The sequence below is a fragment of the Melampsora larici-populina genome (genome assembly GCF_000204055.1).
Source record: "Melampsora larici-populina 98AG31 unplaced genomic scaffold MELLAscaffold_15, whole genome shotgun sequence".
Lineage (NCBI taxonomy): Eukaryota > Fungi > Basidiomycota > Pucciniomycetes > Pucciniales > Melampsoraceae > Melampsora > Melampsora laricis-populina.
In genome coordinates, this window is record NW_006768779.1 from 1,107,785 (window position 1) to 1,241,529 (window position 133,745).

A 133,745-nucleotide genomic window follows, 5' to 3' on the forward strand; every position below is an offset into this window, starting at 1 on the left:
TTGTTGAATGAGGTTTGAAGAAGCTTTCCCAAGTGTGCCATGAACCAGAAAGCTACCAGACCTACTATTCCAATCAATTGGTCTGTTGTTTTCCCCCACATGAATGCAAGGTACCATTGTGTAATGATGTACACATCATTACTTAGTAGTACAGATACCTAGACTTAAGGCTTAACCGTTTTCATACTTCATTCTGTTTCCTTGCATGCAATCCTGGCTCCTTAGGGAATTCGAGCTGATCTCGTACTCATTATCTTTGGAGCTAGGTGAGCACTTACTATATATACTTTCTTTCTATTTTCATTTCATCATCATTGTATTTCTCATTCCCTTAGGGAATTCGAGCTGATCTCGTACTCATTATCTTTGGAGCTAGAAATATAAGTTATACGTTGGTTCTAGAAACTCCAAAGTCCACTACGTGGCATTTGATCCTCAGTTCCCTCCAAGAAAGGCCCTTCAAGAGATTCCTTTGAGTGAGGACTATTAGTCCTTTACACTTTTTTTTTCTCGAACCTTCACTTCAGAAGAACGATTGTTCTTATTCCTTCAGAAGAACTTAGTTCTTACAACGACCCCGGATTTTCTGAATTTGGCTCAAACGTTTTCTCGTTCTCGATTATACCAATCTTGTTCATCGCCTTGTACGTGATACACACCTGCATGACCCCCCCACCTTCGACCCGCAGCGTCTCTACCAATCTTATACCCGGGATAGACGATCCCGAGAGCATCATCCGCCTCTCAAATACGCCTTCCCCACATTTTCATCATCGTTCCATCGAAGAGACGGGGAGATACGACACCGATAGAGTCCTCTTCGCTAGCGTACCCCCCAAGCTGATCCCCGCATCTGAAAGACCCTATATCCCACCTTCTACCCCACCACGATCTACTTCGTTACCGGGAGCATTCCCAGCCAGTCCCGCCCCGGCCCGATCTCGAGTGTCCCGTCTTCAACTGGAAGAAACACGACTCCGACAAGATCTCCTAGCCAGATCACAATCAATGCGTTCCTCCCCACTACACAATAGCGATACCATGACGAGTAAGCCTGACGATGACGAGACCCAGCCGTCGACTCAAGACCTACTCCGTGCTATGATGATTGCCCAAACTGCCGGTATACAGGCGGCCAACGAGGCAGCTGAACGTCACGCCAAATTGGAACAAGACCGCATCGCGGCTGCTCGTGAAGCCGAAGAACGAATCGCTGGCTTGGAAGAGCGACTTTTGCAATTCCAACTGAATGCGGCGGGCCAACCACCATCTCAACCTCCTCCCCCTGCTCCTGCCACAACACGAGAAGATCGCGGTCTCGATCTTACGCGATTCAAGTCGTCCGATGGACCGCAGTTTAAGGGTCCCTATCGGGACACCGAGGCTTTTTTGAGATGGTTCACATCTCTGAAGATATTTTTCCTTGTGAAGAAGGTCGAAAAGGACGTGGACCGTATTATTCTTACTGGTTCCTACTTGCTCAAGACCAATCTTCAGGCGTTCTGGGCACACAACATCAACGCCTTCAAGTCCATGTCTTGGGATTCCTTCAAGGAACGTCTATTTCGCACCGCCTTACCCTCTGACTGGAACGATAAGTTGCGCGAAAAGATTCTCACGCTACGCATGTCTTCCAACGAAGACTTCAAATTCTACTGCACACGAGCGAGGTCGATGCAGTCACTCATGAATCACGATCGAGTGGAGATCGACGACTTTGACTTAGCAACACACATCGTCCTAGGTTTACTCCCAGAGCTGAAGTCTACTCTTCGATTGGACGGTCCTTTGAAATGAGAAGATTTTGATTTCATTAAATTTGAAGAGCGCTGCGACTTGATTTACGAAGATCTAGTTGTGAAGCGAGTCTTGTCACGTCGGCCAGCTGCTTCTTCAAACGCCCGATTCAGTCAAAGCCCGAATGCTCCTCAAAGCTCAGCTCACACTACTACGCCCACCTCCTCAACAGACGCCGAAGAACGAAAACAACTTTTTTACTGGAAAATTAATTCATACCTTGACTCCATGGGGCTCTGTCATTTCTGCAGAAAGCAGTGCGGCAGTGAATTTAAGCAATGCACCGGCACGTTCTCAAAGGAACGGGTCGTTTTCCCGCCTGGATACAAAGCACCACCCAAGCCTCAAAATTACACCCCGCCACGAGCTTGCCTAGCAGCCACCGCAGGACGTCCCACACAACCGCCTGCTGGCAGACCTGCTCGAACAAACGTCGCGGCGGCCACTTGTCCCGAATACGATGCTGTGACTGTAGCGGCGTATGAGGAGATTGAACGTGAGCTGCAAGAGATAGCGGACAATGGTGAAGATGTGATTGTACCTGGAGAAGAAGGGTGCGTGGATCAGCCAGTCTCATTACCAACGGTGATACTTGAGCTAACCTGCAACGGTACACTGATTCGTGCACTGGCTGATGCAGGCTCTGAGACCAATCTGATCTCGGAAAAAATGGTCGATATTCTTGGACTTCGACGTCGACGCCTTGTTAAGCCGACCGTCGTAGGCCTAGCGTTGGAGCCAGGAGGACAAGCGCCATTACTCACAGAATTCACGACTATCCCGTTGTTCCATCAAGGCTCTGGTCAGAAATTCGAAAGACCTTATGCAAAGATTGGCCAATTGGGTAGCTCTTACGATATCATCTTAGGTTCCCCTTTCCTCTCTCGTCACGAACTCTCTGTTTCCTGCGCGAAAAAAGCTGTAATTAGTGAAATTTCGGGTACTATGATGAAGGATTTTAGGCATGAATTGAAATTAAAGAAACAATTTGAAGAGTCAGTAGCCAATGATGTAGCTGCAAATGAAGAGAGCAGAGAGACTGCGCGTTGGAAAGAGTGGGAGACTCAGCTTAAGGTGAAGAATGAGCCCATGCTGAGTGACAAAGTGACACCGTGGAATGTGATTGAGAGTATGGTTCTGAAGGAATATCAAGATGTTTTCCCAATGGACATTCCAGCTTTGTCAGAGGCAGCAGAGGCTAATGGCGAGTTTGTTGATAGCTCCTTTCCAGAGAAGATGCAGGACCCATCCTCGAAGATCAGACATAAAATCATACTCACGGACCCTAACGTGGTGATCAACAAAAGGCAGTACCCTTACCCGGCGAAGCACATGGGTGCTTGGCGAAAGCTGGTGGATCAACACGTCGCGGCAGGCCGTATTAGAAAGTCTTTGAGTCAATACGCGTCTCCTAGCCTTATTATTCCGAAGAAGGACCCTTCCGAACTTCCAAGGTGGGTATGTGATTACCGCACCTTGAACAGTGTGACCGTCAGGGACCGTTCACCTCTTCCTAATGTGGATGAGTTGGTCAGACTGGTGGCTACAGGCAAAGTTTTTTCTATTTTGGATCAAACAAACGCGTTTTTTCAGACCAGGATGCGTGAAGCTGATATACCACTGACGGCCGTGAAGACACCATGGGGACTCTACGAGTGGTGCGTAATGCCTATGGGTTTGACCAATGCGTCGGCGACACATCAATCTCGACTTGAAGAGGCGCTTGGGGATCTGATCAACACAGTATGCGTTGTATACCTTGACGACATTGTCGTTTTTTCCTCTTCCGTCGAAGAACATGAGCAACACGTTTGCAAAGTCCTGGACCGCCTACGTGCAGCAAACCTGTACTGCAGCAGTAAGAAGACAAAGTTATTTCGAGAGGAGATCAAGTTCGTGGGACATGTCATTTCAGGTGATGGGATCAAGCCGGATGAAGAGAAGGTTGAAAAGATACGCACGTGGGTTTCGCCTAAGTCATCAAAGGGAGTTAAGAAGTTTCTTGGGACAGTACAATGGATGAAGAAGTTCATTTCAGGACTCGAGAAGTACGTAGGCAAGCTCACTCCTTTGACGAGCAGCAAACTGGATCCCAAGAAGTTCAAATGGGGTGAGGCTGAAGAGGCGGCGTGTCAGAATATTAAACGCATCATGACGACACTTCCGTGCTTGAAAAACGTCGATTTCGATTCCTCAGACCCCCTCTGGCTATTCACTGACGCTAGTGGCTTAGGTTTGGGTGCGGCACTATTTCAAGGCAAGGATTGGCAAGGAGCTAACCCAATAGCTTACGAGTCAAGACAGATGTCAGCTGCCGAACGAAACTACCCCGTCCATGAACAGGAGCTTCTCGCGGTAGTGCACGCTTTACAAAAATGGAGGATGCTTTTGCTGGGAATGAAGGTCAACATGATGAGTGACCACCATTCTCTTACCTACCTAATGAAACAATGATCGCTGAGTAAACGACAAGCCAGGTGGCTTGAGCAACTGGCGGACTTTGATTTGGATTTCCGATACATCAGAGGCGAGGACAACACCGTTGCAGACGCCTTGTCTCGGAAGGATATCGAAGACTCACAGACGGGAGCCAATACGGTAGCCGCCCTGGCGATGTCACATAGCTTTTCAGACGATTTCCGCCAATTGGTCCTCCACGGCTACGCGACGGACAAGTTCTGTAATGCTGTTGTGGATGGGATGCCGCTTCGCGACGATTGTTACATTGACAATAGCTTGATTTTCATTGACGGACGCCTCCTGATCCCGAGTGGTAATGAATTACACACCAAGTTAATTGACGAAGCACACCGTCGGGTAGGTCATCTCAGCGTCTTGAAAACGGTCGCAATCCTACGAAATGATTTCTTCTGGCCGAAGATGAGCAAGGATGTCGAGCTACGCCTCAAGTCCTGCGAGGTTTGCCAGAAAACAAAGGCCCGGACGTCACTACCTAATGGACGCATGAGGACGCCGGAGATTCCGCTCACACCTTTGTCGGATATCGCCATCGACTTTGTTGGACCCTTGCCTAAAATAAACTCGTACGACATGCTTCTCACCTGCACCTGCCGTCTCTCGGGGTTCACTAGGCTCATTCCCACCAACCAAACGGACACTGCAGAAAAGACTGCTTCTCGGTTCTTCTCAGCCTGGTCTGGTACCTTTGGTTCCCCTTCGACGATCATCAGTGATCGCGATAAAGCGTGGTCTTCGAAGTTTTGGAAGTCACTCATGGAGCGGCTCAACATTTCATTCCACCGCTCCTCAGCCTTCCACCCTCAAGCGGACGGACGGAGCGAAAGAACTAACAAGACAGTGGGACAGATTCTACGGACGTTCACGTCGAAACGTCAGACCCGATGGCTGGAGTCGCTTCCCTCAGTTGAATTCGCGATAAACAGTGCGGTCAACGTAGCAACTGGGTTATCGCCGTTCGAGACCATCTTCGGACGCCGTCCCAATCTCTTTCCTTCCAAAGATTCCATCAACGACTCACCGGCTGCCCTCGAGACTTGGCTTCGTCAACGTGAGGGTACCTGGGCTCAAATTTGTGACAATCTCTGGGCCAGTAGAGTAGTACAAGCACTTCATCACAACAAACGTCATTCAGACGTGTCAGTGAAGGTCGATGACTGGGTCCTTTTAGACTCTGGTGACTGGCGAGGCAGACACACAGGTGGCGTCGACAAATTGAAGGAGCGCTATGAAGGGCCCTACAAAGTGTTAGATACGTTCAATAACGGTCAGAGCATTCGACTTGACTTACCAGAAGGCGACAAGCGGCACAACGTCTTCAATATTTGCAAGCTCAAACTATTCGTGGAACCGGAGAACTTGGTGTATGGGTCAAATGACCAAAAGTAAGTTCTCACCTTTGTATGCACCGCCGGGCCTTCTACGTCGTCGTTGTAAAAGCATTACCTTGGCCACGCTGTGAGCATCAAATTGGACCTTTGCATACTATCACTTTACAGACCATACGACGACACTCGACTGGCGGACATCTGGCTTTCTATTGTTTCCTTTTTCTCTTGTCTTTCTCTTTTTTTTTTTTCTCTCTTTTCCTTTTTTTTCTTTCTTTCTTTCATTTTGTCTTTTGTTTGTTTTATCAACTTCACAGGTCAACACACTTTACCTCAGCAGGGCCTCGACCGCATTAGTCTTGATTATTATTAATTTTTTGCTTTCTTTCTCTCTCTTACACCTCTCATTCATTTTCCCCCGCTCCATGCTCATCTCACGTCGCATACCTGCATAAAGCCTTTTGTAGGGGGGGAGAATGTAATGATGTACACATCATTACTTAGTAGTACAGATACCTAGACTTAAGGCTTAACCGTTTTCATACTTCATTCTGTTTCCTCGCACGCAATCCTGGCTCCTTAGGGAATTTGAGCTGATCTCGTACTCATTATCTTTGGAGCTAGGTGAGCACTTACTATATATACTTTCTTTCTATTTTCATTTCATCATCATTGTATTTCTCATTCCCTTAGGGAATTTGAGCTGATCTTGTACTCATTATCTTTGGAGCTAGAAATATAAGTTATACGTTGGTTCTAGAAACTCCAAAGTCCACTACGTGGCATTTGATCCTCAGTTCCCTCCAAGAAAGACCCTTCAAGAGATTCCTTCGAGTGAGGACTATTAGTCCTTTACACATTGTTCTTCTGCAAACTTGCTAGCTTTTTCTTTGTTATCCACTACTCCCATTTCTTGACTTAACTGTGTGATTGACTCAAGAGTGAGGCTTGAGTCTTTGGGTTTCACAAACACTGTGTCACCCACCCAGCAGAATGCTGCCAGTAGCAGAGAACATCTCAAAATCACCACCTTCCAAGCATATGCTACATGGCCAAGCTTACATAGCCTGTGATGCCACCAACATTCATCCTGGTGTCCAGCAGCACTGCCAACATAGATGCCTCGGGTTGCGGAATCCGAGGCATCATCGGAGGTAAAACCTCGGACAAGGTCTGTCCGAGGTTTTTGTCCGAGGTAATCTTCTGCACTGGGAATTGCCTCGGATCAAAACCTTGGACAGCTTCTGTCGGAGGTTGGTAATCCGATAATACCTCGGATTGAAAAATCCGAGGTAAATATGTTGGCGGTGCAGTACTTGCTCTTCAGACATCAGTATCATCAGATACTTCCATTGATTGGGGCAAGTGGTTACCTGCCAGTATGCTTTAGCCCAGTCAAAGATAGCTAAAAAAAACTTGTTCTGTTGTTGTAAACAGGAAGTTGACTACAACCTGATATTTATCCCATGTCACTGTGAACATCATTCAACTTCCCCAAATTGGAAGAGGAAAATGATCAATAGTACAGTTTTTCATAGAAGGATCCAAAACTGCACACCTGAGCCATAACACCCAAACTAGATATGTGCAGCAAGCTAAGTAAATAGTTGTCTATCATGTACATACAGGTCTGCTCAGTTTTTTGCCCATCGGGATAAATAAATCACATGTTATACCACATGTAACTTTCTTGACTTCACAAAAATTGTCCCAAAAATTCACTACATATGACTATGTAGCTGCTCACACATTAATGTTGAAGCTATTTCACAGTAACAGAAAGGGTGTTACATGCAGTTGGGTTGATGAGATTACACCAAAACGTTGAGTAAGTGTATGTAGTCAATTTTTTGAATCCTTTTGTCAATCTGAAAAAAATAACAGCATGTGTTACATATGAATAACTTATCCTGATGAGCAGATAACTGAGCAGAACTGTATGTACATGATAACCACCTATTCACTGAGCCTGCTACACATATGTAATGTGGGTGTTATGGCTCAGGTGTGGAGTGATAGATCATTTTATGACAAACATAATTGCAATCATTTTTTCCCGCCCAAGTGGGGAAGTTGAATAATGTTTGCAGTGATGTGATCTCAAAATTCTCCTTGTTGACCTTGGTGTTTGTGGATTTTACGACTGTGTTGTTATGTGGAACCAGCAAATTGCTTATTGAATGTGTCCAGCTGTATCCGTTTATAGCAGCTGCAATGGGACTTGCTTGGAAAAAACCAGTGTCTGTAAGCTTACTCCTTCAAGAAGGGTCCTGCCATCTGTCCTGCCACCAACTCAAGTCTGAAATTTTCTTTGATCTTTTATTTTGCTGCTAGAGCTGATGAGTGATTGGGGGGCAAAAGTATCTGACCCCTGGTACAACTACATCATGGATCCCTTGGTCAAGAATGAGTCTCAGAACCACCAGAATGTAATTAAATACTGGTAGATGGCCAGCCCACAATAGTTCACATTTCCATACATGGATGTTTGATTTGCATGATGCTTAGGGCCTTGGTGGGCCAATGAGGCTGGCTGTGTGACTGACTGTATGGGTTTTATACACTTGATTTTGTCAGACATGGGATGGATCTGGTTGGGACCCGTGGATTGTACTTCCAAGGATGGGGTTGGGCTGGAGTGGTGTTTTCTGCTTCTTTCCCCTTCCTCTTTTCAATTGGAGGAACCCAAGAGGTCCTATCCTCAGAGTCTAATTCAATGAAGGGACCTTGTAGTACCTCTGCCACATCTTTGATCAGTCAATCAATATTGTTTGGCAAGATGGGTTTGCCGTCTAGGCCAAAGTTTTCATGCTGCTGACGTGTGTTCCTATGTCAGGGTGGCTGTGCTATTACTTGGACAGCTAATTGGCCTAGACTTATAAAATGAGGTCTCTGAATTATGATAGGTCTTTCTATCTACGGCCTACCCACAGTGCCTACCTGGGTAGGTGTTGGTAGGTGCTGGAATTCTGGCGCCTGCCTGCTTTCAATCAAGGTAGGTGCCTGGTACCGGAATTTTTGGGAATATTCTCACACTTGGTAGGCCATAATTCTGATGCCTACCTAGCTCTAGCACCAGGTAGGCATCATGAAAGAGCAAGCTAGTATGCCTCAGAAAATGATGCCTACATGGGCTGGAAATTCATGTATGGCGTCTATATGGATTTCTAAAAATGTAGGGGTCATGTTTTTAACACCTACATGCTTTTTTGCCAATTTTATGGTGCAACACCGGCATTGAGGTGTGTAGCTGGCAGGACTCAGGAATGCACCTACAAAGGGTTGTAATGTGAATTCCGACCTTTTGTTGACAAGGTTTTTGGGCACTTAATGACACATTCACAGCACCTACAGTAGTACAAAATGTGCGTGAGAGTGAAGGCTTTCATTTCAGCTAACTCTCAGCTTTATAGCACCTATACTTGCTGAGATGATAGGATGTAACGGTCAAAAACAGCCCTAAAATCAAATGTTGGAATCAGGCCTTGGCAGCACCAAAAAAAATTCTGCCAATTGATTTTGTGCCAAAGTGAGAGAGGTTGAGCGCCTTGTAATAGGCTCATCTGATAGGCCTGATCCATGCGCATCTTTTGAAGTGCTCTGGACCTTGAGACAAGAAGTGGTGTGTTGTGTAGAGCCCAAAAACCAAAAAACAGGTTTCATTACAACCCTTTATAGGCGCATTCCTGGGTCCTGTGTAGGCATCCCTAATTCACGCCTATATCATCAGAATTCTGGTAATGCTTGGTCTAGACAAGGGTGGTTGTTGAAGACAGGCAACACAAATAAGAGTACTTTGGTGGTTGCCAAAGATGGTTCAAGTAAATTCAAGTATTTAGGTGGGCGCCCTCTCTTTCCAACTGATGGAGAAATAGATTGAGTCTTGGAACACAAAAGATACATATAGGTAAAAGAATTGAGAACATGTATTGGGATTGATGCTCATTGATGTTAATGGGATTGTACAATTGTAAGTATCTAGAAAAATTGAAACACAACACAACACAACACATAAAACAAATACCCAGGTACAGTCGTTTTCAAAAAGGATGAAAATACAATCACAAAAACTTGGTCATGTGGTCTGTGCATGCGGTGGATGTAGCTGGAATGTGGGTGAATCCCAACAGCCAAATATTGGCAATATTCTCATACAGTCTACAAATCTCAAACTGTAACTTTATTATTGATTGATATAGCCTGACTTTGAGGCCCCCTCAGAAAGTTAATATTGCCGAATGGTATGGTGAAGGAGTGTTGCAGCAGCTAATGCAAAAGAGGTTCTTTTTTTCCAAGTTTTGGGGATGGCCTTAGTAAATTTGATGGGAATGTGCTAGCACCACAATCATCATCTAAAGGCAGCCAAGACCATAAAAGTAAAGACCACACAGCCGTTTTGAACGCGCTCCCCAAGCAGGACACGCTTGCCACGGCGGCAGCTTCATGCCATAGTGCCATCAACAATATAATTACCAGTGCAAAACACCGAATTGAAGTCGTTTGTAAGGCCAAAAAAGCACTATGGGTGGGCTGTATTGGCTGTATGTGGCTGTCGGAATTCGCCCACATTCCGGCGACATCCACCGCGCGCACGGACCACATGACCAAGTTTTTGTGATTGTCTTTTCATCCTGTTTGAAGATGAATGTACCATAATCTTGATTGTCTTTCAACAAGATGTTATTTTTTGACCTAGGTCAAGTTGTTCTTTTTTTGGGGACTTGAGGTTGACATAGTAATAAATAATGATTGGAAAAGTAGCTGAATTTAACAAACCAATATTTTTTGTCACACCTGTGTGTGCAAAATGGTTGGGTTTGGATTGGGGACAGCCTAATCACAGTGGCGTATGTCGATGGAAGGTAGGTCGGTTTTCGAACCTACATGGCACTATAGCTCAGTTGGTAGAGCGCCTGCTTAACATTGTGTTCGCATGTTGTCCTGGGTTCGAGCCCCAGTGGAGTCATACCTTTTGTCGCCCACACAGAACATCATGATAGATCTCAGTGCTTTTTGTGACTTAATATGTTCAAAATTGCTTGCAAATGAAGTCAATTGTGCCATTCTGGGAAATAGGTGAAGGTAACTGGTTATTTACTGATTGGAATATTGGGATTAGGTACTTCAAGTATGAAATGATTTAGTATTGGGTTGGGTTTCCGTTGTCTTCTTCAACCTTGGCAGAGAATGACATCATTTGATTTCACCAATCACATCTACCATTTTCTTTGTTACCTATATGGCCCAGCTTCTTTATTGTCAAGGTCAGCAAGTTTAACAAGATATTTTTCAAGTTCCACCCTTCCCACCCAAGAAGTTTGTATGGTAAAAAATGTCTTTGTTTTTTTGTTCTAAGAATAACTCTTAAAAGTACATCTTTATCTTTATATTTCAGTTTGTGTATCCTTTGAAAATCAAATATAAAAAACTTTCCTATTCTTCATCAAATTGTGTTTTTAGTTCTTTTTTTGTTTATGTATCAGCAAAGAGAATATTTCATTCACTATGATTTTTTCAAAGTAAGTTTCATTTTATGCAAAACAAGTCTTATAAATTGTTATTCCTTTTTTATAGTACTGCTTTACATTATTTTTTACATTTGTTTTTTCAATAAGGTGTACTGCTAGCCAACCCGTTGGGTGTTGTTTGGTTTTAGGACATGATAATATATACATAAGTTTTAGCCCAGTGATTTTAGTGTCAGTTAGTGTCTTCTGTAAGTACTTGACAATATTTTGACCTGAAAAAAGGTTTCCAATAGGATTGTAGGCCATATTCAAACATAACAAAAGGAAAGCAATAAAGAAATAATCCACCTTGCCTTTCATGAAGATCAAGGAATTCTCAGAGTTTGACAACTTGTCCAAGACAAGCACATCTAACTTCTGTCACTGGACTCTCAATCACCTCAACATCAGAATCCTGATAGATGTCTGAACCAGTGGGAACAGCATAGTCCTTCAAGGCTGAAAGCAATCAGCCCTATGATTCAGTGATTGATATAGATAATTCAGAGAAATGTGATCATATACATGTGTGAATGACATTTAACTTTTGAGTCTTCATCAGTGCTGAACAGGAAGACAATTAGTTATAAATATTCCAAGAGGTGGGTCTCTTGTCACTGTAAGCATTATGCACTTAGGGGATACAAAGTTAAAACTGGGATTTTTTCCCAGTTTCCCAGTTTTTGTTTTTGGCTGTGTTTGGAACTTTCCCACGTTCTCCCAGTTTCCCAGTTTGCGTTTTTGGCGGTATTTGGGAAACTGGGAAAAAACTCCCAGTTTTCACTTTGTATCCCCTAACTATCCCCAAGTGGAACTGGGGAAACAATGAGTATTGTAGTTTGTCATCGAAAGATCTATCACTGCACACCTGAGCCATGACACCCACACTACATATGTGCAAAAAGCTGAGTGAATCATTTGCTATCATGTACATACATGTCTGCTCAGTTCCCTGCTCATCTGAATGAGTGGATCATATGTAGTACTTTTTATAAAAAATTTTCAGTTTGACAAAAGAATTCCAAAAATTGACTACATATACTGACTCATAGTTTTGGTGTAATTCCATTAACTAAACCTCATGTAACACCCTTTCTGTTACTATTGAATGGCTTTCAGAGTATCACATGAGTAGCTATGGAGGTATATGTAGTCAATTTTTGGAATTTTTGGACCATTTTGTCAAACTGGAAAAAGTTACATGACATATTGCATGGGATTTACTTCTCCAGATGAGCAGGGAACTGAGCAGACCTGTATGTACATGATAGCTAATAATTTGCTCAGCTTGTTGCACATATGTAGTGTGGGTGTTATGGCTCAGGTATGCAGTTATAGTTTGAGTTTCACCCACTGGCCCGGTGCCAAGAAGCCCGAGTCTCCTGAGTTCTGGTCTTGCCGTTGAGGAATAAAAGGTCTATTGTTTACCCCCTAGATCCTGCATTTCCTCAGGCACCTCCCACACCATGCATAGTAGTAGGACCCTGGAATACCCCTACAGAGGGTACTGACAAAAAATCCTACCTTTTTGTGGTCAACTTTTGAAAAAATCACAAAATCCTACCTTTTTCCTCAGTACCATTTTGGTAAAAAAATTCAGCACCAATTGGGTATTTCTCAAAAAATGGCCCACTATGAATATATTTCTTTGTAACAACAGGTGTGTTTGACTACAAACACTGGAAGAATTGATGAACAACAGTGAAATAAAAAACAATCATTGACAACTGATAAGGAACTACATTCTTTGATGACTATTGCTCTTCTAAGTCTTCTGTCTGGGCGTGATATGACTCAAGGCGCAGAGATGCAAGAGTTGAGCTGAGCAAAAGGCCCTTCAGGTGATAGACACAGGGGCCAAAATAGATACTCACATACATGTGAGCGTTGTAGACTTTTGGGAATTCTCCAAAAAATATTCATTTTCTTCCAGATTGATTCAATTCACAATCTTGGTTGTGTTCAGGTGATCAGCCTGTGGTGCTCATATTTTACTTGACATTTGTTGAGAAGGCTCATTTCCATCTTGGATGGGCAATAACTGATTCCTGATGAGTACTCAGGATCAGCTCATGGGTCACTGGATACTCAGCAATTTTTTCAAAATGAAGATGAGCACATGTACTATACCTTCCTGAGGCTTCATTTTTCAGTGAAGAAGCCTGCACAGGGGTGTCCCATTTGAGCTGCTCAGCAAATACTCAGTAGCATCCCCTGACTGGATCACTGATGGGCCGGACTTTCCTCAGACTTCCTTGCTAAGGAATGAAGCCTGATAGAAGCGCCATCCCATCTGCTCAGTTCATCTCAGTTGCTCAGCTAATCCTCAGTGATATCCTGGATAACGTTTTTCACACTGAGGGGCTGAGATAAACTGAGCAGCCCCTCAGCCAATACTCAGTGACATCCTTTGGCTCCTTCTGATCCGGCCAGGAATGCCCCTGAGGACTAGCTTAACAGCCCCTCAGCCAATGAGCAGTGAAATCCTCCAGATCCTTTTGATCTCAGGAATGCCCCTGAGGAATAGCTGAGCAGCTCAGTTGAACAAGCAGAAGGGCCTCAGGCTTCATTCCGGAGCCATGAAGCTTGAGGCAAGCTTGGCGCTCTGTGATCCGTCTGGGGGATGCTTCAGAGACTTAGCTAAGGGAATACTCAGTTCAGCTCAGCCCCTAAGCTATACATTAGTGGCATCCCTTGGAACTTATTGAACCAGGGAATGCCGCTCAGGATCAGCTGAGCAGATGGATCAGCCCTTCCTCAGACTTCTTTGCTCAGGAATAAAGGCTGAGGAAGGCTTAGTTTGTCTGCTCAGTTCCTGATGATCACGTAATCAGCTGACAAGCAGAAAGAAAAGGGAAACAAATTGGAAACAAACTGGAAACAAATGGGAAACAAATGGGAAACAAATGGGAACAAAACAGGAACATTTCAACACTCACATAGTTGTGAGCATCAATTTTTGCCCCTGTGAGAATAGATTGCTACGTGAGGAACTATAGTTCTACTCAAATGGTAGGATATAGAGACTACAACTATGTATAAGCATAATAGTGATAGCCTTATAACCTGTGGCTCATAACACCATTCCCCCCTTTATGACTCAACCCCCTTTTGCAGGTTAGCATCTTTCCACGGGTTGGCATTAAAAAACCCCTTAGGGAAAAAGCCTCACCCTCACGTCTTTCTCCGTGCCATCCGTATCTATTTTCTGCTTGAGGATACTTTGCATTAAATTCATTCATGATTTGTTTTGCATTTTCAAGCCCACTCTCCGGTTCCCACAAATCATAATTAGGACCATAAACTTTCCAGTTAATTAAGTACTCTATCTTCCTTCCCCTTTTACGCTTGTCTTATATTTCATTGATTTCAAATTCCTCTTCTTCATTAATGATGATTGGTGGTGGTGACTTTTGATTTTGACCTTCAATTTTGCTATTTTCATATTTTCGTAATAAATTAACATTGAATACTGGGTGGATTTTCTGCATAGACTTGGGCAAATCAAGCTTATAAGCATTATCTGATACACACTTTGTAATTGTGAACGGGCCTAGCCAGCGGTGAGAAAACTTAACTGTAGGTCTTGTCGTCAAAATGTTTTTGTTACTTAACCAGACCTTATCCCCAATTTTCCATTTAGGTGAACTCGACGTTTTCTTCTTATGTTGTACTTTCATCATCTCCTGAGTCATGTTCATCGCATCTTTCACTTCTCTTTGAACTTCTTTGATTTGAATCATTCAATCTTCCACTACCGGCAAGCATTGCTCGCTCGAAGGCACATCCGTAAACGCCACATCAAACCCGTAGTTTGCTTTGAAGGGTGAAACTCCAATTGCTACGTGGTGATTATTATTGTACGAGAATTCAGCAAACGGAAGAAGATCATACCAGTCATTTTGTTTATATGAAGTGTAATGTTGAATGAACTGTTCGACCGCTTTGTTTGTAATCTCAGACTGACCATCAGTCTGAGGGTGGTATGCCGTCGAAGACTGGGTCTTTATTCCCAACCTTTTGTGGAAGTCCTTTGTTACTCTTGAAATAAACACATTTCCACGGTCAGACGTGATGGAACGTGGAGTGCCATGCAGCCTCCAGACTTCTTGTATCATAATATCAGCTAATTCCTCCGATGTCAAAGATTTCTTGCAGGCTGTGAAATGAGCCATCTTGGTTAAGCGATCGACCACCGTTAAGATACTATCAAATCCTTTCGATTGAGGTAAATCGGTGATCAGATCATAGCAAACATCTAACCATGGACCTTCCGGAACTGGGAGAGGTTGAAGACTTCCGAACGGTTTTTCGGTTCTGGATTTCACCCTTTGGCAGGATTGGCACCCGTCAACATATTGATTCACGAATGCCTTCATTCCTGACCAGTGGTACAATCTTTTTACAAGAGCTAACGTTCTCATTCGTCCCGGGTGTCCAGCCAATCGGCTGTTGTGCCTTGATCTTAGAATTTGTACTTTCAGTTCCTGATTCGAAGGTACTACTACCTTGTTGCGGAAGTACAGTACATCATTATCAATCTTGTAATCCTTCAGTAGTTTCGACGTTGGCATCTCTTGGCATAGCTGCTTCAATTCTTTCATTTTCTTGTCTTGCTCGGCTCCTTCTTTGATGACTGACAGGATTTTCAAGTCATTCCATACAACTTGATGTTCTTCCTCTTCAATTTGTTCTTGATCTCGATTTTCAATAATCATTTCTTCCTTGTTAATAAACCACATTTCCACTATGTCAAGTTCATCCATAAATGCATCAGATGGTAAATTCCCAGGTTTAAGTAATTGGCCAAGTGACAACTTTTCACCGTCCGCAGGGAGGAAATCTGGTCTTCTGGACAATGCGTCTGGCTTCGTAGACTGCTTTCCGGGCCTAAATTGTATCTCAAAGTCGAATTCTCCCAATGTCTCTGCCCATCTTGCCTGACGTCTTGTTAATTCCTTCGTCGTCATTAAGAACTGCAAGTTTTTGTGGTCTGTGTATACTACAACATTTAATCAATTAGGGTTGCCTTCTAGATACTGTCTCCATTCTTTAAAGGAAGCCACCACCGCTAGTAATTCCTTATCGAATATTTCATAGTTCCTTTCTGCCTGAATTAAGGATCTCGACAAATAGGCAATCAGGTGGAGTTTGTTATCCTCTTCTGATACTTGAGACAACACGGCTCCCAGTGCATAATCAGAACAGTCACATTCGAGCACAAAAGGGCGGTAAGGATCTGCTATTTTGAGTACTGGAGCCGTTGTGAACGCTGTTTTTAAGGTTTCAAAAGCTCTTTCTCTGTCCTCATTCCATTCAAATTGTATATTCTTTTGTGACAATTCATGTAATGGACGCGCTATTTTGGAAAAGTGGCCGATGAATTGTCGATAAAAATTAGAGAACCCTGAGAAAGTTTGGACCTCGTTGAGATTTTTCGGACACGGCCAGTCCTTCACTGCCTTGACCTTGCTCTCGTCCATTCTAATCTGATTCTTTGAGATAATAAGACCTAAATACAATACTTCCTTTTGTGAAAATTTGCACTTCTCAGGCTTTAACCACACATTTTGTTCTTTCAGGATTTTGAGTACTTCCTTTACAACAGCTTTATGATCTACTCCTGGACCGGTATAGATTAGGATTTTGTCCTGATATGCGGCTACGTCCCTCCCTATATGCTTTTTGAGTATATCTTGAATAAAAAACTGAAAAAATCCTGGCGCTCCAGCCGGACCAAAGGGCATAGTTAAGGGCTCAAATTGCCCCTCCTTGCAGATGAACGCTAGTTTTGCTTCGTCCCCTTCACGGACTCTGAGGTTGTTGTACCCGTTGCGCATGTCCAAACTTGTGAATTCATCTGCATTTAGTAGGCTGTCAATTAGTTCCATTGTTAACGGTAAAGGATATTTGTTTTTAACCGTGACAGCGTTCCATTTCCGGTAATCAAAGCAGGGCCTCAAGTTGCCATCCTTCTTCCCAGTGAAGAGTACGGGGGCCGCCCATGGTGAAGTGGTTCGTCTTATGGTACCATTTGATAACCCTTTCTCTAGCATTTCATTTAGAACTTCACTCTCATTTGGTGATAAGGGGATAACTTTCCCAGCTTGAGGTGTAGCTCCTGGAAGTATGTATACTCGAAAATCATAAGGGCGATGCGGTGGTAGCACATTTGAATTTGATTTTTCAAACATGTGTAAAAACTCGTGATAACATTCTGGTACCAACTCTGCAGCTGTTTTCTCAGGATTCTTCAGTGCTTGCTCTGCTGCAAGTTTGGCCGATAAGTTCCAAGACGCCTTGGCTGCATTGATTTCCATTTGTGCCGGCTTCTTGTTCAGTTGGACTCTTGCTCGAGGTTGTAGTACTTTTGAAGCTAGATTGTTAATAACTGAATTTTGAAAATACAATCGCTTGCCAGTGCTCTTTGGGACTTTGGATATAGGTTGAATACATGTACTTTGCGGGGGTTGTAATGAGTTTGTGCTTAAATCAACCCCCTTGTCATTTTGCCTAGCGTGCCTTTCAGGCTCCAATCCACGTTGGTCCTTCAAGGTCTGATTCGGTGTTGACAATACCAACTCTTCAGTGGTAGCAGGTCTGATTCCATCATCTTCCCGGTGCAGTTCAATGTCTTCAGTTTCCTTAGTTCCCGCATTCAAATTGTTATGAAATTCTAAAGGGAGAAAAAGCTTGTCGGCTGTTTCAAAGAGTTTAGGATTATGATGAGTATCACACTCACATTGTGGGGGTGTTGATGAGTTTTCAGGCTCCACCCCCTCGTTAAGATTCCTAGTGTTCCTCTCTGGTTCCCTTCCTTGGGCCTTCGAGGTGTTTGTCGGTCTCAACAAAGTCGGCTCTGCAACTGCAATGTAAGATTCTTCCAATGATAGCGTTCCATTCTTCCAATCTATGAGACTCCAGTTCTTCTTGATCCATGGCATGCCAAGGATGATATCGTACTTGTCTTTTAATTCAGTTAGGATAAAGGTCGTTGGGGTTGTGTTTGAGTCGTTGATGAAAAAGTCACCTGTGTGTGTGACATGAGATTCGTGACCACTAAACCCGGTAACCTTTTGTATTTGGGGTAGTGGTTCCGTGTGAAGTTTATGCTTTAGAGCAAACATTCGACTCATTGCCTCGTGGGTAGCTCCGCTATCCACTCGGGCTTTGGCAAGGACAGTTGTGGCAGATGTGGGATCAAATAGTGTGACATGGTGAAAAATTTGAGTATCTTTTATTTCAAGTTCATTAATAACACTATGGTCTGAATCCAACACATTTCCGCTCAGGTGTGGCACAACTAACACTCCTGAGCGCCGCCATTTTTCAAACTGTCAGCTTTCTTTTCATCTCCTTCTTCCTTCGCTCCATCAATTTCAGCTACTCTTGATTTGTACTTGAATCCTCCTCTTCCTCTCCAACTACCCCTTCCCCCTCTACTCTTTCGAAGTGGACAATCTGCTACGTAATGGTCATCCTTTCCGCAGTTATAGCATTGCCCCGTATTACCTCTTCGTTGGTACTCATCATTTGATATGTTGAACCAGTAAGCAGAACAGTCCATCACATCAGGGGTAGCTGTTGTTGAGGTCGATAGTGGTGCTGTCGTGATTCTTTCTTGGTGAGATGTCTCCTGATTATGCTTGTTAACTTCATTATCGATTTTGATTGCTAATTTTGCCATTTCTTCCACATCATCAAAAACATCTCTAACCATATGGACCCTTATTTCCCCCTTTAACCCCTGCTTGAATTGAGAAACCAACACTGACTCGGGCCATTTAACAATTAACGACAACTCAGAAAATTTAATCCAGTAATCAGCTACCGTTCTCGTTTGACGTAATGCTCTAATTTCACGCTCAGCTTTAGAAATTCTTTCAGTATCAAAAAAGGTCGCTTTAAATGAATCTATGAATTTCTTCCAAGTAACGAGTCTCATTTTCTCCGAGTCAAGTAGTTGATCCGTCATTGATTGACCCCATAAGCTGGCTTTGCCATCCATATACGACAGGGCAAATGCAACCTGTGCCTGCTCGTTCACAAAGGATGCCACATTCATTTGCATGTATAAACTAATTTGATTTACAAATACTTTGGCTTTTTGTCCCTTGGCGCCATCAAATTTGTTAGGTGTAGCGTTTTTTGGCGGTCTGATGTGGGTAACAGGGTTTACAGGAGGTACTGTGGCAGACGGCACGGTGATCGGTGGTGTTCGTAGAGCTTCCATTGGCAGTGGTGAATGGCCTGACTGATTCTGAGCGCTGTTGTTCTGGTCAATACTTTGCTGTAAGTCCATCCATCTCTTCTCAGCCTCTTGTCTTAATCTACTTTCCTCATTCAATCTCTTGTTCAGCTCTTCAAATTTATTCATCAATTCCTGTACATTGATTTCTGACATGTTTCTGTCTTCAGCGTCTTCAAAGCTTTCTTCTTGGCCTGAAGGTGGACTTTTGGGTAAAATAAAGTCCGGCGTTGTGGATGCGTGTAGCGGGGATAATCAAGGTTGAAGTTGTATTGAGATAGAGATCTTATTTTAGCTGCCGTGTTAGTCAGATCGATAAGGTTTTGAGATAAGGTTTTGAAGATCTGAATTGCTCGGTGTTCTTCCTCTTCACTTGATATATTACCTCGACTTAATTTCTTCTTACTTCGTTTGATTTTCTTTCTTTAATTTTACTTTCTTCTTTTTTCGTTCTTTTTCTTCCTCTTTTTTTTCAACTTTGATTTCTTTTTGTTCTTTTCTTTTTTGTTCTTTTTCTTCTTTGTTTTTCTTCTCGATGTTCTCTTGGATCTCGAAAGTTTTAAGACGTAGCAATATGATATGACTCAAGGCGCAGAGATGCAAGAGTTGAGCTGAGCAAAAGGCCCTTCAGGTGATAGAATAGATTGCTACGTGAGGAACTATAGTTCTACTCGAATGGTAGGATATAGAGACTACAACAATGTATAAGCATAATAGTGATAGCCTTATAACCTGTGGCTCATAACAGGGCGCTTTTCAAAGTTTTCAACTGGGCTTCAAATGCTCCCATAAATTTTGGGTTATCAATAGGAATGATAAAGCGATGTAGAACAAGAGGAACAGAATAAGAACTTTCACCTATGTAAGAAAAGGTAGAGCCTCACAATGATTGGAAAACATATACTATATGTGATGCTTCTACTTGAGAGAAATTCCAGTCATCTGAAGTCAGTGTCTCAGCTCCTGTGGCTAATGGAGTATGTGGGTTGTGCTTAAGAATTTGAACTGAAACATATGAGAGCTCTTCTTGAGTCTTGACTCTTTTGACCCAAGCGTGCTTTTTATTTTTGTAAATGTATACTGCTAGAGTTTTTCCAAGATAGAGTTTCTACCAGCCATATACAATGTCAGTTTGGTCATTTGAACACTTTCAATTTATGTAGTACTTACATTGTTCTTGATCAAAACTACCGACTCACCCATTTCAAATGAATTTTTGGTGGTGATTCCACTGGCTGTGTGAGTGGCTTGAAAGGGTAAGTTGAGATGAGTCAAGGTATTTTGATAACAATGCAAGAGGTTGAGCTTCACATTCATGTTCCATCAATGGATTTGTGAAAGACTGGTGGATGTAGCTTCTGCATTCCTCATTACAACGGCGACAAGCTTGCTACACTCGCTGGGCTTCAAAGCCTCTCCTGGTGACTTGCGTAAGTCGTTGATATCAATCTTTTCCCATTTGTTTCCCTGATTCTTTTGAACCTGAATGTCGTGGGCAACTCGTAGCTGAAGTAAATTAGTCTCTTCTAGTATCATGCCACCTTCAATACTACTGTATTGATATTGTGGTCATCTCCGGCCAAGTCAGCCAGTGCAGCTTCACTGCGTGCTGCAGACAAGCTTGAATCATTGGGACCAACAAGGGTTGAAAAAGACATAGCGGTGTTATTGAATATCTGTTGATCAATATCTTCTGGTATAGTAGAGAGAAGATCATCCGTTTGCAGCTGTTCATCTGTGGCCTCTGCGGCTGCGGCCACAGCATCTTCAAAAGAATTTTTTGGACTGAGATTGTACATAACATCATAGCTTCCAGTCATCCAAGTTGAGACGTCTTTGAGATAGTGGATGTCAGAGAGTGTCCAATCAAGCTGTTTACACACAATGGATGCTAGACTAACCTTCCAAGACTTTGTTTTCAGATAACACAACAGGAGTATCAATGATGGAAGCATCATGCATTCCAACAAAAGTGGCCAAACTTATGGCTCTCTTCTTGGCCACAGTCAAGTCGTATGTGATCTCCTTGCCGGTGGGAAAGTAACAGAGTCTATCAATGTGTTCAGAATCAGGTTCATTGGAAAAAGCAAATTCATAGCCTGTAGCAACGTCAAACCGCACCACATCATATGGTGGAAGCGCTGCGGGACTTCTACTAAAAACAGGGGGTGTTTTTGTAGTGGCTGGTGCACACCCCTATTTGAAAAAGAAAAATACCTGTAGTGGTACATTTGCAGCGCTCAGGTGGGTTTGTAGCGTGTCCACATGTGTAGTGGTACATATAGCCAGCGCTATGACCTGTATATAGCCATGTCCACCATGCCCCAGCCTGTATGTGACCATGCCCTGCGCCCCAAACCAAGTACACCAACCAAGTTATACCTGATCAAATGATCAATCACCTCATTTGACTACCCTCACCCCCACTTCTATGGATCTCAATCCCACCTCATTCAACTACCCTCATCTCCACTTCTATGGATCTCAATCCCACCTCATTTGACTACCTTCACCCCCACTTCTATCTCAATTTCACCTCTCTCAATTGTCCACCAAATGGCAGAAATTTATCAAGAGCAAAAATGACCAGTTTGGGTCTGAGCATCACTTGTAACTGTAAGTACACATTCAACATATATAAAAGGACATTCACATTGTTTACTAACCTTTGCTCTCTTGCCTCCAATTCCAGTTTTGTTATTTGCCCACTTTGTCTCAAATTTCAATCTGCTTCCGTATTATCTTCCAACCGCTCCATCCACTTTCAGCTTATTCATCTCAACCACAACCAATTTCATTCTAATTTTATAAACCAAGCCATCCCAATTCATATCAAATTACTTCCATAACCACTGTTTCTGTCACATCATGATCTCATCAACCTCTCTGAGCAAACCTGATTGGATGATTCGAACAAACTCTTGAATGCAGTTGGCTCTGCCATCAAGTGCCACAACCCAGTTGCCTTCAGGGAGATTGCTCCGACCAAGGACGCCAGTTTGACCTCAGCCAGGGTTTGTCATTGCCTCACCTGACTCACAACGATCTCTCCAGGTGACATATCTGATTCCCTGTACCTCCAATTCCAACTCTCTGTTTGGAACAATCAATGGTCTCTTTCTTGTGGTCCCTGAAGATGAGGATGACCTGATGGAACCTCAATCTCCATCAACCTGAAAACAAACCAATTGTCAGCCTGAAAAAAAGGCAGTGAAGAAGAAAAAAAAGTAAGACATTCTACTCATTGTTCATTTCTTTTGATTGTCATTTACAATATTATAATTTTCATCTAGAACAATGCAGTTCCTGACTGCATAGATCTTGATCAAGACTTGGGAGACGAGATCATTCCAACCAGACCCAGGACTGGTGTTAGGGCTTCACAATTGGCTTGGGTTAAAGAACTACTCAACTACTTTCACCCTCCAATCTATCCCATTGGCCAGGTTAGTTTAATTTTGATTTTGATTTATCTTTAGTTCAACATTCAATACTGAAACTGTTCTGTCAGACCTCTGGCAATCCACAACTTTACAGGTGCTGGTGGTGCTGCGGCCAATTCCTCAAGGGTATGATGAGCTACTACAACCTGTGCGGCCATCGCAATGGAAGCAAAGGACGACCCGCTTGCCCCAGGCAATCACAAGCCATAGCTGCGTGTATGGACCTTTCACCATTGTGGGAGGAGCTTCAGAGATCAGCGCAGGCAAACAATTCAGGCACTCTTGATCATTTTGTTTCTAAGGACAAGTTCACTGTTGATATCCTTAATCAGATGTGTGCATTATGGGTCATTTGACATGCTTTACCGTGGGCTCGCTTTCAAGACTTGGCCTTGCAAGCAGCTTTCAGATTGGCAAATGTTTCAGCCACCCTTAGATCAGTGGTAAGGGCAGTGAATGCTGCAAAGCGCCTTTACTCTGGATTATGGGTGGTGACAGCAAGAAGCATGAAATCATGGACCGGGTATTTTGTAATTACAACAACCAAAAACCCAAATTCAGCAGTCTTATAAAAGTTAAAAAAAACAAGACTTTTGAAATGTGTTCCGCTGAGGATAATTTTGGATAGCCCTCAACAAGACAACCTCAGATCTATCTTGATTTAATTTGTAAATGATTTTTGCGACTTGTGGAACAATATTTGGAAAAGTACCCGATTACGTGGTTCTTGCTGTCACCAACCATAAAACAAACTGTTTTGGAAACAATCAAGGTAACGTCTTTGCATATGCTTCCCATTATTATGTTTCTATTTCAATATCCTTATCTGTTTTTCACCTGACTCTTGATATTTTCATTTCTCACTCTTTGTCTATGTAGGCCAACCCGAGTAAATTTTGCCTTATCCATGATGGCTGGACCACTTGTTGGAGCAGGTATGCATTTATTGGAATGAATGTAACATTCATCAACAATCAGCGGGAGTTTCAAACTCTTCATCTTAGTCTAAAGCTGGCGGCTTGGAACCATGCCGGTGTTCTATTGGCCCGACCAGTGGCTCGAATCCCCATCAAGCATGGTCTACACAATAAGACAAGTTTTTTTCATTTATTTATTCAATTTTTTCTATTCTTCTTTTTAAAATTCAACCTGATGTCATTTCTTTTATCTACATGATAGCCCAAACCACCAATTCTGGATCAAACAATCACACCCTTGCTTACAAATTACAGAGGATGTTTCAAGAAGTGAAACCTAGTGTTGAATAGTCAGCCAGTTGCATGCAAATCCAATTCTATGCCCACAAGTTAGCCTTACTGGTGAAGCACGGTCTGGCTTCAATTGGTCTTGATGCCGGCCATACCAAACCAACTACTCAGCCTCTCTTCAATGTCCCTACTCCGTCAATCAACTTGAATGACGGTGACAATTTTTCCAATGGAAGTTCAACATGATACCGACGAATCTGACAATGCTAGCAAAGCTGAAATTTGTGATTGTGATTCAGATAGTGAAGGTGAGATTAATCAACAACCCTCTGACATTCCAAGTGTGCTGCCTGGATCAAGTAGAAGCCGGGCCAATCTGGTTGTTCAAGCAATCAAGAAGGTAAGCTCATTGTCATGATCTCAACTTCCTGTGTTTTGAGGCTGATGTCACAGTTTGTAGATTGATTGAGTCAGCCGGCTCATTGGTTGGTGACCATCTCAACGTCTAGAATTCTGAAATCGTGCCAAGGATCTGGGTAGGAAATTACAATGTCCCATTCTTGGTGAGTCCAGCAAATGGAATGGTCTCCACCAAAGCTGATTGATCATGGTAAAAGGAGCCGAGGTGAGTTCTACTGCTTCTGACCTAATGAGTATTTCATCATATCTAACAACCAATCTTCCTTGCAAGGTTATAAACCAGATGTTGTCCAACAATCAAGACAGATATTTTGCAGAGATTTCAATCTCGAAAAGCAAATGGTTATGTGCATCAGCTTTGATTGAGGTCATGGAAGTAAGTGGTATCTATCTGTTTTTCAAACATGACACACAAAAATAACAATCACATCTGATGTCTCTTGAATGCCCCAGGTGTTTGTACTAGCCACATCAAGAGTGGAAGGCAATCATTCAACAGCGGCCATCCTGTTACTTGACTACCATTATGTCAGAACCTCACTTGAAAAGCTGAGTTTGAATACACAATACGCCAGCCTCCAGACCATGATCGCCAACATGATCAAGCACCTGCAATTATAAAAACACAAGGAGCTTCAATGTGACGTGATTATTGTTGCCACTATCCTCAACCCTTGACTTTGAATGAAGTTTTTTGAACTTCATCATTCATTTCAAGTCATTCATGTTCAGAGTGTTATGGAGTGATTTATGGATACTTACTCAAATCAGTACCAAGCTACTATTCCAGTCAAGCCCCTTCTTACCAATACTGATCAACAAGATCTGATTGTTGCCAATGACAAGTATAACGTGTTTGCTACAATGGCATCTGGTCCTCACATTGACACCGAGCAAGAGATGGAGGGTTACTTGTCTGGAAAATTTCCACTTAATGGTGGCACACTTTTGTCGTGGTGGAAGGTATGTGTTATTGTTGATCTGATCATTGATACCAAATTCCCTAACCACCTCTTTTGTTTTAGGACAATGCCGGGGCATTTCCTGTCCTTGCCCTCATGGCTTGTGACTTTTTGGCGTGCACTGGAACCACTTGTTCCTGTGAACATGTTTTTTCAAGTGCAGCTGATGTGTGTGGGTCTGATCAATGTGCTATGGCAAGCCGCACTATAGAGCAATGTTCTTCATCTTGGGAATGGATCAGATCAGGCATCAAGGTTCCTGGCGAATTTCCTGGAGCTCTTACTTTGGTTGAGAAGATGGATAAAAATGAAGGCTCCCTTTGATTTTCAATTTAATTTTTTTCTATTTTAATATTGTCACTCATTCAATTCCCTTACCTCCTTTCTATTCTCAGTTTCATTCTTTTCTATCTTTAACTTCTCTCAATTATCCTCTCTTATTTGGTTCTTCTTCTGGTTCTCGGCTCTCATTGTTACAAATTTTGGCTACTTTTTTTCTTCCTTTACTCCCTTACTCAGCTCTTTAATAGTTCTTGAATATGTTTGCCAGGTACTTATCTAAATGCTTTTTAATCATATTCTATGTTCATATTTAAAATAATTGTGTGTGCGCTATGATAGCGTTAGTGAGTCAGTATCGTAGTGCCTCATACACAGGGGCCAAAATAGATACTCACATACATGTGAGCGTTGTAGACTTTTTGGAATTCTCCAAAAAAGATTCATTTTCTTTCAGATTGATTCAATTCACAATTTTGTTTGTGTTCAGGTGATCATCCTGTGGTTCTCATATTTTACTTGACATTTATTGAGAAGGCTCATTTCCATCTTGGATGAGCAATAACTGATTCCCGATGAGTACTCAGGATCAGCTCATGAGGCACTGAATACTCAGAAATTTGTTCAAAATGAAGATGAGCACATGAACTATACCTTCCTGAGGCTTCATTTTTCAGTGAAGAAGCCTGCCCAGGGGCGTCCCATTTGAGCTGCTCAGCAAATACTCAGTAGCATCCCCTGACTGGATCACTGATGGGCCGGACTTTTCTCAGACTTCCTTGCTAAGGAATGAAGCCTGATAAAAGCGTCATCCTATCTGCTCATTGCTCAGCTAATCCTCAGTGATATCCCTGGATAAAGTTTTTCACACTGAGGGGCTGAGATCAACTGAGCAGCCCCTCAGCCAATACTCAGTGACATCCTTTGGATCCTTCTGATCCAGCCAGGAATGTCCCTGAGGACTAGCTGAGCAGGCCCTCATCCAATGAGCAGTGAAATCCTCCGGATCCTCCTGATCTCAGGGATGCCCCTGGGGAATAACTGAGCAGCCCCTCATGCAATGAGCAGTGAAATCCTCCGGATCCTCCTGATCTCAGGGATGCCCCTGAGGAAGAACTGAGCAGCCTCTCATCCAATGAGCAGTGAAATCCTCCTGATCTCAGGGATGCCCCTGAGGAATAACTGAGCAGCTCAGTTGAACGAGCAGACGGGCCTCAGGCTTCATTCCGGAGCCATGAAGCTTGAGGCAAGCTTGGCGCTCTGTGATCCATCTGGGGGATACTTCAGAGACTTAGCTAAGGAAATACTCAGTTCAGCTCGGCCCCTAAGCTATACATTGGTGGCATCCCTTGGACCTTACTGAACCAGGGAATGCCGCTCAGGATCAGCCCTTCCTCAGACTTCTTTGCTCAGGAATAAATGCTGAGGAAGGCTTAGTTTGTCTGCTCAGTTCCTGATGATCACGTAATCAGCTGACAAACAGAAAGAAAAGGGAAACAAATGGGAAACAAATGGGAAACAAATTGGAAACGAATGGGAACAAAACAGGAAAATTTCAACGCTCACATAGTTGTGAGCATCAATTTTTGCCCCTGTGATAGTGCCTGATGCGCACCCCTACACAAAAGACATAGCGGGTTGTTTGTTGTTATGAGCCCATTCAGGACTATGCTTATATCTGTGTATGCTTGTACTGTAACCCCAGGCGCTCTTATCTGTCGAGTGCAGAGGTTTTACCTATCCTCATGTTGCAATACCATTATAGGTTGTAGAGCATCTTTCCATCTAGTCCCTTGACAAGTCACCTCACGAGTCATAATATTTGTGATAGTGGTGCATAGAGGATGTACAAGATGGTGGTAGATATCACCACTATCTATGACCCTTCATATTGCTGTGTGTAGCGCAGCAATTTTGACGTTGTCCAGATGCAGCCACATCTGCAGCCAACAGAAAGGACGGGTCAACACAGCAAGTGGTGGCTGAAATTGAAAGATAGTCCTGTGTCATTGACGCAAGCACAGGTAAGGTCCTTGTAGGCTGTAGTACAGCCAACAATCCTATTGGAAACCTTTTCTCAGGTTTTTCCTGGAATGGCACAATTGAATTCATTTGCAAGTGATTTTCAATATCAAGCCACAGCACTTCTGGCAAAGATACCTTGGTTTGTAATCCTTGGGTATACATTCCCTTGAGGAATCAATCCAAGGCTTTCTTTGCCCACAAAGATTCCCTCAGGTCATTTAATCAGAACTTGTGTTTCCAAGCTATCACCATCCAAGGACACCTTGGATTCTCCAAATCCAAGGAGCCTTTGTTGGCTGTGCAGAAAGCACTGGCATCTGTTCTGAGGTTTTGTGTGAGCTGGCAAAAGGTATGACTCCACTGGGGCTCGAACCCAGGACAACATGCGAACACAATGTTAAGCAGGCGCTCTACCAACTGAGCTATAGTGCCATGAGGGTCGTAAAACCCTTTGCTGCTATGTCGGCATACACCACCCTGATTAGGCTGTCCCCAATCCGAACCCCACCATTTCTCACACACAGGCATGACAAAAAACATTAACGGTACTCAAAGTAAGAAGGTGGTTTCTGCCTAGTTTGGAAACCTAGGGAAACCTACTTCCAAAAACTAGGCACCACCCGGAAAAAGTAGGCGAGCACTCTTCATACTGCCGTGCTGGTTGCCTCATTTCACACTCATCTTGTTGGCTCAACCACTACCACCATCCTATTCTGCAAAGTTCAAACCCTCAGTCTCCCTCTCCAAGTTCACCAACAACTCAATTCCAGAGGAAACCCTTTATCATTCACAAACTCATATCCCTGTTCAACTACAAATTTCAATTGATTCACCTACTCATTCCAAACTTTTAATAAAACAAATTCTAGACTTACCACATTTGACTACAATCTTTTCATTTGGTATACCGATTGATCATCAAGTTGAAGATGAATTTGATTTAAATCAGTCAGAACTCGGTTCTAATTCTTTTGATTTTGATAAGAAGTATTGCTGGACTAGTCAATTTATTTTCAATCAACTCCTTCAAACCCTGAAGTGTTAACAGATACAATCTCAATTCTAAAGTCTTGAGAGTTGTGAAAAACAATTGATTTTGGAAACAATAGGTTGTTCAAAAGGTTTTTTGGTATGATCATCCTTAACCCCATGCAAGTTGTGATGATTGATTGTTTTTAAAAACAATTGCTCGGTCTAGGTTTTTGTTGTGATGTGTTTCTTTTTCTTTTTTGGGTGTCTCTGCAATGAAAATTTGATGTACAAATGAACAGAAGCCTGAGTCGAGAGTGCCCAGTGCAACTCTATGTTGTAGAAAGTGAGAGTTGAAACAATTGATTGTTTCAAAAACCAATCAACCATTTTCAAATCAAAGGTTGTCATGATCTTGAGGTGAAGGCAGGCGTGTAAGCTGACGTAAGATGGAGGAGGATTGAGGTTCCAAGGTGGGATACATGACAGATAGGACCTTTCCAGATGCTTGAACCATATCTACGGACAGTTCTTGCCGGAGGCCAATGCAAGGTGTGTGGCAGAGGCCAAAGGTATCTTTAAAGTAGAAAAAGGGTCCACAAAGCTACCCGATCACGGAAAACATACTTAGAAAAAAAATCACCGCCAAAACAATAAAGTAGGTTCTAGGTTCTCAAGTAGGCAGAAACCACCTTTTTACCTTGAGTACTGTTATTGGTATGTTGAAGTAAGGCACTTGGTCAATTGTTATTCATTACTAGGTCAAAAATAACATCTTGTTGACAGACAATCAAGACCATGATACGTACACAGTTATTTGTGTTATGTGCTGTGCTGTGTCATGTTTCAATTTTGCTAAGTAATCACAATCATGAAATCCCAATGTTTTCCCGCTTAGTTTTACCTATTATATTTTGTGTTCAAAGGCAGACTCTCTTTCCCCATCTGTCAAAAAGAGAGTAAGTCATTCATCACATTTTACAAGCTATAATACTGATATGTGTTACCAATAAATTTGAACATCCTTTAGATATTTGCTTTGAGTTCAATCTTCAAACATTTTAGTTTCTTATGTTGACTTTTCCTCCACCTTTACTTTACAGGTACATCATATTACTTTATCTTATATTGTGGTTTTTTAACTGTCTTTTCTTCTATATTTCATTGGGCCTTTAGTTTAGCACTAAGGTCTGCATACCTAAGAGTCTGTGGAGTAGAGTGCTAAAACTCAGCACTATTTGAGTAGGTGTTGTTGGCCATCTACCAAGACATTGTTAACACACTGACCTGATCTCAATCAGCATAAAGCACCAGTGAATAGGAGCTATCCACTCAAATTGTCTGACAAGAGTGACTTGATCAAGTTCATGCTACATACACAACAGTGAATGTGGATTCAGGAGAATAATGTGCCTAATGTCAGGTGGTGGTGCAGTGCATTTGGTGTGTCAAAAGGTGCGCCAAAGAATCTCCAAAATAGGGGGTGGAATTCCCATACATAAGATGAGGTTGATGACAGGTGAGGAACTTAACAGCTTGGTAGGATAGAGCAGGGAAATGTGGTGGGGTTTGATAACAAAAATTCAATGTGAGGAAGGGAAAAGGGAGAGAGCCTCCCCTGCCTGGTGTAGTACAAAGATAGTACACTCTCACTGTTGCATTTTGAAATCAACCTTCTTACTAAATAATTATGTAAAAGAAGGTTGTCATTATAATCAAGATTTCTAATACTTTTACTAATGATGGAAATGTTATAGAACATTCCATGGTTCTCTAATTTTGTATATTTCAAATAGTGTTAGTGTTGTGCGTGGTGTTACGTGTGATACGCTCATGGTGTTGTTTCTCAAGTTTCTCTGACAAATTCAATTTCCTTTTCCATCAGTTATTGATTTATCTCTTTCTCTAAAAACTCTTCAATCATTCTATAATAAATCTTTATAACAACTTTTGATCACCACAACACCCATCTCGTTGATAGTATACAAACCCAGGAGGAGCCGTCTACCTAGCCAAAGTATAAAGGTGAATAATGAATGACTTATTGAAGTGACAAAAAGAATATCAAAATATTAATGTTTCTCTTATAATAAAGACTTAGCAGGAATCTTGTATAATCCTGTGTGTGTTACTCATCACCAAGTTATACCTGTGTTGATCTTGTTTAGGTATAAAATGAATCCTGCTAATCTCTTATGATATTAATAAATGCTGATTTATTCTTGTTTAGTTGTTTAACTTCTATTTTGTGGTATTTTTATTTGCTGCAATAAAGCCCTATTGTTCTCAAATCGTCTCACTAACTTGTGAGACTGCAAGGGGCAGGCTTTACACTTTGGCAAGCCAAAGATCCTGAAGGCTACTTTAGACTCCGGGTAAGGGAGGAATCTTTGCTGATTTATGGTTCATTTGCAGAGGATATGATGGCCCAAGGCTCATAGGAATCAATACCAGGGTGCCCAGTAATAGAACCCGTAATGCTCAACTTTGGTCTTTAGACTACACAACTAATCACATACTCAAGGATCTCCTTAAGAGGATTTTGAGTATAAAGTGATTCTGATGTTGTGATGCGTTAAAAGATGAGGGATGAATCAAGGGAAGAAGGGAGGTTTATATATTCACGGGTCAAGTGTCATCTTGTGGTTGGCGTGTGATTCTGTGTGATTCTTGTCTCACTTGTGGTTGACGTTTGGGTTAGGTTTGTTACATATTCAATACATTATGCACATGTTTTTATGTGGCTCTTGACACTGAGACTGAGATCTACTTATGGATTTATACAATAATATAATATTACATGTGGTACTGTTAGCCTGTGGTCCTGTAATCAGGGCTCAGGGCTGACAGTTATACAGAGCGTGAAGGGGATAATCTACCAAATAAAGACTAGTAGAAGATGTCTAAAGACTACCCTCCTAAAACAAGAAAATCAAAAAGGGGAACTGTGTTGAAGTGAGTATTTATAAGTATCAAAAGAGAAAAGCCACTTGATTTGACTCTCAAAGGACTAAAGGCATGGTTTTTATATGAAAAAAGCACAATTTGAATTAACTCTCAACACTTATAGTGTTATTCCAGTCTGATAACTAACAGAAAATAGTGCAATATCCTTTTGATATTATTCCCAAAAGACTTTATAAGTCAAAACACTACAACACTAAGGTGAATTTCTCTTTATAGCAATAATAAAGGGTGTATTTAAGTGACCAGGTACTATTAAATAAGTTTACAAAGATAAACAAATTGATAATGTTGTAAATGATAAAGAAAAACTGGAAACAACAACACTCAAATCCTCCATTTGATAATATATAACACCAATACAACGATTAACAACTTCAAAAATCAACAAAAACCGTCAAAAACCAACAAAATCTCTCTGATTTAACCTTATGATGTCATTATTATTGATGTTTGCCGTGATTAAAGCTGTGAAACTGATCAATTGAACAATACAGTGGTTGCTGTGTTTGAATCCAGTTAAAAACTCCCATTTGAACTTTTCATTTTTTCTTGATGACCAACATAAAATAAAATAGCTGTACAACACGGAAAAGATATAACACCCTTGGGGCCAAAAGATCACCACAGGGTGATGTATACTTTCTGGGTCTACTTGTACATGTGTATATGTAAACGCAAAATTCAAGATTCACACCATTTCTTTTGTTTCCTCATAACTTTTTCACTAAACCTCTGTTGATATTGATTTGAATGTTGTACATTATGAAACAAATTATTCCGCCTCAAATGAACTATGACTCATCCTGATCTGACAAGTTTTGACATATGTAATTAGCTGACAACCTTCAATTTCAATGGATTTTGATCATTTTCAGCACTGTTCTCATCTAATATTGATTTCTCTTCTATCATGAGATCATCGTGAATCAATCCAATCATAAGAATAACTATAAAACCAATCTGAAAATTTTTTGGTGTCATAAATCCCACAATGACAGCACTACACAGGAATTAATCCTGTAGTACCCTTGTTTACCATCCTTGAATTTTCCTCTTTCTTGAAGAACTTCACTCCTCCCTTGACAATTCTCATGATTAAGGTTTTTGATGACTAATGTGACCTTCCTCTGTAATAATCAAACCTTCTTGCACCTTTAAATCCCATACTAATAACCCAAAAACCATTTTCCAACTCTCATACCATATTTTTGACTTTTTTATACATTTCTTTCTCTTTCTTTCTTCTGATAATGTTCAACTATTTTTAAATTGAATCACTATAATTTACATAATTGATGATTACATGAGATTAATTTATAATTTCTGGACAATGAAATAATAAAAATATGAAAAAACCCAATTTTGCCCTAAAAACTTCAATTCTTCTAATAATGATATAATTTTTTGATTTTTCTTGATTGACCCTATACATATATTGATTAACAGATGGTATGTAGCAGCTTGTGAACCTGGAGGCTGTGAATGGGTGATGCAGGAGGTGTAAGGGAATGAGGTACCCTATGTCCCCGGGGGAAGAAGAATTAGGTGGGATTTAATCATAAATTTGTTATGGCAAAGGAACCAGTGATTTATTAAGATGTAGTTTTTGTGCAGATGGATTCCATTGATCCAATGAGAGTGGATTCATTGCCTCATTTCTCGATTTCCAAGAGTTTGAGTAGAGTCAGCCATCTTGTACCCCTCAAAAGACCAATGTGGTTGTTATTCCAGACAGCCCTGATGCAGCCTGGAGTCCTGACAATCTCTTCACTTGAAACTATTAGTGTACTCCACTTGCTGTTTTGTATAAAATCAAAAGCAGATCTATGTACACACATTTCATAAGATATTGAATGTTTTCAATTAGCTCAAGTCAAAAATGGTAATATTTCAAGAGAGGGTGCAATGCACCCCTTGCACAGAGGGTGGAAGGCAAAATTTTGGGTCAAATTTCTGTGCACTGGTGCACCAGATTTTGAAAAAGCTGTACCCACCACCTGAAAGGTTGTGCTTGAATCCTTGATAAGTTCCAATTACCAAAAATTTGTCATGATCTGGTCATTTTCTCTGCCTCACACCAATCCCTCTTTGATTTTTCTCCCTCTATGCTAGTGGTAAACATACTAGGGTTTATTGGGAATGGTTCTTATAGATACAAAACAATTGATGTAGCTTAATTGAAGAGCTTTCTGGGCAAGGAAGGTTGGAAGAAAGGACAACATGTTATTCCAATCCAACACCTTTCACAGAACTATGGCTGCACATGCACCCCTCGATCCCATAGCCCTTAGTGTTCTCAATTTTTTGAAAGTTGTCTAAGATGGGGAAGATGTGCACTACAAACAACTTTCAAAAGGTGAAGATTCAACTTTTGTGCTATTGCCTAACTCAACCAAGTCCCTCTTGGAGTCGACACACAAGTAAGAGAGGGACTTGTGGCTTATACATGATTTTTGGTGGAAGCCAAAAAAAATTGACTGGGGACTTCTTCAACCCTCAATATCTCCGTCCCCTGCAAATAAAATCCTCTGCACCCAAGAAAGGCTTGATGTGCCTGCTCAACCTACATATGTTGGGTCTTTCAAGATTCTCTCTTAGGTTTAAGAAAGCGCTAGAAACCAGTCATAAAAAATTGGGCTCTGTGTAACAATCCAGCTTGCCTGGTGTGAGGATTTGACATGTTGGACAGCTTTCTCAGGAATTGTGGTGTTTTTTGCAAACTCCGCCCTCTCATTACTCTGCAATAGATGTACTTACATAACAGCTAAGAAGCAAGCTACATTGATGTGTGTAGAGTAAGCAGGCGCACAAGGCCTCTCCTTGGTATAGAAGATCTTTATTGGCAGGGGACGGAATTATTGAGGGTTGAAGAGCTCCCCAGCCAAAAAAAATTGGCCCACACGCCCAAAACCATGTATTAAGCCATGGCCCAAAAGTCCCTCTCTCGACGTACTCGCTCGACCTAGAGGGACTTAATTAAGTTAGCGCTATCGCGCATAATGACGATCTCAATAGCAACAAACGATGTAGGTACACCACGGAGGGGTCTGGACCGTCCCATGGCGGCCGTTGCGGACCGCCCACAGGCGGCCACTGGCTGCGACAGGTTGGGCCATCCACAGATGGTCCACACGTCCGCGGCCTGGTAGGCGTCCTCAGGGCCGTCACCCAAAACGGCCCATGGGCAAGCGAAATGCAGACTGGATGCTGTCCTTGGACCGCCCATGGGGTTTTTTTTGAAACAAAAAAAAAGACCGAGGGCCCTCGGTCTTTGCATGCAAAGACCCGACCCTGTCTAAGAGCTCTCGCGGTTCACATATCAGAGACGTGAACCTCCTAAAAAGGTGACACACACGCATTGCAACTTTCTTTGACGGTACAAGAATGATGGTATTCAGGAAGTATCATATAGACGGAAACCCAAATACATAACATCTGCACTTAATTTTAATCAATCATGGTTGTGATACATTATCACACCCTCCTCATACTCCCGGATTTGCTGCTGCCAAGAGCGCAACGGGACCTTGTTCAGCGGCGGCAATGACGTCGGCTTCAGCTGGCAATCGCAACTCGACCTCGTCTCTCAACTCGTGAAAGAATGTATCGCCAGTGAAAGCCGTGCTGTCTTCATTATAGATAAGGTCATAGAACCTAACAAACGGCGAGAGTTTTTAACCACACAGGCCGTGCCCAAGATGGTGTCGAAGGAACTTACGCCAGGGTATAATCCGCGCCTCCAGCTCGGAGCCTCGCAAGCTGCTGATCGACGTTGGACCAGATGGAGCTGGAACCTTGTCCTCTTTGATAGATGCGAGCTGCTTCGCGACGCTACAAAGACAGCGCTTTTCAGGTGCCACTCATAATTCAGATAGTAAAATGAGTCGTACCAGATATGCCGCCCGGGCTCGCATGTGAGAAGTGCTCGCCACCCAAAGTGCTTCCTTGTTACGACCTGCAAGGGTATGACAGGTCTGTGAAATCTGAGATAGAAAAGGTAGTCAGACATCCTTCATGTGTCTCTCTCCGAGCGCATGCCACTCACTTGGAACATCAAAGTCTTGATATCGGGCACGGCTTGGTCGAAAACTTCTCCAGTCTTGGAATCGTGAATTCCTGACAAGAGCTGGAACATATCATAGAAACAATAAGTGAGTGAGCTCAAACAGTGACAACGGATACTCACCGTGTGAAAATCGTGGTTGCCTAGGAACTTCAACGCCATCGGGTTGATTAAGTTCTGCCAAGTTGATCTTTCAGCCTATGGCCATGGTTTAATAAGAAACCTACTGAACTTAGAAAACTCACCAAGAGTTCAGATGACGCGGTCCAGCGTTTGCGCAGGATCGGACGTCCTGGCACAACCGGTACCACTGGCACAGCTGGCTGAGCCGCGGCCCCAGGGGAGACCAAGGTACCCAAGTGCTGAACACTCTCCGTGAGATCGTGGAGGTGGGTGTTGGCATCATTGACCTTCTCGGCCAAATTGGACAATTCTTCCACCTTATTGGCAAGGTTGGACACTGCCTCAACCTGATTCAAAAGCTTGGTAATCTCCATCAAGATACGCGCGTTAATGACGGTTTCAGCTATCATACAATTATCTGCCACCATCTAGTGATAACTCATAACATCAGCCGTGTAAGTCATTAGGTGTAATACGGAGAGAGAACTCACCTCGCATTGGGCGCGAGCCATTGTGGCATGTTCGGAATCCAATCCAGCCGATTCCGCTATACCTTCAAAAAATTCCAAAGCGGATGCTCCAAGTATGGGAGATTGGAGTCGATCTCCAACTTCTCCCGCACCTCGGTTGGTGAGGCCAATGCCAGCAGACATAGCCCCACCTCGTTGAGGTGTGTTACCCCGGCTCACTGGTGATCGAGATCGATCCCGGAGAGTGCGTGACGCTGAACGCAATCCAGGCGACATCGTGCCTCTCAAGGGAGCCCGCAAGCCCGTAAGGGTGTGACTGCCAGTTCTGGGAGCCACGCCACCACGTTCAGTGGTGGCGCGGTTAAGCCCTTAAAGCAAGAAGAAGGAAAAAAATGACATTGAAGTCAAAAAACCCAGGTTGAGACGTCGGGGAAGGAGGTTTTGCAAAAGAGCAGCGCTATTTGCACCAGCAAGATTACAAAGCCCATTGTGGTTGTTCAGGCTGCTCAATGAACCTGACAATGAGTTTGAGGATTGACTTCCGCCAAGGCTCGGTGAGCCTCCTGGTTGGACTTGATTATTGCCTGAATGCCACGCGATGGATAATGAGAAGAAATGATAGGAAGCGTGGAATGATGAAAATAAGCCAGGACTTACTCATTCTATGAGATAAGTCACGGGTCTGCAAGTTGAAGATTTGTTAACGGTGGTGTTGAAATGAAGGAAGTAAGATGTGATGATAATCAGAAAATATGAAGTTGAGGTTGGGTGCTGCCGTTGGGGGGTATTCGGAGTTGGTTTGCAAGAAGCACAGGGGGTCTTGTTTGGTGGACCAGACCTAATCAACGCAAGAGAGCTGCGCATCTTGACAGGCCCCACGGCATGGTTGGAATGACCGTGGTTCCGAGCTACTTGTGGTCTTGCGATCGTGCTTACACTGCTTTGAGCCTCTCTGACCTTAGGACAACTTCGACATCCGCTCCCAAAATGAACACCTTACAAGGACGCTCTTTGGCCTATGACGGGCGACGCCGTATGATCTAGTAAGTAGGATGGGCTCAGCTCAGCTTCTCTGCATTGAGGTATTACGTCGCCAACCTTGCTTGATTTTGATTTCACCAAGCGAGGAGGAGGATCCAAACACTTTCATAGTGCCGGATTCCCAACCGCCATCGCCATCACATGTCACCGCCGGTTCTTCTCCAAACCTTACCACCTCAACCCCGAGCGGAGATTATCAAGAGGATCGATCACTTTCACCTGGTTCGTACTGTTGGCCCCTTATGAATGTGATGTGGTACTCATGGTTCGGTTTGGTCAGAATTCTTGCCAGTTCCGCCGCCAACGGATGGGAGCAACAGCAACATGGAATCAGTGTATAGGCCAGGTTGGTATGGTCCACCCTTTGTTCGAGCGAGCTATTCATTGACTTGAGCGCCTTGCGTTTTAGATATCAAAATCAAGGCAGTCAGTATTATAGGGGGGGTGCTCAATTACACTGCCCTTCAGCACTTCATCCAGAAATCAACCTTGGGTGAATACCTCCGCTACGCAAAATTCACGGTGGCCGAAATCGCACGTATTCATCCCATTTTGATGGCTCATGGAATCAATAACTTTCATTTCTTCTTGTTTGTTGAGCATATCCATGCCGAAAAACTTTGTTCTTGGGGTATACCCTATGGCGACAGCATGACCCTCCTTATCAATGCTGAAGCATACTATGGTTCCCTTTTTATAAAATATGATATGTAGTTTGGGTGGTAACCCCACATCGATGTATTTCTTTCATTTGTTGCTTTCCATCTCACGCATATGACCGTGATGGATATCAAGGAAATCAAATTTGTCATGTGATGTGAATGCAACGATATGAATGACCCACCGAACCTTATGCACTGATATCTTGTAAATCTCAGTGGGCTCCGCCGATTAATGCCGTGTCACCCAAGAGATCTCTTTTCTCCTATTTAACCTGCACTGTGCCAAGTGCCATCGAACGATTTGCCAACGTCTGCTCCATTTCTCATATCAGACCTTTCCATATTCTTCCTCATCTCCTTTCCGGTCTCATTAGAATCTGACACCTCACGCCTCATATAATGGAATCCATTGAACCACAAGCTGTTACTAGTCATCATGTCGTACAATCAGAACAAGAAGCCTCTGAAGTCGTAGAAGCTCCTCTCAGCGATTTCCCGGAGGGCAACCAGTCTCCCTCATCCAATGATATGGATGATAACCACTCCGATGGCGACAACGTCAGTCTCACTTTGTACGAAGAGAGGCGTGCTCGAGCAGACCAGCATCGAGACGAACAGTATGAAGCCTGGCTTGCGACTAGGAACAATTCATTTTACCGAGACGCCGTCCGTCGTGCCGTCAACAAAGGCATTCAAGAGGCCAACGAATACCAAATTCGACGGGTCCGTCAAATGCTCGATTGAACCGCCGGAATCACCCCAGTACGATCCAGCTTTGCCAGGTTGGACGAGCACAATCGTGACGTCGATGCGTGGATCGTTAATGTCAATCAACTTATCGAAGACCTCACCCACACTGAGCGTTATTTAATGAAACCCAAACCGGCCAAAAACGACGTAGTTCAAATAATGACGGATCAGGTGGCCCTGGCGATCATGAAAGGCTCTGTAGGCGTTCATTACTTCGGGGTGATCAACCTGGCCTTACATGCCCATGATGCGCTTGAGCAGCTCACTTTGTACATTGAGCAAGAGGTTGGTGCTTATCACGTTCCATATGTTCCAAAAGAATGCATGCTGACTTGGTTTGCATCCTTTCCGCAAATAGCCTGGTCATCGCGATGTGTTGAAAACTCGTGCGCGGATGGCTTGGATCCGTGCAACCATCAAGCCTTATTAGGTTATCCTAAAGGTGCGTTTTGATTTACTTACCGGATGTCAAAACGTAGATATTGATTATTTTCATTGCATACATTTGATTTCAACGCCTCCTTTGAATGGACGTATCGGCCACATCTCGCGCAGGCCTTGCGAGTGCCGTTCTAACGTCACGGTGATGCTATTTTACAGATCATCAAGGATTAAGGATGTCTCAATCAGACCATATGTTGTGCATGCGATTTCTAAGGATGTTATGCCTAATCTCCTGTGGTGTCAAAGCATATGATTCAATTGTGTTTGGTTATTCATGTATCTTTGTGCCTCGTAATGATAACGGATGGCTTCAACAGCTATCGGTCACATCATCAAACTGCCGGTGCCCCTTGCATTAATCCCACTTAGCCACCTCTCATATTTTCAAAAATTTCACAAAATGAGAGTTTGAGAATCTCGTTTTGACCGCTTTTGTGCAGTGCACAATATCTATTCAAATATTGTGATAAAATTTCATTGAATGAACTTTTAACAAGTGGTAGCATGGATATCACATATATACGTCATTATCTACCAAGTACATATCAAAAGTTCTTCACCATCCAAATTTCCCCACGTTATGCCTCCTCACCTCGCGTCCTTTTGCCCCTTTGCGCAAGACAAGCCCCCTCGGCTTTCCATGCCTCAACCCCGCGGGCGATAGCATCCTTCCAATCAGCCGGAGTGACTTCATTGAAATTATAGTCCAAAACTTCACGATGGATTTCGCCGGAGTAGTGCGCGGCAGAGTTCATAACATAGGAATTAAACTCCTTGTGCTTTATCGTGTAATGCTTCTTAGACGAAGCTTTCCGCTCAATCATGATAGCTTGAGTGGAGGCCACTGCGCAATGAGCCTCATGGCAATTGTGCTGAACATTCAACACTCGGTCAAGTTCCTGTCGCGCATCAACATTATGAGCCATCGATATTAGGTGTAAGTGATGTGGTGAGTGGCTTACCATGACATTCACTGACTTCATATCGTTAGTCAACACCATTTCTCGCATTGCATAAAATGGTACCAGTCGCCCTTTAACACACATATTCACAACAATTTGAGCCTTCTTGTCAGACAGGTTCTCAGGGCGCCAAATGGATTGTACTTGGCAGAATACACGATCTGTATTGAGCTGTCCACATACATCTCAGCCCCAAAATCAATCATAGAAGAGTTATGTAGACACACCATTACAAAATCATTAACCTCCACCTTTTGCCCCGAAGCTAACGTAACACTTTCGTATTGCAGGAGGGGATGGGCGGCCGGGGCTGGTCGTAAGCACAATGGAGGTGGAGCCTGATGTTTCGATTTCGCTGTGCAATATGACATTATGGCCAATCCAGGTCAATTGTAAGGTTAAAACATTAAGTCGGAAATAAAAACACTCACCGCCCACGACCACCGTTGGTTCCTTTTCAGAGGTGGGCCTGAGGCCCAGGGCCTGATGCAATTCAGGCACTGATAACAACAGATCCCGCAGAAGAGGCCCCGGAAGAACTCTGGCTTGCAATTCGCGGTCCCAAAAGGTAGAACCGGATAAGAAGATACGCAACATCAGAGCGGTGAGGAAGGTATTCCCTATATCGCGGCCGGGAGCCAGGTGATTTGAATGGACAGAAGCATTCCGTAGCACGCCGTTGAATGATTCAAATTTTTCGGTAGCAAAGAGACATGCTGGTCCAAACCTTCGAATCGACTCTTGAAGGTGCAATAACATATGGAATTTTGGTTTGTTGACCCAGCGTGCGTTCAAAGACAGCAACTGTTTGAGGAAAGAGTCAATGACCATATCGAGCTCCGCGAGGTATTGATTCATATCTTCAATTTTGGTTTGAAATATATATGACGCTAGCAGGCACAACGACGTCCACACATGCCTTTTTTCTTCGGTGAGATGTTCGAATAAGACGAAAGGCACCGTTTGCAAGACCGTCCGGAATTCCTTGCCGACAAGGCTCTGATAAAAGTTAATGAGCGTGTTGGGTTGAATTGGAGGAACATTCAACCCCTTGGTATTAAAGGAGCGCCATCGGCCTGAAAGATCGTTGTACTTTTTGGAACCTGGCTTCATGACGCCCATACTGTCCATGATGTCCTGGAATAGATTCTTTGTGATTCCCAACAATACCACATGGAGAACTTCCACTGGTGTATCCTTATGCCCGTCAAAGCCTTACATTATTAAGAACACATGTCAGCAAGAACGAATTGAAAGCTCAGTGATACCCTATCACAAACCTTTGAGCCTTAACATTGGATTGAATAGGTGGTCTCCCACCTTGCTGTTCAATTGATCCAGTAGCGTAGCCACCTCGCCCGGTGGAAGAGCCGCATGAGCTTCGTGAGCCTTGGTGTAAAAAAAATTGTTAACCGTGTCTCGCAGGCCATACTGACGCGCTAGGTCATCGTGGTGTTTTTTTGTGTGAGGACGTGCTGCCATACTCCAGAGCTCTCGAATCCTCAGGTTGGTTGTCAACCACTGACGAGCAGGTAGGAGTGACTAAGAATCGTAGTTAGCATATAACCGGAAGCTAAAACATAAGTAATGTAATACCTTGTTTCCCTCTTCATCAATGTGTACAAAGTCTCATACATACTTGGCGGTCATCTTGTCCTTGGCGCGGTCCACCTTGAGATCACACATACGGCATGGGGTGAGGGTATTGGCAGGGTTAAGGGTATTCGAAATCTCGGCATGCATCGGCGAGTCGCCTAGGTGGCAAAGGACGACCACCATAGCCAGGACCTCGGCGCCAAGAGAGTGGTCATAAGCCACGCAACCATTGGTTGCAAGATCACTGAAAAACACATATCAACAATGATACGACCATACGAAAGAATTATGAAAATGAAAAACTAACTTTATATTATCCACCACCTCGTCCAGTAAATCGAGGGCCGAGGCACTGTTGGAAGTAGCCAAGAAGTGAAGATTGAATTCTTGGTTACTCCAATGAGGAGGCAGACCCGATAGTGTGAAATATAAGCTCATATGCTTATTCCATTTTTTGGAAACATTGCCGGATGTGTCGTCTGAATAAAGCGTAAGAGGAACGTGTCTGATCACTTTGCCTTTCGCTCTGGCCCTCCATGGGTTCTCAATTGGATGAGCCGGCTGGGCCAACGAATGGGAATCTGGAAAGGCAAACAAAGATTAGGATGTGTGTAGGTAGGGCCGAAAATGCGGGTATAACATGTCACTCACAGTAGACAAACGGTCTACACAGATCCTTGAGCAATAGGCCACCGTCCAATGTTATTTGGTCAAAAGTGTTCGCAAACTGGTCACAATCGATAGTGAACAGTTGATCCGAATCAAAAGGACAATCATCAGGGATTATCACTTTGAGGTATGAATATTCATCCGCCTCATCCTCGTCCAGGATCGCCTCTTGCGCTTCTTGTTCCACCACAGCAGGTATGCACTTCGCCATTGACCGGCCGTTGTGTTGAAAGAAAAACAACGGGACCACAAGGGCTTCAGACCGAAGCTGGACTGGTTCGTATATGTAGTAATGAATGCTGTTTGATTCAATCATTTGCACACGGAGGTCGGACGAATACCCCTCACGCCACTTCTTACACTGAGAGAACCGGTTGGTGGGGCCATCATCGAGCTCGGGGAGAAACTGCATGTGTGGCCTCACCAACGGATTGGCCAACTCCTACCAAACAGATGAACAATATATATCAGCGCGTGCCGGATATATGAGTGTAGGTCACAGTTCACTCACGTTTTGCACAATTGTTTTTACGTCAAGACCAAACAACGGAGTGCCGGAAGGACTGAGGCGTTCATTGAGTCGAAGTCCCATTTGTCTTTTCAATCGGACACTCACAGCCCTCAAAACACCCCACTCAGGAAGTTTGAGGCTGCAAATACGTAGAATGGTGCGATGTCTTGTGTATTGAGACCGGGAAAGGAGGGAGCGAGCGGAACCTATGAGAAGTAGAGCAATGACATGCTGGTTCAGGTGCAAACATCATCAGTTACTATGTAACACACTCTTATAATCGGACACACCTCTTTTTTTTGAATGGGTACCACATCATGGAATCCTGAATTTTTATTCCGGCGATATCATCTTGGAGAGCTTGCTCGTCAAGTTCTTGTTGCTCAATGGAGTCTTCCTCAAGATCGCCAAGAGTCTCCAATGCATTGCGAAGCTGTTGTAAATCGAGCTCGTGATCGGATTCATCTGCATCCTGGGGGTTGTCCAAAAAGTCAAAGCCAGAAGCGCGAGTTGGATCGAAGGTGCGGAGGAATGACATGGGTGATGGGGGTGTGGGCGGCTCGTCATCCTTGTACAATATCGGAGGATCAATAGGCTCCTCAGCCTGTGGAGTTGGAGTCCGCTCTGTTGATCTCTTGGGAGTTTGATATTGCTGACGGAGGGCTTCGTCGGCTTGTTGTTGAGCTACAAGGCGCCTGACGGTGTTTTTATGGGATTGAGAGTTGATGTGGGTGTTGTAGACGCGCATGAGGTGGCCACCACACGCGGTGCATCGATATTTTGTCGGTCTCTTGTGTTGTGTCAAACACAAGATGTCTGCAAGTCAAGACGGTGGATGGGTGAGCTACTTCACCTTCTCTGTTTGAAGCGTGGTGGCTTACATGGAGTTGAAGTGGGGGTTTCGGTGGTCATGAATGAGGTGAAGTGGTCTGTCTGCGATGATGCCTTGGATCAATGGGTTGATGTGACTCCATGCTTCAGAACTGGAAGGCGCACCACAATCGGCCCCGTTAATATTTTGCTAACGGGGTCGGTGTCATTTGGCTGGCCTGCAAACCGCTCACGGGCCGCCCACAGCACGTCCTTGTGTGCATGTGGTCATGAAAGGCAGAGACCGCCCGCTGGCTGGCGATGAGCGGTCTGCGTGCGCGTCCTGCGGCCGCCAGAGGACTCGACCAACGTCAGACCGAGCCGGGCCAAATTTGGACACGAAACACTCCCGTGGTGTATAGAAATTCACTTTTTCAATTCGTCACTCTGCGATGGAAATGCGGACAAATGGGGGGAGGATCATTATAAAGTCATAGATGAATGAATGATGACGTGCCTCACCCAAACTATGTGAGGCACGAGGGAAGGGAAACCTTTGCTATTCGGACTGTGCACGGCGTCTCAAATTGATAAATGACCCGATTTTGAGACGAGAACTTGAAAAAAAGAGAAAAACGAGAAAAGGACACGCTGTGGTAACGACAACTCCGGGAATCTGCGCCTGGTCTATTGTTTGAACGGCTTCATATCATGCACTTGATATCCAAGACCCGAAGACAACCTTGAAATAAATGAGCTGGGTACTTGGGTAGGATTGCACTCCAAACTCGTTTTCCGATAGATATGCCCTGCAAGTTTCGAATACTCACGAGCCACTTATAAAAGTCCCTGTCACTTCAGTCGGCGGGAGCGACTTGTCCGACCACGGCTTTAGCCAAGTTTAAATGGACGCAAATGATCATCCTCATGAATTGCGTTCAGTTCTTCCAATTTGTGAATAAAGTCAAATGGTCCATCCCACTCCATCATTGTGTATATAATAACTTATTCCCCGCCTCCATGACATCATCTTGAGATAGTCTAAACGGAAGGGTTATTCTCGCAGCAGGTGCGATATCAGCTGTAGCGCGTAACCGCAATAAAGCTGATTAATACACAGCTTTCGGTAGAGAGCTCGGGTTCTTAACTTCTATATATATCGATAATCGTACCTGCTTGAGACTTGAGTAATCCTAAAAACAACTTCTGTCCTCACTAAATCAGAATATCCAAAGCAGCATGGTAATTGGTATTATCAGCTCTACTTATAAAAGATAAATTACTTACATCTTTTCTGCATGCTTTTCTATCCAGCCAATCTCAAAACAAAAGATCCTTGCTGTACTCTATAGTGGAGGAGAGTATGCAAAGCGAGAGCCCAAGATGTTGGGGACGATTGAACGAAAGTTGGGTATTGAGAATTGGTTGAAAGAAAATGGACACGAGTTAGTGGTAAGCTTGTTTGAAGACGTTCAATATTGACCAATCCCTTTCATTATGCAGGGCAAGATTTTTGAGTTGATATATATAACAAAACTCTGATCGGTCGCGATCTTTTGATAGGTGACGGATGATAAGGAAGGTCCCGATTCTGAGTTCGCCAAACATATCGTCGACGCTGATATTCTAATCACGTCAGTTCTTTGAAGTTTCACTCTCACTGTTCCTCAATCACTTTGCTTTGTTTGATTTGGAATGAAGATTATACTCGATGTCTTACTTTACTTTGCCTTTCCTTGTTTGAAATCATCTTTGAAGCACTCCCTTCCACCCGGCTTACTTGACTCGAGAGATGATCTCAAAAGCAAAAAACTTGAAGCTCTGTATCACGGCCGGAGTGGGATCCGATCATATTGACCTCAACGCTGCCAACGAACGCAAGATCACAGTAACAGAAGTGAGTGGAAGTAATGTAGTCTCCGTCGCCGAACATGTGGTGATGTATGTCCCATCCTTTGATTATCTCCATTCCATCACATCGTGCTGAGTCCCACGGAATGGTTTCAGGATGATCCTATCGTTAGTCAGGAACTATATGCCTGCCCACGAACAAGTCTCGAGTGGCGGTTGGAATGTAGCGCAAGTGAGTGTTATAAATAAACCAAGTGTCGAATCGAATCCTTCAGAATTGAAATGTGTATCATCTCTTCTCAAATCTCAGGTTGCTTCGAATGCGTACGATCTTGAATCAAAAGTGGTAGGAACCCTGGGTGCGGGGCGGATTGGCTACAGAGTCCTTCAACGGCTTGCTCCCTTCGATTGCGCTGAGCTTCTCTACTATGACTACCAACCACTAAAACCTGAGCTGGAGAAGAAGGTAAATGCGCGACGTGTCACAGATCTTAAAGAGTTTCTGGGTCAGTTGGACGTCCTTACAATTAATTGTCCATTACACGAAGAAACCCGAGGGTAAGTTATAAGTTTTTTCAGGCGACATATATGAACCATATCTATCGTCTCATCATGGCTGACCACTACGGATTTGGAAAACAGAATCTTGAACAAAGAAAGCCTGAGCTGGATGAAAAAAGGTGCTTGGATTGTCAACACGGCCAGAGGAGCTTTGGCCGTGAAAGAAGATGTTGCTGCAGCGCTTGAGTCTGGTCATATAGCTGGCTACGCAGGAGATGTATGGGAAATACAACCTGCTCCGGTGGATCATCCTTGGAGAAAGATGAAAAGGTTCGCGAATTCAATGTCTGAGTCATGATCTTATAGAACAGGAGGTGCTAATATGACAAACACATATCTCGGGTTTGATGAAACCAGCCCACATGGGACCGGAAACGGGATGACAGCTCATTACTCAGGTACTACCCTTGATGCTCAAGCTCGCTATGCAGAAGGTACCCGCAAGATTCTTGAAGACCATTTTGAAGGGAAAGACCAAGAACCCCAAAATGTGAGTTGATAGTTGATCTGCTAAGATAAAATCCAAGGTGGTGTTGACATTGGCTTGACTTTTGACTAATGCACCCTTTCACATAGGTAATTGTTATAGGTGGACAATATGCAAGCAAGGCGTATGGACAACGCAACGGATTCAAATGAACTTGAAGATGGCTTTACAGAAATATTGTAGGACATGCAACAGTTGTGTTTTCGAGGAGAGGTTTATAAAATCAGTAACTTGATAGTTGCGACGCAAAAAAGAAGAACCTAGGATCACCATAATCTCTTCCTTCAGACGTATTCGTTTTACCGATGTTTATCTTGGATTGACCATCAAAGATGATCGGCTTGAACTGTTCATTTTACCCCTCTCGAGGTTGTTTACTTGTTGTAGTCGTTGATTCTTTGTTTCTTATGTAAACCGCTGATGTGTGAAAGCAATTGATATTATAAGAGTTTAAATTGAAACAGAGACCAGAGTCCAAGGAGTCACATCGCAGCAGCAACGATATGTTATCAGGAGAATCATTCACTTGAAATCGAACTACCAAGCTGAGACCACCATCGAGGTATAAGGAATGAGTATATGCGTTGAGTCGGACCGACCGTCACACCTGACGAGGTGGTCCCGTCAAAAATAGTGACTAACATGCCCTGTGATATGAAGTTGGGATTGAGATATCCTGATAGTTCAACATGGTGCAGTCTAACTCATACTCGATGCCTAAATATTGGGAAACATTTTTTGTGCAAGCCCAGTTCCACAATAACGGGGCTTAACCGTACTCCGGCTTCTTGGACATGAAGAGTGAAATCATCGCACTCTGTTCTTCATCCTGCTTGTTGGCCTTTTTAACCACTGTATTCATAGGAAAGAACCCTGTGGTTGAAAAGAGATCAAGCATATTTCTTTTGTGTCTCCCCAAAACTCTCGAATAACAATTATCACGCGAGGGTTGCTCATCCTTTCAGTTATGCGAAGAGATTTGGAATCTCAGTGCGACAAAACTGACCACATATGGTACAGTCGTTTTCAAAAAGCTTGCCGAAACTTGCCCGCAAAACTCGAGCAATTTGGCGGTGAATTAGCGGTAAGCTTTTTGAAAACGACTGTACCATGATACGTGTCTCCCGAGTCCCAATGGGTAGCGCATGTGTTGCATGCGATTAGGTCACTTTTTATGACAAAATCTTGTTTCTGTAAGGATTCAATTGGAGCATTTCGAGATAATCAGCAACAAGAGATTCATTTTATCTGCTAAAGTTTTTTACCAAGTTATCATTGGATCTAGATAGTTGATACATGGAAGGATCGGGGTCGAACACAGGGTCTCCGCTGTGCATTTAAATCACGGGGTGCTGGAGTAGGCTGGAGTACAACAAGATTTGGCAGGACTGTATCGCTGCAGCGCTCAGTTGAAACTGCGCATTCAAAACCTTGGCTTTTGACCTCCATGAGACCAGCTCCTGAATAAGACCACGATAAGCTGCCTGCATGAAAATGATATGCATTTTTTGTTTGAGATCCAGGAGCCAGCCTGCTCCTATATAGTCAGAAGTTCGGCAGAAGAGACTTTCCTAAGACCAAGAACACTTTGCCTAGGTCATCAAGTGCGTTGCACTACTTGTAAGTTGTTATTAATTGTGTGATTGATGTGGTTAGAATTATGGATATTGAAGAGATGTATAACAACAACAATCATTCGACAAATCCTGTGGCTCGATGTTCCGACATCTTATAAGAACAAAACCCGGGTAAACAATCACTGAGTCCACACACGAGGATGATATAGAGAAAAATATTTATCAAATTCAGTCGTTTAGGGTTTAGTAGCTTTACCAAGTAAAGTTCCTTGAGTTGCCCTCGCCACCGGAGTACCTGATTTATAAGTTTGATTATTTTCATAAACGCTGGTAGCAACATTCCCAATCCCTGGTACATCACCTGTTCCAAACATGATTCTTGCACTAAAAATTCAAATTTGTTTGTTGTGAACATAAGTAAAAGTTTATGAAACTACTTTTTATAAAAATGAATTGACTTACTAATTAGAGGAAACAAGTTGAACACCTGAAACGAAATCTTTACCATCAAATGCACAATGAGCTCCATTAGGAGTTGCATCTACTGTCATCTTTCTTCCCACCTCAGCAGAATTACCACCAGCCTTAAGAGCTGTATCAGCATAAGTGACCACAGCTCCAGCAATAGCTGGTTGCAAGAATGGAAGTTCGTTTTGTGTTGCCTGGAAATGAATTCGCATTGTAGTGAGTGTTCTACCAAAGTTTTGTGATGGGTTAACTTGAGGTGGTAAAGCTCCACATCCGAGCAGAGCCCCTGTATTGTAAGTCTCGGCGTACACTGATGATGGTAAGGAATAAGAAGAAGGGTTGAGAAATGCATGATTATCAAATAGAATCAAGAAGAGAGACAAACTAGGTAAGAAAAACCCTGCTAGTAAGAGACTTCCACCGCTAACACCGGTAAAATAGACCTTGGTTTGATCAAACTTAAGGACTTCTGGCAGGACCTGTTAGCAAAGAATGAGTGAGTAAAAGTTGCTTGTGTTCCAATGTAAAGAAACACTGACCTGTCTGATGAGCGTATTTACTAAGCTTGCGTGTAATGCTCCATCAGTTCTGAGATTTCCTGCTACAAGAATCAATTTTTTAACAAGCAAAGAACACTCGTCAATTAAGACAAATCAAGATGGTGATTGTTTTCAGCAAGTCTCACTCACATCCTCCACCCCAAAACCTTTTATCATTAGGCGCCATAATGACGACTCCCATAAGTCCATTTTGAAATTCTTGATTCGCAAAATCGAAAAAAGTTTCACCTCCATCACCATGTAATAGAACACTAGAAGAAAATTTAAATAATCAAATCAGTATGAGATATTTAGAACAAGAACAAGATTAAACAAATAACTTACTTTATACCATTTACACCGGGTGTGACCCCAGCACCGCCATTTCTAGGTTTGATAGTTGCTCCATTTTGAGCAGTTGGTAATAATTCACTTGGTGGAGCTGAGATCTTACTATTTCGTGTTATTGAAGAAAATATAAGAAAATCAGTGATCGTTTAATCGAAACACAAAAGGAATTAAGCATGACAAGAATCTTGCGAGAAAAATTTCTTTCAAAGTTTAAAAACTCCCTCACAATTGTAAAGCAAAATTGTCAATTTCGGCCGTCATAATTACAATCACACTCCCATCAGTAGCTTGAGGTCCAACCACACCTCTTGTTCTAGCCAACTCAGCTTGAGATCTAGCTAAAGGTGAACCAGCCGTACTTGTAGGTGAAGCACCACCTGGAAGTTTAGCATCCCTTTGACGCCTTAAGATTTGTAATTGTCCATTGATGGTAATAGTAAATAATGTAATGATTAAAATTAGTACTGAGATTGAATTATGTGACAGGGTCATTGTCTTTTTTTTCTGAGGTGGACTCGTTTTTGTGTTGTATTGATCTAATGAAAGGAAATTTGTTAATCATAGATTATGAGGCTTTCACCTACAAAAGATGAACAAGACTTACCAAGATGTCAATTCACGTGGCCAGCCGTGAATCAGATCAGAAAAAATAAATATAAAGAAAGAAGGGAAAGAATAACTTTAATGAAACGTGAGTAATTTTGTGGGATACGGTACTGTTTTGTAGACTATTTTAAAAGTCGTTTGACACCAGTTGATCATGATTGGATCGCTAGCAACGAGGGTTGAAGTTTGCCACGATTACCGGAACTCTTGACTGCAAAAACTTGAAGTTTACATCAAAAAATCGTTGTCTGGTCCAGTCGATTTGAAGCTTTCGACTGAGATTTCCCTCATCACGACTATCACCATCAGATCTATGCCTTCACCAATTCGAGGCTCATTTTTTCATTCTGACAGGCACTCACTTCATGATCAATGCGGAGGGTCGAGTTGACAGAAAACGTAAAACACAATTATGCCTACCACAAAATGCCACAAACTTTATGCGAAAGATTTGAAAAGCTATTCAGTTGCACCGGACAAGCCCGGACACCCTTTACACAGCAAGGTTTTCTTTGAAATTCTGGGATTTTAAAGCACTAGCTCAGCTGGCCAAGGTTCATCAAACTTTTCCATACTTTTGGCCAACTTGAAACCCCTTGAAATGAGTTTTGTAAAGATTTGGCGAGTTGCACTCAAGCCTGGTCTTCATAATTAGTCTTTGCTCCATCAAGTGTATATACTTTCAGAAAGCTTAGAACTTTTGGCCCACAACACTCGAGCAAAATGCCGTCGAACAGCTGTCAAGATCCATGAAATCGCCCATACGAAAATATATGATAAACATTCTTTGTGATCTGTAAAGGACTCTATTATCTTTCTATCACAAAATCAACACTTTGGATTTATAACTATTCTAAACAATTAAAGTAAGTACTACAACTCAAAGAAGTCTTACACAATCAAATTACATTACCTGAACACACACAATCTTTCAATTAAAACCTTCAAAAAAACAACTTCTACTTCAAACCTCCTTTGATTCGTAACTCAATCAAAATTTTCTTGATGAAAGGAAGAGAAAAAAAATCAGAACTCGATAGTGCATATAATTATTATATATATATCATCTAAGTAAGTCTTTTTTGGAAACATTCTGCAAATTAAAAAGTAATAAAAAAACAACGACCAAAAGAAACCTCTCCGCCCTCCACAGTCCGAACTTTTTTTCTTCTACAATTTTCAAATTTCCCAATTGTTCCTTCCTTCCTGCATTTCTATTTATCTTACCAAAAAGTCTCTCTATCACCCCAAACATCAACTAAATCCATTAAACTTTCTTCAGGTTCAGTCATAGATTTAGGAAAATATTTTAATAATCCTTCAAATAATTTTCTTCTAGAAGATAATAAGATTTCATCTTCTTGTTCATCTGCTTGAAACTCCATATCATAATCTTCTGATGATCTTTCATTTGAAGTTAATAAATAGGATGTACATGCTCTGAACATTTTGGCCTCTAGTTCATCGGAATGATTGGTGACTGCTGATAGATCTACTTGGAGGTATGTTAGAGCTGTTACTGCGTCAGTTGTCAAACACATCTCGATGAACCTGTGCAGCAATTACCGAAGCTCTCTATCAACAAACTTGGATTTTAGTAAACAAGCAGATCTAATTATGATGACTCAACTGTTGTCGTCTAATTCCAAACAAGCAACGCCTCAGTGCCTCATCCGGAGTAGCTTGAACTAATTTTAATCTCCAAAAATCACCAAGTCGAAGTTCACTAACACCCTCCGGATTTCCACCGAACCTGTGTCACCAACCGCAAAATCTTTTGCGTAAGCTCAATTGGAATAGAAGACAATGATATGGAAAGACTTACACATAATGATGATTCGTCAATTCATCAAAGACCATCTAAAACACGGATCACCATCCGAATGAGATATCAATTTCTCTTCAATCACTTATGATAAAAACTATGAAGCAAAGCACAATCAACCCACCTGATGAGCGTACCGTGGCGGAGGGGCATTCGCACCCTCATCATCAGCCATCATGACCACTCTAGTCCATTTCCCATCTTCAATTCTCCACCTCCAAAACTCGCTTGACATCAGCTCTCCCTTCTTTATTCCACTTCCAGTTCCACTACTATTCCGATCCCGACACAATCCACCGAACATATGCCATTCATCTCGTTGTTCATCAAATGTGGTCCGTTGTGAAAAGCCAGCTTCAGGACCAACTTGCTCACTCAGATTCCAATCTTCACTACTACTACCAGGATTACCCTGGTTCTGATTACTACGAGAGCTATAATCAGCGGTGATGAGTTCCGATTGTCTAGTAGGAATATGGTATCGCCATAGGTCTGAATAATAATCCTCATCTCGCTCTCCAGTCAAGATCCACAAAGATTGTCGCTTTTTGTCCAGCACGAGCGCATGTCCCATTCGAGAGGGTATCACATTGGCTTCATTACTCTTAACTGGTGAGTTTGTGTCATTCCTACGAGCGCGGGAATCAAACACCCAGCTTAGTGAGATCAGAAGGGATATACACAGCGAGAGACATAAAAAGAGACAAAGCGCACAACAACTGAGTCCAAATCTTGGTATTGAGATCATATTCATACAGTCCACTGTACTGAGCCGGTGGGGACGATGGTTTGGCCTGTAGAGAACTATCCGTGGTGGAATCACCAGGAAGCGGCGGCCGATAGTTAGGTCGTATCACCTTGCCACCAAACACGTAGATTTTTCCAGTATCAGAATCTAAGACCATCTGATGATCAAAGATTAGCTTAGGACCACCATGACTCTAACGAGGGCAATATTTCCCAAACAAAATGATCAACGTCAGCAAAAGGTGATATCCTGAAGACTTGGTAACTTTGAATGATTCTTGGGCACAGATCAATAAATCACACTCACTTCGGTATCGCGAGAAATGCATTCCCATTGACCAATTTGACCGTCACTATTCACCAACAATTGAGCCGAAGACGGATCCGCAAAGGGAGTGAAACGGAAAAAATCATTTTGATAATATCCAGTGTAGCAAATCTCGTTTTCAACATTCTTCATCACTTGATCACTCGTTCCTCCCATCAAAACCTCATCGGTTTGTCCACTGCTTTGATCCGGCGCACGAAGCCTTTCTGAACGGGTGGAGGAAGATGTCCCAAAATGAGGTAGGGTTCGGTTATGTGGATGTGTCTCTCGATCCAAGATCATCGACTGTTGGTCATGACTCTGGTTGAGTATCAGATGATTGGCAGGGGCGGAAGAAGATGGAGAGAAGGTCGGTCGATTTGATGGGCTTGAAGACTTGTTGGCTTTTGATGAAATCGAAGTATCAGTGGCAGGTTTGACCCTCATTCGTTCGGTGTAACGGCCCAAAACATAAAGATCACCAGTGAGTTCATCGAGGATCATCTTATGACAACTTCGACTCATGGGCCCATTTTGTTCCTCCACGTCTGATGAGATTAATTCCCAGCCTGTTTTCGCTTCTTCACCATTGCCACCACGCATTTTCATCTTTTGTTTTGAAAGCAAATCGAGTTTATCTTCATCCAATGGAGGTAAATGATAAACCCATAGGTCTGCTAAGTCACCATACCCATCAAAACCACCAAAAAGCCAAATTTTTCGACGCTTGCTATCAAGACACATCTGATGTCCACCTCGGGGACATGGCCACTGATCAGGTGCCTGTGTTGATGGATGAATCTGATAACATGTCAAACTAGGGGGTTCACCACGAGCCCAATGATCGAATAAACCACCCAACGTTGCATTTCTAACAATCTCCTCTGCTTTTTGAAGTGAAGATGGATGATCGCGTAGCTGACGATCTGCAGGAATGAGTGCATCATGTAAGGCAGAGAGGAATGAATGTTCAAAGTAGAACACATCTGTGGTAGGAGGCGAAAATGATAATTTAGATGATAAAGACGATTGAAATGGTCTTTCAATAGGTGGAGCAACCAGCGTGGGAGAATGGTTCGGTAGCGCTGATGACTTGAGTAAGGCTTCAAAAGCTTCAAGGTGTCCAGTTTGACGCAGATGCTTTAAACACAGTCTTAAAGCTGCTGAGGTTCGCCACTGTCACAAACATAGACATGCCCAATTATCAGATCAGACAGAGCTCAAATGGTTGTATGTGCGCATATAAAGCACGCGAATGAAGGGATCCAGTAGCTTGATCTCACCTTTTCATACTGTTGAAGTGCAGGGATGATCAAATCTTCTTCATCGTGACCGCTGACCGCTACGTGCCTTGTTTTGCAAGCGAGATATCAGGACAATGACAGTCAGATACCGATCTATTGTTCTCAAGGGATTGAGGGGGATAATGAGGACTGACCATATAGAGCAATTGTAATTGCTCCCAGCAGCTGACAAAGGTTCCAACTTGAGATAACGTACAGGAATGATGATACCGGTAGACTGGCGATTATGCTGAGTGGGATCAGCTGAATCATAATTCGCGGTAGCGTTGTACCAAGCCACTTGATTATTCCTCCATCTTAGTTGTACTGTTTCGGGTACTGCATCATTCTTGAGTTCACCTTGAGCCAAAAGTTCCATTCTAGGACCTGATCGATGACGTTCACCTCTAACTTTCACAGTTTGAAGTTGAACACGGGAAGCACTCTGAGTCTTGTTATAAGATTTCCCATTGACTCGATCTTCGGAATGACTTGTACCAAGAAGTGTATCCTTTTGTTTTGATGAAGGTCCAGATTGGGTTGATGGATGTGATCCTTGTTGAGATCCGGTACGAGTAAAAGGATCACGAGCTTCGGATGAGTTGGAAATAGTAGTTTGATTGGATTGATCATCTAGAAGAGCCTTGAAGTCACCTTTACCTTCACCTGGAGCAAGACTTCCCCAGACTCTAAATAACTTGACATTACAAGGATGAGGCCTGTGGAATTTTCCGAAAGTGATTGATCGAACGATACAAGGTTTTCCTAGGTCAATGATAATGTATTCCTTCTTTTTTGGTAATTGTCCAGGATAACTGAGAGCAGATGGATCATGCGAGTCAGATCCATTGTCAGATGAATTGGCTGGATTTGTATTAGGATTCTGACGGATTGATGGATTAGGTGGACCCGAACCAGACCAACGCGAGCTAGAATCTAAAGGACAATCTTCAATGATATTAAAAGGGTGAAAGGTTGATGAGCAAGATGAACAAGAGTGGATGGTGTAATGAAGTGGATGTGGTTTTTCAAGTTGATGATGGTTCATAGTCATTGACTCTTTCTAGTTGACTGTTGTGTTCTTGTTGACTGTTTCTTGGTGTTGCTGATGATGATGACTGATGATGGAATCGACAAATTGTTTAAGACTGGATTTGTCAAAAATTATTTAAACCTACACCTGCACACCCTACACAGTGCACACCCTACACAGTCTACACAGCCTACCCAGTAATTACGTAACAACTGACCAATAATAAACCACTTCATAACCTCACAACCAAGGAAAGATTTCATTTGATCAATAGTCATGAAAAGCACTACTTGGCGCCCGGTCTCTGGATATTGCGAATAACATGGGCAGAACGGGCAAAACAGGCAACCCTGATTTCCATTTGTTAGATTCATTTTTTCTTGGTTTTCCATGATAATCTCTCCAACAATTTATTTCATCGATCTATCTTATGTTTACTTACTAACATACGTCCAATATTCACTTTCTTTCCAAAGGAATATGCGCGTGATGACAGAAACACAATTCATTTCAATACCACGAAAGTATAATGTTAGAAACATAATGGGTAATGAGTGGGACATGAGTAACGAGTGTGAATGCGACTCTGAGGGAGAAAACAAAAAGAGAAAGAAATCGAGAAATGAAAAAATAATCAATGAGCAATCAATAAGTCCTACAACAATTCAATGGGATCTTGAAAACGGGATGCTTGACTTTTTCTGACGTGTCCAGCTTGCTAATTGATCTTGATATTTTATGATCCAACCAGGTATCAAAGTGGTGTTGAGATGGGAGGTGTTGCAGTCCTTACCAAATACTTCTGGAAATGGAAGAGACTGGTCTTTGGAACCTAAGCTGATGGAGTGATTGTTATCAATGAATGCCAGTAGAATAGGATCTGGCTTGGTTGGTGTGGTGCGGTGACGGAAAAAAGAGGTGCAGTTTGCTTCCTGTGGATCCAATAACATTGTCGGAAACCATAAGCGCTCGCAATCACATATCCCAGATATGGCATCCGCAACCAATACAAACAATTGACTTCCTGGAAATCCAGTCGGACAAACAGCTCTTAAACTACCTCGGCAGCAAATGATTGAGTTTGGCGAGTCTTGATGGAGGGTCGGGTTCTGGTTTGAGCAGAAGATACCAGCAACTCGTGATCTTTAGGGTGTATTGTCAGCTCGGCGGATACATAATTTCTGTCTAACGTCCAGGTACGATTCTTTGAAAAAGATCCCAACAGCCACCGCGATCATGTAATATCCACAATTGCCAAAACCTGGTGGATTGAAAGTGGAGTTGATGTATTGGACCATGAACGCAGCAAGATGTTTCAATATTGCTTGGTCCTGTGGACTTTTGTGGTAAAATGACAGTCACTCACTAACCAGGCTGCTGCACCTCAAGTCTATCTTAATATCCCTGTGTTTTCCATTTGGTTTAGGCATCATCATCCAGAAAACATCACAATTTTTTTGCTCAATGGTTTGTAAAAGAGGATTAGAATGCTTTTAATTACGTGTATGTTTGAGACCAGTTTTCTTGAGTATATAAGTCTGATGTTTAACTTGATTCACGTTCAAAAATTGGGCTTACTGTTCCAGCAAAACAAAGTCAATAGCTGTTGACAATCCCAAACTTTTTCCTCACAATTGAAAACAATAGTGGCTCTCAAACCTGACCCAGTTACAAAAAACCTGGTTGCCCCAGTAGAATTTTTGGCTGGGAGCTGTCAACAAATGTCAACTTGATACACAAAGTTACTGCCAAAAAACAACTGGGTCAACTGGGTTTTAAGAAAACCGGGGCAGGTTTGAGAGCCACTAATCAGCAGGGTTCCCCAGTGCAGCCAAGCTTTTGAAATCCTCAAGTTCCTCAACTCTGAAAGAACAAGTGATACAAGTTTTGAAATCTTGATCATTTATGATTTTTATCTTGCATTTGGGAGTGGTTTGTCTGGCTTTGGGGATTGGTCTCTCTTTGATTTAGCAATGGTTTGACTTGCCATACAATATTTGAGTGAGTTTCAGTCATTCAAATTTGAGACTTACTCTTGGTTGCTGACATACATACACAGAGGTACTTTTGACCCCCCAGCATGGGGTGCCAGCTCATGCAGCTTCATGGCAAGCAGATGGATCTGGTTTGTAGTTTGTATGCTGTAAAGGTGCAGTGCATATGAAGTCTATTTAGGGCCTGCCAAAAACTGTTACACAAAAACTCTTTTTCAATCTGCCCCTTGGTCATGGGGCAGAATGAAAAACTTGAAATTCAGTTTTTCAATAACCAAACACTGAGCCAAAGAGCTCATCAAAAAGTTGAAATAGAGGGGCAAACAAGAGCAAAAACTTTTTTTGGTCTCAAAAACAGCCTGGAGGCTGTTTTTCAACATTGACAAGTTTTTGATCAAACAAAGTTGCCACACACCAGTGTTTTTGATGAAAATCAAAAACTGTTTTGACCCAAAAACAGTTTTTGGCTTTGGTGGTGGTTTTGATCAAAAATCGTTTTTGGGTTCCAGCCAAATGAGACCTCAGCTTTCCATTGATCTATTGTTACAAAATTATGGAGATGAGTGTGTGTTCTTGACCTCAAGAGTCAAGGTATTCTGCTATCTGCAGGACAGGTTATACAGGGGCACACCCATGCTTATTTTGAGCTGTTGAGGCACAACTGAGCATACACAAGCCCCAGCACAGATTTTTCACACTTTTTGTGCTGCAGCCACAACATGATGCAGTTACTCAGGTGCAATTACTTAATTTCTGATCAGCAAACAATTCAATCAATACACAATCATATGATACAACTCACAGGCAATGGCATTGGCATTGCCCTCACTGTGCTACCCTCTTGGGAATGTTTGGCAAACTTAAAGCAAATAAAGCTTCTTTCAGGAGCAGTAGTTTCTTCAATGTTTCTAAACAAAGTGGTTCATCACAGAACAGGCATAGATCATTCTTTGCATCAGAATTGCTTGAGTAAGGGTCCAAATCTTCTTTGTCTTGAGATTGAATGCTGAAATTACCACTTGAGTTGGGGTCCAAATCCTCAGCTTTTCAAATTTGAATGGGACACTTAGTGGTGAAATCTCAGGGAAGATCTTCAACAGGTGATCAAGCTGGACTTGCAGGGGCACAATGACTTGGCTCCTTGCAAATTCTACCTGTGTATATGTGTTTGGCTTGATTCATGGCTTGAGTCAATGGTTTCAAAAACTGAGACACTTTGCTTTGACTTACTGGTACTTGGGTAGATTGAGTACATGTGTCCAAGAAGCAAAACTTTACAAACTTCAGAGACTTTATAAAGGTGGGAGATTTATGACAAGTTTTTTGAAATGGTGGATTTTGTTGGGTGAAGTGTCAATACAATGTGTTTAGTTTGATTACCAGAGGTACAAATCACTGTCAAGAAGGTGCAGGATGGCTGAAGTACAACAAAGGTGGAGTTTTCTGTCAGCACTTCTCTCTGCAAGGTGGGCAAGAGAAGACAAGGCCAACAAGAGAGAGGACTTACCATATTGGGACCAGTTTGTGTGTGCAAGGTGTTCAATAGTTGCCAGGATATTTTCTTCGTTATACCAACTTGGGAGAAGTGAGTAGTAGTGTTTGATGGTTGTCCCAGTGTGTTATGTCTTGGCTGATGCCACTGTTGTTGGATCAACAGACTAGATGCCAACCTGATGATTGACAACACCAGTTTGAAAAATCAAAAGGCCACAATGGTGCTGTGCTTGTACCAGTCAAGCAGCTGAAACCTTTGCTTTCAAAAAGCTGACAAGTTGAATGCCAAGCCAAAAGCACTGAGGTGAGCTGAGTTAATCCGTTGTTGGAGTTTGTCAATTGGTATTGGTATTGAGGTTGGTGACGGGCAGGTGATCATAGGTCAACAAGAGTAGTTTGCCTGATTTCTTGACTGAAGGCATGGTTCAGTGATTCAAAAGCCCGATATGTAAGGAAGGGATCTTTTACATGATGTAGAGCCCAGATTAGCTCAAATTTGACTGGAAAAATTGCAAGTAAAGCCCCGAGAACTCTGGGCTTTGGGGTTTATCCAACTGGGCACCTCATAGTACTCTCCATAATTAGGGGATACAAAGTAGAAACCTAGGGTTTTTTCTCAGTTTCTAAGCTTCCAGACCCAAAACTGGGATACTAGCAAACTCATAAAAAACCAAGAACCACAGAGTTTGGGCTCCACCTCCTCAAAGCTTTGCCCTGGGCCCACAACACCACATTCAACAATCCTAATAAGAGCCCTCAATGAACACTCTCAGTTCAGTGGATGACAATGTTGAGATAGATACTGCTATCAGGTGTATCATTGACACAAAGGTTTGTTTATTTCTTACTCTTCATGAAATTGTCCACACTAATCTAGAAACCAATTTCTTTCCTCCGCATCTTTTACTCCAGACTCACAGACAACATACCCAGCTGCATGTAATGTGGTTGAAACTGTCCTTATCCATCAATCACATCTGAGCACAAACTCAAGATTCACTGATGGGTTAAGGGTTAGGCTTCTTTAGAATGATGGCCTTACTTTTGAGTATGATTTGGTTTTCATGAGTACTTTGAATGAACACAATTGGCAGTCAAAAGTTAGATGAATGCATGCTTCAAAATATGCCCTAGGAAAATGCATCACTCTTGGATCAAACACCACTTTTGATAAGTATTGCAATAGAAACTAATTTTTGAGGCAAGTTGCAGCTAACAGTAATTGTGAAGAAGACAAAGAAATATGTGGGATGTCACAGAGTTGAAGCATGGGCATGTTTCACATAGTAAGAGTAATGACATAGAATTCAAACAATACCAGAAGTCTTCCTTTGAAGTGCAGGTGTGACACAACAAGTGGTGATTTAGATAATTGTCAAAATGATGCAAAACAAAAAGCAGGATGTGATCCAATAAGAAGCGGACCAAAAGCATCAGTGACATGGGCAAAAAAACACTGGGTCTCATTGTTTACCGTGGCCCCAGAGTTCAAAGCATCAGACCAAAGACTAAAAGCATTGCCACCTATTGTAGTCCAGATTTAAGTTTTATGATGATGATAGAATTGCTATGTAAATCTTCCAACCCTCTATACCATCAAAGACTCAAACTTTACAATGATTCCCCTTATATACATAATTCCACAGATACACATCCAAATTAGTCATTTTTTTGTTTCCAAGTTGAAACTTGGTACAGTCAATTGCACAAAGCTTGGAAAGAATTCCGCGCCAATTTGCTCAAATTTGGCGGGCAAATGTTTCCAAGCTTTCTGAAATCGACTGTAATTCAGCAATGATAGCACCAAGGGGAACTTGTCATTCGGAGCCCTGCGGGGTTTGAGTATGATTTAGTTTGATCCTTTAGTTTTCCGGAGGCGGTGAGATTTGTACGTCAGATGAGGCCCCAGAAGGCCCCAGAGTCATCAAAAATCAAACGTGAATGACATCATCTACAAGAAGGTTTCAAGTGTGATTGAGCACTTAAAAAATTAATCAAATGATTAACAGTCAAATATTAGAATTAGAAGCTGAGTCTATGTGATGACAGACAGATTGGGAGAGAGAGAGAGAGGAGTGAGAGTGACTTTATTCATTCAAACAATCACATTCACCATCACCTCACTGGTATCAATCAATTCACACTGACAGACTGACTTTCAGAGAAGAACTTGAACCTTCATCATCATTTCAAACATCAAACATCAACCTACATACATTCAGCTTTGATCTTCAAACATACTCCATCCAAACGCAAACAAAGACTTACCTTTTGACAACTTTAAACTTACTTAATAATCACAGAATGTAAGTCAGCTTGATTGTCTATCTTCTTTTTCACTTGGCTCGTCTCCTAACCGTATCAGAATTGGTTTTTTTGCTACATCAGTCGATCAAGTTGTAACAAATCTGTCAAGTTGTCCTCTCGTCATAATCATGTATTCGAATTCTACCGATGATTTACCTCCCCCTCCACCTCGTTCAACCATCAGAAATCCATATCATTCTCCTACAGATCCAACAAATCCGATCGGCATCAATCTTGGCAACGCTCAATTCACAGCTAATCCGATGGGTTATTCTTCTCCTTCAAGTTATCCTTCTAATTCACATCATCACCTTCCTTCTCAGCCCGGTATGAATCGACGTTCTACCACGGCTTCTTGGAATGACACTCACAACAATGGCTACAATCCTCAATCTACTTCTACTACAGCACATGGCTCTTTAGGAAACAGTCAAGCTGCCAACCCACCACCTCGTCTACATTTTTCAGTCCAAGTACCGGTAAACTCTTCTGGGATGAGCTCACATCAGTTTGACGAGAATACAGGTGGTCTACCCGGCCCCGGCAGTCCCATGAGTGCTACGCCTACCTATTCATCTTTTGCTGGCAACTCATCTCATGACCCCCAATCAGCACCTCAATACTCTGTCCGTTCTCCTCAAGTCTCCCCACGTGGAAGTAGTCATCGCCGTCCACATCCCCAACAACTTGTCACCTCGCCATATTCCCCTAGTCTTGGTCAGTCTGGCTACGGGGAGTCGGGGCCAGGAATTGCGGATAGCTCTTCAAGAGCCATGGCTTACAGCCCAAGTCAGTATGCGTTACATTCGATAACTGCTCAGACACTTGGCCCTACATCTGCGACTAGTGGTGCCTCTCTTCTTCCTCAACACCACCCTACACAATCAACCATGTACTCATCTAGCCAGTCAAGCGGAAATACTGGTTACCTCTCATCTGCCAATCCTAGTTCTGCCCTTCCGCCTCCGCCCGCAGCTTACTCCAACGTAAACCCGACTTCTTCCTCTTATTTCACTTCGGCTTCTTCTTCGGGTATTCCACCGCCACCCCCTACACAAACTCTACCCTCTTCAGCTCCTAACTCCTTGCGGCATAGCCTCTTGCATTCTAATCAGCAATCGACATCGCTTTCGTCATCGAGTGAACAATATCATGCTTCACGTTCTGCTAGTGGGGCTTCAAGTCAGCGTCCACGTCGGACAAGTGAAGGGGTAGGCTTTCGAAGGATTACACGAGGTGCGAGTGACCTTCGACCGGTCGTTAATCAAGTACCACCGGAGCGAAGACTGGACCCGATCAATGGTGGTTCCATCTCGCCACTCAAGGCACTTACCACTCATCTAGCTTCGACTTATCGACTCATCAATCCCAACTTCCGCTATGAGCTAAGTCTCAACCCGCGAAGAGTACTAACCAAACCATCGAGGCCAGCAGGCAACAACGGCATGGATAATGAAGATTCGGACTACATTTTATATGTGAATGACATCCTTGGGGGTGGCTCGGCCGGTGATTCAAATGAAGATGCAGCAGATACGCAAGGGCGCAAGGGTACTGATGGGCATAAGTATCTGATTTTGGATGTTTTAGGTCAAGGTACATTTGGTCAGGTGGTCAAGTGTCAAGATATGAAAAATCATGAAGTGGTTGCTGTGAAAGTGGTGAAGAATAAGCAAGCTTATTTCAGTCAGAGTATGATGGAGGTCACAATCTTAGAATTGGTGAGCATCTGATATTTAAGGCCTACTTTAGTGGTTATAGACCGCTACAAACACTATCAACCCCTTTTCTCATTTGTGTCATCCGACTGACCTATCTTATATGATCTATGAAACTAGCTTAATAACACATGGGATCCGGACAACAAACACCACATCCTACGTATGAAAGATACATTCATCCATCATAATCATCTTTGCTTGGTTTTCGAACTACTCTCCTCTAACTTGTACGAGTTAATCAAGCAGAACTCTTTCAGAGGCTTGAGTACGAGCTTGGTGCGAGTGTTCACCAATCAGCTATTGGATGCATTAACGGTCTTGAATGAAGCCCGATTAATACATTGTGATTTGAAACCTGAAAATATCCTTCTGAACTCGTCAGTGGTCTGCTTTACCAAGACAAGTCATGATCAAGAATTAACTCTTGTTGCTATACACTTCACAGCCTCTCGTCTCCTGAAATCAAAGTTATCGATTTCGGGTCAGCTTGTCATGAGCGACAAACAGTATATACATATATTCAATCCAGGTTCTACCGCTCTCCGGAAGTCATTTTAGGTAGATCTTGTTTATTCGGCCTGAACGACTGTGAAGTACAGCTTTTGACCATTGCATTTTGATGTGAAATATCAACCTTTGTGATTCAGGACTACCCTATTCTTCCGCGATCGACATGTGGTCCTTGGGATGTATCTGCGTGGAACTATTCTTGGGATTGCCATTATTTCCTGGTACATCAGAATTTAACCAAATCACACGTATTGTTGAGATGCTAGGGTAATTGGTTTTTCATAAATCAAATTGATTCATCTATCGCACCCAACTGTTGTGTAGCTAATCCTAGAATTGCTTTCGGGAACGAACTAGTATGCCACCTACATATATGCTGGAAGTCGGGAAACAGACATTGCAGTTTTTTGATGTACTCGAAGACGATTTTAACGGTGGGAAAGTATATAAATTGAAAAGCTTGGAGCAGTACTCGAAAGAGCATAATGTCAATGAACAACCGAGCAAACGGTATTTTCAGCAAGATAAGCTAGAGGATATCATTAGTCAGTATCCTGTCATGCGCAAGGGAATGAAATCTGCTGATCTAGAAAAGGGTGAGTGATTGAATTTCATCTTATCATTTGTGATCCTGCCTCTGTTTCCCTTTTTGTCAGCGAGTCATCTTTTGCTTATCTATCTCGGCGTTCATGTCACCTACTCTCTGATTCAGAAAAACATAACCGAATTGCATTTATCGACTTTGTGAAAGGTTTACTACATCTCAATCCTCATCAACGGTGGACACCGCAGCAAGCCAGGTTACACCCGTTCATTCAGGGTGAACCGTTGCGAGAGCCTTATGTGCCGACCAGACCTGGATATTCAACTGGTATTTCAAGCAGCAAAAACCCCGAAACCAGCAACAAACGTCAATCTTCGTCTCCGGGTCAGATCCCTATGGACACACAGCCTGCTCATCAGCACATCAACAATACAAACTTGGCTAGCAACATTGGATCGGGTCTCAACGACGCTTCAGCTAAACGTCCTTACGGTGGCCTTCCACCAGCACCAGCTCGCTCGGGACAGAAAGTCTACGATGCTGCTGCCTATTCTCAACTTCAGGCTCAGCAGCAGGCAATCAACGCCCAAGCTGCTGCACTTCGACAACATCAAGCGCAGGCTGCTCAACAAAGCCAAAATCCTTATATTCTGCCACATGAGACTAATCGGGCCAACGTCTCACAACAACCTACACTTCAATCAACCGCACACCAATCCCAGCAATCTCAACAACATTCGAGTTCTGCCCATCATCTTCAACATCAATATTCATCCAATCGACTCCCATTGTCTACAAATACTTCCGCGCCAGTGCATCATCATCAGCAACACCCACCACAAACATCAAATTCAATCTCGATGCAGCCGTCAAATTATTACGGCTCCCGTAGCAGTGGACCTTTGCCCTCCACCTCTGGATCTCACTCGAACAATTCCTTCCTTCCGCATACTCGGATCATGTATGATCCTCACCTAGGTGGTGGAAGACAAAGGTCAGGTACTATAGATCAGATGGATCTCGTACCACCCCAATTACAAAAGGTTCAAGTCCATCTGGCTAATTATGCTGGCGCACATAGTGTGACTCCTGTTCTACGAAGGGATGATCAATATTTAGCTTGGGAACAAAGACAGCAGCAACACGCCCTTGGTGTTAGTAGTGGTGGGGGTGGAACAAATAATCTGAATCGGAGACCAAGTCATCGGGGCAATCCTCAACTAGATTATCTACATGAACAGGTATGTTGGATTTGATTTATTTTCACTTGTCATTTTTTCACCTTCATTACCTCGCACTTGGGTACATATACCATATCCCTCGCTATACGTCGACTCAGTAAAGTTGCGGAGTGGGTTGCTCTTGTATGTGACATGTTGTTGAGAATATGTGCTTTTCTCACATCTACACTCTTATCGTACACGTCCCCTTTGATCGGCCGCAACATCAAACGTCAAACATGCAAATAAAATATCGCCATCTAACATCGCGACCCTTGAATATTCGCTTCGGCTACGCGACCTTTTTTTTCTTGGGGGCGTGGGAGTCACTCAGGCTTATATCTGATAGGAAGGGACACATGAATTGATGCTTGATTTTATGTTGCGGTGATTGTGTTTGTAATGGTGGATCTGGTGATGAATTTTGAATCACAGAATGCTCTCAAGAGATAATGATCAACAAATGATCTTTTTGTCGACGTGTTTTGTTTGTTTTGCTATTCATACACAGCCAATGTACAACGTCGGAGATCGTGCTTCAGACTAAAGAAGTCTCGCCCTGTAGAATGACTTTTTGATGAGCGACTCAAACCTTACTCTCAACTTCATGCATGCACCGTTCTTTTGAAAATCTTTATGAACTCAAGTGTCACTTCGGACATTCGAACTTTTCATAATCCGAAAAAAAAATCTGATTCATCATTTCTTTTCACCGATTCCTTTCTATCTGTCGCACCTACCCAAAACTTTTGTCTAGGCCGAATCCAATGAACAATCATGGACCAATCGACGACAATATAATCCAAATTCAACTTATTATACACCTAAACCGAATCCAACCCCACCTGGTACTAATAATAATAATAGTTTTTCAGTCATTGTAGATGAAAAGGTTGCTTTAGATTCTTATGATCATAGGGATGGTGGTCAAGCTATGGCGTATTTACCTATGGTACCTAAACCTTATGGCAGAGAGAAGTCTACGGGTATGGCTATGAGTGGGAGTGGCAATGGGGTTGGGAATGGGAATGGGACATGTACGGGTGGGAATGATCATTTGTTGTTAAGCATTGGGAGTGGATCTGGTGGACTTGGTAGTGGTTGAAGGTTACCAAGAAAGAAGTGATTAGAATTTGATTGACGATTTTTTACAAAAAAAAAAGAAGAGAAACAAACCAAAAGAAATGGCTATGTATTCATAGAATCATTCATTTAAACTTATTCTGATATTTTATTTGTCTGTTTTGAGTGTTGTGTGTGTGTTTTTTTTCTGGATATCTGAGAGGGTTCTGGTTGATATTAAATGTGATTATTGTGTGTGTGTGTGTGTATGTTTGTGTATGTTTCATTGATTGATTTGGTTTGATTTGATTGTGTGCCTGTGTATGCTTGGGTTTGATTGGGTATAACGGTTTAGATTTTGATGATTTCTTTTTCATGATATGATGATGATGATGATGATGATGATGATGATGACAATACTTTTTACTACATACACAGATATTCTTTAGAGTTGATCATTGGCGTCTGGCAGCAGCCTAAGATGATGTTGTACCATTTTATGGTGTTTCTGATCCATTTTCTTTGTCCCCTGGTGTGGAGTTACATATATACTCAGCCTGGTCTGCTGAATTGGCAATGATTGATAGAAAGCTCTACATGATCAGGTGTTATTCTACTTGCATGTGGATCAAGGGAGCAAAGGATGCCTTGACATCACTTCTTAAGTGATAATTCTCAACAAGTAGGCAGGATGACAAGCTAGGGATGCCAAAGTAGGGTTCTCCGTAGTACTTCGTCTTTGAAAGATGACTCCAAATAAAGATCGCATGGTATTAACACAAGTATGTATTGTATCCAGTACTTCCTCCAACGGTCGAGTCCATTTGTATATTCTGGCCTGCACTGGATATTCTGAAACCAAAGTAGAGTGTTGAAAATCAGAGCATATATGGGAAATATCTTGAAAATATAAAATGATACAAGTCAAATGGTCAGGAGGGTGGTATTCTCAAAACCGTACCACATACTAAAGAAATCTTCAAATTATGCGGAGCAACATTTGATTTTAGGGCAAGACTCAGAGTGAGAAAAAGAAGACAAGATGAACACATCTCCTCAACTTGACTGCGATTCTTTAGGTTTTCCCATGCTTCGCTACTTTCGCTACATCAATTTTAGAGACGGGCCAAGTTCACTATTTATTTGGAGCTAGGGGACGTTTCACTTCGGAGAAATAGAAAACCACATAAGTGGCGTTGATGCCGAAGTTCGTCAACACCTGAAGGCTGATGAGGAGGCGAGAGGAGGGACATCGATAAGTGTATCCAACACCTAAATAATGAACCAAAGTTGTGACTTATAGAGGAAGGATCACGAATTACAAGTACCAAAAATCTGTCGGTTGATGATCACTTCAAAAGCTGCATGTAGGCTTCATGGAAAAGCTATCCAAGACCTGAAAACCCTATGTTGAAGAGTTTGGGTTCTATACGATGTGACTGAATATTGTTCAGAGGAAAAACAAGTAACAGTAGAAATCAAACGCCATGAGCAGGATCCTTCCTCCAGCCGAGCTACGCTGTGCACTCACCTCAAGATCACAATATGTCTTGATAAATTCCCCCACTCGAACAAAGAGATCTCATAAGTGGAAACCCTAAGTTGGTTTTGTGATTGGTGGATGTCCCCTGATCTATGTAACCCAACAAATGACGTTTGCAAGGGTGGACAAGACCTTTTCCGAGTCAAAAAACATCCTCAACTGCTGCTCTTCTTAAAGTTTCATATAGACGTAAATGGTGAAAGTCATCAAAGGACCGCGGTAAATTGGGACATTTTGAAAATAGACTTTCTAACACCTAAAGTTACCAACAACAACTTGATCAATTCAGGAAAGGATTGATTTGCATCACATCCTACGACCCAGAGATACATAAATTTCGTAATGATGGACATTTCAAACTCCGAGTGTATTCTGATCCGGATATCATAAGTTCAACTGCGTACTCGCGGCGTCATTTAGCTCAGCAAAGATTCCTGGGCGGGTTGAAGGGTGTCAAGGTTTGATCTCCGACAATGTATATCATCATACCTATCGATTACCCCTTCAGTTGCTGTGAAGCAAAAGCACCCTTCCTTTTTGAACTTGACACGATATTTAGTACTCAAGCATCTCATATTACATCGTGGGTCCTGATTGCTGTGAGCTCCTCAGCCAAGCAATCCGATCTCATCTTCTCAATAATTAGTTTCCGCGTATGCAGCTGTGCAGCGTGTGTTTGAGGAAAGCCGCTCACTGGAGATGAATCTGTCACACAGCAATGAGTCACGCTCATGGTGGTGTACCCAAGTCCACTTTTGACTATGGCAAGGACTGGATTTGTTTCCTATAAATACCGACCATGGACTACACCGATGAAACGTTCACCCAGAGGCTTTCAAATCAGAATTCGAATTCATAGCTTAATACCAATCATAAAGAATCTACACACCTGTGTCATTCAGAATGTCAAACAATATCAAGTTATTAGTGCCATACCTCGCTATAGTTTTTTTCTCTTACTTGGCTACTTTGGCAGAGTCTAGAACTTTCACAATTCAAAACAATTGTCCATTTACGATTTGTTGAGTCGTCTAGGCTTGAGCTCCATCTTTTGAATCTTGCTCTAACTGTTTTTTTGCTATTTTGAATACAGGGCCAGCGTACTTCAACAACCCTGACTCACCAGGTGCGTGTAGTTTTTAAAAAGTTGATTATGTCACATAATACCTCTGATATCATGATTAAATTTTCAGCTAGAATCGATGGAGGGGCGTCCCCTGCAGGTTGGGAAGCTCCAGGTGGAGACGTTCGTACCATCTCGGTACCAGATGGTTGGGCCGGAAGATTCTGGGGACGCCGAAATTGTGACTTTGGAGGAGGGTCAACTCTACCTTCAACCTGCGTTGTCGGTACTTTTGATCTCCCCTGCACAAACTTTTCAACGGGCAAGTCCAGTTTATTCATTTTTTTCTTCAATATAGGTGGGTGGGTGTAACGGTGGATTGGTTTGCGATGCCTCTACCGGTACCGGCGTTCGTAAGTATTTGATTCTCTTGTATGATAAAAAAAGACTTGGTTTGATTGACTGAACGGAGAACCTGTTTTTCTAGCACCCGTCACTTTGGCCGAGTTCAAGTTGAATGGAGATGGCAATCAAGATTTTTATGATGTTTCAAATGTCGATGGAAGTAATCTTCCAGTACGAATCACCAACACAAAAGGTTGCCCAACCCCTCAATGTGCGGTTGATCTCAATGCGATCTGTCCAGATGATCGCCTCAAAGTTCGTGACTCAAATGGGGTCACCATAGGTTGCCTTTCGGCTTGTCAAGTGAGATCAACATCTATCATCTTACTTTTCTTGACTTGGATTGAAATCTTTGGGATGCCTAAAATTATTTCCTAAAATCAAACCTTTTCTCCATTATTCACAGGCAAACTTGGATGGCAACAGAGAAGATTCAGCCAACTGCTGTACTGGTAGTCATTCAACAGCTGACACTTGTCCTTCCAGTGGCGTTCAATTTTACGATTTCTTCAAATCGTTGAGTATTTTTTTACAAACTAAAGATCGGGTCTTCACTTATCTTACAAATACTCTTATTAATATTCGACAAATAGGAATTGCCAGGATGCGTACGCGTATGCTTATGATGTAAGTCAAATTTCATCAATTCTTTTCTTTTAACGTGACAATAAGCTAAAATTTCTCGTCTACAGGAAAGTAGCCAGTCCGCCCTTTGGACTTGCAGCGCTGATGGAGGAGGATCTGATGTTGAGTGATTTCAGCTTATGACATTCTTTTTCTGAGAGTCAAGGATGAGATCAGATCAGAGGCTGATGAAAAAAACTCTTTGAAACATTTAGTATACTGTTATCTTCTGTCCTTGAGCTTGTAGGAATCAAGAATAGTAGTTGTCGCGTTTATGTCTGATTTCCTTTTGTTATCATTTCTCTTCTCGTTCAGAAAGGCTATCTCCTGATTGAAACTGTACTTGGTTATCTTCATAAAGAACCACCCGAGTAATTTTGTACAAAGGGGCTTCAACTTTGAGTGCCAGTTGTTCTATCAATCGTGTACTATTTAGTTTTGAAAAGGCTTTGAATGACTTCTCAAGTGGAATTCAATTTCAAGACGCTTTCAAACGCTCTGCAAAGGATTGAGAGATCCAAGCCGACCATGATGTCTGATTGAACCTCAGATTTTTGAAGAGCAAAGACCAAAGAGTGAAATAGTGGTGGATAAGCACCACATACAATAGACAAAGAAAACCAGTAGAAGATATTGAGGTTCTGCAGTTAATACATGGGTAAATTGAGAACCAAAGGCCAAAAATAAATGGTCGTGATAATATTTTTCTTGAGAAATAGCCAAAAGTTCTCTTCCATAGGAGATGATCTTAGGACTCCTATCTTGCAGACCGCTGTGAAAGCTTACAAGGTATATTTATTCTATCAGTTGATCTGTTGAGGTTTGGCGCTTACACGTTTTTGAAACGTTTTACCCAGAGTGAGGTAAATTTCCAGTATCGGGTTTTAAGTTTTCACTTTTGCCTTTGAATATCCTACAGGATCTTATTAAATTGGGTCAAGTCGCCTTTTATATGTTCATTTTTAAAACAATCAACTCAATTTGTTTCGGTTACCATCAAAGCCAACTGTTTATTTGATAGGAATCGCATTTTTTTTATTGTTCGGAACTGAAGAGAGAAAATTATATATACGTGCTATATACAAATACTATATTTCTTGAGAACTCTGTAATTACCTTATTCTCGAATAAATGACACTATTGAAATCTGAGTGAAAGTATTATCGAAATGCCCCGATAAGGCTGACAAAATTTCCAGGCGGGAACCCCTAAGAAATCTTCACATACGTACACAGTGGGCAGGGTCACAGTCTGTAAAAGAAAGTCAAATCAGATTCATACCACAAGGAAATTTTGAATTCAAATGAGAAAGGATTTTGTTGAAACTCACCTGGTGTGACGGTCAGGGAACACCCTTTAAAAAACTGGTTAATATTATTTCGGCAGACTTTTGAGCAGAAAACGTTGTTGACGAGGGAAATAAATAATTGTCATGTCAACTATTGAGGTCTTTTTCAACATTCGCTCTCAGATCAAACAGAAAACTTGATATTCACCCAGTTGGTTAGAGATGTACTCGTGGGCAGTGGGTGCCCCGTCGCACTTATGCGTCTTGCCGTCCGGGCAGGAAACCTGACTAACCTTGGCTGCATAGAGAGAAAGGATATGAAAACAAATCTGTGAGCTCTTGGAGATTCAGAGGATCCTGGTTCATATGAGAGATTTCACTAACGTGAACAATTGACTAGGTCACATTTGAACTTTGCAGGATTTCCGATCTCCTTGCAAACTTTGAACATTTCAATGAAGTGATCAGAAGTATGTTTCGTTTTCAGGGATGAAAAGAGATCCTGAACTTACTTGCTTTGACTCCGCCTTCGGTCGACCAATGTGAATTACATGGCATTTGGTACGTTAAAGACACCAATAGGAAGAATAAAACTGCAACGCGAGTGCAAGAAAAGCTCATGATTGGTCAAGATCGTGCGTGGAAAAGGGGAAGACTAAAAGAAAGTAAACGTTTGTCCTTTATGAGTTTGATAATTAAAGCAAGTAGTGTTCAAAGACTGAACTGAAGAAGCGTACTTTCTTAGTGGAGATGAGGCGGTCTGTTTTTGAGCACAGGATACTTCGAAGAAGAGATATAGATTTGTAAAGGTATAGACGCAAAGAGATGATTCTGATGATGAGTGATTATAACAGCTATGTACGGGCTTTATTTAAGAGTAGGAATTCTTTGTTGCGGGATAGGAGAAGTTTCTTCTTTTTTGTTGGAGTGGCCTATTGTATTTATAAACTGATCTTCTGCCAATGCTCATAGATGTTTCTAAAAAAATGCCAAGCTTACGCCGTTATGGCCTTCTATGAGCAATGTTTCGTTGACTGTGCCTCTGCTATGTAGCTCGGCAACTCTCGTTGCTTTGCACAGGTCCAAGATAATCGAAGTGGCAGAACATTGAGCTTATCATTGTAGTCAATGCCTAAATAAGTCACTGGCTCTACTCAACATGGCTCATGTAACAACTATTCTGTAACCTTAGGATCAACCCTTTCCATTGAGAAACGGTACCCCCAATGATGAACTTATTCGGTTGAAAAAATTTTGACGTTAGAAATGTCCAGACAACTCAACAAAAAATTGCATCATCTCGATTTGTAGCGTTACAGTTCGTCTTCACATTCAAGTTCGTCAATAAGACGTTGATTGACTTGTTGTCTTGATAAAACTAGTCAATCACATATGGGACAATTGTTAGTGATGTGTATGAGGGTGTGGGAGGCCTCAGGCTTGGGGAAAGCTGATATTGGACCAAATTGCGCGTTAACAAGCTGTAAATCAATTAACTTTTGCAAGTGGTGATTAAAAAAATTCTTTCACCGATGAAAGATAGATGTCATTATATACAACTATGTAGCTTATTGAAGAGGAATATGTATAATAAAGATTATCTGCATAATGTGAGCCTTCCAAAGATCCCAGCCGTTATATGCACATTCTTATTATCTCCCACCTCTCTGTCCCAAACTCTGATGTAGCCTTCACTCAGTAACATGTTAGCTGTGGTATAAACTTTGCCAACCTTGTCATATAAATTATCGTACCTTCAGATCAACAAACATCACACGCCCCCAGAAGAATCTTTACATGATCATCAAATCACCGAACAGCCGGTGGACGCGCATACTACAAAATTTTCAGCAAACCCCACCTAAGTCAAATGAGGAGAAATTCTTAAAACCTACCTGGAGTAGCAGTTAGCCAACAATTTCTGAAAAACTGATTTCCCTGACCACGACAGACTTTAGAAGGAGATAATTGAGAATCAGACATTGCACGTGGAGATAAACAATTGTTAATCTCAATGATTTCAACATCTTGTCGAGCTTCCGATCTTGCTCTCAGACCAAGCAAAAACTTGGGTACTAACCGAGTGTGTTATTGATGTACTCGTGTGCTGTGGGTGTCCCGTCGCAGTTATGCGTCGTGCCGTCCGGGCAGGAAACCTGACTAACGATGGCTGCATAGAGAGAAAGGATATGAAAAAAAATTCAGTATAGAAACAAAAGGGTAAGCTACTGAAGCCTCACAAAGAAACCTTTTTCCTGTACTAGAGATACTGACGTTTGCAAGAATCCATTTTACATCTCCGCTTAGGTTGGCCGATGCACTTGCATACTAAAATGATTTTGATACAAGGATCAGCACTTCAAAAGTCCAGTTGTATGTCTGCTTTTGACGCATGAGACATAAGGGTAGATATCTAACTGACTTGCTTGTCCGGGGTTGATGTTTGGTGCCCAGACCGAGTTACAAGGAATATCTTTTTGGTACGTCAGGGTCAGTAGGAAGAGGAGGAGGCTCACAACGCGAAGATAGCAAAACCTCATGGTTTGAAAGTTTTTTTGTAACAAAAGCAATCAAATTAAAGCAGGTAGAGTCAGACGTGGATGAAGGAAGAGATTATTTTTTGCAAAATTTGATCAAGCCGGGAAAATGGAAGAGACTGTAACAAGGAGGCTTCCCTTTGATATTTATGGATTGAAGGCAAAGGAGCTTACACTACCAGTTAATTCGAGCTTCGTGAATTGTCGTCCAAGTGACGCTCGAGAGTCATGATTCCTGCTTAAGGTTGCAAAGGTTCGAGGCAAGAAAGTCGCGCGTGACGAATCGGTTGTTTAGCTACACTATGACCAACGTGTAGCTGCGGAAGTGGGCTTTGGCTGTTCCGTTCGATCCCCACTTGAACTTCGGCGCTTCGACGGGCCCAATAGCCCCAACCAAAATTGCTGCATGTACGATCCAATCGCAGCATCACACTTTGAAAACTAACGTCTCATCGCATCCAACGTCCAAATATTTGCCCAGTACATACCAACCGAGGAAAGCTCACCTTCAGCTATTTGAAGGTTTCAGTATGGATAGTACTCAACTTTTACCTATCATCTTGGCTGTGGTAGCACTTGCAATGGCTTCATATTTCTTAGCACCAAGTCAGTGACATTCTATCTTATGTTGAAAGTCATGAACTCTAATGATAAACTGACCTTCATATCTTTCACTTCTTTTAGAATCCGAACCCACTCTCTCACCAGAAGATTATAGACCATTCACTTTAAAATCTAAAACAAAAATCTCTCCAAACACAGCTATCTATCGATTCTCATTACCATCTGAAAAACATATTTTGGGACTTCCTATCGGTCAACATATTTCAATTCGTGCTGAAATCAATGGTAAAAACGTTCAAAGAAGTTATACCCCTGTATCAAGTGATGATGATCGAGGTTATTTTGATTTATTGATCAAGGTGAATTTAACTCTGTTTTGATTCTATTCTTTGATATTCCTTGTTCCTAATTTCAAAATTCGATCATATCCATATTTTATAGACATACGATCAAGGAAATATATCAAAATATGTAGCCAACTTACAAGTCGGTGATTCGATTCAAGTGAGAGGACCAAAAGGACAAATGAAATACCATGCAGAGCTTTGCAATAAGATCGGAATGATTGCAGGTGGAACAGGTATCACACCTATGCTAGTCAGTTTACATTCTTCATCCTATCCTCTTTCCGAGCTCCTTTTGTCATTGAAATTGATCCTAAGTGAATTTACCTATACTTTCCCATATCGATAACATCATAGCAAATCATCCGAGCTTGTGCCAAAGATCCTAAGGACAACACTCAAATCTCATTGATCTATGCCAACGTCAACGAAGAAGATATCCTTTTAAAACAAGAGCTAGACGAAATCCACTCAAAACACCCTAAGAAATTCTCGGCAAGTCATTTCTTACCTTACTTCATTTATCATATACATCTAATCCTTGCCAAAAGAAAATAATCGGGTACTTGCCATCAATAGGTTTACTACGTTCTCAACAACCCTCCCACTGACAAAGAATGGAATGGTGGGGTTGGATTTGTTAGTAAAGAGATGATTGCCGAAAAATTACCATCAGCTACAGAAGATTCTATTAAGATCTTATTATGTGGTCCTCCTCCAATGACAACAGCGATGAAAAAGTATTTAGAAGAATTAGATTATGAAAAATGTAAAGTAGTGAGCAAATTGAATGATCAAGTTTTCTGTGAGTTATTTGCTTTCCTTATAATTTATCCAATCGACTACCTTTTCTCAATACTAACTCGTCTCTTCGTATTCTCTTTTTGCCTTATATCTCATCTTTCAGGCTTTTGAAGAACCTATCCGTCCATACTCGCCAATCACTTGATAGAATTATCTAGGATAGTTTGCTGATTAAAAAATATAGACTTCATGAGACAAATACATGTATAGATTGTCTACGTTGCAATAGGACCTCCTTATGGAGTGTGTTTAAACATGTTTTTACAAGATTTGTGTGACCTCTCAACAGTCAAGCAGTATCATATCTGATGTGTAAAATACAGATATCTAATGCAAGTTGAAATAGATTCTGGAATTCTGTTGAAACATCCAATGAGGTACTTGACAAGGTGCCATCATGGTATGTCAAACCCCAAATTTGGAACCCATGAAAATAATATTTATATTGCTCCCATATTTTCATTAACTTATACAACAAGAGTCATCTGCCAAATTATCAATCTTACAAGTCCATCAGAAACATAAACTAGCCACCGCCTAAGTGCGATCAGCATACTCATACACATGTATCTTTCCCACTAATGCCACAACATATCACAACACATCAGTAAAGGAAACATAACGCTGAAGAATCACAAAAAAAGTCACATACTTTTATCTGCGCTGACAATACACCGGAATGGGATGTCTATGACCGCAACAGCCGTCACAGCATCTAAATGGTTTTGCAAAACACTCTGCTGGTATCCAGCCACAACATTTGATCTATGTGGCGTAGACACTGGATCGTTACGCGACGGATCCAGTCGCCTACTTGAGCTTCCAGCTTTACGTTTTGCAGTGTATTCCAAATAAAGAGTAGGACTAGCAGATTGATCCGCTCTAAACCAGTCATTGAAAGGCAAGGTGACCAAAAAGTTTGGTCAGCAATGTGAGATAGCTTAGAAGAAGATCATCTTCTTACCTGTAATGCGGTCGATCAGCTTCAAGATGAAGTCCAGAAACCGTATTGGATCTTTCAACAGCTGAGAGATCCCAAACGCGTATCATTCTATCTTCACCTGCCGTAAGAATGTATCCTGCGGGTTTAGATAAAGCTCTCTTCATACTCATTTCCTCAGGCATCGGTACCAATTCTCCAGAACTCGAGGTGCTATCGTAGCTCTGCGACCCCACCACAAATGAATAGACAGTAGATAGATGAGGAGGGTATTTGGGCGCCTCTGGATCTAATACCTTCTTGCTAACTGGCTCGTCAACTGTATTCTGTGCAAGAAAGGCCTCAATTGCACTTGAAGCGTTCAAGTCAACAGCTCCGTGATTTGCCTTTGGGCTGGTGTTGGCGGTAGGATGAACACCAATGTGATGTTGCTCGTATTCAGCTCTAAATCGATCAACCGCAACTTCCGCCGAGGTATTCGACACAATAAAACTCTCGACCAACTTATTGTTATCCAAATCCCAGACTTGTAAGATGGGTGTAGGTCGTTTGTGTTTTTGTTCATCAAAGACGAATTGAGCTGAGACGATAATCCAACGTCCTTTACCTTGCGTCGGATGTAAACTCAATTGTTGAATTGGACCTTCCGCTACTTTCCAGCTCCTCAAAAGGAGCCCGAATCTTAGGTCCCAGAGGGTTAGATAACCACGTGTTGTGCCGACTACTGACCATATCTTTTGAGGCCCTACGCATAAGCAAGTCAACGGACCCAGATACACCGGACTGTGAAGGGTTTGTAGGCGTCGCATTGTTCTGAGATCCAATGATACAATCTGGCACCTGTTGGTGGTAAATACCAAGGTTGACGACGTTGGCGTATTGTAATGCAGCATCGAGGTGATGTAAGAACCGTTCTCCAGCTGATGCTGTCGTATCAATTGTCGTTTGCCATAGACAGGTATCGGACCATCAAACGCCACGTCAATTCGATGAACCCATAGTGTACCGTTGGTGGAAGCACTAGCTACACAGTGACTATGCTCAAGTGCACAGACGCATGTGATTTTACCGCCTTGGGTATAGGTGTGACGTGATTTGCTAGTCACATTCTTTTCAAGCCGGATCGAATCCCACACTTTGACCGTACCATCGTGAGACCCAGTGACAAAGAATACAAAATCTGGAGAGACGGCGATACTGCTGATGCGTGCGGTGTGCTCTACAAGATGACCCACAAGGGTACCGTTACTAGATGTTGATGCTCTATTGCGGATCGAGAACATCGAACGGAAGGCTTTCTTTCGAGGTATTCCTTCACTCACCACCGGGCCGAATTCGGTCAGCGGTTCACGATAGCTATCTAGAAACACTCTCTCCAATAGATAGCGAATGTTGGCATCATGACCTTCATAGGTACTACTAAATCGTTGAAGCATGAACGGATTCCGTCCCATAGGTAGGCCTGTATGAACCGAGAGTTGTTCGCCAGCGTGAGAGTTGAGAACAGAAGGGACTTGATTCTCCCGTCGAGTTTCAACATCGAGAATCCCAAAGGCTTGAGTCGTATCACTGGCAATTGCAGCATTCGACTTTGAGAAATCATAACCTTTTGAGGTCGAGCCAGGATGCTTGGATTCTAATACCGGCCTAGCTGTACTGGGAGAATTCAACTCGATACTGCTGCTTAAAGAATGAAGTTCTGTATTGCTTGGGCTAGTATGAGATGGCGGTACAGATAAGTTACGTAAATCGGCATGTTTCGCACCAAGACCTTCAGTATTTCTCAGCGCTAGATGTCTTCTTAAATCAGAGACGATAGGCGAGTCCATCTTATTGTATAATCGATCAACTTCAGTAGAAGAAGGTGGCCGAGACGTATCGGCTGATAGTTTTCTTTGGAAAGGTATATCAAGAGTCCTGGAGGAGTTCTGAGGAGTATATTGGCCTGCTGCTTTTCGCAGCGCGTGACTTTCGGTCCCAGATGGCGTTTTGAGCAAAATAGTATGCAGGAGCACCCCCAAATCTTGCAAAGACACAACGTTCTTGTTGAGTAAATTCGTTGCTTCCAAGGTCGGATGTGCCGGTGGGAGCCTAGCGTTCCAAGACATTGATCAGATTTCAACGCGCAACCCCAAATTGTATGGCGTAGAGAGCCAAGATCGGCCTTACCGTGCACGCGCATCAGCAACCTTTAAAATATGCTGCCGCATATCTTTTAGCCTGACCTCATCTTCGCGCTTCATTCCTAATTGACGGAGCTTGGCGAGATGCGCAGCGTCACTGTAAAGGAACATCAGAGTCGGGTTTTCATTGTCATACCAATGTGAGCCACTTACTCGACAGAAAGTCCGATAGGGGAAGTTGCAACGGCAGGTGGAAATTGTCGACCAGAAGTACCGGCCATAGCAGTCTGATTCGATGTCTGCTGAGCGCGTCGGGAAGCATGGTCATGTTCATCGGTAGGATACCAGAATGTTGATCCTTTACCTCGACCAGCCCATACAATGGCAGCTTCATATACATTTCGAGGCATCTAGGTATACGAACAAAATCCTTGAGACGAGTTCACGCGTAGACGTAGAAATGCATGGATTCAACAAACCGGAGGATTCAAATTGTTAAGTATAGATGTCTGATCCAGTACCTCGATATCACAACGCAATAATCTTCGCAGGGCAGGGTAGAGTATACACCATGTATCAGTTAGAGGAAGTATTGAAGAAACTGCTTCAATCAATTCGGCAGAAGCTTTCGAGAATAACCGGAGATGATGATCGTCAATCACCATATATAACCAATCTTGACATGTTGCACAGCCACTCACCTTGGCGAATCCAAGAATTTGGATGACCAAGAAGAATGATGACGGCAGCAATCAATTTCCAGAGCCTTGGTTTGCTCAACAATTTTCTTCGAATAATCTCAGTTAACGAGCTTATGACTCTCACTGAAACGAAGTCTTCCGAGTCTGGAAGGATTTCAAGATCCAACCGATTTCAGCACATTTTCTTAGATCCGATTTTCAACACACGTACCTGTCAAAGCTTGAACCATCAAAGGAAGAATGTATTCCTCGACGCTGACCGGGCCGGTTTCATTAACAATCCCGACGATATGTTCAAAGAATGCTGCCCTCAGCATCCAGTCGTTTTCATTCAGGTAGGTCAATGTATGTGATAATAAGATATCACTACAGATAATCCGTGGTTTAGTGATCGGGTAACGATATGCACATCATGAACGCTGTAACGTACTTGGTTTTGAGCCGACCGAAAAAAGCGGACAAATGCGATATACTGGCAAGCAGAGAGCGCTTTGCAACTGGAGAGCTATCTGTCAAAAGAGAAACTACAAAGTCTTGAATTTGCCGGTGTAGTTCATTAAGATTGTAATCATAAGATGACTGGACGGCAGAGAAGTCCGTAGGAAAAAAACTTCCAATCAGGCTTATGGGTCACGATATGGTAGTAGATGGTGCGGTGTGAAATCTTCACCTCGACAGGATCTTCACCTTCGCCAGAAGCCTGTTTCAAAGATGTGTGACCACTCTTTTGTTGATTCATGACCTGAGTCAAGTTCAAGAAGCGTTTGGCTACTAGTGAAAGCGGACCGATGCATCTGCCAATAGTCGATCGAACCAATTCGGACGAATCATTGATCAAGTGCTTGAGATTGGGTAGGATGTACTCTGGGAATAAGGAAGAATTGGAAGGGGTGATCATGTCGACTCCCAATAACTGAATATGCGTTTCACCATGGCAAAACTCATCAACCCTGACCCTATATACATCAATTTGTTCGATTACTTACCAATTGTGTCAAGCAGAACAGTGTCTTGCTCTTGACCAGATTAGAGTGTATGTCAATTTCGCTGGCATTCAAAAGGCTAATGAGGTAGGGAATGATTCGATCGAGTATTATGATATCCGTAAGGTACTCCGACAGAGCTAGATAAAGATCCAATGCTTTGATTATTGTCCCAGGATGTGAACAATTTCGAATATTGGAGGATACCAGTGAGAGCATGATGAGAGCAACGTCGTCTGGAGGGAGAAGCGAATTACGGTGTCAGAATCTATCTCTTTGCTTTCCATACGAGATCTACCTCAACTGACCACTTGTGTTCGACTTCAAAGTAGTGGGTTTTGCTTGCAAGTCAGCCTGATAGCCTGGGATATATACCTGCAAAGGGAAATCAGCCTGATCCAATTTGCGTCAGTAGATTGTTCAACCTCATCGTGCAGACAGTTGGTGAAAACATGCTCACCGTTGTATGACGGGATGCGCGTTTGCTAGTTGTCTCGGCTTCATTACCAGAAGGGTCGAGCTCTGGATGATGCTCTGGATGATGGTCATCATCCATGTCATCATTCCCTCCTGCACGTTTCTTCTTCTTATTTACCCAGAAATACTTTGAAGCATAGCTGAAGTCACTCCATACCATCTCAATGATCTCATCAGAGTGATTCCTCAGTACAGATGTTTGACCAAATCCTTCGCCCCTCAGGGTATTTTCTCTCATACCGGTCCCATTGTCACTCGCGATTCTTGAGGAGGTAAATGGCGCAAGTGAAGTTGTCAACTCTTGAAGTCCCAACATGAAAGGATGTAAGAAAACATAAAATGAATTCGGAAATGTTTTGTTGGTCCGGCAATCTGTGAGATATTCATCAAAGGTCAGACGTTCTTCAGGATTTAGCTGGATCATACTTCGTACCAAGTTCTGAGTTAATGCCAGGATGAGGTCACCAGTCAGCACACATACCCTGTTCATGGTAAAAGTAGTTTTTTTTTCTGAAAGACTTACGCGGATTCGGTTATCCTCAATTCCACGCAAGTAAGGTTCGATATCATATTCTCCAGATTTATAATTAAACATCTGACTGAGAGTAAATGGACTATTTCCTTCCATAAACAATTCACCAATCACACATCCAAGACTAAAGACATCCATACTTTGAGTCACATTCGCTTTATCCAAACCATCTGTATCTTTATCCACTGTGAAAAACCTTTCGGGTGCTAGGTAACATGATCTTCGTGATGAAGTATCGAAAAAATATGAAAAGTCGGCTGGATCGTCTTCAGGTAAATATGTTGGTTTGAAAGCCGTGGAAAAGTCGGTCAGGAAGACCCAGTTCCATGAGGTGACAATCACGTTTTCCGACTTGATATCGCCGTGCGCGACCTATACGTCCAACAAAAGCTATGTGAGTTCATGTTGTATCAGATCTGAAGAGAGAACGTACCCCTTGTTTCCATGACTCACGAAGTGCTGTCAGTAGCTGAAAGACAATCCACTTTTTTTCAGTGATGCTCAAGAATGGTCGAGTACTACGAGGTTTGCAAGAGTTTGAATTCAAAATTTGATCCTGAATCTCATGAAATTGTTGAACTGATTACCTGATCCTATCATAGAGGTTATTGGCGAGCCATTGTCTAATCAGATATCCAGCTTTTTCCGTTTCCACCGATCGTTGATAAGTCAACACATTCGGAATTCCTTGAAGTAGTTCGCGCTCAGCTTTAAAAATCAAGAGACGAAAAGTACACGAGATCGTGTTAAGTTCAATTTCTCAAGATAGATTGAAAAAAGTTCAAGTTGAAATGCTACCTTTGAGTCGCTTGAGATAAGCCTTTAGCCCATAAGAAGGATCAGTTTTCACAAAGACCTTGACGACAATCCGACCATGTTGATGACGAGCTCGAATGGTTTTCAAAAACCTAGTGGTACCTAAACTATCTTAAGCAAAAAAAAGCAAGATCGAATCTCAAACTTTTTTTCAAAAACATTCCATCCTCCTATATAAACTTCTTGAATCATAAAATGAAATGGTAGGGAAAGTAGTCTGACGATTTCTCATAAATCACATCACTGCCTAATTCAGATACAAAACTATCCAACGTCAAGGCTGTTGGTCGTGCAAGATTGTTGGATGGGGAATTTCCCATCGTCTATTGTTGGCTGATCGATGGTCGAAAAACAAAATCGTTGGTTGAAAATTCGTAAAAGGTGTTGACCATCCTGTGGAATTCTGATCGCTTGATATATTTAACGTCAAGATGATACCACAGTACCCGTCGAACGATTTATTTTCGGTGAGACTCCGACCCGTTCACGGTCTCCTCTCGAGTATACGATAAATACTCGCGGGCAGGTTTCCCTTGATCAGAATCGTGTTTCTTCAACCCGCATAATTTTTGATCCGTAATTTTTTACCAGCTGACCATCCTATCTTGATTTCTCGTAAGACTTGACTCATCACAAGCTGATGATCAGCCCTCACATAAGATCTCTAATTTCGTAGCTCTTGCATAATTTTCAAGTTTCATGTGCAAAATCCACAAAGTTCAAATATATGTAAAAATAAGAAAATCCCATATGAGCAAAGTATGTAAAGATGACATCATCCCTTGCAAATCATTTAAGAATCAGAGAAGAGGAGAAAGAACCAAAGAACCAAAGAACCTCATACGTTCAAGAATCAAGAGAGATCAAGTGAAAAAGTGATCTTTGAAACTTTTCTCCCATTTTCTTCATTTTCTTCATTTCATCATGACCACTCCAAACCCTGAATCTCAGTCTCAGTCTCAATCTCAGTCCAATGATGATCATCAAATCACAGTTGGTTCGTTAAATACTTTCCATCACTCGAATCATATATGAACTTCCATCCAACATCCTACATCCTACATCCCAAACTCACCTCATCTTTATCTTTCTTCTCTTTTTTCAAGGAGAATACTTTTTATCTAGGTACGTAAGATATCCCAGCAAACCATTCCCAAGTACCCACTAAACACTCGAAAGATTATAAACATTTTCTTCCAAAGGATGTCTCAATTAGGTATCAAACAAGTGTACGGCGTTCCAGGCGACTACAAGTAAGTGAATTTTCAATTTGATATTCTAAGCTTATCCCATTGTTTTCATATAAAAAGTTCAGCTTTCTGATTTCAAATGAGTACTTTCTCTTTTTTTTGGGGTCTCAGTCTTGGGTTTCTTGATTTGATTGAAGATCATCCGGATTTAAATTGGGTAGGATGTTGTAATGAATTAAATGCAAGTTACGCTGCAGATGGTTATGCTCGAGTTTCACAAGGTCTTTCTCCTTCTCACAAGAAATTTTCATTTGGTTCGTTGACTGATCCATTCCCCTTTGATTGGACTCTGTCATACATTTTTCTTAGGTGGAATAGGCTGTCTTGTCACTACATTTGGAGTAGGAGAGCTTTCAGCATCAAATGGAATTGGTATATATTAACTTTTCTGTGCATCCTTGACTTGGATGATTTATTTATCGTCTCGAAAGACTTAGGCCTGGGAAGCTCTGATACGCTCTTTTTTGTCTGTGGAACTAGCGGGTGCACATTCCGAGCGTGTTCCCGTAGTCCATCTAGTAGGTGTTCCAGCCACCACTTTACAAGCCGATCATGCAATCTTGCATCACACTCTAGGTGATGGAAGTAAGTTTCAATGAAGACATTATTGCTACAAACTCTTAAAAATGATTTAACTCGAGATGTTTTGAAATGGGTTTCCTGATCAATTACGTTCTTATAGGGTTCGACGCCTTTAAAAAGATATCAAAACAACTCACCTGTGCTCAATCTTTCTTAACAAAACACACCAATCCAACCGAAGAAATCGATCGGATCTTAAGATCTGCCTTAAGGTATTCTAGACCTGTTTATTTAACCTTACCAACCGATTTGGTTTATATGAAAGTGTCTTCTGGTTCATTGAAAAAGTCTTTAAGAGATCAAGTCTTGATTGATTTAGAGTCTAAACTTGATCCGAAGATTATCCAACATGTTGTGGAACAGATTAGTGAATTGTTTGTGAAATCAAACCGACCAATTCTTATGGTAAGCAATCTGATCATGCTTGAAAAAATGAACTTCAAACTAAGTGATTCTGGTTCTGGGTTCTGGGTTTTGGATTTTTTTTTCAAGTTGGACGCTTGTTGTGATCGGTTCAGAGTCCAATCAGAAGCCATCAAATTAGTTGAAGCACTTCAGATTCCAGTCTATACTACTCCAATGGGTAAGACTATCATCAATGAATCACATCCTTTGTTCGGAGGACTTTATGTGGGTGATATCACCGTAGCAGGTGTTAAGGAACAAGTAGAAAGTTCAGATTTGATTATATGTATCGGTACTATCATGTCTGATTGTAAGTGGTCCAAACTCTCTTTTGTGCAAGAATTGGTCTAGTATATGGTGTTGATGTCTATTTGGCGTAATGGTTTGGTAGTCAACACAGGTAACTTTTCGTACAATTTACAATCCTCTACAAGAGTAGAACTACATTCATCCGAAACAATAGTCCAATACGCCCATTATCCAGACCTTGGCTTCCGTCAACTGTTACCAATCTTAACCCAAACCCTTTCATCTTTACCCAAAAAAACTATCCGAAAAGAAGAATTAAATCCAAGATTTATTACAAAAGATGATCAGAAGAATCATGGATTGATAACTCAAGATCAGTTTTGGCCACTTTGGGCTCAAGATTTTTTTCAACCCAATGATGTCGTCTTGGGTGAAACTGGTACTAGTAGCTTTGGATTACTTGATGTGAAGTTTCCGGATGGTGCTTCGTTTTTGTCTCAAGTCTTGTGGGGTAGTATAGGTGAGTTTGTACATCGATCTAGGTTCAAGTGAAAGGCTTCAACTTCAAGACTGATGAAACCTTTTTCGAACTGGTCTTCTTCCATGTAGGATGGACCACTGGAGCCTGCTTAGGTGCAGCCCAAGCAGCAGCTGAGCAAGGGAAACGAACGATTTTGTTTATTGGTGATGGTAGTTTGTTGAGTCACTCTTTGTTAGGCTTAAGTTTGATTATCATATAATTTGGAAATTGATTTGAGTGTTGTTGATGTTTGAAAGACAACTTACTGTTCAAGAGATTAGTACGATGATTCGGGTCGGAGTTAAGCCTATTATTGTGGTTTTAAATAATGATGGATATAGTATTGAAAGATGTGAGTTTAGATCCGATTATAATATTTGAAGCTTTAAGTTGATGATTTTATGATCATGATGATCTGATAGTCATCCATGGAATGAAACGGAAATATGTTAGTCAATTTCCAATCTTTCTCATCCAGAACCCAGATTAGGCATTGAATCAGTAAAATGATGAACTTGATTTTTTTTTAGAATGATATCCAACCATGGGTCTGGACTGGAATCCTAGATCTTTTCAATCCTCAAAAGAATCCAACTACAAGATCATATCGAATCGAAAGATATGATGAATTGGTTGGTTTATTAAAAGATTCTGGGTTTAGAAAAGCTGATGTGATCCAACTTGTAGAAGTGAAACTGGGAAAAGAAGATGCACCACGTGCATTGAAACTTCAGGCTGAGATGGTAAGAATTTCTTTGGCTTTTTTGGAATTTGTGAATGGGTTTTGATTGATTGGTTTATTGGACTTGGTGGGTATGATGAACAGACTAGTAAAGGTAATGCTTATTGAAGAACTGATTGAAGAACAGTTTTGGATAGGGTGTTCTTGAGCGTCTAAAGTGTACTTTTGATTTGGCTATTAATTTCCTGTTATGAATCATAGATATTTTGCAGGATGATCTTAGTTTTGATGATTGTCACACGGCTTGATAAGGGCCCGTTTGGTACCGCACGATATACATATATCGCTACATACTACACCAAAGTAATATACTGTATATTAGCATATACGTATATTGAAATTCCCAAAATAGAGGGTTGTTCGGGAGATCCTTTTCTCCAAAACAATATACTGTATATCATGAAATAATATTCGATTCTGATATACAGCCTTTTGGCTGTATATCAGACCGAAAAACGATATCTGCCCCTCTCTCTTTTCCATATCACCTTCTTCCTTTTCCATGTTGCTCTTTCACCCCCATACTCTTCCCTTTACCATACATATGTATCATCCATCCATCCTTCCTCGTTTGCTCGTCACCATTTTCATAGCTCAGTCAAACAAAATCTCCGACTCTTCTTCTTCATTCCTATCCTTGTCTTAGTTCTCATTTTGATCCCGTCCTATCCATCCTCGTTCAATGCTCATCACCCTTTCCCTTTCAAGACCACCTTTCGATTTTGATAGTCGTAGGCTAATCCGACTCTTCTTCTTTATTTCTATCCTTGTCTTAGTCCTTAGTCATTCCTATCCTCGTCTTAGTTCTTAGTCATTCCTATCCTCGTCTTAGTTCTTATTTTTCAGCTCTTAGTTCTTAGTCCTATCTCTTATTTTTCGGCTCTTAGTTCTTAGTCCTATCTCTTATTTTCCAGCTCTTAGTTCTTAGTCCTATTTCAATCCTCGTTTCAACCACTATGAGTAGCAGCAAGAAACCCAAGAAGCAAGCTCCGAGAGCCATCCGACCTTTGATTGTTTCGCCTTCTACTTCCACCGCTATTAAACCATCCTCTATATCAAATCCGATCGAGGATACTGAAGAAACTTCACCGAAGACCCCAAATCTCCGTGCCAAGTGGACCGAAGACAACCATCAAGCGATGATCGACGTCCTCACTGCCGAACGTCAGCCAGCCAGCGGTCCAATCACACCTGAGAACGCGACCAGTGCTCAAGGGTGGAAGCCCACCACCTGGAACAACGTGGTCCAACGCCTCGCCGGAAGCGAGGTCAAGACCGTTGCTGGTGTCAAGCATATCACTGGCGTCAAAAAGATCGGGGCTTGTAAATCCCGCTGGTATGTGGTAAGTAGTATCCTTTCATTTATCAATCACTTCTATCGATCACTTCTTGGTTCTAACTGATGCCTTCTTTCAACTTTAGTTATCTCATCTATACGCGGATTACAAGTACCTCAATGGACTGAGTGGCGCTGGCTGGGAGGATGGCTGTGTCGTTTTACCCGATGCGGTTTGGGCGCCAATCATCGCTGATCAAGTACGTATTGATTTTCCTTTTGTTTCTTTTTTTAATAATTTGTTGATGTTACAACTTCGGCTTTCAGAGCAGGAAGTCTAAGGAGCTCTTACAATGCCGAGGCCGACCGTTTCATCTATTCAACTCGCTTGCTCCTTTGTTGGAAGGACACAAAGCCACTGCTAAGTATGTTAGCAGCGCAATTGTTAAGGAACCTCAACAATCGATCATCGAAAAGGATTCCGAAGAACCCCACAACACACCTCCACCGAGGCATTCCTCTCTGCCCTCTCCCTTTGCCTCTCCTCACTTGTCTCCTCGCTCATCTCCTCATTCCGATCCTTTTGTACCTCCTGTCGATTCACATGACATCAACGAGTCCAGCTCAGAAGACAATACTACCGCTGCTAAACGACACCGCAAGTCCAAGGTTGCCCTTGCTGCCCGTGCTCCCATCAAAAAGAAAAAACGATCAGGAATCGAGATAATGGACAACTTCTCGAGTACTATGCAAGACTTGGATCAACCATCGAGTCCTCCATCACCTCAAGCTCAGCCAACATCAACCATGTGGCCCAATCCCTTACTGAACCTGCATCATCTCATGCTCAAGCGGTCAAGCTGGTCTATGCGTCCGATATGACTCGTCCTCAATGCTATGCTGCTGTAGATCTGTTTGCTGCGAAGCCTGTGATGGCCGAAACGTACCTTAACACGCCAGCTAATGAACGTGGCGATTGGCTCCTATACATCCTCAACAAGTAAAGTAAGTCTAAGAACTTCTTGATTACTTATTTAATATATACCTACTGACTTGATGATTCCATTGATCATGTCCCTTGAAGATCAAGTTTACAATATTATTAACTCATCTTAATACATACATGCTCTTACAAATGTAGTAGTGACTCTTCCTGATCTCAAAGAATACTTTAAGAACTTCAATAAAAAATGTAGTGACTGTGTGACTGTCTGATTAAATAAAACTTATTAAACCCTTCAATAAAAAATGTAGTGACTGTGATTCTCTGATTAAATAAAACTTATTAAACCATTCAATAAAATATTATTACCTACATTTGTATGTATACATGCTAATACAAATGTAATAGTGACTGTCTGATTGGTTAGTTATTGAAATGTTGATGAGTACAAGTGTTTTCATGAATTAAAAAATACTGAATGAAAAGATTCTTTTCATTGAACAAACCAAAGTGAAATATTTGATTGATACATGTAAGATAATAATGATTTTAACTGAGACTTGCAATGAATAATACATGTATAAGATAAAGATGCTTTGATTGATTGAGAGTTGCAAACTAAGAATTAAAAGTGCTACATATGATTTAAATACCAGGATACATAGGAGGTTGTCCATGTCTTTGTTTGCTTCGATTTACTTTTTTTTGTCTTTCAATTTCTACTAAATAATCTCTCCACATGTCTTCTGCAATTCTATCTCTGAGATTCTTCGCATAGTTATTACCTTCAGCCGTGCTACCAAAGGCCTCAAGACCACCAATCTCTTCTTGAGTAGCGGGTTCTGTTGCTTCTTGAGGATCCGGCATAAATCCTTCACCAAACTCGGGGAATTCTTCCGCTGAACCTTTTGGGTCTTTAACTCGAATGAAGTTGTGGATAAAGCACATGACAGTAACCATAGCAATTTGAATCTCAATGGTGTATTCACACCCGTGCGCCATGATTTTGAAGCGCTTCTTGCAAACTCCAAAGATGCGCTCGATGACATTGCGTGCACTAGCGTGTCGAAGGTTGAACAACTCTTCTTTGTTGGCAGGTCTGCAAGTGAATAAAAGAAGTGGTTGAGAAGAATAAAAAAGAGAAAAGCATGAAAATGATGAAAAAGAAATCAATCTCACCTGAAACCTTTCTTTTCCCATTCTTGTAAATGATAACGGACTTTTCGAAAAGGAACAAGACAATCCTTGGTGAGAGCAAAGCCAGCATCACCAAGATAATACTTTCCAGCGGGAATCGTAAGATCACGACTTCGAGCCAAAGTCCAAAGAGCACCGTCGGCCATACTTCCTTTGGCTCCAACCAATAAATAAATAAACTCCATGTTGAAATTACAGGCAGCAAGGACGTTTTGAGAAGTGTAGCCTTTACGATTAGAGAACGGAACAAACTCGGAAGCTGGCGGAGTGACCGGAATGTGTGTACCGTCAATTGCACCAATGCAGTCTTTGAAATAAGGCATGAACTTCGGATTCTCGGAGAAGGTATCCGTGAGAGGAGTGTTGGCATTCGGAAGAGGAATATATTTGCCAAGTAACTTTCCATCACTACATATTCCTTTAACAAGCTGATTGATTGTCCTAGTCAAAAGAAGACATGTCAGAAAGAGTGATGAGAAAATTCAAAAAAAAAGAATGAAAAAATTCACTTAGAAACAGTATCAGCTGATCTTTGAAAACGGTTCTGAAGTTTACGATTTGACAGGCCAGTGATGACACTATAGAGCAAGAGTGCCAACTTTTCCGTACTGGTAACCCAACGGGAGTCACTCAATATTCCAGAGTCTTCAAGAACGGAGCGTAGTTCGAAAAAGACATGTTTACGCATTCCAAGATTATCATGAAATACTGATTCATTTGGATGATGAATGAGCTCATCAATCCACATCTGACCGCTGAGCAAGGACGTGAGTCGTGGAGTTTTGGTGAGTTTAGGCAACATCTGTGACATACAGGCCTGTACACTAGTGCTAAAGTAAGAAAAAACTCGAAATTGCTTTTGTTGAACTGCAAGAAGTTCTTTTAGAAATTGTAATTTAATGATTTTTCTATGTTTAACACGTTTTTCAGCTCTGATAGCTTGAACTTGAGAAAGGCCCTCCATGGTGTAAACTTATGTGATCTGAATGAGACACTGGCAAATGAACCAACCCTTTAGGTGGTTGATGACCACGATGAGTGGTTTTTAAAATGAGTTGAATGATATGAACTTTATTCAAAACAAATGAGTGATGAACACGAGGAGTGAATTTTTAAAAAAGGGATGGGTTTTGAGTTGATGATGAGTGGTTGATGACCACGATGATGAGATGAGATGAGATGGATGGACGGATGGATGGAATCGAAACTGATTCAATCGTTCTCAAAAACCGCCCAACGATTTTCGATTTTTGATCATTATATTCATTTCAAATTGTCGTTACCGAACACTCAAACGGTCATCAAAAGGTCAACAAAGATCATTTTGATCTTTCGATGACCATTTTGATCGGGTGTTTGGTAAAGTCACAAGACCGAAAAACGGTATTTCAATCTGCCCCTTGTTGTAGGGGCAGATCGATATACCGTTTTTCAGTAACAGTATATCACTTTTCCTACCGAACGGGCCCTAAGCTTTCTTGATTGGTTCTGAAATGACTTGATCTATAGAACTTGATGTGATTAGCGGAGTTAGGCATCCAAGAAGTCTGGACTGATAGAGAGTGAGACTGAGGAAACGGCAGACTGATTGAGAGAATGATGATGATAATGATGGAGATGAGATTTGTGAGATAAAGAGTAAGTAGTATGTATTGAGATTAAGTTGAGCTAAAGTAAGAGTGTAGATAGATAGATATATGTACACCACGGGGTAACTTTTCGTTGGAATACCAGCAAAAAGTTGGTCGTGTCGAAATCTGGCCGAACGCTCGCCAAAATCCCAGCGTTCGACCAGATTTTGGCTGGTACGGCTATACCAGCTGATTTCCGGTCAAAAGCTGGGATTTTGGCCAGATTTTGGCTGGTAGGCCGTCTGGTGGGCCTGGCGAGAGGTTGACCAGTCTTTTGGCGAGCAGAAGACGGTAAGAGGAAATGTCTTCAAGGAATGTGAAACCGGAGGCTGTGAAGTTAAGGTCCGGTTTTCACAATTGCCTCCATAGACGTGGTTGTCACTTTCCCTTTTTTATTCTGACAGCGGGAGAGCTCCCAGAATCCATTCTTTGGTCTGGGAGCTCCTCCACATCTTCCTCAACATCGATGCCTTAACCCACCAGGGGTGGATGGCGTGGCTATGGGAGGGAACGAAGAGGTTCTCTCGATCAGCTCCCCAATGATCGGCACATAAACTTCGTCGGAAACATCTCCTCGGAAACGGTCTGTAGGCCGCCGGATGGCTTGTCTAACGGCGGTAAGGCGATCTCGCCGTTCGACCGCCGCGCCACTGACCATCTGGCGGCGAGCGTCCACCACCAAGCAAATCTCGCCGTACGGCGGTATTCCATGGCCGCCGAACGACGGTATGGATTACCCCGTGGTGTAATCAATTGAATTGAATCGAATCGATGGATTGAAGAGTTGAACAGATGTCAAGGATGAGATCAATTGAAAAGGATGATCTATTGTTCCGAGAGATGAGTTGTATTGGTTGTAAAATTGAAAGATTTGTTAAGAATCTGATTTGTTGACTACCATTTGATTAATTCATTTCTGATTCTGATTATTACTACGATCTTTCAAAGTGAATTTACCAATAGTCTATGATCAAAATTTACTCAAAAAAGAAGAAACCAATTTAAATCTGAAGAAGTGAATCGATGATGAATGAAGAAATTAAAGAAATTGAAAGAAGAAGACAGATTAATCGAAATCATCGATCAAATAATGAAATTAAGATTGAAATCAGTCAATTCACACCAAGTACTAATCTCACTAGAATGAACTCAACTGATCATCAACCACTTCAACCCTCTACTACCATCACAAGAAGAAGAAGATCAAATTTACAACCACAACCAATCAGTTCAACTATCAAAACTGCAAATACTACTACTACTACTACTACTACTACTACACCAACACCATCAAGAGGTTCAGTAGGAGTAGGAGTAGGAGTAGGACCAGGACCAGTAAGAATAGAAGAGATCAAACGAAATCGAATCAAAAGATTAAAATCAAGTACAGGATTAGGATTAGGATTACCATTATCATTACCGATCAAATTAAACAATAGTAGTGGTCTTCATCAGAATCCAACTTATTGCAATTCATACTATCTACAAAGCGGCAGTAGTAGTACTAATCCACCACTCAATCAAATCAGTCATCATAATCAATCAATCTCTTCTTCAGCTTCTTCTATCATTTCAAGTATAGGAAGTAACAATACGACTGCTAACAGTACTAGCACTTCAACTTCACTTACTCATGAATCAAATCATCTTATCACTTCTTCAACTCTTCATCATCAATTACCTCATCCTATCAATCTAACTCAAAAATCATTACCTTCTACTCATATTCAATCTACTCATCTTCATCCAAAACCAATCCCAATCATATCAAATCATCTTCATCATCATCAGCTTGATATGGTTCTTGATCATCATCCAATCTCAATTCATCATCATCATCATTCAAACTCTTATCCTATCAATCCTGATCTAAACAGACCTTATCAAACAATCGATCAATCTGAAAGGGTATCTACTTCTCTTTCTCTACTTCTTCTTTAATCTCAAACACTGACTCTATGCTTTGTTTTGATTTCTTAGTTTCCTTCTCAATCTACTTCTTCAAACACAATACACGTCTCTACCTTACCATCAAGAACTCAGCATTCTTCTTCTTCTCCTTCTTCTACTTCTAATCATCAACTTCATCAACTTCAAACTCAATCATCACGTCCTACCATCTCATCCAATCTTCACCATCCCATCTCAAAAAGAGATTCAAACGCCAACATCAATCCTAATCTTCATCAAGCTTCATGTGATGAACCAATGCCTTCTTCATTTCATCATTCTCAACAACAACCACAACAACAATCACCTCATACAACTCATCACAACTTTCTTCCCAACGCTCTCGATTCTCCTACTCTCAATTCATTTCAATCTAATCATCATCAACTATCTCATTCTTATCATCATCGTCCATCTCAACCTTCATACCAAACTCCCAACATCTCATCCTCTTCTACCTTTGGATCTCCACCTCATCATCACATGGCCACCGCTCTCACTCCTTCTCAAACTCCTCCTAGTACAAAGAAACGTGGATTCTTTGGAAAGTTACGTAAAAAGGCGAGTCGAGTGGATTTGAATACGACCGATGAAATCTTGGGTCCTCCACTTCCTTCACCACTACCACTACCTGATGAAGCGGCTTCATCATCATCATCATCTAAAATCAAAGCCATGTTGGAAGAAGAACGATCTCATGCTCCACCTGTACCTGTCATACCTAGCACGACGACGTCGAAAAAACAACGGATTCGGAAACTGATTGATAAACCTTCGAAACATCATCATTCAGAATCCAAAGATTTACATCCTAATCATTCACATAATCTACTTAACAAATCATCTCTTTCTAATCTTAATGGTCTGGGTAATCATGGGATTGATGGAGAACTGATCGCACTGGATACCAACTTGGATGAGATGGAAGGCATCATCGATCGTGATTTAATGTTTCAACTTCGAAGAGACAGTAGTATGAGTGCAGTGACTACTAATAACATGAACATTCCTCCTCGTGATCCGCTTACTGGGTTTAACCATACCAGTAGTCCTCCTCATCCGAACCCTCAACATGATTCTACCACGCCAGGTGGTACTCTCTTTGCTGATCCGTTTCATCCGGGTCGTACACTTGGTTTGGCTAGTACGGCTGAAGGTCCTACACATCATCTTCATCATCATCATCATCATCTTCTGCCTGCTCGGAATGGGACTTTGGAATCCGATCGACAGTTGATTGATTCGGTTGAACAACTTCATCAAGATCCTTCTTCGAATCCATCACCTCATCTACAACGAGCCCAAGGCGGTCGAGATCCATCCCAATCTCAAACTCATCATGAACGTACAGGTAGTCATGCAAGTATACATAGTCAGTCTCTTTTACCATTTTTTCTTGATGGGTTTGTGTGATTGACTTTTGGATTTTTTTTAGCTCTGAATTCGATTCCAACGGTTAGTGGACCTAACCCACTTGGCATGTCCACGAATACGGCACCGGTACCAGGAGGGACGAACATGACACCTACGATTGGAGGAGCAGGATGGACGGCACCTGAAAGTTGGGCTGTGAACCCATTAGAAGGCCAGGATGGGGATGATTTGGATGCTGATGAATCGGAAGATGAGGAAGGGATGTTGATTGGAGAATTCGAACATGGACCCTTACTTGAAGCAGAACATGCATTAGATTTACCTAACCCATTACCTGTACGAAGTATGAGTGGCTCGAGTCTTCATCCATCACTTCCAGGTGGTAGTACAACACATCCGAACCATACCCATGCCAGCTCACTGAACCCGAGTAACACAGTGGGAAACCTGACGATCGGATCACGTGGTAGACTAGGATCGATAGAAGAGAACGGAGGGATTGTAGGAATAGGTGGATCGAATGGGACGACTCCTAACCTTTCGTCTTCACTTACACCTTCGAGTAGGAGACCTTCAGATACAGGTGGGAATTCTATTCATAATGGATCGGAGGCTGGCAGTTCTTCGACATCCAGAGTTGTGGGTGGGTTGGCTGCGGGAATGGTGGGCGGATCGGTCGTGAATGGGAAGATGGGAAGTGTTTCGAGAAGCTTGGGGACTGATCTTAGTAAACCGGTCCGTTGGTTTTTTTCCCCCATCAGGTCTTCGTGAACTAATTTTTTTTTTGATTTTTTTGGTATTGATAGTGGACGATTAGGATTTCGAGATCTGATGGATCATTTGCTACTCTTTCTTGTCCACTTACTTATACTACATCTGAAATTTGTCATCAGTTGGGACGGAAATTGTTTAACCAAAAACCACCTGCAAGTTATAAACTATACATTAAAGAAAGAGGATTAGGTAAATTAAAGTTTGATACTCGAAAAAACAAAAAGGAAAAACTGATTGAAATGATGATGGTGTTTTTTTAGAACGAGTGGCAGCACCGAATGAAAAACCATTGATCTTTCAAAGACGTCGGCTTGAACAAGCTGGTTATACTATGGCTGATCGATTAGATGATGTGGGAAGAGCTGATTATTCTTATTTGATTAAGTTTGTTTATAAAGAAGAATCATTAGCTGCAGTGGGAGGTGTAAGAGTTTTTTTTTTTTTTTTGATTTTTCGATCAAATTATGTATGAAGAGAGACAAGAATTTTTTTTGACGATTTTTGATTGAATTTTTTTGATAGGATGATGATTTTCAAGGGAACTTAGAATATGTAGATTTACAAGCTAGAAGTATTCAAGCGATCCCGATCTTTTTATTTAAACATGCGCCTTTATTAGTCAGCCTGAATTTATCAAGAAATCCTAAACTGGACATTCCATCGGATTTCATTCAACTCTGTACTTCATTAAGAGAATTAAGATTATGTTATATGGGAGTGAAACGGGTACATCCATCGATTCGACAGTGTCATAGTTTAAGTCGATTGGATTTATCAAACAATCGGATTGTCGATTTAGAACATGCAAGATTAGATGATTTAACTGATCTCATGGCACTCAAGGTTCATAATAATCGGTTATGGAACTTACCGGATTATTTTAAAACGTTTAAATCTTTAAGGCTCTTGAACCTATCGAACAACAAGTTTGAAAGTTTACCATTAATCATTTGTGAAATTGAATCATTGGTAGATTTAGATATTTCATTTAATATGATCACTGTTTTACCATTTGAGATTGGACAATTGAAGAACTTGGAAAGGTTCGTTATCTTGGCTAATCCGATCTCAACCATTCCAAGTACGTTTGTAGGATTAAGACAACTTAGAGAGATTGATTGTCGAAGGTGTATGTTAGGGGACATTGCGATCTTTAGTGAATTACCTAAACTCAAGAAACTCTTGTGTGAAAACAATGGGGTGACGATCTTAGATGGAGCCTTCAATTCGCTCACCGAACTGAATGCGAGTCATAATTCGATTACTAGATTACTTTTAGTGGGGACGGGTTCGACGTTGGTTTCCTTGAATGTTTCTCATGCTAAGATCTCATCTTTAGGACAAGAGTTTTTTGATGCTCTAGTGAGTTGTGAAAGTTTAAATATGGATAACAATCAAATCAAATCGTTTAGTGATTCGTTTAATCAATTAACCAACTTACGAAACTTTTCAATGAAAAACAATCAACTGACTTCGTTACCTGAATCGATTGGACAACTTCAAAGGTTACATACATTGGATTTGGCTAATAATAATTTGAGTGCTTTGCCAAAGACGATTTGGAATTGTTCTCAATTGATCGTCTTGAATGCTAGTTCGAATCTGATTGAAGAGTTTCCTATGCCTCCTTTGGCTGAAAGTCTTACTCAGGAAGAAATGAAAAGGAAAGCTTCAATCCCTTCGATGAAAACTAATAATGTGGCAACAGCAGCTGGAACAGGTTCAGGAGGAGGAGGAGGTTCATCTGGAGGAATTGGTCATTCGAACTCGAGTCAATCGGTTAGTAGAAGTTTACCACCCTTATCGAAAAGTTTACAAGAATTATTTTTAGGAGATAATGGATTAGGAGACAATGTGTTTAGTCCGATTTCATTATTAAGTGAATTAAGAGTTTTGAACTTATCATTTAATGATCTTTATGAAGTTCCATCCTTAACGTTAAGTAAATGTGAATCATTAGAAGAATTATATTTGAGTGGGAATTCATTGACGAGTTTACCAGGTGAAGATTTTGAAAATTTGATTGGATTGAAAACTTTGTTTGTGAATGGAAATAAACTTCAAACTTTACCGGCTGAATTGGGGAAACTTAAGCATTTGGAATCTTTGGATGTTTCTAGTAATGTTTTAAAGTATAATGTTACTAATTGGCCTTATGATTGGAATTGGTAAGGGGTTTTCTTCTTATTGTTTTTTCAATTTGATGTATACTGATTGATTTGGATGGATTTTTTTGGGTGTGTAGGAATTGGAATTTGGATTTACAGTATTTGAATTTATCTGGAAATAAACGATTAGAAATCAAACCTGCAGCTGGAAATCAACAAGATGCGATTGCGACGGCTAAACGAAAGAATTTATCGAATTTCAATGCATTAAGAAGGTTAAGGTTATTAGGATTAATGGATGTAACGCTCACTACACCATCTGTACCGGATGAAAGTGAAGATCGAAGGGTTCGAGTCACTCAATCTGAAGTGAGTTCGATGGGATATGGGATAGCTGATTCGATGGGAAGAGAAGATTATAATGTGGTAGGATTAGATATGGTGGTTTCTAGGTTTAGGAATAAAGATGATGAATCACTCTTTGGATTGTTTGATGCTCATTCAAAGACGGCCTTTGCGGGTGGGAAACTAGCCAAGTATTTACATGATGGTTTTTCATCGATTCTTTCATCTGAATTAAGAAGATTAAGAGAAGGTGAATCGGTTTCGGAAGCTTTGAGAAGAGCGTTTTTGAATATCAATCGAGATTATGGAAACCTGGTGGTTTCTCAATTCGAAGGAAGAAGAAAAGGATCGAGTGGAAGTTTATTGACGAGTGAAAGACCTAGTATCACCGGTACGAACGGATATGCTGATGGGAAATGTGGAGCGTCTGGTGTAGTAGTTTATGTGGCTAAGAAGACAGTTTATGTGGCGAATGTAGGAGATGCATTGGCAGTGATTGCAAAGAGAGGAGGAGCGGCTCATCCGATTGCTCATAAACATGATCCGTTTGATTCGGTTGAGATTGAAAGGATTCGATCGGCTGAAGGATGGGTTTCACAAAAAGGATTAGTAGCAGATGAAGTAGAAGTGTCAAGATCGTTTGGATATTTTCATGTTCATCCAGCGATCAATTCGAAACCGAGTGTACAAACCATTGAGCTTTCGGAAGATGATGAATTGATTATTATTGCCAATGCAGGGATTTGGTCACATATTACTTATCAAGCTGCTGTAGATGTGGCACGAGCTCAAAACCGTAAAGCGGATCCGATGATGGCAGCACAGAAATTAAGAGATTTAGCTTTATCTTATGGAGCTGAATCGAATTTGATGGTGATGGTTGTAGCTCTAGGAGATTTGTTTAAAGCAAAGAGAAGGTTAACTTATAGAGGAGCCGGAGGAGCTCAGATTGATGAAGAAGCTTATGGAGCCACTCGAGTAGCTGCTAGAAGAGGACAATTGACAGATGCACCAGGGGAAAAGTATTTAACACTTTTAGATCGAGAAGTGGCACCACCGACTGGGATGGTAGCTTTGGTGTTTACAGATATCAGGAATTCAACCTCACTTTGGGAAACTAATCCAGGAATGCAATCAGCGATGAGAATGCATAATCAATTACTTCGTAGACAGTTAAGAGCGATTGGAGGATATGAAGTGAAGACTGAAGGAGATGCTTTTATGGTTTCGTTTCCATCAGTGACGAGTGCATTGCTTTGGTGTTTTACAGTACAACTTGAATTATTGAGGGAAGATTGGCCACAGGAGATCTTGGATTCTGAAGATGGAAAGGAGATTTATGATTCGAATGGATTGTTGTGTTATAGAGGTTTGTCTGTTCGAATGGGAATTCATTGGGGTAATCCACATTGTGAAGCAGATCCGATCACCAGAAGAATGGATTATTTTGGACCGATGGTTAATCGATCTGCACGTATCTCGGGTGAAGCTAAAGGAGGTGAGATTACGGCTTCATTGGATGTGATTGAGATTGTGAAGACTTTATGTTTTGATCAAGAATCAGATGAAGCTCAAAGTTTAAGGAATGTCAAGGAAAACAAAGAATGTGGTGCGAACTCATTAACGGTTGTGGTACCTTCTTTGAGTGAAGAAGCTGAAACGGTTTTAGATCCAGCTACTAGAAGAGATGTAGCATCGATTAGGAAGATGGGATTTGGGATTTCAGAGATTGGAGAAAAGAGGTTGAAAGGATTAGAGATGCCAGAGTTTTTGTCATTGATTTATCCTAGAGCGTTAGCCGGTAGATTGAATGGACAAGGAGCTTCATTAGGTGGACCTGATTCTAAGGTTGATGAAGTTTATGAACCTACACCTAGGATGGTGGATGTGAATCATATTAGACAACTTGCGGTGATTGTGTTGAGATTAGAAGCTGGTAAATGATCACTCTCTTTTCATCTAAACATGAACATGAACATGATATTGATTATTGATTTTTTTTTGAATTTAGTTTCAGCAGCTAATGTACATGCACCTCTATCATTTCCGAAATCGAAATCTACTTCATCATCAAACCATCATCAATCAGGAGGATTAGGAAGCAGTATGAAATCAAGTCCACATTCACATTTATTAAGTTATCCTATTAGATTAGAATCTACAGATGAAGAATTAGGATTCGTTTTGGAAAACTTGATCATTCGAATTGAAAATGTGATTTCATCTTTACAACTTCGATCATTGGGACCGATTGATGAAGTCTTGGGTGCGCTGGGGGACGCTTTGAAGTTGGACCCGAAAGTGATTTTACATGCTTTGGAAACGTTTGGAAGTTCGGGCAAAGCTTTGGGTTTGTTTTGAGTGGAAATTATAGAGAAGGAAAGAGGGGATGGGGTGGAGGGGTGGAGGGGTGGAGGGATTGAGGGTTTTCTTTGGAAGAGAGATCGAAAATGTAATTATTTGTTGGATCAATTGAAGGATTGATTTAAATGATCTCTTGTTTCAATACTTTTAAATCTTTTTTTGGTTTGTTCATCTCTTTTATTATCTTAGAGTTTTTTGGTTCTTTTGGTTTGTGATTTTGTGATTTTTGGTTGGTTTCTTGGGTTTTTTATACAAGTGGTCTATTTTTTTTCTTTTTTCTTTTTTTTTCGATTTGATTTGATTTGATTTACATGGTTCAACTTTAAGAGATTGATTTTTTTTTTGATTTTTTTCGCTTTGGATTTGTTTTTCTCTTCTTTCAGTTTTTTTTTTTGCTTTTGGTGTCTGTAATTTTTCTTTTTTTTCTTTTTCTCTTTTTTTTTCACACATCAAAAAAAAACAAGTTTAATTTTTTAATATTTTTTTTATTTTGATTTTATTTATAAGTGGTTTTAGTTTATTAAGAAAAAATAAATATATATATATACCTTTTGTGTGTTTTTTCTTAAAAAGTTTAAAGTGCGTTGAAAACTTGAGAATTTGAGAGTGGTTTGTGTGAGAGCTAAAGCTAGTCAGTGATTGTGAGTTTATTTTTTGAATGAATGAGTGAGCGGGTTTAAATTTTGGTATGAGTTTGATGTAAGGAAAAATGGACTGGTTGGGGTTTAAGGTCTTGGTTTTTTCACGGAAGGTTATTGAGAAGAGCAAGAAGACTGGTATGTTTTACACATAGTGGAATGAAGACTGTACAGAATTTGTAGTAAGATAATAGTAATCAAAGTGTAAGATCAACTGGAATGAAATTACCGCATTCTCAATCTATATCAATCCAAATCTTTTCTTCAATATTGTAGTCCTGGTTGATGGATTTTTCCAACATGTTAAAACTTGAACTGAAACTCAAAATTACATCATTCAATAACTATTAAAAAGTTTTCAAAAATCCAATTCCTTCAAAACACAAAATCTAATGAATTAACATTCCAATGTAAGTACAAAGTAAAAACCTTCTCTTTAACCAAAGAAGTTGTTTGAAAAAATAAAATTTGATTTTTTTTAATGTAAATCAAGTTTCAAGTTTCACTTGAAAACCTTTTGGCACTTAACCAATTTAATCCATTAATTAATCTTTCTTCTAAATTCAAAACTGTTTCTTGACTTTTTAAAATTTCTTCTTTTTCTTTTTCTTTTTCTTCTTTAAATCTTTTAGAATCTTTTATATCTTTTTCAAATTTCACTTCTCCTTCTTTCTTGATGATCTCTTTATACTTTTCACAAACTTGAATCATTTTGAAATCTTCAATTTTCTTGTAATCTAATCAAAAGATTCCCCTCGCCCAAACAAAAGGAGATTCAATCTTTAAGTTTCATTTACTTCTTCAAACACACCCAAAAAAGAAATATCTAAATCACTCACGAATTTTAGCCATAGATAAATAATCCAAAGCTTTACATAAATCATCTAAATGGTTTAATCCATTAAAGATTTCTAATCTAGCTTTAAGTAAAGAAGTGGTATGAAACGAATCATTAAATTGATTTAAAATCTCTAATGAAACTTCTTGATTTAATCTCATCATCACTTCTAACCAAATCGAACTTGATTTAGTTTCATGAATCTTTAAACCTGTTTGATCTGATAAACTCATGGATGATAAGATTATACATAACGATCTTGAAAGTTGTCCTTCTTCCTATTATCATCCAAAATCATGTCAACAGATTTACAAAAAACTCGTCGATTAGATCAACAAGAGATTATGTACCATTAACTTTTGGGCTTTTTGACATAGTTCATTGACTCGGTTTTCGATACTGTTAGTACTTGACTTGGTACGTGATAAGCCAGGTCGATATTTCTCAAACTTCAAGTATTGATTCGGATCACGTCTGTTAATAGTAAAGATCATAAGATAGCATCAGCCTACATGGTAAAAAGAGTCAAATCAAAAGAAACTCAGTAAAAGGTGTCATAATACTCTTTAAAAGCTTTCATTTCAAGTAAATCAAAAATCATATCATGGACTTTCTCGAAATCTCGGGCTGAGCATTGATTCTTGATGGCTTCTTCTACCAAGATGATTAAGCCTTCGATGATCAATCCTCTTTTAGCCAACTATTTTTTTCAAATTTGGCTTCTTATCAATAATTTGATATGATGTAAAAGAACCAAAGGAAAAAAATTAGGCTTACACGAGTTGCTCTATCACATAAGATTGTAGTCTTTGACATCAATCCTTTTTCGTCAAGCTCTTCTTCTGCCTTCATGGATAAGGCCAAATCTTCGTAAACGTTACATAAACTGTGTTGACCTTTTGTTCGAGTTTTTTTTTGTTTAGATTTTAACCAACAGATAAGTCAAGAAAAGACTGGAACGTTTTTGAGACTTGAAACGGGGTTGGGGTATCTTATAAAGTACCTTGAAGATACCAAAGTTTAGCTTTCAGGCCAAACCAAGATAGTTGATCAAATTTCCGTTCGGGTACTTTGAGTGGATCACCGTCATCTTGGAGAGAAGAAGGAAGAGGTCTTAGCTTTATATTTTTGACTTTACTGGATACAGAAGAATGGAACTATCACTTACTTGGGAGATTGTGATTTGTGGAAGGCGAAAGGGTCATTCGCTTAGCTTTGAAAAGCTTTGCGTATAGCCTGCCTAGGCTTTCTTCACCCTATCATCGATGATCGATGATCTTAGAATAAGTTGCAAGATGATGTCAGGGAAGAGGTAAGAAAAATGGACAGACTCGATCAAGGACTCTGATAACGTCAAAGAGTTCTTCATTAGGATCCCAAAACTCCCGTTCTTGATTTGAATGATGGTTGTTGAGCGACTGTAATGAGCTTTGAGCTTGGGTTGGACCTGTGATGATGGGTTGAGGTTGTTCTTCTTCCTGCGAACGTTGGTCTGAGAGGTAATGATCTAGTTGGCGTCTCAAACTTGATGAGAAAACAAAAGAAAATCAGTTGATAACTTCTTGAGCATTAGATTGACAATGATTGGGATCACGAACGAAGTTGATCTATCAAGAATCGTCCGATCTGATGACAGTCTTGCTAATCTTGTAGATTCATCTAGTGCCTGTATGTAATAATGACTGAAATTAGTCATTGAAAAAGACGAATGGATAGTGAAAACTTAACATCATAAGCAGCAGGATAAGCTCGGTTCTGATAATGAAATTCAGCTAGTGAAAATAAAGCATGAGAATGGATGGAAGAATTTAAATGCCTATAAAAGAAAAAAAAGTTAAACCCGAACTCAAACTCAAACTCAGAGCTGGAGAAATGGGTCAAGACTAACGCGTGATGATTATGTGAACGCGTATCATAAAATCTCCTCAGTGCGTTTGCAGATTGAATAAAGTCAGGATGATGATCATTCTTGAACCTAACACATAGACATAAACAGAGAAACATGATCAGCGTGGTTTTTTGCAAACTGATCTGTTGAAAAAAGGATAAATACTCGGTATAAGCTTTTGTAAGTTGATCGAGATGAGGATTTGAAGATGAAGAATGATTATCTTCTGTTGTACAGAATTTCTTCAACTTGTAAAAGACTTTTAAGAGTTGATCGAATTCTAGGTTTGAAATGTTGAGAATTGATCGACGAATATAAAGACCGATTGGAGACTCTTTATGAAACTCAATAGGTCGATCTGGATTCGACTATATTTGAGAAAACACAAGTACGAAAGTAAGAGACTTTGCAACGCATCAATCGTATTGTCATTGGATTTACCTCTTGAATAGGAGGGCTTATGAGGATTGAGAGTCCTATGACATCGATGAAGAAAAGATAAGTTTTGGTGACGATGTTTCAAGATTGATGAATGATAACCGACTGTGAATGAAATGATAAAGTGTATCGACTGATGATAATAAATTAGATCGGATGGATTGATGAAATGACGTGATGAATGCTTGAGAAGTCCTTAAATCGATGGACGATGAGATTGAATCCATCAAGTGTTTATAAAATTTCGAGATTGATTCAGGTGCTGATTGAGGCTGAATAAGAGAACCTCCATTAACAATCATTCTCGTTTTCTCCCCCACTGAAATTGATCTTAGCAAAAACAAAACTAACTCCGAATAACAAATCCGTGATGATAATCAAGATCGAATTAGCCAACCGATAAGATTCTTTAACTTTTTTTAAATCATCATTCTCCAAAGTTTTGAATTTCTTTGAATCAGATTCATTTTCTTGATTATCTAAATCATTTATTGTTCCTTGACTTTTGATATCTTCGACTGATAATCTAATCGATTGAAATTCGATCAAAAGAGCTAATGTTAACCACTCGATGGGTTCGATTCCAATGGATTCATTGCTTCTTGATCCCATTCCAGACGCGATGGCCATGTTTGTTTAATTTCAATCAACTTCCAATTAGATACTTGGGGAATGATAATCTCGTTCGATTTGAGGATATGAGATTCAAGACCCTATTGATGATTGAAATTGTTGAATGACGGTAAGTTGTCAAGTTGATCGATTGTATGCGTCACTCATCCTACTCATCTGATCTGGTACCGGTACACCCCTCTCACGACTCACCACCCTTTTTTTTATTTACACTGCAATACTACACAGTATTTTGATTAAAATGAGATGATCCAGATGGAGTCCCCAACAGAATTCTTCATCAACTTCAGGATCAATCAAGCCTAAGGACATAGAAAGCAAGAAATGTGGTTGTTGTGCTGGTTTGACATGTTTGATTTTGGATGGTATGAACTTTCTCTACACAGACTCAACTTCTGCTCTTCAAAATGGTTCTTTTGAAGTTTAATGCAAGAGCACCCATCATTCTCTCAGACTCTACCTGTTGTCAATTGTTAATCTAAGGTGTTCAAACTTCTCATTGATTTCAAGAATTGAAGGAAATCTTGGGCAAAAGCTCAATCAATTTCTCATAAAGTGTGTTACAAATTAAGGTATGCCACTGCTGGAATGAACTCGTTGGCCACGTGTAGGAACAACATCTGTAGATGTTCTTCCACACTTCTGAGGGCTGGCCTAGCAAGTGCACATAAACACTGAACCCCTACATATCACCGTGTCACAGTAAACATTCAGCAACTTCCCCAAGTGGAAGAGTGGAATGTACTTGAGAGTAAAAGTGGTTATAAAATCGTCATTACTGCACGCCTGAGCCAGAACACCCAAACTACATATGTGCAGACCACCGAGCAAATTAGTATCTATCATCTGCATACAGATTTGCTCAGTAGGAGTAGGGATGAGCTATGGCTCTGAGGACCAAGATTTATCCTTCAGAATCCAGATCCTCAGTGACCAAGTCAGAATCAAGTGTACCTGCACATGTATCAAGGCTGAATGACCAATTTTACATGGCGTCACACATTTTCACTCATGACTTTTCAAGAACAAAGCCCCACAAACAATGTTGTGAATCATATATGTTGCTAATCCTAGCCAGTCTTTGATTTACAATTTGTGAGTCATGTTGTTACACTGATCTTATTCTGAGGCATGTATGTTTGGGCCATATTTAACTTTCTTGTGTATAGTCATCAGACACATCCTCTATAATATGAGAGTCAGTCAGATATTAACAGTGTCAAGAATCTATGCAATATCATTTACAGGGTGATTAGTCAATTAGATAAAGAAACATGAGCTACAAAATTTGCATCATAAGTTAGACTAGTGATCAGGTATGCATACTTTAAGAAGGTTGCCTATCTCGATGACTGACTGTGGTCTTGGGCTTAAGAGAAGGTTCCAGTAAACTTGCAAGAGACTGTTTCAAAAATAAATGAGAAGTATAATGTATGGAATGGAATGGATTGTGTGTGTTACTTCAGGTTACTTCAGCCATGACATCACATGAGTCTTCATAGTCCTTGCTTAAAAAAACTACATTGAGGACGTGCTCTGATCTTTTAAATTGCTCAACGATTGTTTGATCATGGATCCGGCCGCACAGACTTGATCGCAGATAATTCTGCATCTCGGATCTTCAATCCGAACTTCCGAGGCCTGGATGTGGCTCTTGCGTCTCACAATAAACTTCAGACTGGATTCCTGGCGCAGGAGGGCGCTGGTCAGTTCATAATAAACATTGAAATCAAGACAACCTGATCATCGGATCTGGATTGATCTAGATTGACAGCCCTCTGAACCTATGTATGTATGTAGAACTGAATAACTTTTGCAGATATGCAAATCGGCAAGTTGAGCTTCACCACGCACGTTAAGCGACATGCCGCAAAAATCATTTTACCTGTGCAAGAAGATTTTTGTACAAGTGTCTCGGAACGCTCCATCTGTTACCGCAATGTGCCACTGCCACATCGGCGGAGGCCAAATTGTCTTGCAAAGAAACCTGATCCAAGCTTCGCGATGTCAGCTTGTGGACTATTTGAGGGCCACCTCCCGGATTCCCCTCGCACCTACCTCCCGTAAGTCAGTTCGGAGCACTTGTTACGTATCGATCAAAATCAAGTCATCATCAGAACTTCGAAATTCGGACGCGTCACGTTGGTTTTTCTTTCTCTCTGGTCTTTGAAAAAATTGATGGGCACAGAGTGATATTTTAAACCATGTGTCTTTGATCGCAGAATGAGGTTACAAATGCTGGTACTATTATTCTTCTCCTGTCTTTTGGCCTTTTCAGAAGTCGCATTTACAGCACAACGCTCTGTTAAGTGGAAGAGAACACCTGTGCGTCTTTCTCTCTCCAAAGCTCCCAAAACAATAATGATTGAGTGAAATTAACTTTTGCTTCTGTTTTAAAGCTCATTCCAAGGAGTAAGATCAGCGGTACCTGTCACGGTAATGAGAAATGGTGTCCAGACAAACAGATATGCTGGGGACGCAATCTACCCTGCCCGACCTGATGAGGATCGAGATCAGGGTACTCTATACCTTTGTTTTGTAAGCAGTCAAGTTTCACCTTCAAATTACAGGCATTTTCATTTTGATCTTGATATTCACCTTTTTCTGATCCTCGTGGGTCTATCTAGAGAAAACTTCTATACATCCAGTCGTCCCTTTACATTCCTCCTTGTTCTCAAAAGTCTTGAAACTCTTGTTGAATATCATCACATCCGATGACATCCTATACATTGATCATGATTCCCCTGGCTCAAAGCAATTTACAAGTTGATATGAAATCTGATCGGTCTCGCGTGGGTCAAGTGCCATTCTTAATCAACCGCTCTGGGGCGAAGAGGGTTACCAAAGATTGTCTCTGGACGCCCTGTCGGCGTAAACCTCTACGTACTAGCTGATCCATGTTTTAGGATTTCTTAAACACCCATTCTCAGCAATCTTCTTCCTTCCATGTGTGCGGAGCTTATAAGTACAACAAGCTATTCTCTCTCCACGTTGTTCCCTTGTGAGCGGAGACTTCTGCAGTCTATACTCTGCTACTTGACTTAGAGTTGGAGAATATAGAATGAGATCGGGATCAAAGAATTTGATCGCTTTGACCGATCGCTGAGTATGTTCATCAAAAGTAAGTCAAGTTCAGGATACGGCATGGAGCCCAGATCGTGTAATTGAGCAATGGGCGCATTCAATTCCAGACCACTGACTTTTTTAAATCACACCGAGGTTTTCCGAAGGCCGCGTTTCTAGACTATAAGTAGTCTTTGCTGCTTCAAAGTTGTGCGAGACACTTTTGCTCCTTTCGAAGTTGGAACAACAGAATTGAAGTAATCTTTCATTCGGTGTATTACGAAGATGCGAACATCCTTAATACTATTCATTTCACTTCTTCAGGACTCTTTCGCATTGCCTAATGGCGTATGCTCCCATTCTCTTCAACCCCCATGATTTGATTGACTGGAATTGATCAAATTCCTTTCGATTTCCATTCAAAAACAGCTTGTTGACAATATAATGGGCGTGACGTCGACGGGTGCGAGCATTCTGGCATCAGATCTCGATCGAATCCTCAAAGTGAACTCTATCATCAACCTCAAATTGACATCTTCCTCGCCAGTCACAGTTGGACGTAAAGCAATTCCTGATGCTGATCATCCCTTCATGGTAAATAGATTCTGCTTGTTACGTGTACAGACAAAGACGTCAAAACCAAGTAAACTCATAACATCCACCAATCATAGGCTCCTGGATCTACAGACATCAGAGGTATAACCATAGATTTCACCTTCCGAATGGTGGTAAAAGAAATTCAAAATTCATTCGATTTCTAGGTGGCTGTCCGGGTCTTAACGTCATGGCCAACTATGGATATGTGTGCCTTTTGAAATTCTGTCTTGTGAAGGCTCTTCTTAATTTGACCAATTCATCACCACCTCTCACTTTTAGATCTCGCGAACTGGGATCACTGATATTCATGAGTTGATGTACGGAATGCAAGAGATGCTAGGTTTTGGTCCTGATACCGCAGCACTCCTTGTGATTCTTGGTGTAAAAGCTGCAGTCGATCTTACCACGTTAGACAGTTTCTTTTTTCTTCAGATTGGTAAAATCTTTTGATGATTATTTGATCATGATAGGTTTAAGCTGTCAATTGGTAGAACAGACCCAAGAACAAATGGAGTATTATCCAGCGTCTTTGGCCAAATTCCTGGATTTTTCTCTCCATTGGCTCATAATAAATTCGAAGTTGATGGATCTCTCAGTAGAGTTGATGAATATTTTGCGCAAGGCGATACTGATCATTTCACTAGCGAACATTGGAAGAAATTTAGAACGCTTTCTAGTAACCTTCCAATTTTCTTTTTCGCCTTCCCTGCTTCATCGAGTTAATAACCTTTGGGAAATGTTTCAGTTGATCATTTTGATGGCCTCATGACCTCGAGATTCTGTGGAGCGGCTCGGTTCCAGGCTGTAAGCTCCTTATCGATTGTTTGATTCTCTTGCGTTTGGAAACCTTACCAGTTTTGCTCGCGAAAAACATTAGTACCAGGACTGCAGAAACAACAACCCTCACTGTCAATGGGTAAGCATCCCATTTTATATCGAGTTTGAAAGGGTCATAATCAATTACATCGTTTCTTTCCTCTTCAAACAGGCTATAGGAGAACAGTCAGTGTTGATATTGAAACTGTTTTGTGAGGCTCGTGGCTGACATTCCAATAAAAAGGCTTGCTCTCTATGTCGCCCAATCTTTTGTATCAAAGACGATGGCTTCCGCTGCTCCGGACGGATCCTCTGGAGATCCCGATGTCAAATCTATCGAATCTTTCTTTGGAATTTTTGAAAATGATAATGGTACATATTATCGCGGTGATAATAAACTGCTTCCCGGTCCAGATGGGTTTTGGTATCGTCGCACGGTTCCTTTATCGGTAAGTCACTTTGAATTTTGGTGGCTGTTCACGCTTGAAGGAATTAACAAAGATGTTTTCCTGGGGGCGGAGTAGTTGGTCGAAGCTGCTTTAACTTTGACTGATACTTACTTGGCCTGTGAGTGCTCTGTTGATTCTGCGCTCTGTAATGCTCCCGTCCACTTTCCTCTAGCTGATGCAAGAACCTTCATGATAAATTGCTTTGGCACAATAAGATCCTGTAAGTTCTTAAACCCGACTTCTCCTTTGAATTTTCATCTCATCTCATTTCTCATCATGTAAAAAATGCTAGACGGAATTTGGAAGAAACGGCGGTACTCTTGGAAATTGGAATCCAGATTTGACTCAACTTCAAAATGTAGAAGAAGCTGGAGTAATTTGTTACTTGCTTCAACAAGTTAAGTGTTTTCACTATTTTCAAAATTGAAAGTAGATGTAAAGTTGATCAAATGATTTTTATTTATTTTATAGACTCGTGATCCTAATCACAATGCAACATACTCAAATGATTCATCACTCACGGAAGCTTTGGGTAAACTTTTTGAGAGTGTCTTGAAACCTATTTTTGAAGAGCTTTCTTGCTCATAAGTAGTTGATCTTCCAAAATCATACTTCATCATATGTTATCATTTCTCAAAGTCTTACTTGTCAACTTTGTTTGCTTCTTTCCATGGATCATCATTGTATCAGAGAGTGCATTTTCAAATAATTTATGAATCACAAACTGTCTGAATCACAATGGTTGGCTAAACATATCTGTGCACCAGTCACAAAAATTACATAGGGAAGAGGGAGCGGACCGGGCACCGATTCCACCCAGATGCGGGTCGGTCTTTTGCCAGGATGGTCCACTCGGACCAAGACTCGGTGATCGATTCACCACAGCCCAGTCACTCTTCATCTTTTACCGTTCACCCTCACATCTCGATCAGTCATGTCACCCACATTGAGGTCTCGCAAAGTTCAAAGTACAAATGATGAACCGGTCCCTTCAACATCAATAGCTCAAAAGAGTTCCTCTCTACCTCGAGCATCTGACTACAAGTTGAGTTCAACCTTTTCTTAATCACAACTACTGTTTACCTGAATCTCATGACCTGTTCTTCTGTTTATTAAGTGCTCCGATCTTTAAACTGGGTATCGTTAGCATATCGATGGTCAGTTGATTTAACTCGCATGGAATCCAACTTCAGTCAAGTCAAAATATCACATGAAACCCATTGAAAACCACAAAACAAACGGACCGCCCTTGTTAACCATAGTTCTTTCTGGGGTATTTCTAATTGATAGGCTATACTACCTATCGCAACTTACTACGGAACACTTGGACGGATTTTCGAAGGTCTGTTAATTTCTTCACTTTTTCAGCCTCTTACCACTTATTTTCCTTCCCTCATGCGGAGAAAAGTGAGTATCTATAATGAGTCATAGAAAGAGGAATGAGATTACACTTAAAAAAGGTTTTTTGATTATTATTTATGATATAATTAGCTAATAATACAACAGCTGCTGCAATCGCTGCAATTGTGGTAACCAACTTAATTTTAATCGGATATGTGATTTTGGCTATACTCGAAAATGATGAACCTAAGACTTCAACTTCGACTTCCGATTCAAAATCTGAGTGATACCTTGTAGCATATACTCTGGGGGTCCGAATTCTGGGGTACAAGTCATTGTCCAGGCGTTCTCATCAACGGTGATGGGCATCATCCAATCAAGTTTCATATTCATGAGCTCAATTTATAGGATAATACCTACATCAAACAACTACTTACACATCTTTTATCTTGATGTCTATAGACCAAGGCTTTGGAACACCCTCATTGAAACACTCTTTCTTTCCAAATCAGGTATGAAGTAGCAGTAGCTCATGTTTGGTTGAAAATAGTCAAATGCTACGAAGCTAGAGATTTGCAATCAGCGTCTGATTGAAAGCTTCAACTCATGACCCAATATGTAAAGTGCTTGACACACCTTTGAGCATTTTCCAAAAGGTTTGGAAACACTGTACTTCGGCTCACCCAGAGGGAAATCCCTCAGCTGTGTGAAAATTTAGGGAATGGCTGTGGATGATTTTGCCCTAAATTTCCATGCAATGTGGTGTAGGCCACATGGCTGTGGATGCTCTGAGATTTCAACTTGGCAGTGTCAACTGTTGGTCACTCACTGCCAGCATTAAATAGGTTTTTTGGTTGGAACAGGCCCTAGGCTGGGAACACAATTGAGAGTAGAATGGGTCATCAAATCATCTTGCATTGTACAGTCGGTGACAAAAAGTTTACGGACCTCGACTAAATATGTATTAGCGTAGCCCAGTCTATGGGTACTTTGAATCTTAGATAACTTCTCCACACCTCATCCAGAACACCTCTGAAAATGAAAACTTGCACCCTTTCTCCCACTTGGAAGAAATCTATCATTTATATGCACGAAGTTGGGATTCCTGGCACTCAAATTGCCAAGAAACTTGGCAATCCCAAGTCAACTGTCTACACAGTGATCTACAACGACTGCAAAAGACGCAAATCAACCATCTCAAAAACGCTCGGACAACCAAAAAAGTTCTTGGAACGTGATCAGCAAACCTTGAAGCGGGTGATCCAACAAAACCAATGTGCTTTGGCTGCCTCTATTGCGAGTAAGTTGCCCATCAAAGCCAGTATATCAACTTTTCAATCCGAGATTCGGCAACTTGGCTTTCACTCTTGAGTTGCCGTAGTCAAGCCCTATCTCAAGAGCAAACATATTTGGAAGTGTCTTGAGTTTGCTAGAAAACACAAGGATTGGACTTACAACAATGGGAAGAAGGTCATTTGGACCAATGAATCCTCATTTGAAATTGGAAAGTCTGCAAAGAAGGTTTGGGTGTGGTGCAAACCGGGTGAAAAATACAACAAAAACTGTTTGGCCCCAAGTTTCAAGAGTAGAAGGACTTCAGTAATGATATGGGGGGCTTTCACAGCTGAAATTTGCTTACCAATGATAGTAATGCCGGTAGGACATTGAACTGGAGCCTGTTACAATTCTATTAGTGTGACACTTGTACTTACTGATCTGTGACATGTGCTTCGAGTACATCCTGTGCGCTCGTGAGCAGTAGGCATTAGTCCTCACTTAGCAATCCAGCTAGTTAGACTGAACACCCTTACTAGCATCTTGCATCCCTCACGAGCTACCCGTTCCTAACAGAGCCAACTTTATCAATTTGGTGTATTGTCGGATTATCAAACCACTCACCACCTCACCAAACTGTCCACCAGACCTCATCTTGATGGAGGATGGAGCCCTGGTACACACAAGCAAAGTTGTGAAACAATGGAGGGATGAGCATTCAATTAGAAAGTTAGATTGGCCTGAAAATAGTCCAGACCTTAACCCAGTCAAGAACATTTGGAACATCATGAAAAAAAAAGTCTTGGAAAAGCACCAACCTAGAACCGTTCAAGAAATGTGGAAGCACTGTATACCGAGTGGAAAGCAATCCATCAGAGAAAGTTTCAAGCTTTAGTTGAGTCCATGCCTGATCAAATCAAGGCTGTGCTCAAAGCAGAGGGCGGACACACTCACTGGTAACAGTCATTGTATTTTAGAGTCTACATTACATTTGTGAATCCTGAAATTCATTCATATGTACTCTGATCATTGGCCACTCAGACCATGTACTTTCAGGTAAAGTAGTAGTCAGATTGAGAGCTAGATAAGCTTTCTGAGAGTTGCCAAATTGGCGAGTTATGGTACAGGTACGTGAACTTTTTGTCACCAACTGTACATCTGAGCCATAAAGCATACACTTACGGTACTCAAAGCTACATAGTTACACGTTTATAGTTGTCCTATATACTTTTTTTGGCAGGGAAAATAAAACAAATATACTTTTGGACTCATTTTCTCCGCCAAAAAAAACTATGTAGCAAAAAGTGTACGTGTACATACTTGCTTTGAGTACCGTAACTACATATGCACAAACATCTGACACCGTGGGAATTAAATAGTTCAAACCCGGATTGAACCAAGTTTTGGTGTCCGGGTTCGAAATTTCCTCGAATCGTGAAATTCGTTCACGACTCGTTTGCAATATGTTTGCCGAATTCCCTCAAGCGGTACTCTGCTCGGCCTGTATATGTACAGCTACATCATACAACAACAACGCCCTTCAGCATCAGTCACCAATGATTCACCAATTGTACAGAGGATCAAGAATAAGATTCAAGACTGAGGATGCATGACAAAGGAAAGATGGTTGAATGGTTGGAATCGGGGTTGTTGTTGTATGATGAAGCTGTACATACACACACGGGGCCAACAGAGTACCACTCAAGGGAAACCGGCAAACCTATTGCAAACGAGTTGTGAACAAATTTCACAATTCGAGGAAATTTCAAACCCGGACACCAAAATTTGGTTCAATCCGGGTTTGAACTATTTAATTCCCGTGGTGTGAGTACAGCTATTCAAGAAATCCGTGTCCTAGTGGCACGGTTTTTTGCATTTTCCCCCCCAGCGCCACGCTTGAATACAGGCGCTGCGCAGCGCAGCAGGACTGTAACGGCATGTGGCTTACTCGATCCGGCTAGATCCGAAGATATCTTGTACCGCCCATGCGGGTTTGTTTGTGGGTGTTTGCGATCATTGTTCAAGCACCCACGGGCACTACACCCATATCCACCACCCATATCCACCTTTGTATCCACCTTGATATCACCTTCATTACACCAATCAAGATCTCGACGCCTGAATCAAGCTCTGAAAGCCTCATCCGGCATGCAAACCTAAGCCATCGGTTGGTCCTGGTCAATCACGAGTCAATCAAGATATCGAGTGACAACCTTTCATTTGACGACTACTCCCGGCACGCAAACCTAAGCGATCTATCGGTGATTGTTGTCAACCACAATTCGAGCGATTTCACCTGACCAACTCAAAAGGGCCCCCTCTGTTTCAATTTCCCCTTTCCCGATTCCAACCTTGTCTTCAGCAATTTTAAACATCTTTTTCATCAGTCACTCACAGCATGGTTAACAGGAACCTTTCACATGTTCCTTTGTTTGTCTCTTTACCCTTATGAATTCAATGATTTCTTTTCCTTGAGCCTGAGCCTCTTTTTCTCTATATTTCTTTCAATCGTTGCTTGCTTTGTCTGACATGAATGTGTGTCTTTGTTATCCTATCAGGTCCTCCAATGGGCAAATCAATGTGATGTCCCGTGTCCTTCGTACGCGCAGCTATCAAGCGCTCCTGGGTCGGGCCCGAGCTACTCGGTGAGTCATCTAGCACATCTTTATCTCCAAGATGAGCAATCCATAATGATTGTTTTGGTATGTAGTCCTCCTGGTCAATTGAGAACTGGTGATTCAATTTTCGCGTGTACCCCAGGTTTTTCTGCCGTCTCACACTACAAGAAACATAACATTTTCTGGGCAGAAAATTAAATTATTTGTATACAAAAATCTGGAAACACGGTGTCCGCAGAAATTGCGCCCGACGTATCTCGCAAACAAATCTTGGTAAAAACCACGTAATTTCTTGATCATCCTCAGACTTTCACCTGCCTTGGTGCCTCAAGTACAAGTCCTGTACATAGCTCTGAGGACCACACAGCTTGTCCTCATATTTGGAATGAACAGCGTTGCTCAGTACAACAGACTTCCGACAGTTAAACAGACTTCCGATAGTGATTGTCCAACATCCAAAGCGATTGAGACTCATCTTTGTGTCAGCCAGAATGAGAAAAAAAGACAGGTCTGTATCGAAGAAGAACAAACTTGTCATGTATACAAAGTAATATATGTATATCACCGCTGAGTCTCAAAAGCGAAAGACTTATAGCCATACCGGACAAAGACAGTCATCAAATGGACATAAAGTCAAACAGTGACCGGAATTAAAAAACCAGAGAGGATGTGGGAAAAAACAGATGACAAATTTAAAAAGACTTTTACACAAAAGGCTTTACCGATTCACATCAAAGTTTGTAACTGAGTCATGATCATCTCTAAAAATGAAAAGCTATATGCTTAGATTCAGTCAGAAACAAGTGAGCTGCAACCTCTCACCTAACTTTAATGATACACTCCCTGATATTCTGACAACTCTTGTTGAGTGCCTATATAGTCATCTTGAAACCAACCACAAAAAAACACTTTATACACATAATATCCACAAGCCACAACAAAAAAACATATAAAAACTCAAAATCACTAAGTGATTGGAAAGCAGAAAACAAGATGAATTCATGAGCCAACTTTTGACCGGAGCCATCTTACATGCGCTATCATACTTGGTATATCAAATTCTTGACCAGAGAGATTGAGGGCTGCCATTTCAACTCTTGAAATATTACCGTCGATGAAATGCCTATCTACTAAGGACCTAGGAAATCCTGGTGGTGGGCGCATAAGGTTCTCCATTTCTCCTGCAACCAGATGTGTACCACGGCGCAAGGATTTGACAGCAGAAGTGTGACTACGGTCATCTAGCTGTCCAGTGATATGTATCTCATCCAATTCATAGATCAAACTGTCGAGGTCTCTTGATCTCCAGGCCTTTCTTACACGGAACTGGTCCCCATTCGAGTCAATTTCATCCTCAGAATGAAAGGATGTGGCCGAGTGCCACCTCGTTTTTGAAATGAGTTTTGAAGGTCTTTTCTCGAAGTTTACATACCTACCAGAGCCGTTACAATGAGCAGACGAAACAGCGAGGAGATGAAAATCAGATGAATGAGAAACTCACTCGTTTTTGTGATGCCTTCTGGCGTTGTCTCTCCCTGAGGCCGCATTCCTTTCGGTTTCTTTGCTCTGAGTTTTCAAGATCATCGCTAATTGGGGAAGAATAGTTTCGAGATTTGGTCACAAACCAACGCTCAAGTATTTGCCGAATGTTCTTTGGTGTCACTTGATCGGAACGGATGTTGTATTCGTCTGCATCTCCGCGTTTGTAGCATTTCTCCCACTCCTGAAGGATGACAGCAAACATCCCTTCATTCCAAGCCGACTTGATCGAGCCAAACCAATCGAGGGTACATCGTGGATACCCAGAAAGAGCCAAAGCGGCTTCGCAGGTAGAAGCTACCGTGGTGGAATATTTGAGACCGCGACTTGATGTATGCGAAACTTGTGACACAAAAGGTGCACGCGTCAGGGTTGCGAGATGTGTCTCAACCGCGTGTTTTTCGACTTTGGCCAGTTGAGAACGTTTGGCAAGCGGATGGCGAAGAAGGTAGCGAGAACTTGCAGCCTTTGCACATTTTTCAATAATCCTTCTGCGCTCGACTTTACGTTCAATCCATGTAATGAACTCCTTCTCGGAAGGGGGTGCAGGTAGACTTTGAGTGGATGTGGGTCTGCCCCGGCGCTTGCGCTCAATACCCATCATTAGCTTTACATAATCATGAATGGCGATTGCAAGTTGTTCGTACTGGGAGCATTCAGCGCGATTCCTTGCCAGCTTGTCCAATCGGACACCGTCATGTCGTTGACGCGTTTGTTGAGCTAGGCGTTCAGAGTTTTTAGTTTTGTACCTAAGGTCCTCCGCCAGATCAAAGACGCCATCAGAGCTTCCTTCATCTGAAAGATCAGGATTGTCAAAATTATCGAAATCGTTGTCGTCATCAAAACCATTTAAATGTGTGTCTGGTGCACCCATATTATCTTGATCAGCGGTACTCATCAACATCAGGTGTACGGTTTTGTAAGAAGATAGATGACACAAAATTTGAAACTTACAGGTAGGTGAATTCATGGCATGTACAGGTGTCTGATCGAGTTCATGTTGGAAATCTTGAACATGTGAAGAAGACATTGACATTGCTGAGTGTTGACGACTTGATATTGAGCCAGAATATTGCTGTGTCTGAGGGAGTTGACGATGAGGAGTGTGTATTTGTGTCTGCTGGGGTAGACTGAAATTATGGGATGTCCGGGGGCAAAGGGGACGTGTGGCATCTCTAGGCGGTTGGGGCTGTTGGGGAGGGATAGGAGACCTAGGTAGATCGGTAGACATGCGGCTGCTGGGACGGCGGAAAAGCATATGTTGTTGGTGGGTGTAATCGGTAGACATGAGTTGTTGGTGCGTGGGATCGGTGGACATGCGGCTGCTAGGACGGCTGAGAAGCGTATTTTGTTGGATATCACGCTGGTGTGTGTGCTGTGGATTGTAATGATGCTGCATGTAAGGTGTCATATGATATTGATGAGTGGGAAGAGCCATATCGGGATACGAGCTGTGTTGAGTGAAAAGATTGTGGGCCGGTGATGTCTGAGTATGTGGATACAGTCAACTCCCTCTAATTACATACAGTTTGGCGGGTGGTTTTTTCATGCACTTAAAGGAATATGCACTTATAGACCTCATTTTGGCTTGAAAACCCCTTTTTGGCGGCAAAAAATCCTATGCAGATAGAGAATTATGCACTTATAGGGATATCAACTTAGAGGGAGTTGACTGTACTGTTGTATACCACTGTGTTGTGCTGGAAGGTTAGACATATGAGCGGGTTGATCCCATGGACCGTGTGTGGGATAATCTTGATTCTGAGACTGATTAGAAGTTTGACGTTGTTTGAAATTTGAAGTTGCTGAAGGTTGAAGTAGCTCTTTTTGTGAGGTCAAAAGTCCGGCATTGTGGCCAGACGGATTATACTGAGGAGAAGGACCAGAAGGACCGTTGATATCATTATGCGATCTCCAGTGAGAACCATTAGATATTGGAAATTGCCTGTACTGAGCAGGTTTATCAGGAATTTCAGGCGGAACAGCAGGTCGAGAGTTTGGTAGTTGGTTGTAAGTGTAATGAGGCAAAGCTGCTGTTTGGGAAGATTGTTGAGTTTGAGGTAAAGTAAGATATGGTCGCGAATTTTCGTCCGGTGGCAAGAATGTCGGTGGCTCTGGTTGAGCGCATCTAACATCAGGTATGTGTGAGCTTTGCACCGGATCATTTGATGAAAAAACCTGCTGAGAATCCACACACGGAGTTGAGATGTTGCGCTGCTGGCAAGTAGTTAATTGTTGAGAGGGTGATGCTATAGCTGTTGAGTGAGGCCTGTAGGAAGCTCCAAGTTGGTGAGACGGAGTACTTTTGGAGGAGCTTGAGGTTCGAGAGCTCGGTTCAGGCTGCGTGTGATCATTGGCAGAGGATTGAGGCGACCTTCGTGAATTGTATTGATTCATGATCTCTAGTAATGCCGAGTTATGATCTTCTGATGCACAATAAGGCACTTCGGATCTTGGATGTCGACTAGGCAGCAATACAGTGCTAGATAGGCTCAACGGTGGAGTAGTTGATTCGGAATGATCGGTATCTGTGTACTGCTCAGGGTTGCTTTGCTGTCCAGAGTCATCTAAATCACTTTGTGAATCGATCATGCTGTTGGAAGTCTGATCACAGTCACTGGCAGGGGTGTGGGGTGGTTGGTTTAATCCTGGATGGTCTTGTTGAGATAAATAGGACAGCGTAGAGTTCCGTCAGAAAACAAAAAAAAAACACGAAGTAAAGTCAAATTATGGCAAACTTTGTTCTTTGTCCACACCTGGTTCTTTCGACTCATGCTGGGGTGAGTCGTGCGTCCTAGGCGAGTTCGAAGGTCCGCACCACCGCTTCGGCTGCATTCCTTCTTGTTCTTGAGACAAGCATGACTGAGAACGCTTTCGCGAGTATTGTGTCATCTCCTCATATGTTTTGTAGTGAGGGTTGATTAGTTTTTCAATATCGGCAAAGAGAAGATGCTGGCTCTCTGATCCAAGATTCCCTAGATTCTCACCCGTGTGATTCACGTCAGCTGGCATAAAAACTAAATAATCATGGTATGCTGACTCACGGTTTTTTCCCTTATTGATCTTGGTCGGCGTCAAAGGCTTCACTAAATGAGATCCATCGGCAGGAGTATGGGGTTGACAACTGAAAGCAAAATTTGATAAACTTGGGTCGTTTTGACAGGTCGCTGGGTTGTGTGAATCTTTAGACATGACTGATTGAGATGAGTGTAAGAATGAAGGGTTGAAATGAACAGATTAAGGCGGAAGAGTTCGTAGAAGGAAATATCGAATCGCAGACTCTGAAGATGAAATTTGTGAAAAGTTTGTAAATTAATAATCGAGTCGCAGACTCGGAAGATGATATTTAAGAAGAGTTTGAAGTAATTATTGAGTCACAGACTCGGAGGATGATATTCAAGAGGATTTTGAAGCTGAAAAGATTAAATAAAAATGTTTGAAGATGACAAGATTAATTTGAAAGTGTTTCAAGTAGAAAACATTGTAAGGGGGATGTTAAAACTGGGAGAGGGTCCGATCATCGAAAAGAATTGGTGATTTGAGGTTTGTACATGGGGTGAGTTTGGGGATTGGACTTAGAAAGGGGCAAGTGAGAATGTATTTCAACTTGCGGTGTCAAAGAAATCATTGTATCCTTTATAAAAGCAACTGTACTCAAACGTTTGATCTTTCTGAGATCATGCGGTGAATATGTCTTCGTAGGCTTCAGGCTTCAGTGTATCATCACCTGTGTGCCACAGGCTCTCTACAAGGGGAATTGTATAAATGGGAGCTTCCTGGCTTCAAAAAGGAGTGTGACGACAAGGAGGTGTCTTTTGTTGTGTTATTTGTTTAACTTCCTACTTGCAAGCGCGCTGCTATTTTATTGAATTTATTCTCATAAATACTCGTCTCACTTGAGCTGAGCTAGATCTCATTCAGTGAATCGCAAGTCCCAATCCAACTTTGGCTTTTAACCTCACCACACAATAAGGTCGTGTGTTTGATTACTCAATATGAATGGTGAATGTAAGCCGAAGTCATACCGCACCACCAACATTAACTTACAGCTGATTCTGGTGTATGATCTGAAAACAGCTCTCCTTAGTACATCTTTGATCTTGAAAGACAACTGTACGGTCAAATCATTGAAAGCACAGAACAAAGAAGTAGCAGAATGGTTGCCCAAGCGAAATTCAGGATCTTATTGGGCCATCATCGATTACGTCAAGTTTTTGCTTGGACGCATCAAGTCTCAGACACCCTACCCACCCAGTCCAAATGCTATCAAAATTGCTCAACTTCCTCAAATATTACCTCAGCATATATCTTCAGATCTGAGGATATTTTCTTTAGGATCGCTTCCAGCTGACGAAACAACCAAGTCTTTTGTGCACCAGCTTCCTTGTTGGGTAACTTTCAAAGGACTCTTTCTTCAAGACCTAGTGATGTATCATATCCCCCGTGTGACATTGGCCTGGAGCTCTCCTGTGGAATGTAATTGGAATCAAGTCATGCTTGCTCTGCTTCTCAAGCACTGGCGATATGCAAAAGAACATGGAGCCTTTGCTGATTACTCCGTAGATCCGGCGCGTGTTGGTGATGCAGTAGTACAGGCTGTCATCGAGCGGTGGATTCAAGGACGTGAAAAAGAATCATCTCGATCAAGAATTCGCAAGAAGTGTGTTCAGAGAAGAAACACCGTGAGTAGAATTACAGAGTACACCCAATCTTTCGACGTTCTGATATTCACTGACAACTTGTTGTTCTGTCCAGCTTTTTTGTTACCGACAAGAAGCTTTAGAAGAATTGGTCTCAGCCATTGAACACAGGGAACTTCTTGTTGTAGCATTAGAGCTTCTTCCAAGTTCGGCATGCTGCTCTGAAACAGAAGATGATGGACTGGAGAAAGTGCGAGCCATAGGCTTGGTTTGGCGGAGTGAAGAATTTTCGGCGCTTCTTCAGCTCCTTGACAAGCTTTCGTACAAACAGCAGGAAGCCTTGCATGGAGCAAGATGGGCAGCTAAACGGCTGGACATGAGGAGGCAGCCAGCTATTCAGATCAAATGTTCAGGTCGAGTTCCCCGCAATCTACCTGAGAATTGCTATTGTCCAATCTGGTGAGGAACACTAACAGATACAAAAAGACATCTTTTGACTCAAAAACCTCCCAGCGACTTTCTTTCTTTTATAACGTCAAAAATACATGCCGCACTCTGTTAGGTTGAAACAAAATTAGGTTGTTTGAATTTCTCAATTGTATCTTGAAGTTAAAAGATAGGTTTAGAGCGAGAGAATGGTTTGCGCTTTACATCTTTCAAAATTTCCAATAATCTATTGTCCAACTTTCTACTTTCTGTTGTATAAAAGTAAGTCAAATTTTAAACAACACATCAAAGAACTTGATCGATGATGCATTATAGAATTTAAGGAAGTCAGAATTGTAAATTGTAACAGAAATAAAACATGTGCTACGGGGAAACGGACATGATCACTCGGGTTGAGGTCTTGTGGGTTAAAACGAAAGCAGCACTACATGATAGATCACCCTATCCTTCGGTACTAGTCAGATTAATTGTACTCTATCCAAAATAATCAATTATCAGTTAAGATCTGTCTAGTGAAAATACAACTTGGGAACACTTACAATGTTTCTTAAACTGACGTAGCTGACAGTCTCTTGGTCAATTCCAAGGTGACCTGGTGGATTTTTCACGGCAACAACATGACCAATGAGATCCTGAGTGTCAACAATGACCGAGATGTCTAGATTTGAGGACACCATTCCTGCATGCAGGCGGGGATGGGAGGGGTAAAAGTTGCGTGTGGAGTACTGGGTATCCAGTTCTTTAAAAGGGGCCACCGACAGAAAGATTGATTCCATATTTTTGCTGCGGAAAGCATACCGGATACGACCAAACCGTTGTGTTCCTTGAATTTGATATTCAATCAAGCTGTTACCTTCGTTCAGTTCCGAGTAAGCAGTGTATGATTTACCAAATATCGTAATTTGCTTGGTGATTTGTATTGATTTAGACAAGAGGCGATATCCTTGAAGGCGGTTGACTTCTGACCAAGGGTTGCCAATGTCCGTGAACACACCATAACACTCACTCAACTGGAAATTCAGATAATGAAGCCAAACCTGATATGTTTCATAATCAATGGTGGTGTCGTCAGACCAGTTTTCTGCTACACTCCCTGTGAGCTTTTCAATTGCTTTTTTGTTGATTGTCTCGCCAGCTCCACTGAGAAAGGTGGGGCTACTTTTTAATGCAGCTTTGAAGATCCCTCGACGGATGAAGGATTGACACATTGTTCGGTCGACCTCTCCTGGTGAATCAAAAATTTGTAAGCTAGTGTTATCCAAAACCAAACATTGGAATCATCGCACCTGTGTGGTAGTTCTTTGGAATCTTTACAAGTACACCATTCACACGTTCACCGACCCAGGCAGCTGTGTAAGCCGGAGGGCCAAAAAGAGCAGCGATTTCGGATATATGCTGTGCATAATGCAGATTGGGCTTGACACTGACGTCCTTCCAGTGAGTCAGCAGATGGTCACGATAGTTCTTGAGCATTATTTGTAGATCATTGCCATCTTCATTGCTGAACTTCCGAGAAAAGGTACAATTGGTGATCTCTACAGCATGTATCAAGCTTTGACACATAGCCTGGCGCTTGGAATTGTTGGAATAGTAGAGCTGAGGAATTATTGAAAGCACAAAGTACACAGCGTATAAGGTCAACCATTCGGATGCTTTTGTGGACCCAAGGCCTGATATTCCAATCTTCACTGAAGGCCGTGTCATCCAGCTTGGAGCTTTTGAAGCGCGAATCACATGATGTATGTTAATTAGATCAGAGTCTGTTAATGAAAGACTTGGCGGCTTGGGAGGTTTAGTTTTGCGTATGCGTTGAGCTTTCGGAGGGTTAGAAGCCTTGGGTGGTATATCATTACTACTTGGTTGAATATACTTTTTGGCTCTTTTTTTTAAATTGGTATTACGCCGTTCGACATTATCAGCGGCTTTTCCCTTGTTTTGGGTCTGTAGTCGAAGCGAGCGGCGACATTGAGGTCCATTGGATGCCTGAGAAGAGCTAGCCGAGTTTTGCAGTATGGAAGTCCTAGGGCGCTTTGAGGGGTCTATTTTGCAGTCTGAACCATGAGAGCGGTCACGTTTTTTGCTGACTTGATCAAAAGAATCGGAGAGAAGTTGAAGAGATTCCTGACTGGAGCTGAATTGCATAGGTGTTTGAAGATATGAGCCACTAGGGCTGCAAGACATAGTAAAATCTCCAGACGGAAAGCTAGAAATAGAGCTCTTTTCTATTGAGCTAATCCCAGATTCAAAACTTGCCTCAAACGAATGAGATGCGTTTGAACTTTCAGGCTTGGAGGGGGAGAAACAAGAAAACTTCAACGATGAATCACAATGGTGGAAGTTTCTGTCAGTGAAAAACTCACTAAGACCGAGACATCTGGCCTAACTTTGACAGTCCTATGTAAAGAAGTTTTTGAGGCACTCGATTTTTGCTTTGACTTGAGTGAGTCGCCTGCCTGACCAAGCTTGAGGAATGAGCATGCGTGGTCTTTGACTAGTCCAAGTAGGATACAGTGCATTATATTGACCGTGACAACTTGAATAGGTCGCCAGTAAGGCAGCTCAGAGAGAACTGTGTATCGGACTCCAAAGTCGTTAAACACCGTTTCTTGTTCGTCTAGTGTAGTTGCATCCCTCCATTCTTCTGCGTGCTGCTGGTGGTTACACCTCTTCGGCCACGTAGTAATATCAGTATTGTTCCGTTCATTTCTGGGAAGTGCACAGTGGGCACAAAAATTATGGGCGGAATGAGCTGCAAAACCAGCCATCTTCCTCATTCCTAAGATATCAGCTATCAAGGGCCATATAGCAGCACGTATCACACGACCGTTAGGGTGATTGGGAGTTGAAGTGAAGAAGATTCCGTCCCAAAGCGACTGAAATTGCACTACCAGAGGCTTCAAAATCCCGTTCAATTGATCAAATCTTGGCTCATGTGGCCCGGGAATTGTACCAAATAGAAACAAGTTTTCTTCTTTATATCGTAAGGTAGGAGGTAAATTAAAGCATATAAGTAGTACTGTTCCATGGGATGATACCTTGCGAGAGCCGCGTCCGTGTGGGTTAAACCAATCAATATATAGACCAAAAATAATGTTGCCACTTTTCAGAGTGAAACGTTCTCCCAACACTTGAAGCGCACCGCCGCGCACCGCTTTTTCACCAAAAATGTGTAGCGCAGCGGTAATCCGCTTCAAGTCAAACCCGCTATCGTCCCGCTATGGGACAGAACCCGCTACATCAAACATGGAGCGCGGCGGGCCTTTTGATTCATGAGCTCCGCTTGCGCTCCGCTAATGATAATCAGGAGGCCAGGGAGCGGGGCACAGCGGTCAATTCTATTCACATTTTTTTTTTTTGCAATTTACACAAGGAAATAAATTTTTACAAAGAGAATAGAGTAAACAAAACTCGTATCCATCAACAGAGAGAACGAGTGACTATGAAAATTATAAAGATAAAAAACAGACAAGTCATCGCACCAAGCCACAAAAGAGTTGAATAAACGGGATAATGAGCGACAAGAAAAACAATTGAAACAACCATAAGGAATAATAAGAGAGTTAAAAGATCACATATCACATACTCATTAAAGGGTATGTAAACAAAGAAAAAAAGAGATTGAAATAAAGAGGAAAGGAAATTAAGGCTGATGATATGTACATTGAGTGCCTTCAGTGAGGTTCACAGCTAAGACAAACATGTTTTCTTCTTGCCATACTTGCCAAACGACGTGAGATAAGCAAGCGCTTCAGAGAATCTACCAACCACTTGTATACCAGCTCGTAACCATTCTCGGCATCCGACACTACGTGAGATGGTCTTCGGTGATAAAGATCCCCGCGCAGGAACGGCAATATTGGCCGCTGACGAGAAAGTGCGTTCTACAGCACAAGACGTGGCTGAGATGGTGAGGTAGTCCTGAGCAAGGGAAGCAAGAACTGGGTAATGACATGCATTTTCCTGCTACAAGAAGCGAAATCAGTAGTGTTTCACAATCATTTGCGTGCAATCAGGGAGAGTGGGGTTAACAGTTTGACTGACCCTCCACCACGATAATTCAGTTTGGCCAGGGACGATAGGATGGTTTCCTTGAAGGTACAAGTCGAGTTCTGATGCTCGGATTGAAGATGATGTTTGAAAAGAGGCTGACAATGTAAATATGTCAAATTGATTGTATGCTTCACGTGACACAGGCGAGGGAGTTGGAGCTGGGCTACAAGGTGGGGTAACAGGCCAGGAGTCTAAAGTCGAGTGAAAAAGGTCTTCAATGCACTGCTTTGCTTGGGCAGCTTTGTCGGAGTAATGTAAGTCAAAGAACTTGAGGCGGTATTTTGGATTGAGGATAGTGGCCAAGGTAATGACTTCGACTTGGCCAGCTTTGGCCTGATACTTCTCAAGCTGAGTTAACATGGTCTTGATCATACCTTGAAGGCTAGGAAAAGGTGTAGTTTCGAGCATATTAGAAAGACTCTCGTGCACTCGTAGATATTCGGCAAGGAGGAACGAGCCGGAAGGGGTGTTGCCCTCCATATGCTTTGTTGAGATACAGAAGACCTGGAAATCAAATGGTATCAAGACTTGAAACAAGACTTGGAAAGAATGATACCAGGAAGCGTACCTCTAAGATCTTACATAGAGCATCCACCCCGTCCCATTCATCCATAGACATCATAATACCCTCATAATATCTCGTTTTTCGATCAGCAATTAGGATTGAGTCAACGACCTGAGGAAAGGTCCAAATAGTCAGACCAGCCACGACTAAATTAGAGAACAATGTGATGTTACTTACATCTCGTCCCGCAATCAGGTGGGAGTACATGGCAAGATCAATATTCCAACGTACTCCCCAACCTGCGATAGGTGAGGGGCCATGATATCCCATCTGAACTGCTCGGGCTTGAAACTCACCTCGCCTGGCATTACTTCGGGTGAGTAAAGCATTGAACTGCTTCAACTGAGATGATGATACAATACAAATGAGTGAAACAAAAAAAAACTAAGGGAGAAAAGAGAATGAGACTTGCCTTCATCGCACCTCGAACAACAACACAGCCATCAACTGGATCATCATCATAAGTTGGATAGTCATCCAAGTCCTCCTCATCAAGATTGAAATCGCCTGGCTGGGCAGTGGGAAGATTGTCCTCATCATCAGACTCTTCATAGTCAATAGCGTCGTGAGTTAAATCGTCATTGAGAATGATTGTGGGAACGGGAACGGAGACATTGGGAGGTGTGGTGGGCTTGACGTGCCCAGCAGCCAGACCTAACACCTTGAGTCCTTTCTTGACTACCAAGCCAAGTTTGTGCGCATAGCAGCGCACATGATTGATGGATGAATCCCAGGCCACGGGGTTGTCGCAATCCCAAAACATCTGTTGCATCTCTCGCGCCATCGTATTGTTGGATGAGCCAGAGTCCGTAGTCTGTCCTAGCATGTAAGGAAGGAAGAAAAAGCAGGTTAGTGAAGCTGAAGCAAAAGAAGACGAGATAGGAAACATATAATACATCAAAAGAAAAAGAAACTTATCTTCTTGTGGAGTTGATTTGCAATCAAGAACCGAGCGACTGGTTGAGCTAGAAGATGACCTGACTTATTCCATGCAACTAATTTCAAAGTGAGATGAATTGTTTGATAATTCCAATTGTTATCGATGAAGTTTGCAGAGACCCCAATAAATGCATAACGGTTGCCCTTGGTGGTCCAAACGTCATGCACTAGGGAAAACTTGCCGCGGTTATTCTGTCATAAAGGTCAAAGTCGGAAGTGTAAAGTGGAGAAGACAATTAAATGACAAAAAATTTAAGAAAGAATGAAAAATATAACTCTTTGGACTTACTTGAACCAAAGCCACAGCAGCCGAGCTCAAGCTGAGATACAACTCTTTGGCAACTCCGGCTGCCCATGTAGGAGTCCTTAATTCCGCACGTAGATTGGCAAGCTTGAAAGCCCCTCGCAAAGGTGTGTCATAGAAACGATTGAATGGGAGTGCGTGTAAGAGGATCCAAATGACCAATACAGTGTTGCATAACTCAACACTGAAGGTGGCCTGTGATAGAAAGGAGTCTAGTGTTGGTTGGCCGTTCCCAGTGTTTGAAGCAGCCACCATATCGGCTTGTTCTTGCTGCCACGAGCGCGGGAGGTTGCATCCAGCCTGGATGGCACGGGATCGTCGTGGGCAGGGAGCTCGGCCTTTCGCACCATCTCGGTGGGCGTACAGGTTGTAGTGAGTACGGACGCCACGTGTGAAAGTGCTTTTGCACCATCGACATTTGTAAGACCTAGGATCATCGCCAGTCTAATCAAAGGGTGAAAATGAAAAGGAAGAAAAAAACATTACAAATGAAATCGTAAAAATTTATCTGAGCGTAGATGATATACTGTACTCACCTTGCCTTTGACATGGGTTGGAGGATGGTAGTACTCCAAAAGCTTGGAAACCCGTCCAAGCTGAGCACGACGGACACCTTCGGTTTCAAAAATCTCGACGTCTGAGTCTTGATTGATATCGATTACATCCGGAACACCGGTAGCCTGTGCCTAAATGTACATAACGGAAAACAAAGAAAAGCGAATCAAGGGAAAATGAAAAGTGGTATAAGAGAAAAAATAAGACCTTTGTTAGATCTAGCAGGTGTTTGAAAGGGAAAGGAAAGTGGACATACCGGAGCAGGAACAGTGGCTGTTCTCTTTTGCTTCTTTGCCGGAGCTCGAGTGAGGCCTGCAGAAGCGCCAGATCCTCTGTGTCGTCCTTTTGAACGTGCGGCTGACTTGGACTTCGAAAATTGAAGTTGCTTCTTCTTCTTCGGTGGGGCTGATAACTCCTTGATGATTTCTACTGATGAGTCGGATTTATCTTCCTCTTGATCTGAAACATAAGGGCTATTGCTCAAATCTAAATCAAGGAGGTCACTAACACTACCACTGATTGAAGAACGACGAAGTGAAACTCTAGAATCTGGAGATTGGACTACAAAACCTGGCTTGGGAGACGAGGCACTTCTTGGGCGAAGAGTACGGCCCGAACCATTAGAAGGGGGAGCAAGAGTTGAGCTGGGTACAGGAGACAACATAGTGGCAGAACTTGAGATGGTGATGATCGGAATCAAAAGATATTTGAAAATAAAATTGACGACGAGTAATTGTAAGTTTTAGATTTTAAAGATCAAGTTGTTGAACAGAATAATGTGCAACTGGGGGAAAGATCAACTGGTCCTGGAGACCACTCACCTTAAATACAATCCTAGAGGTTCTGGGGGACGTTCGATATGCTGTGCAATCCCCCAAAAACCTTTGAAGGGTACACTGAATACCATGAACAATGGGGTTCAGTCAGTTGCCAAGGTTGTGATAAAAACAAGGACAGGTGAGAGATGACGTACTAGATTGAAACCATCGTTGAAGGCGATACCTGGACAAGATTAGGGTGTTTTCGAAAGGAGAGAGAGGTCACTGCATCAGAATCGATGCTGAAATCCATACCATGACAAGATTAGGGCGTTATCGGATGTCTTCTTAGATGAATCGATGATGGTTCTGTGGTATCGGATGATTTGGAAGTGTTTGTAGGGATGTCGAAGGTGATTGGTGGTGGTGGCAAGGGAGGATATGAGTGAGATACTGACATATCTGTCACATATCCCTTTGGATCTGGCATAACCCGCTGCATACCGCTCTCAGACGAGCCTGCGGGGCAAAATTTTGGGGCGCCCCACTAAATCCGCGCCCCGTCACATCAGGATCTCCGGCCTGGCAGCGGTGGCGGGACGCTTTAAGCCGCTACCCGGATATTAATGTATCGCCTGCGGGGCGACCCGCCCCGTAACCGCTCCGCACCCGCTTTTTGCGGCGGGTCGCTTCAACCGTTGGTTCTCCTGAATGCTCAAAATTTTTCCACATATCCCCATCCCAAATATCATGCATTGACGAAGAATTGCTATTGTGCTTCAATGATTCATCCAAAGCGTCTTCGAATCCAGGAACAAGCAGCATCCGGGCCAGCCACGATTGAAGGGATTGATAGTGAAATTGGCGGTACGGCTTGAGTGGCGTGTCGGAGTAGAGAATTCCCCCACAGGGCCGGCGGATTACTGGAGTTCCAATGGGATCGTCAGGACATTGAAGGAACCGCAAGTTATCACACTTAAGTTTGTAGGTGCCATCAGGTTTGGCACCTGGTTGACCATGTAAAGCAAAACAATCTGGACAGCAGACTTCGGTTTTCATATTAACATCGAGATTGAGCATTGTGAATAGTGTCGGAACCGAGAGAGGAAGATCTTCCCAATAAGGACGTCCAGTATATCCGTGATCCTTGGCTGACTGCGCTAGTTCAAGCTTGGCCATGTGAAGTGATTTTCGGCAATCGTCGTGCACAGCATTCTGAATGATACTTGCATGTGCGACTCGAAGCATAGCAATGAGGCATGCGGGACGCTGGAGATATACTTGCTGCCTCTGGAAACCCGCAGTTGATACAGTGATTGAAGCTGGAGGCTGTGTGTTTTGATGATTGGCCGAGACTTGAACGGTTTCCACAGAGCTAGATCGGCGTCTTCCAAGCTGTGCTGCACCAACAATCGGCCCCATTGATTGATCAATATATGCTTGATTTGCTGTTATATCTCCTGTACTCAGTGATCGTCGGCGTGCCTGGTAAGTGAAAGAGGTTCATGTCAGCATTTCTGACTGACCAAAATCGGAAAAAGGTGGAATCCGGTTGAGTCTATTGAAGGACTCACTGGTAGATTATTTCTCTCTTGAAATTGGCCATTAGATGAACTAGACGTTTTTAGACGTATCCGGCGCAGTTTTGCTTCGTGCTTCTCACCATTTTGACGGGTTCTGGTCTTGCCGGTGTAGAGGACTCCTCGAAGCTCAAAGCGTTCTGGTCCACATCCAAGCTCCTCGCAGTTACAGACATGAGGTGCTTTGAAGTTGTCCATTGCCGTAGTATGAATGTGGGAAAGAAGTGGGACACGGGCTTATATAGTACAAGGTCGAAGTCATCTCTCTTTTTATCTTGCCCCCAACCGTAACCCCCATATTTTACCCGAGGTACCCGACATCTCCACACATTGGACTCAAACATAGAATGACCCGTCCCTCTCTCCGCGCAAAAGCACGTCCGCTCACCGCTTTGAGATCACGACAAAGTATTTCATTAACAAACAGAACAGAAACAAAACACAACAAAGAGGAGAAGCCTCCACAGCTTACAAACCCTCAAACTGATCCAGAAGATAAGATAAACAAAGTATAACATATGATCTCAAATGAACAAATAACCACCCTTCCTGGTATTTGGTCAATAAGGCAACAAACCCACTTCGAGACTTTCTACATTTGAATATACACAAACAGAGATACAAAAAAATACTAAAAGCCATTTTGCTTTCATTTCAAAGTTGTATGACCTGATTTGCCTACGAAAAAAGAAGATGAAAAAGACTCAAATATGGATGTGAACACAGATATTTTCGAACATGCTTAGAGTAAATTTTACGGAGCTATTCAAGATCATGACGAAGAAATGGATTTGAACACAGAGATTTTCGAAATGTGATGCTTATAGTATTTTACGGAGCCATTCAAGGTCAAGACAAAGAATTGGAAACAAGATGAGTAGTGGTCTTGGTGGAAAACCGTGTGATTGTAATCTGATGAACTTTTAATCCAACTAGTCAAACATCAAAAAGTATGAGTGGGACTTCAATGTAAATGGGGTCATGATATATTGGAAAAAAACACGTACCAAAATTATTTTGACCTCAGTACCCATAAAATTGCCCAAATTCTGAAACTACATTATCATAGAAGATTCTGACATATTCGGCCTTAGATGTGCGAACACGGACAAAAACATGAGGTGAAAAATGCCGGATCAGCTGGCGAAGTAGGTCACACTGGACTCGTACATCCCAGAGATTACATCTTGGATCAAGGATGAAGCGTAAGTGGGTTGGTACTGTGCTAAGTTTGATCCAAATATCTTCAGGGATTGGATTTTGTTCATATATGAAAGGTTCGGTGTTGGCACGAGCAAGGAGCGGAGACCGTCTTGGCTCTGGCTCAAGCTGAGGTCCTGGTGTGTCGGAAGTTGTCAAAGCACTATCTGGTGCGGGAACTGGGCTGCAGTGGATGTTGAGAGAAGTGATAGTGATAAACCCAGAGATGTTGGTGGCCATGATCGATCACTTTTAGGATTTTATTGTGTTGGTTATACTTTGTTGAATATACTTGTTGATTATCTTTCAAATTGAGCGCTTGATTTCACAACCACAGCAGAGCCGAGCAATCTACTTATAGTGATACATTTCAATATCAGTTTCTTTCGAATGTAAGGAAAAAGACACTTCTTCCAATAGGAATGATCTGAAAGGCAACTCAATCACAGAAGAACTATCCGGTCAAAAGGGACTTTGTTGGATAGGCTTTTGGCAAGACCAGTATACAAAGGCCCTAAGATCCCAAAACCCATGTTTCAGAGTTTTCTGAGAATGCCTATTACATCATTTTTGAGATTACTGAAACATCAATCAAGTGTATATGTGCGAAATGGAGACAGGGTATCCGGTGATCATAAACGTCTCCAAGTCAAATTCCAACGTCTTCAAGCCTCTAAACCAGAGGCCACCTCATTGTGTCAATCTACCAAGATCAAACAGCTGTTTCCACAAAGGGAGCTCTTGCTATTCTTGATTTCCGTTGCATGCATAATGTCTTTTTGGATCCAACAGCTCCTTTCAGAGAGTGGAACCAAAGAAGGATCACCCGCATGTTGCATCCCAATTGCATCAATAATAGCGGGGCAAAGAAGAACAAATTGAGAGAGTTCGCCAAGAACAAGCTTTGTGAATGTCAAGTAGATCTATATATGATAGAAAGGGAGAGACACAGTTTCTAGAAGACTAGGCTCATTATCTACGCTAACCGCCTGGGTGAAGGGTATGCTGGGCTTGTCTTACATCTCACGCTTTGCTTCGAAGACGGGTGGTAGAAGACATGACCATACCCCTTGCCTATGAAACACTTTTTTTCTCTGTCTGGACCCTTTTAGTATAAGTAGTGAGTGATAACAACTCAAAATCCGTCACTCAGTCACACATCTCCTCAAAAATCCTCTCCATTGATCATCTTATTATTAGCGAGCTCGATAATAACTTTCAACCATATCATACGCGTCCATGATTATCAAATTTACTATACATATTGACCTTGGTCAACTTAAGGATCATGATGTGGCACCAGCCAAGGATATCACCATTTGTGCCGAACCGGTCCCTGTCCCTGTCACCCCCAATTCGCCACCACACAACGAGTCAAAACCTGTAACCCAAAGCGCGACTACTGCCCGTAAGTTATTGTGTATTTTCAAACTTTTTTGTGTTAGTGATTGCTGAAGTCCGTCTAACTTTAGCTCCAATTGGCGAGGAGAGAAACGAACTTGAGAACCAAAACGCATTTGCACAACCAACTTCTGCACAACCAACTTCAGCCACCGATAGTTTTTGGTCTGTGTTGGACACCGAGATCAGTCAAACAACTCCTACCCTAGGCCAAACCACACCCGTCACATGTGAGTTCACCTCCTCAAAATTCATTCAGCGAGTTAACCCACTGAGATTGATACTTTTCCCTTAGCGTTACCTGCGGTGGTTGATCACGGGATGAACCCAAGTACACCTGGCCCATGTGAGTGACATCTTATTCAGATCTATTTTGCGAGGTGATCCACTGAAGTTACCTCATTCCTCGCGGCCTTGCTATCTCGGTTTGGCTCACGCTCGGTATCACCTATGGTTGATACCATCAATCCACAATATCTGTTGCCTGGAATTGATACTCGTTTAACTAAATACAACAAACGACAGCAGATTGATAATAGAGAAGCCGAAGGTTCCAACTCTAAGAAGCGTCGAATGTGATTGAACTTGTAGTGGTAAAGCACAAGAATGATTGAGTTGCTTATTTTCACAAAACTTTCATGTTTGTCCTTGTTGCACGAAAATCTTGTCTTCTCTCCGTATTGTGACTATGTCTTGTGTGAGGACCTATCAGAAAGCATGTCAATCAAAATATTTTTTCTATCATTTGATTTTTTTGTGCTCAGATCTGATTGATACTTCAGTTTCTTCTTTTGCCAAACAACATCGTTTGTAAAGATCTTTGGAAAAATCTACGATTTCATTATACAATACCAAACAATGGTATCGGTTCACTATGCAGCATAGACTATGTGCATGTATTTGACTGGCTCGCTCAAGCTTGGATGTCCCATCAGTTTGAGTCCTTAACTACTCAGTTCAGTGATGTGGCTGCCCTGGGCTGTGCGCAGCAGCTAAGTTTGTGGCAGTTTGCAGCACAATCAAGTCTGTTCATCTGCTCAGTGGAATTGACAAGCGGGGTACAAGTTTCGTAGAAGCTCTGAATTTGGTACGCTCCCAACGTCGGGCGCATTTTCTGTGGACACGGTGAAAGGTCAGAAACAGAGCAAAAAATGTGAAAAAATATGCATCCTGTTCCTTGGTATGAGATCTCCAATCTGCATATTTTTCCGTATTTTTGGGGTTCATATTGGTGAGTGTACTAACAATAAACCCTCATAATCACCAGATTACCACCTGTAACAGATGCTGGAATTTGGCTGATCAGTGCTGAGAGAAAGTTTTGATTACTATAAAACCCCATAACTTTGTCAATTCTGGCTCAAAACACTCGATTTTGGGTGCATTAGAAAGCTGAATTCCTGAACTACAACTTTCGTTTTGACTCAAAATGTGTAATCCCAATGGCTGACATTCTATTCGATGATATGTGAAATGTGATTTCATTGGGGATATCTTTCT

The 133,745-nt window shown here is 41.8% G+C and overlaps 21 protein-coding genes across 21 annotated transcripts; 10 read left to right on the forward strand and 11 right to left on the reverse strand.

The window, feature by feature from the left end:
* Nucleotides 1-20,890: 20,890 nt before the first annotated feature.
* Nucleotides 20,891-21,320, reverse strand: MELLADRAFT_105914 (uncharacterized protein; the record flags this gene model as incomplete). Its single annotated transcript, XM_007409295.1, has 2 exons — nt 20,891-21,192; nt 21,260-21,320. The coding sequence occupies 2 exons, from the start codon at nt 21,318-21,320 to the stop codon at nt 20,891-20,893; spliced, it is 363 nt and encodes a 120-aa protein (XP_007409357.1).
* A 13,796-nt stretch (nt 21,321-35,116) lies between these two features.
* On the reverse strand, nt 35,117-37,937 carry MELLADRAFT_105915 (uncharacterized protein; the record flags this gene model as incomplete). The annotated part of the gene is made up of 10 exons (XM_007409294.1): nt 35,117-35,285; nt 35,350-35,462; nt 35,522-35,605; nt 35,677-35,757; nt 35,818-35,892; nt 35,940-36,245; nt 36,309-36,655; nt 36,945-36,949; nt 37,245-37,303; nt 37,830-37,937. The coding sequence occupies 10 exons, from the start codon at nt 37,935-37,937 to the stop codon at nt 35,117-35,119; spliced, it is 1,347 nt and encodes a 448-aa protein (XP_007409356.1).
* Nucleotides 37,938-38,389: 452 nt separating this feature from the next.
* On the forward strand, nt 38,390-39,543 carry MELLADRAFT_105916 (uncharacterized protein; the record flags this gene model as incomplete). The annotated part of the gene is made up of 3 exons (XM_007409203.1): nt 38,390-38,713; nt 38,912-39,182; nt 39,341-39,543. The coding sequence occupies 3 exons, from the start codon at nt 38,390-38,392 to the stop codon at nt 39,541-39,543; spliced, it is 798 nt and encodes a 265-aa protein (XP_007409265.1).
* A 5,428-nt stretch (nt 39,544-44,971) lies between these two features.
* Nucleotides 44,972-46,783, forward strand: MELLADRAFT_105917 (uncharacterized protein; the record flags this gene model as incomplete). The annotated part of the gene is made up of 9 exons (XM_007409204.1): nt 44,972-44,974; nt 45,047-45,184; nt 45,296-45,366; nt 45,491-45,673; nt 45,740-45,815; nt 45,894-46,141; nt 46,226-46,414; nt 46,502-46,634; nt 46,721-46,783. 9 exons carry the CDS (start codon nt 44,972-44,974, stop codon nt 46,781-46,783), a joined length of 1,104 nt encoding a protein of 367 aa, XP_007409266.1.
* A 1,661-nt stretch (nt 46,784-48,444) lies between these two features.
* Nucleotides 48,445-50,058, reverse strand: MELLADRAFT_85784 (Hypothetical protein; the record flags this gene model as incomplete). Its single annotated transcript, XM_007409293.1, has 7 exons — nt 48,445-48,592; nt 48,671-48,986; nt 49,062-49,155; nt 49,216-49,277; nt 49,366-49,487; nt 49,561-49,668; nt 49,793-50,058. 7 exons carry the CDS (start codon nt 50,056-50,058, stop codon nt 48,445-48,447), a joined length of 1,116 nt encoding a protein of 371 aa, XP_007409355.1.
* Nucleotides 50,059-51,395: 1,337 nt separating this feature from the next.
* MELLADRAFT_48111 (uncharacterized protein) lies at nt 51,396-55,447 on the reverse strand (the record flags this gene model as incomplete). Its single annotated transcript, XM_007409292.1, has 15 exons — nt 51,396-51,723; nt 51,803-51,925; nt 51,998-52,032; nt 52,122-52,363; nt 52,424-52,626; nt 52,712-52,938; nt 53,052-53,097; nt 53,449-53,660; nt 53,718-53,969; nt 54,111-54,227; nt 54,335-54,401; nt 54,490-54,572; nt 54,636-54,721; nt 55,001-55,149; nt 55,255-55,447. 15 exons carry the CDS (start codon nt 55,386-55,388, stop codon nt 51,396-51,398), a joined length of 2,304 nt encoding a protein of 767 aa, XP_007409354.1.
* Nucleotides 55,448-62,052: 6,605 nt separating this feature from the next.
* MELLADRAFT_48114 (uncharacterized protein) lies at nt 62,053-64,242 on the forward strand (the record flags this gene model as incomplete). The annotated part of the gene is made up of 6 exons (XM_007409205.1): nt 62,053-62,883; nt 63,001-63,260; nt 63,329-63,441; nt 63,531-63,660; nt 63,751-63,989; nt 64,106-64,242. Coding segments are annotated over 6 exons (1,710 nt in total), but the record flags the coding sequence as incomplete, so codon positions are not given.
* A 4,347-nt stretch (nt 64,243-68,589) lies between these two features.
* MELLADRAFT_124071 (thaumatin-like protein) lies at nt 68,590-70,352 on the forward strand (the record flags this gene model as incomplete). The annotated part of the gene is made up of 9 exons (XM_007409206.1): nt 68,590-68,783; nt 68,856-68,888; nt 68,956-69,107; nt 69,184-69,238; nt 69,313-69,533; nt 69,637-69,746; nt 69,824-69,857; nt 69,923-69,976; nt 70,070-70,352. The coding sequence occupies 9 exons, from the start codon at nt 68,666-68,668 to the stop codon at nt 70,091-70,093; spliced, it is 801 nt and encodes a 266-aa protein (XP_007409268.1).
* Nucleotides 70,353-71,073: 721 nt separating this feature from the next.
* MELLADRAFT_124215 (uncharacterized protein) lies at nt 71,074-71,763 on the reverse strand (the record flags this gene model as incomplete). Its single annotated transcript, XM_007409291.1, has 5 exons — nt 71,074-71,105; nt 71,185-71,241; nt 71,351-71,440; nt 71,527-71,583; nt 71,655-71,763. The coding sequence occupies 5 exons, from the start codon at nt 71,761-71,763 to the stop codon at nt 71,074-71,076; spliced, it is 345 nt and encodes a 114-aa protein (XP_007409353.1).
* A 1,183-nt stretch (nt 71,764-72,946) lies between these two features.
* On the reverse strand, nt 72,947-73,682 carry MELLADRAFT_123649 (uncharacterized protein; the record flags this gene model as incomplete). The annotated part of the gene is made up of 5 exons (XM_007409290.1): nt 72,947-72,978; nt 73,038-73,094; nt 73,223-73,312; nt 73,417-73,470; nt 73,565-73,682. 5 exons carry the CDS (start codon nt 73,680-73,682, stop codon nt 72,947-72,949), a joined length of 351 nt encoding a protein of 116 aa, XP_007409352.1.
* A 106-nt stretch (nt 73,683-73,788) lies between these two features.
* On the forward strand, nt 73,789-75,502 carry MELLADRAFT_85788 (uncharacterized protein; the record flags this gene model as incomplete). Its single annotated transcript, XM_007409207.1, has 7 exons — nt 73,789-73,860; nt 73,997-74,285; nt 74,364-74,602; nt 74,685-74,840; nt 74,945-75,086; nt 75,204-75,392; nt 75,495-75,502. The coding sequence occupies 7 exons, from the start codon at nt 73,789-73,791 to the stop codon at nt 75,500-75,502; spliced, it is 1,095 nt and encodes a 364-aa protein (XP_007409269.1).
* Nucleotides 75,503-76,035: 533 nt separating this feature from the next.
* MELLADRAFT_35562 (uncharacterized protein) lies at nt 76,036-82,072 on the reverse strand (the record flags this gene model as incomplete). The annotated part of the gene is made up of 18 exons (XM_007409289.1): nt 76,036-76,273; nt 76,356-76,717; nt 76,904-77,937; nt 77,989-78,422; nt 78,501-78,666; nt 78,729-78,864; nt 78,934-79,079; nt 79,156-79,299; nt 79,367-79,521; nt 79,586-79,734; nt 79,826-80,068; nt 80,142-80,374; nt 80,610-80,848; nt 80,915-81,054; nt 81,139-81,519; nt 81,581-81,665; nt 81,735-81,855; nt 81,946-82,072. Coding segments are annotated over 18 exons (4,533 nt in total), but the record flags the coding sequence as incomplete, so codon positions are not given.
* Nucleotides 82,073-82,768: 696 nt separating this feature from the next.
* MELLADRAFT_43199 (uncharacterized protein) lies at nt 82,769-85,944 on the forward strand (the record flags this gene model as incomplete). Its single annotated transcript, XM_007409208.1, has 14 exons — nt 82,769-82,960; nt 83,070-83,088; nt 83,166-83,216; nt 83,325-83,434; nt 83,523-83,585; nt 83,694-83,798; nt 83,896-84,200; nt 84,288-84,510; nt 84,592-84,969; nt 85,059-85,146; nt 85,227-85,321; nt 85,392-85,417; nt 85,500-85,712; nt 85,796-85,944. 14 exons carry the CDS (start codon nt 82,888-82,890, stop codon nt 85,817-85,819), a joined length of 1,773 nt encoding a protein of 590 aa, XP_007409270.1.
* An 8,950-nt stretch (nt 85,945-94,894) lies between these two features.
* On the forward strand, nt 94,895-99,115 carry MELLADRAFT_22293 (uncharacterized protein; the record flags this gene model as incomplete). The annotated part of the gene is made up of 5 exons (XM_007409209.1): nt 94,895-95,045; nt 95,117-95,280; nt 95,379-97,024; nt 97,102-98,918; nt 98,964-99,115. Coding segments are annotated over 5 exons (3,930 nt in total), but the record flags the coding sequence as incomplete, so codon positions are not given.
* A 1,691-nt stretch (nt 99,116-100,806) lies between these two features.
* On the reverse strand, nt 100,807-104,105 carry MELLADRAFT_105927 (uncharacterized protein; the record flags this gene model as incomplete). The annotated part of the gene is made up of 13 exons (XM_007409288.1): nt 100,807-101,048; nt 101,151-101,427; nt 101,500-101,623; nt 101,713-101,849; nt 101,927-102,045; nt 102,153-102,239; nt 102,318-102,405; nt 102,481-102,673; nt 102,748-102,815; nt 102,878-102,965; nt 103,038-103,124; nt 103,203-103,405; nt 103,827-104,105. The coding sequence occupies 13 exons, from the start codon at nt 104,103-104,105 to the stop codon at nt 100,807-100,809; spliced, it is 1,992 nt and encodes a 663-aa protein (XP_007409350.1).
* Nucleotides 104,106-107,411: 3,306 nt separating this feature from the next.
* MELLADRAFT_55915 (uncharacterized protein) lies at nt 107,412-109,781 on the forward strand (the record flags this gene model as incomplete). The annotated part of the gene is made up of 14 exons (XM_007409210.1): nt 107,412-107,519; nt 107,601-107,765; nt 107,843-107,867; nt 107,933-107,973; nt 108,048-108,175; nt 108,239-108,444; nt 108,514-108,572; nt 108,646-108,684; nt 108,757-108,770; nt 108,829-109,033; nt 109,109-109,151; nt 109,197-109,201; nt 109,326-109,430; nt 109,505-109,781. The coding sequence occupies 13 exons, from the start codon at nt 107,616-107,618 to the stop codon at nt 109,619-109,621; spliced, it is 1,137 nt and encodes a 378-aa protein (XP_007409272.1).
* A 5,485-nt stretch (nt 109,782-115,266) lies between these two features.
* MELLADRAFT_62679 (uncharacterized protein) lies at nt 115,267-118,998 on the reverse strand (the record flags this gene model as incomplete). The annotated part of the gene is made up of 6 exons (XM_007409287.1): nt 115,267-115,699; nt 115,769-115,853; nt 116,170-117,257; nt 117,521-118,463; nt 118,563-118,823; nt 118,851-118,998. The coding sequence occupies 6 exons, from the start codon at nt 118,996-118,998 to the stop codon at nt 115,267-115,269; spliced, it is 2,958 nt and encodes a 985-aa protein (XP_007409349.1).
* Nucleotides 118,999-119,801: 803 nt separating this feature from the next.
* MELLADRAFT_85794 (uncharacterized protein) lies at nt 119,802-120,909 on the forward strand (the record flags this gene model as incomplete). Its single annotated transcript, XM_007409211.1, has 3 exons — nt 119,802-119,814; nt 119,884-120,488; nt 120,562-120,909. The coding sequence occupies 3 exons, from the start codon at nt 119,802-119,804 to the stop codon at nt 120,907-120,909; spliced, it is 966 nt and encodes a 321-aa protein (XP_007409273.1).
* Nucleotides 120,910-128,851: 7,942 nt separating this feature from the next.
* MELLADRAFT_85795 (uncharacterized protein) lies at nt 128,852-129,842 on the reverse strand (the record flags this gene model as incomplete). The annotated part of the gene is made up of 3 exons (XM_007409286.1): nt 128,852-128,987; nt 129,041-129,549; nt 129,639-129,842. The coding sequence occupies 3 exons, from the start codon at nt 129,840-129,842 to the stop codon at nt 128,852-128,854; spliced, it is 849 nt and encodes a 282-aa protein (XP_007409348.1).
* Nucleotides 129,843-130,667: 825 nt separating this feature from the next.
* MELLADRAFT_105931 (uncharacterized protein) lies at nt 130,668-131,084 on the reverse strand (the record flags this gene model as incomplete). Its single annotated transcript, XM_007409285.1, has 1 exon — nt 130,668-131,084. The coding sequence occupies one exon, from the start codon at nt 131,082-131,084 to the stop codon at nt 130,668-130,670; it is 417 nt and encodes a 138-aa protein (XP_007409347.1).
* Nucleotides 131,085-132,083: 999 nt separating this feature from the next.
* MELLADRAFT_62680 (uncharacterized protein) lies at nt 132,084-132,824 on the forward strand (the record flags this gene model as incomplete). Its single annotated transcript, XM_007409212.1, has 4 exons — nt 132,084-132,252; nt 132,290-132,475; nt 132,541-132,591; nt 132,640-132,824. The coding sequence occupies 4 exons, from the start codon at nt 132,084-132,086 to the stop codon at nt 132,822-132,824; spliced, it is 591 nt and encodes a 196-aa protein (XP_007409274.1).
* Between the last annotated feature and the right edge of the window lie 921 nt (nt 132,825-133,745).